The 144,179-nt window shown below is 37.4% G+C and overlaps 1 long non-coding RNA gene across 1 annotated transcript; it reads left to right on the plus strand.

The window, feature by feature from the left end:
* The first annotated feature begins 14,394 nt into the window (after nucleotides 1–14,394).
* LOC122221312 lies at nucleotides 14,395–70,318 on the plus strand. The gene is made up of 4 exons (XR_006203155.1): nucleotides 14,395–14,546; nucleotides 27,347–27,464; nucleotides 68,093–68,222; nucleotides 69,174–70,318. It is a non-coding gene; the product is annotated as an uncharacterized LOC122221312 (long non-coding RNA).
* The last annotated feature ends 73,861 nt before the right edge of the window (nucleotides 70,319–144,179 follow it).

Genomic DNA, 144,179 nt, shown 5'->3' on the forward strand with positions numbered 1-144,179 from the left:
AATTAAATTCACCTAATTCCTTTTATTAAATGTGGAAGTTTTTAACATATGTAGCTTCATATTTCTCTTGGGCAGTCCTAGGCTAAGAGAATATCTTCTTTGTTTTCATTTTTTAACATTTATTTATTTTTGAGATACTCAGAGACAGAGCACAAGTGGGAGAGGGGCAGAGAGAGGGAGACAGAATCTAAAGCAGGCTCCAGGCTCTGAACTCTCAGCAGAGCCTGACACGGGACTCGAACTCCTCAGCCATGAGAGCATGACCTGAGCCGAAGTCAGACACTTAACCAACTGAGCCACCCAGGTGCCCCTAGGAGAATATCTTCTTAATTCATGTTAGGGAAAGATTAAATTATAGAGAAAAATCATTGATCATAAAGGAAAAGAATGATAAATTGGCCTACATTAAAATTAAAACTCATGTTCACCAAAATACACCATTAGAAAAATTAAAGGTAAGCCATGGAGTGGGAAAATATTTTGGCAACACAAAAAACTAACAAAGGACTAGTAAACAAAATATCCAAAACATTTACTACAAATCAGTAAGAGAAAGACAACCCAAAGTTTTAATCGGCAAGAGACATCAATAGGCAATTCACATAGAGGAAATTTGAATGGCCAATTTAAGCACATGAAAAAGTGCTCAGCCTCATTAAAATAATTTTAAAGGAAATTAAAACCATAATGAGATATCACTACACATCTCTAGAAGCAGCTAAAATGGCAAAGATTGACAACACCAAGTTTTGGCAAGGATGTGTCATCACAGGAGGTCTATAGATTTCAGATTTGTGCAAACAATTTGAAAATCTATTTGCCATTACCGACCAAAGTTGAAGATAAACACCCATCAATTTCTCCTCCTAGGTATACACACCCAATACGAATGTGCACATTTGTGCACCACAACATATGTACAGGGATTTCTACAGCAGAATTACTTGTAAAAGCCCCAAACTGGAAATAAACCAAATGCCCATCAATATGTAAATGGAGTACATTCCTTCAAAGGCATACTCCACTGCAATGAAAATGAGTGAGCTACAATTCAAGAAACATGGATGAACCAAACAAATATAATACTTAATGAATACTCTATTCTTGACCTAAGCAGCGGTTACATAGAGTATTTATCTTAAAATGATACATTAAGCTGTATCTACATCTTATGCATTTCACTGTACTCATGTTACAGTTTACAATTAAAAGGACTTGAAAGAAAAGCTACCATTTCACCTCCATATTTGGATAATAGTGTTATATTTTAACATCTTGCTACAAGTAATATATTCTATAGTCTACTCCATCTTTCATATGGCTATTTTAGCTATGACTTCTTGCCTGTCTAACTGTAGGACAAACTTTTAAGAAATGCAAAATTTTCTATCACTGTATCTATCTAAACAATTCTCAGTAATCCAACCCAACTGTAAACATTTAAACATCTAAACATCACCACAGTGTTACCCATTCATTTTTAGTCTCTGCATATACAAGCAATATTTTTGTGCAGATTGAACTTTATTGCTTATGGAATAAAATTAAGATATCACTTTAAAATTTTTATTAAAAAAGAAGGTAGAAAATTAACTATTACATTCCTAGCCTCATCTTATTTTTCCTCTGCTCAGGTAGCAGTTGTAAACTTCAGGCTCCTATCCATATCATTTTTATGTAATCCTAGGAAACTCTCCAAATCAACCCACAGAAATTTTTGGTATTTAGCTGACTTTTTCATTGGCCAAATATATCACAAAGGAACTACTCTCAATCAAAAACGTTAGTCATGTTCTTCTCTGTTTTATTAGTTTCCTAAGGCAGCCATAAAACAGTATCACACACTTAATGGCCTAAAACAACAGAAATTTATTTTCTCACAGTTCTGGACTCCTGATGTCCAAAAGCAAAGTGTCTGCACAGCCAACTCCCTCCAGAGAGGCTCTAGAGGAAAATACTTTCTTGCTTCTTTCAGGTTCTCATGCCATCTTGGCTTCCTTGGCTTGTCATCCCATGACTCCTATTTCTGCCTCTGTCCTCATATCACCTACTCCTTTGTATGTCTGTGTTTTCTCCTTTTCTGTTTCTTTTAAGGACATTTGTCACTGGAATTAGGGCCCAATGAGGTAATCTAGGATCACTTTTAACTCAAGGTCTTTAATTTAATTGCATCTGCAAAGACCCATTTTCCAAATATGATCCTATTCACTGGTTTGGAATAGAGACCACCATTCAACTCACTACACCTGTTATATCATCTAAAGGACATACCTCTAATTGACCTACAAGCTGGACCCTGCAATCTGAGGTTCCTTACTCCCTCCTCTGTCCCTGAAATATGCATTCTGCCCATCATTCCCACAGAAGAATCAAATTTCAAGGACATAGCCCTGAGAAAGTAAGATGTTATTGAGACCATCTGGAAGTATACATGAATGAACACTATTAAGGCCTCTATATAAACTTCTAAGATTCTGGCAGAGATCTGTTCATCTTGCAACCACCCCAGACAAACCTCGTAAGTAAATTCCTTTGCTTGTTTATTAAACCCTCCACCTAACAATCTAGAGTGGTCTTCCTCTTTCTTCTGTCTCTCCTTGCCTTCCATATGTGGGGGCCAGTTTCATATTACACCTGGGGAAAGTCCCAAGCTTGCAAGCCAATAATAGTGTCGGGGTTTGGGGGGGGGGGGTGAAGAAATTATAAAAAAAATTAAAGGATACAAGAATAATAGAGGTAATGGGACAATTTTGAATGGGCTTCCATAGCTAAATACGTAACAAAAGTATATATATATTACATAGTCATTTTCATACCCCACACAGTTAATCACAAATTCTTAGGAGAAGAGTAATTAGGATTCATTCAATTTTGAATCCCAGTACCTAACCTAGTGCTCTTGACATCATAAACAGGAAATAATAGAAAATTAACACATATCATATAAAATAATTCTGCAGCTACTTAAGGATACTAGTGGTGCCTAGATTCAGGATTGGCTTTAACACCAGCTTTAACATAAGGAAAGAGAACTGCCATTTTTTTCCTACCTGAAGCTTGAAAGTCAAGAATTGTATTAGTCACTGCAACAACAATAACAAAAAATGATACCTGGGGAGAAAGAAAGGAAGAAATGAAGTAGATAACAAAATACGCATAGATATGTTTGCTTAAAGAAACTTAAGTAAAGAGAGAAACTGATGTGGAGCCCTGGCCAAAGTATTCCAACATGCCTAAAATGCTATGATTAAAAACCCAAATGAGTAGCACTGAAGGCATGAATGGTGGAGAAAAGAACAAAGACCCTCAGGGCACTGTCCACAAGATAGAAGAAAAAATTGTCTTGCATACAGGTAGGATTGGATGACTTATTTTGGAAAGGGTAAACAGCCCACCCACATACAACTTCTCAGGGAAAAAGGAATTGTAATGTCAAAAATATGAAATGACTGTCAAAAGTATACAAAACCAAGTCTATAAGTTGTGAAATAGAAGTTTTAGATCTATTCTGAGGCTATAAAAAGCATGCTTAATAGAAATTCAAAACATGATCATTTTTTTATCACTCAAGTGCCAATCGCTAGCCAGCTATGCTGCGCATGCGTACCTGTCCACAGAAAAGTGTGTGTGTGTGTGTGTGTGTGTGTGTGTGTGTGTGTGTGTGTGCAGGCACACGCATGCATGCACACTGATGCATGAACAAAATAATTTTATTCTGTTTTAGTTGTTTGATATTCTGTTCAGGATCAGCTGTAGTTTCTCCCCGGGTATGTGTGATTATCTGAAAATTATGTCAACACAGAGCCTGTTATCATTTTTAGAAAAATTCCTTCAAGATTACCCGGTGAGTTACAAAGGATAAAATCTGCATAAAAAATATTCTGTCGCCATCAAAAAAACTTAATCTTCTGGTAAAGATTAAGAACCAAATGTACTTATCTACCTCTCAATTTCTAGAATTCCAATGAAATGATAGTAAAAAAAATACAAATGACAAAATCTTAAAAGCACTAATAATAGGAAAGAAAACTATTTCCTATTATAACTGAGCAGAGACCTTAAAGATTTTTCTAGAAGATGGAAAGAGAAAGCAGCAACCCAGAAAGTTCACAGCATAGCCTGCCATAGAGGTGATCCCTGGCTCATGCAAGGGAGTCCATAAAAGACCTAAGAGCCAAGTGAGGAGGAAAAGAACATAAATGGAATGAGGAGCAGATATCTTTAAGATTTTAAGTCTAACTATAAAATTACTTCTCTCCTATTTTCCTCCCCAGACATTCTGGCCCTCCACTTAGAGGTGTCCTGTTTACTTCCTTTCATAAGCCAAGACATCTGCTCTAAAGAAACTAATCTCCTGCCTATGTTCTATTAGAATGAATCCCTTATGCGCTTGGGTGGCTCAGTCGGTTAAGCATCTGACTTCTGCTCAGGTCATGATCTCCTGGTTTGTGGGTTTGTGAGTTCAAGCCCTGTGTCAGGCTCTGTGCTGACAGCTCAGAGCCTGGAGCCTGCTTCAGATTCTGTGTCTCCTTCTTTCTCTCTGCCCCTTCCCCACTTATGCTCTGTCTCTGTCTCTCTCTCTCTCAAAAATAAATAAAAACATTAAAAACAATTTTTAAAAAAGAATGAATCCCTTATCCCTTTGGAAATGGTTCCTACAGGTGTCCTGCAGACTGCTCCTCTCTTCCCAGTACATGGACACACGGCCAGTACTTCCAAATTTAACCTACATCTTCTCCATAAATATGAATACACAATCAACAATCTCCAATATTTTGGGGTGCCCAGCTGGCTAAGTCAATGGAGCATGTGACTCTTGATCTCTAGGTCATGAGTTCGAGCCCCACATTGGATGCTGAGATTACTTAAAAATAAAATCTTAAAAAAAAAGAATCTCTAATATTTTGAGAAAAATACATAAAAACAAAAAGCTAAGGCAAACAAATGGAAAAATTGGCCCAACAATAATTGATAATTCAGAAAAACAGAGAACTTAATATTTATCCTGATTAAGATTCTAAGGATGGAAAACATACTGTGTCCATAGATTAGAATAGGTTGCTTCCATATCTTGGCAGAAAAAGATAAATACCATACGATTTTATTCATGTGTGGAATCTAAGAAAACAAAAAATGAAAAAAAAAAAAAAAACAGTCATAGATAACTGAGAACAGATTGGTGATTGCCAGACGCAAGACAGGGTAGCAGGGAAATATGGTGGGGTAGGCAAAATGAGTAAAGGGGTTTAAAAGATATAAACTTCCAATTATGAAATAAGTAAGTCATAGGGATATAATGTACAACATGGTGACTACAGCGAATAATACTGTATTGTATATCTTAAAGCTGCTAAATGAGTATATTGTAAAAGTTATCATCACCAAAAAAAAAAATTTTGTAACTGTATGTAGTGATGTATGTTAACTAGATTTATTGTGATCATTTCACAATACTACAAATATCAAATCATTATGTTGTACACCTGAACTTGATATAATGTTGCATGTCAATTATATCTCAACTGAAAAAAGATCAAGGACACCTGGGAGGCTCAGTCAATGAAGGGTCCAACATCAGCTCAGGTCATGATCCTGTAGTCTGTGAGTTTGAGCCCCACTTCGGGCTCTGTGCTGACATTTGGGAGCCTTGAGCCTACTTCGGATTCTGTCTCCCCCTCTCTCGCTGCCCCTCCCTCCCACATGCCTGTACGTGCACCGGCCCGTGCACCCGCGCTCGCTCTCTCTCTCAAAAATAAATATACATGAAAAAAAATGTTTTAAGATTAGAATAGGATTCTATGCTATTGGAACAATCAGAGAATTTTTTAAATTGTCTTGAAAAGCTAAATGTGTTTACTGAAATTAAAAAAAAAAAAAATCCAATAGAGCTGGAAAGTAAAATTGAAAACTTAGAAAGGGAAACCATGAGAGAAAAGGCAAAGAGACAGACCAGCGCTTCTCAAATATTAATGTGCATACAAATCACCTGGAGATCATGTTAAAATGCAAATTCTGATGTGGGATTCTTCATTTCTAACTAGCTCCCAATGATGCCATTGCTGCTGGTCTCCAGGCCCCATTTTGAGTAGTGAAGACTCAGAAACACAGGTGCTTGGAACATTTCTGGGCACCCCCCAAAAAATTTTTTTTTAATAATAAGCAGTCATAAGAATGGAGTCTATTGCAGCCCAGTTTCTGTCTCAATCCATCATTTGAAAGATTTAAAAAGGAGCTCAGAGTGGCCCCCATCTCCTGACTGGGGCTGAGTCCTCTAACCATGTTCTCCCTCCTGCTGTTTTCTGGCTCCTGCGAGCCTGCACTTCAAGACAGGGTTTCTTCCACTTCAGCTTGTTTACTTTTCAGACCAATTCAGGGAATCATAATTAACTCAGTACTTTGTCTTGCTTAGGAAGAGAAAGTTAATAATTATAGTATTAAGACTAGGTCATAGCAACCTGCACCAAATTACCTCTCATTTATTGCACGATATATCCAGAAATATTTAGTTTTTAAATGTAAACATTTTGAATATGTCTCTCATATTAGAAGAAAGACAGCATAACAATATTCTGACACCGATTCTCCTCTTACACCCAAAATGATATAATCACAGAAAGCAACTCTGTTCATGAAACTACATAGTTATATTAATATATAACTTATATAACTCAATATATATTAAGTTCAGATTTTATAGATTTTGGACTACAATGTATGCATTGTTAGCTGTTTTTAAAGAATTTCTGAAAATTAAGGAAACATGTACTTTAGCAAATGATACCTGATGATTTGGATATCTGACAAATCAAGACATTTGCCATCCTTGTTTTGCAAATTTGAATTTATCTTTTGTTTAAAATGTCTATTACATACTAGTGTTTCAGGGTTGAATTTATCTTTTTTTAAAGCTCTTTATCACATGTTAAATAAAGTATTTCTAAAGAGTTTCAAACTGAAACTACTGATCATTTTCTTTGTCTCTTAGAGACAATGTAATACTTTATCATTGAGGGAAATAGTGTTTGTAAAACCATTTGAGAAAAAATGAAGGATTCATGCTAAAAAACTATCTCCAGATATTTCCGAGTTTTTTAGATTTTGTTCTTGGAAGAAAATATAAATTTTGACCTTCAGAAAAATTCCTGGCAACTCAGGAAGTGGAGTAAAAATTGTGTTTATCAGTAGAACACTATAGTACTTAGAAATATTTGAAGTTAATTATAGCATTTTATACATTATAAAACTAAATTTAAAGTGACAATTGTGGGGGCACCTGGGAGGCTCAGTCGGTTAAGTGTCCAACTTTAGCTCAGGTCATGATCTCATAGTTTGAGAATTCGAGCCCCACATTGGACTCTGGTCTGACCGCTCAGAGCCTGAAGCCTGTTTTAGATTCTGTGTCTCCCTCTCCGCCCCTTCCCCACTTGTGCTCTGTCTCTCTCTCAAAAACAAGTAAACATTAAAAAAAAATAAATAGACAATTGTGGGAGACTGAGGAAATTTGAAAGTTTTTTTTAATGCTTATTTATTTGGGGCACCTGGGTGGTTCAGTCAGTTAAGCATCAGACTTTGGCTCAGGTCATGATCTTGCAGTTCCTGGGTTCAAACTCTGCATCAGGCTCTGATAGCTCAGAGCCTGGAGCCTGCTTTGGATTCCGTATCTCCCTCTCTCTCTCTGCCCCTACCCCACTCTTACTGTGTCTCTCTCTGTCTCTCAAAATGAATAAGCGTTAAAAACAATTGTAATGTTTATTTATTTTTGAGAGAGAGTGCAAGCAGGTGAGGAGGCAGAGAGAAAGGGACAGAGGATCCAAAGTGAGCTCTGCACTGACAGCAGCAAGCCCAATGTGGGGCTTGAACTCACAAGCCATTGAGAATCATGACCTCAGCCAAAGTTGGACGCTCAATTGACTGAGCCACCCAGGTGCCCCAGGAATTTTTTTTTAAGTTTATTTATTTATATTTATTTTGAGAGAGAGAGAGAGAGCACACGCGCACGAGTGCAAGTGGGGGAGGGGCAGAGTGAGAGGGAGAAAGAGAATCCCAAGCAGGCTCTATGCAGTCAGCACAGAGCCTGACGCACGCCCGGCTCCATTACTCCAACCACAAGATCATGACCTGAGCTGAAATCAAGAGCCAGACAGTTAACCAACTGAGCCACCCAGGTGCCCCAGAATTTGGAACTTTTTAAAATGGAATGATCTATTATATGAGGGAAGGGATTAACTTATGCAGAGTTTTACAGACTTGACATAAACTTTTCCTAGAATTTTTATTTTAGTAGAAATAGTGAAAAACTCAAATTTCTCTAAGATTAAATCAATTTAATTCATCTTGGCTATTCATTTATTTAATAGCATGGTATTATAATAGTACACCTTCTGGTAACTATAGATATAGCACAGTTCTTTGATCTGGTCATTCACCATAGCAAGTGCTAAGTGTTGTCTGCTCTAAAACCAAAGGAAACCACGGTGGCCTTGATAGCTCATGAAGGATTCAATAGTATTGTTGATACTTTTTATATCAGCTGAGAAATAGATAATGCACTACTTATTTAATCTTCCCTATTGGAATGTTGTGCTTTTATAAATGTGATATATTTCACATTCTAAACTTTAATTCATAGTTCCTAAAACTTTCTGCGATAGTTATAACTGGACATTGCCAGTGTACTACCCATATCCTCTTACCTTTTCTACTTACGCACAATTAACTTGATTTCTAACTGAAGACCTAATAATCTTGGGACATGGAAGTCCGCTTTATCCACCCATGCTGCAGTCCAGAGTGTTGGGGAGTTAATGACCCTCTGGCCCCAGAAATTCTGAACCAATGACCAAAGGAAATTGGTATATTTCTTCCAGTGAGATAACCCTGAGGTATGTGCTTACACCAGTCACAGAGGTTCCTCAGTGGGGGTGAGTCCAGTTACCTACAAGGGTAACTAGTTTGACTATGTACACTTTTCTGGCTGCATTCCTTTCTGTGTCTCGGTTTCCCCAAATCTCTACCAGTATTTCCTACATCTTCCAAATAAACCACTTGCACATGAATCCTCATCTTGGCATCTGCTTCTGATAGAACCAAGAAAAGAGGTATCAAAAGTGGTACCAGGAAGCAGATTCTCAAGAAGGGATTCTAGAATTGATCACTTGCCTGCCAGAGGTAACAATAACACCATTTTTAGCACTAACTAGGGTGGTAATAACCTTTGGCACACTGTAACATAATATTTACTCAGGCTTTGACTTGTGGTTAATTGGAAGGTATAGAGATAGAAGGGGAGACCAGGTATTTTTGAGGTAGAACCCTGAACAAGTGTGTAAAAGGCATATAAAATAGTAAAGAGTAAGTAACAAAAAAGCAAAATGATAAGTTTAAAAAAAAAAAGCAAGGGATAAGTTACTGATCTTTCCTTCTCATCACTAAGAAAGAAGCACAGCCCTTATACATCTCTTTGGATTTTATGGACTGCATATACAACACTTAGCAAAATTGTTCCAAATCATTTCTTGGGTAACTAAGGAGGCTGCCAGTTTTGAGTAGATCCAAAGCAATAGATGGCTCTGCAGCAGATTCAAATTATATTATAAGCATCTCTGACACTTTTTAACTCTACAACCCAGCAGATCCAGAGGTACCAGAGGTACCCATGATCCATAAGGAAGCCCTATATAGTCCCTGGAAAACCTCAATAGGACAAGAGAATACAGACTTCTATGATTCTAGAGCAATGCTATGTGTCTGCAGCAGAAAAAAAAATGTTCTCCATTAGAAAGGCAGTTCCCAGCGTATACTGAGCCCTGGTAGAGTCTGAATGCCCAACCAATGGTACATCAAGCCACTATGCAATTAGAGATGCTTATAATTAGCTTAGAGTTTTCAGCCCCTAAGTGATATGGTCAAAATGACATAGCAGCAATCTTATCACCTAATAGAAAAGATACTTTCAGAATAAGACCTGAGCAGACCCAAAAGGTACAAGTTAGTTACTCAAACAAGTGGTCCAGGCCTTCATGTTCCAGTCTCTCAACTCATACCTTTGTGGGGGTTTCTTATGACCACTGAAGAAGGAGAGGGAAAATCTGAACCTGATTCACAAACTGGACTGAAAAGCAGTGGGTTCAACTTGGTGAATGGGTTTTAACAAATATATTGGGAAGCTTCGGGTGTAATGACAGGAAGTACCAGAAAGGCTCAAGGTACTAAAAATAAACCTTGGGGCACCTGGGTGGCTCAGTCAGTTAAGCGTCCAACTCTTGGTTTCCGCTCAGAACATGATCTCACCGTTTGTGAGCTCTAGCCCACCACTGGGCTCTGCACTAGCAGCATGGAACCTGCTTGGGATTTCTCTCTCCCTCTCTCTTTGCCCCTCCCCAGCTTGATCTCTTTCTCTCTCAAAAAGTAAATAAATAAACAAACAAACAAACAAACATAAAAATGAACTTTGCCTAAAATTATGGACTGAATTTTTGTAGCCCCCAATATTCATATGGTGAAACTTTAACCCCACTATGATGGTAGAGCCTCAGGGAAGTGATTTGGTATCCTTATAAAGAGACCCAAGTGAGTTCCTTCACCCTTTCTACCATGTAAGGATACATGGAGAACTATGAAACCAGGAAGTGGGCTCTTACCAGCCACGGAATCTGCCAGCACATTGATCTCAGACTTAGCCTCCAGATATGTGAGAAATAAATGGTTATTATTTAAGCCACCCAATCTATGGTATTTTTGTTAGAACAGCCCAAATATACTAAAACAGCCTCTTTATAATTTCTCCTACAGTTAGGCCTAACTATCTCAGTTGAGAGCCACTGATCTAAAAGTTGAATTTGACAAAATAGGAACTGAATACAAACATTCTTTATGGGCCATAGCATTCCATCACTCAGTCAGGAAAAGACTTTTCTAGGACTTACCTACACATAGCAAAGAGCACAAAACTAAATTTTATAACAATCCCTGCCGATGAAGAACTCCTGCATTAAAATTCCCATCATCTTCCATTATTCAGCATTATCTATGAATGCATTCTGGAAACACCACTTTTTGCATTCTATTTTAGGAACTGGAACTTTCAGAACTCGAAGGTGTGAGTGTAAACACATGCACACACACATCCACACGCAGAAAGCCTATTCTAACCTCTGACTTGTCATTTCTGGATCTCTTCTAAGACTGCTAGAGTACATGATATAAAATCCCTGACACTGTCATCGCTGTTATCATCATCTTTGTTTCTGATCTCTCCCTCTCTTCTCTCTTTTTCTTCCATCACCTATCACTTTTCCTGTGACTCTCAGATTTCACACAGGAAAGTCTGTCTTTTACTAACATCACTGTCCTGTAGAGCCTCCTCACCTTCTATTTAGGCAGACAATGGACAAGCTCATTACTGTACCATGGTTTCAGTTGTCCTTGCTCTGAAAAGACTTCATTTGGACTCTTTCTCCAAATGAAGACACTTTCATTTTTTATTTTCCTTACTTCTGGGCTCAGTGCCACTCAGCTATTTGAGGGTACCAGATAACTAAAATTTATTGTAAATAAACATAATGATTCTAAGCTTGCTTACCATAGTTCCAACAGTGATGAATTTGCAAGGCTATGCTTTTAAAAGTAGATACAAGAATGGTCTTCTGATGAACATGTCTCACTTCTACAGAATCAGTTTTTTACACACTGTTGCTAGTTAGGTTGCTGACAAGACATTTTGATTTAGGTATTTATTTAATGAGTATTTACCAAGTTTCTGTTATCTTTGAAGCTTCTTGGTAGGTACTAACAATATAAAGATAAGTAAGATATAGTCCCTCTTCTCAAGGAACCCAGAGCCTAAGGAGGAAATAAGCAAGCACATAAATATTTTGTATATGATTTGATAAATACTATAGCAAAAACAAACACAAGGCACAGTGGGAACTCAGAGTGGGGAAGATTTAACTCTGCCTGGTGGGATATGGAAAGTCCTCACGTGAAGTGTGACATCTGAGCTACATCCTAAAGGGTGAGTGAAGTTTGCCATGCCAAAGGCCTACGAATTGGATACTAAAGAAACTGCAAGTGCCAAGGCATGGAAGATCAACATAACAATATATCTTGAGAATTAGGTACTTAGAATTAAGTGAAGGAACTAAGGCTTAGAAGGAATACAAGAGTACAATCCAGAATGCCCTATGTGTATCTTGCTAAAACTGGCCCATAACCTGAGATATTAAATGGAAAGCCATTGAAGGACTTTATGCATGGGAGTAGCATGATCAGATTTGCACTTTACAAAATCACTCTGACCATGCTAAAGGAAAAATGGGAGAAAGGTGAAAGGTGAACAGATGACCAGCCGATAGAAATAATAAGAGCCTAACTCTAGCAGTGACCAGAAGGGTGGGAGAAGAGGAGAGAGATTATAGAGACATTTAGGGGCTAAAATAAATGGAGTCAGATGATTAATCTGTATGTGGAGGATAAAGAGGAAAGGGAGAGGGGAAAAGAATAGAGAAGAAAGAGTCAAGCCTAATATGCAGGTTTCCAGCATGACAAGTGGATGATGGCAGTTGCTTTACCAGGGTAAAAGATTGAGAGGTGGGAAAAAGGTTTGGAGGTCAAGATGAAGAGTCTGTTTTTGGAAATGGTAAATTTAAATGGCCTGTGGGACATCCCACCAGGCTGCTATATAGACACCAGGATCTCAGGAGAAAGGTCAGAGCTAGACAGATAAGGCATATAGATAGTAATTTAAGTAAAACCTCCCCCACCGCCTAATCACCACTTGAAATGGAAACCACACACAAAAGTATCACACTCAGAAATTAGGTGTGCAGAGAAACCTTGCCAAATGGAGACTAACATTAAGAACCATTCAGTTACTCAGGCAGTTGGCTCTGTCTTCTGATAAAACAAATCAATATAATCTCTCCAAGTGAAACCATGTTATCTTCCTTAACTTTGCTGTTGATCAAAACCAAACTCACTCTCTTCTCTTAGGTTCTATTCATTTATGCATTAAACGTGTGTTTGCTAATTAATGTAGCCCAAATATCAATAGCCTTATCTGTTTAGCCCTGACCTTACTCCTGAGATCCTGGGCAAGAGAGACCCTGCCCAGATCTGGGGCACTTCTTTTGAATCTAAAGTGCATTGTTCTACTCCAAATGTTTAATTGTTTATTTTAAAATGAAATAATTATGTCATGGATTGAAAGAAGTAATATTCAAATATTATAGTCATCCCAACTTTTAAAATATTTTAAATATGTCCTTTAAACAATAAATGTTGACCTCCAAAAAAATCAGTACAATAGCCTCTTGATATAGTGAGTGCTCTACTTTATAAGGTATTCATCATCACCTCATCCAAATCCTACAGTTCAGAGACTGGATTTCTTGAAAAAGTAAAAACAAAAAAATAATTTAGTAAAACTCAAAGTTTCGTCTTGAATCTTACTTCAATATAGTTAGATTTCACAAGACAATAAGGTTCTAATCACATCCTGATTGGTACAGATTTATGCAGAGTTTATGCAAGAATTAATGGACATTATTAAGAAAGTCACTCCACGCATACTGATATGTGATTATGCCTGAAGATATACAAAGTCATCCACAGCTGGAAACACACTAAAATAATAAGCCTACAGTTGCAAATGCTGTTTTAATTATGAATATCTTTTCTATTTTTAGATAGTACTGATCTTCACTTATAGTAGAGATACGTTATTTTAATTTAAATTGTCATTCTTTAAAATTCATATATATATGTACATATAATCCCTATACAGAGAGAAAATTAAGAAAATACATTACTGACATGTGTGATAGTTTCTTCATTCAGAAAATTCCTAAGAAGTTTAAATTTTCATCTTAATGGGAAAAAGAGGACTATAGTCACAATTAAATTCATGTGCCTAATTACATTAGATAAGTAGAGTTTAAAATGTGTTTACCTGATGCAAAAATTGTTACCATGAACATGGAAAGGATAACAGACACACTTAGAGGCCACCCAAGAGATGTGCCATCCTACTTTTAATTGATTAACTTATAGATTATTTCTAAATTATTAAGGAAACAAACTAACATTTATTGAAGAGCCACCTAGCCAGTCATTGGATTATATGTACTTTACCTAATTTAATCACTTCAATTTACTCTATTATTAGCCTCACTTCATAAAAGAGAAAAAGAAGCTTATACAAAGGCCTTGTGGTGATTTTCAAATATATTCAAAAATTCTTTCCAAAATTGGAGTCTAATTCTCTTCCCCTTGAATATGGGCTGGATTTAGTGACTTAGAATATGGCATAAGTATTGCTTTGTGATTTCTGATGAGATCATAAAAGACATTGAGACTTCCTCTTGGATGGTTCATTCTGAGGCACACTAGCGGCCATGTCATGAAGATTCCAAGCAGCCTGTACTAGTCAGGTCAGGTTTTCATAACAAAATACCACAGACCAGGTTGTTTAAACAACAGAAATTTATTTTCCAGAGTTCTGCAGGATGAGAACTACAAGGCCAAGGTGCCATCTGATCCAGTTCCTGGTGAGAACTCTCTTTCTGGCTTGTGGACAGCTGCCTTCTTACTGTATCCTCACATACTGGAGGCAGAGAGCTCTGGTGTTTCTTCTTCTTATAAGGGCACCAGCTTTTATCAGATTAGAGCCCCATCCTTATGACCTTTTATTTAACGTTTATTACTTCAGCACAGGCTCTGTCTCCAAAAACAGTCACACTGGAGGTTAAAGCTTCAATGTATGAATTTTGGGAAGACACAAATATTTAGTCCATAGCACAACCCAGTGGAAAAATTCACATGGCTAGGAACTAAAGCGCCCAGCTAACAGCCATGTGAATTAGCCAGCTTGGAAACAGTTCTTCCAGGTATGGTCAAGCCTTCAGATAACTGTAGCCTGGGTCAATATCTTAAATGTACCTCAACAAAGACCCTAAGCTACAGCCACCCAGCTAAGCCTGCCCTAAATTCCTTACTCTCAGGAACTATATGAAAACACAAATATTTGTTGTTTAAGCCACTAAATGTTGGAGTAACTTGTAACAGAAATGGATAACTAATATATGTAGGTATCAGTCAGTAAGCAATAAAACAGGGATAAGAAACCAGGTTTTACTGATTGCTGAAGTATGAGCTCTTTCTACTACCCACACTACCTACATAGCCTCTCCAATATTTAAAAACTCATTCATTTATTGTGAGATTTTACATATATTACTTCAGTTCATCTTAATAACATTGAGAGGTTGGTTTTATAATAAATAATATACAAAAGTATGTTTTTGTAATTAAAATTGTTTACATCAAATAAAAGATAATGCTTTGACATTATAAAGCTCTACCTCTAAAGATCACTTCAATCTGGACAAATTCAGTGACATATCTGGTTCCTTGCTTCCACAGTTTTCCTCCCTAACCTGTATTACACACATCAGGGGGATTGAAATTTTAAAATGTAAATCAAACCATGTTCCTCTTTTACTTAAAATCCATTCCATGACTTTGTGACTTCTTATTGGTTACACTTAAAATAGCTACATACGAGGACTAATCCTAATCAGATGGTAAAGCAGTTGGTGGCAACCCATTGCAAATACAGTCAATACACTCTGTACAATTGCCTTCATTTCTTTTCACTTCCCCACACAGGTCTGTTTCTGTCCCATGAATCCATGAACCCATCCTCAATCTGGTCTCAGAGTCTTTTCAACTTACAAGCCAAGAAAGAATATGATCTTAAGGGAATTAAAGATGAGCTCATCAGTTTAAAAGGTTATGGGGTAGCTAACGAGTACAAGCACTAGGAAGTAAAGACAGGACACTGAAAACTTCAGAACATAGACAAGAATAGAAATAAAGTTTATTGAATGCTTTAATAAAACATTCCACACACTAGTTATAAAAATAGAAACATCTATTTCTATAAGGAACCTAAATAAGTTGGAATTTACTTGTACCCCTAATTTCTCTGGCCAAATTCCATTAACCACAGATATCTAGGTCAATAGGTTAATTCACCTGTCTGTTCTGCCTTTGCTCTCTGTCACACAATGTCTCAAATTCTCTCTCCTACTGAGTGGGTACCAACCTTAAGTACACACAGTTGCATACTTTTTTTTTTTTTATTTTATTTTTTTTTTAACGTTTATTTATTTTTGAGACAGAGAGAGACAGAGCATGAACGGGGGAGGGGCAGAGAGAGAGGGAGACACAGAATCGGAAGCAGGCTCCAGGCTCTGAGCCATCAGCCCAGAGCCCGACGCGGGGCTCGAACTCACGGACCGCGAGATCGTGACCCGGGCTGAAGTCGGACGCTTAACCGACTGAGCCACCCAGGCGCCCCACACACAGTTGCATACTTAAAGGGACCATGCGCTCACATTGGACCAAGGTCCGTGTTCAGACACTGCAATTGTAATAACCATTGGTTCTGCCTCTCCTGGCAACTACCTCTTATGTCTTACCAAGAATCCGTGCTCTCTTTTGTCTCTTCTTTTTTTCTGCTTCTCTTTAGATTTTTTTTAAGCTTATTTCTCAATCTTACACGTTATGCATTCCTAATACTCCACTAAATCCTGGGGCTCTCTATTCTCTCTCTGATTCCTTTTTCCCTACTTTTGCTCAACATGGAAAAAACAATTTATTTCTCTCAGAAATCCTACTGTTTTTCTGACAGTAGCACCAAAAAGATAATTCCCCTAAGAAATCTTATGTATCTACGATTCTTGACACTAGAATTGTCTTTATTTTTAAGTGTCCTCACTCTTGCTAGGTATGTAGTAAAAAGGAAAATCATAACTACAGTGGACTTGTAACCTCCTAGTTAGGTTTTAGGTTTTATAACTCATAAGACAGAAAAGCAAATATGGTCAAAATTGTACTTCTAAGTCTCCTAGGAGACCCACAGTGGAGACTAATATACGATCACTCAATAAATTGATCACAGTTTTCCTTTCAGGGTGACTGCGTTACTCTTTTTGGTTTAACACCAGATGAAAGAATAGGTTTCTGTTTGGAGCCCAAATTGTACTAAAAAATAATTATCATTAAACATTGGAATCACGGTCTCACGCTAAGATTTCATGCTATGAGAGGCAGGAAAGAACTGAGGAACTCCTGAGGGAGAACAGCAGACTAACATCTCCCTTCTCACTCTTACTTGGGTCAGACACCCTAAGTAGAATGGTGAAATCATCCGTGTGATTTAAATTTCTCTCTCCTCTCACTGTCTCTCCCTGTTACCTCTTGCTAAATTTGCCTTAAATCCATGGGGGATGTGACTACAGAACATATGTATAAGGCCATTAGCTGTCCCAACTGAATGACAGCGACAAGACAATTTAACCAAAATAACTGTTGTATGAAACACATAACTAAAAATTTTAATGTGAAAATCTATGTATCCAGTTTCCCTTTGGATACTAAGAGAGAGGCTATCTGCATGATGTGGAATTTTGTCTTAGTTTCTATCCTTAAAATCATTTAATTATACTTGCCCATCCAATCAAGAAATGTGTAATACACATTTACACCATTTACTCATTATTTAGTAGATTTTCAGGTACAAATTTTTCTTTACAACTCCAAGCCTAGGCCTAAAAAGTAAAAGTTAGGTAAACTTCCTACCTGGTAATTTTAGCCACCTTCACCTTCTCCTTGGAAGAAAAGCAATTAGGTGTTAATTGGATGGTTGTAAGGAGAGCCTGCAGAGTTCCAGACAAACTGGATATGTCGGGTTAGAAAGAGAATGATTGTTCTCATCGATTTAGATTGGACACCTGGTAGGCCCTTTAGAGGACCTCGTACCAATTCTCAAAAAAGAGCAATATGGACTCAAAATGACCAACCAGATATAAAGAATCATGATCATTTTATTATCTGCCAATAGTTTTGTAAAAACTACCAGCATAGAAAATTAAAGGTTTTATTGCTGGACAGATGGGCATGCATGCTGGGAAGCCATATAGCTGGCCCACACAAAACGGATGAACAATTCCTGATTTTCATAACACTGCACTTGAAGACACAGCAATTTTCAGCCTAAGCAATAAGGCCAATGGAATAGGAAAAATATCTTTTTAATATTTTTCTGGATAGTTAAATGTGAGTATCTAGAGAATTTCTATTTATAGTTAGCTTGGCTGCACTTGGCATGCCTCCTACCAGGATTCATTATCCCACTCAGCTTCAGGTGCTTCAGGGAGGTGGGAGAGAAGGCCATGCCCACATTGCCTTGATCTCTGCTATCTGTTAATCCTGTCTAACTATGGCAGCAGCTGAGTTACATTATTGCTCCTCTGGGGCTATTTATATTTAACACAAGATGCAAGCAATGGTTCCCAAATCCTGGTCTAGGAAACATTAAAAATATAGTTTCTTTGGACCATAATATCTATGATTATGGTTTAACAGGTCTGGGGGCGGGGGGTAGAGAGTGGAGGAACTTGCCAGAAAACTATATTTTAGCTAGTATTTCCAATAAACATACTCCCATTTAGGGCCTTAAAGGTCAAAAAGCATCAGAACCCAGGGTAATAAATCTCTAATAGTACAACTTAACTCATGGGCAATGGGTATAAAAATTTTGGAACAGAAATCACGCATTAGTAGCTGTCTATCCACCTTGCTTGAACACTAACCAGGTTGAGCTGTTGTAAATTTCCATCTAGCCAACATCTGAATGCAGAAAGTTTGAACAAAATGACTTTTCCAACTTCACTTTAAGAATTATATGCAGTGATGAGCTAGTAAACGTTTAGTAACTGGATCCTGGGGAAAAGTGTGTGTGTGTGTTTATTACACATTTTCCTAATATAAAAGATATGTAGCCTACATATAATAATAAAATACACAATATTCTTTGTTGTGAATTCCACATACCTCTAATTTCAGTGTGAGTTATTTTTAGAAAATCTATGAGTTTTTCTAATTTTATTGCCAATAATGGTGTTCCAAAATAAGGCTATGACTATGCACTTGATTACTATCCAATTCAGCCAAGATGTCACTCATATCATTAACAAATGAGTGTGGTTGTGACACAAAAGCTGGCTGATAATTTTGTGTACATTAAAACATTAATATTAAAGTGGAACACAAAAGGCCTATGCAAGAACTTTACTCTTCAATGATGCAAGTGATTGCCTGACTAAATTTGATAATAGTCTATGAATACTGGAAGCACATTTCTTCATGTTGTCTATGCTATTCACAATTTAACAACTACAGACATGAAAGACTTAAATTTAATCAGCATTTAACATTTTCTCCATCATTTTAAAAACTTAAACAATCAAGACACTAAATCAAGTCCTCAATTTGCACCATTTTCTGATTGCTATGATGTAAAGATTCCCACCTGGCTAATTTGAAGCTACTGACATGATATCGCAGAGGGCTAAGTTTGGAGAGATGTATGGCAGTATCTCTTCTACCAGACAATTGATGTATATAACCTTAAGAGCAGAGATAATGGTTAAAAGTAATTTAAAAATTAGGAAGTTATGAATTTTGCATATTGAGTACTTTTGTTTTAATATAAATTATAAGTTTCTATAATTTGATTTTTAATAATGGTATATTTAACATCTGGTTCTCAAAGTGCCTGTAAATTTAACATTTGACTCTCACAAGCTAGTTAGAACCACTGTTCCATGGATGTCTACAATGTAGAGGTGAGAAGAGGTAAGGCAACATAGGTTAGACAGCTCATGTAGTGGAGGAGAGGAGGAGAAGACAGACTATGTGAAGAAAAATATAGAAAAAACTTTATCTGCAACCTTCACTCTCAGATATTCCCATTTCTTAATTATATAGGTGGCAACTCACCAGCAGACTTCAACAGAAGGATGAAATTCGATTAACTGAGAGTGGGCCATGGTCACTCAACAGGGCACCTTCTCTAAAAGCAGTGGGCCAGTGGTTTTCAACCCTGTTGACCATCAAATCAGCCACAATTTGTTTTATTTATAAACACACACACACACACACACACACACACACACACATACACACACATATCAGGACCACCTAAACCAAAACTTCCTAAGATGATTCTACACTGGAAACTACTTTGAAGTTTTAACCTGGAATGTTCAACATTTAATTGTGTCTATTGATTCACATTAAAGAGTCCATAAACTCATCTTGACACTAGGTAACTACCATATCAATTTCAACAAGTATACAAAAAAATCCATTCTTGTGTTTAAATAGGAAACTGTATGCTACATATTCTTTTTGGAATAAGCTATAATAAAGAAGAATCCCATTTACAAAATTTCTTACCATTTTTTTCTAGTATCCAGTCATAAATTCCTCAGGTGTGAAAAATTCATATTTACAATATTCTATTGCTTTGCTGTATTTTCAAAATTGAAAGATGAAGAAACAAACTTTGATCTGAGAATATAATGACAGGGATAGAAAGAATACTTTTTAGGACCTATTTTCAAAATTTTGTGTAGGGAATGATATTTCAGATTTGGAAAATCCCATTACTTTAAATGGGATTTACATGGTTACATTCCAAACTACTTTGAAATTTTAACCTAGAATGTCCAACTTTGATGGTGTCTATTTGACTTACACTCAGATAACTTACTTTTATAAGTCACTCTTTTCAACACTCAAGTTCTTTGAAGTTAAGAAGTAGCCAACTAACATTTTTAAGCTTTCAATCAATTTTACCGTAATTATCAAGCTAAGTAAAGATTATTTTAATAACAAAACACAAAACTATTTCTGAAAAACCTTTATGTAATCAAAATAGTTTAAATAGATTTAAAAGGATTCCAATCTGAACTTTAACTTAGAAATATTAGTAATCATCTGATGTTTCAATGCTTGGCATTATAGTGAAAGCATCATATCAGAACATTTCTATTTATTAGTTAAATTGCTAATCTTGAATGTTTTCACATTTTAACCATTTTTCTAGTTGTTAGTCTCTCATTAGGGAGGTCAGCATTCTCCTGATAACATATAAGCAGTTTTGCTGGACACCCTCTCAGTCACCATTGTCTCCATTTACGTACGACTTCCCCCTCCATTCCCACACCTCACAGTGATGGTGTGTCAATATCGGTGACAGTGCCTGGAAGAGCATGAATCATTTTGGATGACAATCACCTAAATAATGTTAGTAGCACAACCATAAGGCCATCAGTTGCCCAGTCTAGGGTTCAATTATCTATTTTCCCCCAAGTTAACTAACACTCAGTTTTATAGACACAATGATTAATTGTACCCTAGGACCTAGGCAGATAACTGGGGCGCAAACCATAAAATGTTACTATCTGTCCACAGTGCTAACTTTCCATTTATCATTTCATTTTTGTTCACTTATTTCCATCTGTTTATTGCTTACAAACCCTTCTAGTTAATATATTAGTCAGATACCACCTAATGTTCTTTGGCACTTATTACTGTTCCCATTAAGCTAAAATTCTAAAATAGCTTTTTGAATACTGGATTTTTATCCTTGCCAATGTGAAATTGTAAAACCTTCTTTATCCATTCATTGCATCAAAAACTTGATTTCCCCAGATGCTAAATCATTAATCTTGTCTGGATGTATTTCAAGATCAAAGCTCCCATTTTAATAAATTTACATGACAACCAACAATAAATCCTCAGATGCCCACCTTTTTGGATCACAACCTGACTAAATTCTTCAGCTGAAGCTGATCCTACACTACTTCTGGATTTGGAAACAAAGAACATATTTAGGGGATTAGATTTAGACAGAGACAGCAAGAAATCTTCCTTTTACATATTTTTTCCTTTTTCTGAGCCCATGCAATAAATTTAGCTCTGCAGGTTAACGGAAAACATGGATGTTATTATACATGCTGCTTTGTTCCCTCTGGCTCTCTTCAAAATATCTAAGACTTGGGCCTCAAAGAATTTTCTGTAACAGAACTTTGCTGCCACCAACTGAACACATTCACCCAATGCAAGTGGACTTTTTTACAAATTTGTCTGGAAAGAAAGACGAAGGAAAGATCAAATATTCTCTTGGACCAGATCCCAAACCTTAACCAGGACTCCATGTCTAATCCATTTCTAATCAGTAATACCATCAGAGCAATGGCAGTCCTCTCATCCCTCCTAGACCAATTTATATTCATATAAAACTCCTCCCTTATATGTAAGCAAAGAGCACTTGTTTTATTCATATCAACAAGCATAAATCAAAGGCTTTGTGTCAGGAGTATCATGTCATGAAATAGTGACATTGAACTGGTCAGTGAGCTGGGCTAAACGGGTCACCAGGTCAGAAAAGCAAACTTCTAATCAATCGCATTCTCACTGGTGAATTCTTACCTTTTAAAAATGCAGCAAAGTCTCTACAGGTGATTCTAATTTCTTCTCTCTGGGCCAGATCCATAGCCCTCCCTTAAAGAAATGGATGTCATTTAGTCAACTGGTCCAAGATCTTAGCAACACACAGTATCACCAGGTAAGATACACATTCTAGGGGCGCACGGGTGGATCAGTCAGTTAAGCATTCGACTTGCCTCAGGTCATGATCTTACATTTGGTGAGTTCAAGCCACGCACTGGGCTCTGTGCTGACAGCTCAGAGCCTGATGTCTGCTTCAGAATCTGTGTCTCCCTCTCTCTGATCCTGTCCCACTTTGTTCTGTCTCTCTTTCTCTCAAAAATAAACATTTTAAAAACTTTTTAAGTAAAAATAAAATAAAATACAAATTCTAAGACCCCTCCCCAGACCTACCAATCAGAACCTCCCAGAAGAGGGTTTGGGCAACAGAAGATCCCAATTCACAACCAGAGTTGAGGATCACCAGCTTAGTCCTATTCCCTCATTTTCTTGTTGGGGGAACAGTCTCAGAAAAGTAAAAGCAATCCACCAAACTATGCACAGGACCTCCAGGAAAACCCTGAGAAGGCCGGGAGCCCTGGGTTTAGAGAGTGTAGTAGCTGAGTTCACTAGTGAAGCTTAATCTATATGGAAACACTTCCAACATGTTGACCTTTGCCATATGCTTTGTTCTCTTGAACAGTTGAGCACAAACGAGATGAAAATGCTGTTTTGGAAAAGAAAATAGTCCTACAAAGATAATAAGGAGAATAGCTTTAGTTTATTTTCATTTCATACTTGCCCCATTTAGTCTGAAATTTTTGCCTTGAACCTATGGAAGCTGAAAATATGACACTAATATTTTCTCCTGATATAGACAGCCCACATATAAAATGTTTTATGGTAAATTAACATACATGTGAAGATTTTCACGTATTTGACCTTATATCTATAGTATACAAAAGGAAATAAAAGATGGTATAATATTTATTCCTACAATTTTATAATTTATTTTTTACCTTCCTCTTGGGAGGATTCATTTCAAGTTTCTTTTAGTGTCTTATAAAAAAGATTTATCCACCATCACTAATGAAACAGAGTTAATGTTTTACTCCTCCTACTTCTTGGACTCCCAACTCTACCAGCCCTGTCCCCATCCATCCCTAGCCTTAGATCACCCAGACATAACTTTGCTTCAAGGCTCACCCTGGTTCATCTACCTTCTTGCTTAGCGGTAACCTTCCCTTGCTCTCCTAGTGAGCACCCAAGCATCCTTGGAATTAAATGGACACTGCTGCCCCCACCTGATTAAGATGGCATCATTCTTGACAGTAAGAAGCTGGTTTTACACAACACACTTTCTCTTTTTGGAAATGCAATTTGTGCTGATTTATGGGGACTAGGGAAGAAGCAAGCAAGAAAGAGGTTAGTGGTGGCTTGACACCACCATGAGTGACAGCTATATATCTATACAAGGCAAGACTCCTCACCAGAAATCTGATAGGATCAAGGAATGGGACATCTTTGGGTGAGGAGGCAGATCAAACAGAAGGAATGAAATGGTCAAGCAGACAAGCTGCTTTCAGTTAACAAAGACTCAGTCATTAGAGCGGTATAAGTGTATAAGAAACTCTACCCTCATACTCCTGTGGAAAAGTGCAAAACTAAAAGCAAAAGCACTTTTTATTCCTGCTTTTTCTGTTTCATTTTATTTTGAGAGAGAGAGTGTGTGCACATGGGGTGGGAGGGGCAGAGAGAGAGAGGAAGAGAAAGAATCCCAAGCAAGCTCTGTGCTATCAGCATGGAGCCTGACGTGGGACTCAATCCCACAAACCGTGAAATCATGGCCTGAGCCAAAATTGAGAGTCCTATGCTTAACTGACTGAGCCACCAAGGCGCCCCTTTACTCCTGCTTCTTAACAGAATACAGAATGGATTCAGGAATTCTGAGGACGGTGGAGTGCACTAATATGATTCTGCCCCTGTAAGGACTTCAGAATATCATTGTAAGACAGAGAAATCCAACAGATTTGGTGCCAGAAGACAGATCAAAAGAAAAGCCAAACCAAAAAGAGAGAGGAAAAAATAAGTCATCCAGTCACTGGAAGGACTAGCTTAGAAGTACACAGATTCCCATTATTAACTTAGAAGCCATTCTACAGTAGATGAAGGTGCTGAAATTACAGATAAAACTATTGAGTACCAACTAGGTTTCAGGCACTAGTGATAGAAATGAGTGAGTTCCACCTCCAAGATGTTTCAGTTCTCCTCCCATTTCTGAACATATTATATGTCTTGGAAATATAACATTATGTCTTCCCCTCAGTCCTGATATGCCCTTATTATCAAAACTAAAAGTTTCCATAAGAAGTTACTAGTTGGGGGAAGGGAGGGGAGAGGTAATATCTTGGCTAATTATTATCATAAAGAATAATGTTAAATCTAAATCCATTATATTTATCAGATATTGTCCTCTAATTAAATAAACAACACGAAAATAATCCCATTCAATAATCCCACTCCTGTAAGAGTATATTTTACAGCCAACTCATTCGGGTAGAGCCAATTATATAGATTTTTATAAAAACTCAGTATTCTGCAGAGATCATACTGCAGTTCTATTATAGCAAGGTAAAACTTGGCCTTGACTATTTGCAGACTGAAGTAATATCTTTGATACTTTAAGATATAAAAATTCAAAGTTAGCAACCAAAAACATGTTCTAAGCTCCTGAAGTTGTAAAACTCCTTTTTTTACAGAAAAAAAAATGTGGTTCTTCCCACTAGTGTCTTTGAGCTGACACTGCCAGGGTTAGAATTGTATTTGACCAAAAAAAGCACAGAGAAACATATTTAGTTGTGTTCATCTGGACAGTAAATGACCGTATACAACATCTGCACTGACTCCTAAGTCTCTCGAGTCCCATGGAGATGTACTTGGCCAACAGCAGGCTGCTTCAAGTGTGCTTTCACAGGTCTGTGGGGCCTCCCATTGTTAATTCACCTATCCCAGCTATTATAGTCAGCTGCTGTTTGGTATCATATGGGAAAGTCTGCCAGCCACAGACTGCTATAGCATTTTACCTGGACGCTTTGCTGCTAGAAAAATTCTCATGCACATTTGATCTTGAGAGAAAGTTTATTGGAAGTTTATTAGAAGTGCATCTCTGAGAGTTCCATTATATATCCCTATGACCAACCTTTATGGTCCCTATGACCCACCCTTATAGTATAGTGGGAAAGCCCACAGAAGAAGAAAATTTTCAAATTTTCAAAATAAAATTGTTAGTATTGTTATATAAAATATTTTAATTAATCAATTCATCATCAAGGTTTCAAGAATTTGTGAAAACTTCTAACATGATTTGATTATAATCTAATACTGCCACGCACATTGGTGGTAAAGGAATACAGTTCCACACAGATAACTCAATACATCTCCATTTCAGTGATTATCAATAGTTCACTGTGACATAAAGTCTACATTAAGTCACTTGAGGCATATACCAAGTACCTAAGAAATATGGCTACAGAGGATGAAGTGTCTCTCAATGATATTCATTCATACTCTCATTGATGCATTTCTATCATTGTAAAGTGTATCATGTAGTCCCAACAATCCCATCTGTATGCTTATACCCCAATGTAAAACCAGTAACCTCAAACATTTACCTGAATCATTCAGATCCTTATAGATATATAATCACCCTGCTCATAATTGCTGAGTAACGAGTTAGCCTTTTGTTTAAAAAGAGTGGCACTCATCTATCTCACTTGAGATGTTTGAGCACTCCAAGAAATCCTTGGTACCCAAAACTGTCTCCCTAATTTAAAAAACTTCAATCTCTGAAATTTCACATCTAGGAACTTATACTGGATTCCATTTCTAAATGGAAAATATCTCCCAAACTTTACATATTTTACTATCCTACACTAAAAATCATTTACTAGAACTGAATTCTTCAGTTGGGAATTGAAGCACCATGACCTGAAAGGAGAGAGACAGTTATAAAAGAAGGAATGACAAGGGCGCCAGGGTGGCTCAGTCAGTTAAGCACCTGACTCTTGATTTCAGCTCAGGTCATGATATCGCGATTTGTGGGATCAAGCCCCAGGTTCTGCCCCTACATTGTGGAGCCTGCTTAGGATACTCTCACTCCCTCTCTCTCTCTCCCCCTCCCCTCCTAATGCTCTCGCTTTCTCTAAATAAATAAACTTAAGAAGGAAGAGGAAGAGGAGGAGGAGGAGGAGTAATGACCAAAGAAATGGCGATTCAGAGCCAGAGCGCTGAGAACTTCCCTACTTTCCCAGTTAGTTAGTAGCCAAGCAGCCCACAGAGACATCCTGGCACACCAATATATTCCTTCTATCACAATGGTATCAGAAAAAGAAAAATGGCACAGGAGACAAGATGGAATCACGGGAATATCTGGCCATGGTAGATATTTTTCACAAGAAGTTTCCGTTATGGAAAACAGAAAACCATAGTAGAAAGAGGACCAAGTCACATCACATCTCTGAGCTACATTTTCTTATATATATAATGTTGGAAATATATCAACAACAGCCCACCTTGATCCTAGTGACCATCAAATAAGAAACTGTATGTGAAAGCATTTTGAAAATCATTAAGTATCATTTATCAAAGGTAAAATATATCACACACAACAGACTCTTTACCAACAATAAAGACATGTTCCTGAATTCCTGTTTGGTTGCCAAAATATAAGCCCCTGATGAGTTGGTTGTTTTGTTTTGTTTTGTTTTTCTGATGTGTCTTTATGACCCAAGATTGCCTTGAATAAATCCATAGAGCTTTGTCTGCCATTTTCATTGCTTTCTCTTCTTCCATTTGTGGGTGGTGTAAAAACTTGGAAGTAAGAATGGTAGCTGTTTCTGATTTCCTAGCTTCTCTGCACTGCCACTGTCGAGATCCATTTTGGGTTTTTTGCTTGTTTTTTTCTTTTTTGTCTCTTCTATTGGTCCATCTTTAACTGAATCTGCAGAAGCTCTAAGCATCAAAGATCTGTGTGAAGAAAATGAATCCAGAGAGGAAGAAATCATAGAAAAAGAATGGTTGAGATGGAAGCTGATAGAAGTTGCATTTGGGAAACAACCTTCAAGGTCAGAGCAACTGTTAACCATTCATTTAACACAGTTACATACTATGTTGAATAGACTAGTAAATACAGATAACAAACAGCACTATTAATATGCAAAGACACTGAGGAACTTATCCTGGAAAGTGGCTGATAAAATGAAGCAAAATGAGAAGACAGAATTTTAAAGTGTAAGGTAGACCAAAAAGCTTTTGAATCCATACCACTTCCTCTAGGAACATGAGTGGCCAAAAAAGTCACTAAATTTATTCTGTGGTCCAAGTTCTACGAGTGAGCATTGATCATGGTTTTTAAATTTTCAAAAGGAGAACAAGTGGAAATCAAAGTAACTATTCTAATCTATCTAATAATGGACATACCTCCTGATAATCACCACTGCATTAGTCAATCATAATAGTGAAACTGAAATATGTCTCCAAGTTTATATAATACAGCATAAATTTTAAAGCAACTTAAAATAAGGCAATGAGAAAAAGAAAGACAAAGCAAAATACACCAGGAAAAAGAATAATTTATTTGGTCAAAACCTAATCAAATAATACTTGCTGAACATTTACTATATGTGAAAGCTACATTTTATTTTATTTTTTTTTAATTTTTTTTTAATGTTTATTTATTTCTGAGACAGAGCATGAGTGGGGGAGGGTCAGAGAGAGAGGGAGACACAGAATCAGAAGCAGGCTCCAGGCTCTGAGCTGGCAGCACAGAGCCTGACGCCGGGCTCGAACTCACGGACCGTGAGATCATGACCTGAGCCGAAGTCGGACACTCAACCGACTGAGCCACCCAGGCGCCCCTGAAAGCTACATTTTAACTTGAGTATCATTTTGCTTATTCCTCTTACTAACACTATAAAATAAAGGATATTAGCCCTATCTTGAAGATAAAGAAATTGAGACTCAGAGACATTTTTCTATGGTTACATAGCTACAAAGTTAGGTAATAAGCATTCGGACTGACTCCAAATCCTAAGTTCTTTCAGTATAATAACTTACTCTTAATGTAACAGGTTTCTTAAAGGAACAGTAGATTCAACAATTATGAAATGGGTCCCCAGTCTGACTTTGGCTCAGGTCATGATCTCATGGTTCATGACTTTGAGCCCCATGTTGGGCTCTGCTCAGAGCCTGGAACCTGCTTTGCATTCTGTGTCTCCCTCTCCCTCTCTCTCTCTCTGCTCCTCCTCCGCTTGTGCATACTATCTCTCCCTCTCTTTCTCTCTCCCTCTCTCTCAAAAATAAATAAAACATTTTTAAAAAACAAAATGGGTGTCCAAAGCCACAGATGCTAGGCTGTATTTACAACAAATGCTGAGTGATCTTTCTAACAACTTTAGAGAGCATGAATAATATGGTTATTTTAGGGATAAAGAAAAGACTAAAGTGGGGGTAAGTTGGTACCTTTACTGAACACTTTCCGTGAAGCAAGGAAAGAGAATCACCATGAACCATTGATGTCCAGACACATGGGAAAATAAAACAGATTATAAACAATTACTAGGTAACATAAGGGTTGAAATGCCCTAAGCCAACATGAAGAAGTACCAACATACAATTGAAAAAAGAGAAATATATTTTCACTACAGAAGCCAGTGGTCCCTATTTAAAACATTTTTCATTTTCTAAGATTTCAATCATACTCTTTTCTTACTTAAAAACAATTTGGACATTTTTAAGGACAACAATGCAGTGCTCAAAAGCAACTGAAAGGCTAGAGCAGAAAAGAGTTCTTATTCTCTTCTTCTGTTATAATTCTCCACAGTGTCTTAGTTTGGTATCATTTCTTCCCACCTCACCTCAGTACATCACTCTGGCAAATGATAAGGAAGTCAGATAAATGAATATAAAAAAAAAATTTTAAACCTTAAAGATTTTCCATTACAAGAAAAGAGCTAAATTTAAAAATTTAGAGTTAAAATTAATCAAAGGGAAATTCATAAACATACTTAACGTATGACAGGAAAATGCTTCAGTGTTTTTAATAGCAAAGTAACAATCACTTTCCTCAGAGATTAATCATGTTAAGTACACATAGAAATGAACTAGAAAATGAGATGCAATGAAAAAGACAACCCCAAAGCCAAAAAAAAATCTATTTTGAACACTCACATAATTTGTATATAAGATATAATTTGTAAAAGTTTACATGATCTACACAATTATCTTTCAATAAGTCTGAATTGTAACTGATACATATAAAAAAAAAATGAAACTGGAAATCAGCCCAATTGTCTGTCCTGCTTTGAGAACAAAAGAACTGATACTATGTGGACGTTGAACATGAAGTATATGGTACAAGATCAATGAACCTCAAAAACACTGTGCTAAAGGAAAAAAAAAAAGCCAGATTCAAAAGACCATACATTTGACAATTTAATTTCTATGAAACGTCCAGGATAAGTAAATCTATAAAGAAAGAAGGTAGATTAGTGGTTGCCCTGGGCTGGGAGAGCGACTGCAAATGGACAAGAGGTTTCTTCTGGGGATAATGGAAATATTCTAAAATTGGATTATGATAGTTGCACAACTCTGTAAATTTACTAAAAATCATGGAATTATACACGTCAACAGAGTGAATGTTATGGTACGTAAATTATACCAATAAAACTGTTACAAAAATTGTTTTTAATTACAGTCCTACCAAATGCCAGTTTAAAATCTGAAAGGGTTCCTTTCCCCTTTGTTAATGTGAAACATTAATAGTTCTCCAACAAAAATCCTCTCCTGTCATTTCTCATGAGCCGAAGGGTCCAACAGAATGGTATTTATATTTCGTTTTTCTCTGAAGCCCTCCCTATACAAATTAAGATAAATCTCAATGGAAACCATGAGCCTCTGAAACCACCAGGTCCACTTTTCTTTATCACTAATAAAAGCCTACAAAGGGTCAAATTTAGGGATGGATAAACTGGACTAGGAGAATACTTATTTCTGTGCATGTCTGACCACATTCAGAATACATTATTTGAATAAAATATAATTGCTCTCTCTTAAAGTACTTTATATTTTGGACTATAAGTACTCTTAAGAATAAGATTTTTGAGACTATTATTCATAAAGTTACTTTCTTAAGTTTTCAAAATTAGTGGTAATGTTTTCTGGACCTGAAAAGGGCTTTTTAAGGTCTCACTTTTGTATTATAGGCCACATCAGGTTGGGTTAGTCGTGCTCATTAATGAGAAATCTCCTGGATTTAATGGAGCAGTTACAAAGCCAATTTGAGTAGAAATAAGTTTGATAGTAACAGAAAGGGCTCATCTTCCGTTTGCTGTTTTAGGAGATATACAGATACTACTCCTAACAGCCAAACTAGTTTATGCAAAGACATTGTGCTTTTTTACAACAAACAATCCCAACAGAAGTAAATATCTTCAAATCTTGAGGGAAGAATAAATTTCTTTGAATACAAATATAGCTGCTCTGTAACTGTAACATAAGCATATACTACTAAATAAAAGATGTAACAGCAGTCATTAAATTTACCATTTAGTTCATAAGTAGAGTAACAAAAAATAACATACAATAAAGGAATAAACCAGAGATAAAGGTGAGGCAAACATCACCAAGAGGTAATGGTCTGTGGGGCTGAGAAGAGGCTTTGAATGTTAGCAGGGATTTGCTTTGAGGTGAAGCTGTTGAATATCATTTGACCTTTACCATATTCTTTACTGAAAAATATTTGCTTTCTTTTTAAATACAAACCTTCTTCCTAAACCACCATTCCACTTGAAGTAATTGCTTTCCAAGCCTATGGACAACGGACTCCCTAAGATTTCTTTCCATTGACATCCTGGATTAGGTTCACTGTTTCTTTAGATTTCATAGTTCTATCTTTCTCGAACTGTGTTTTTCTTTAGATAAAACTCATGCTCACATAATTTTTTAAATAACAGGTATTTAAGAGGTAAACTTGCATGGGGCGCCTGGGTGGCGCAGTCGGTTAAGCGTCTGACTTCAGCCAGGTCACGATCTCGCGGTCCGTGAGTTCGAGCCCCGCGTCAGGCTCTGGGCTGATGGCTCGGAGCCTGGAGCCTGTTTCCGATTCTGTGTCTCCCTCTCTCTCTGCCCCTCCCCCGTTCATGCTCTGTCTCTCTCTGTCCCAAAAATAAATAAAAAAAAAAAAAAAAACGTTGAAAGAGGTAAACTTGCAAAGCTCATTCTAACCCAAGAAATATCTCTAGATGCCTCATACTTAATAGTCTGGCATTAAAGCTTCAGTCATTTCCTCTCAGGACCATCCAGCACCGCTTTGCTGTCATCTAGCATCCAGGTTGCTGGATAAGCATCTGACACCACTCTCATTGTCCCACTCTCATTGTCCCTCCTTTGTAGGTAACCTGTTTTCTCTCACAATCGTATTGTTTTCTTTGGTGTCTTACAAGTGAACCAAACTGTGACTCATCAGATTTCAGTAAACCCTGCTTTCTAGTCTGAAGGCTTACATCATCTTTCATAGCCTCAAGACTTTTATTTTTATTTAATTTCTTCTGTTCTCTTTCTCTGAAAACCCCACTAGATAGATATAATGAACCTTTCATGCTGATTTTTTACACCTCAAAATTTTTCAACTCCTATGTTACTTCTTTTTGACTTTTAGCTCATATTTTCAGATGTTCCCTTGATGTTTTTCCTCCAGCCCTTCTATTAAACAATTGTTTTTATTTCAGCAAGCATATTTAAAATTTTCAATTCCTCTTTGTTTTCTAATTGCCCTCTTTTAAAGCAGTATTTTCAGTATTTAAGAATATCATATCAGGGTGCCTGGGTGGCTCAGTCTGTTAAGCATCCTACTTCAGCTCAGGTCATGACCTCACTGTTCATGGGTTCAAGCCCCACATCAGGCTCTGTACTGACAGCTCAGATTCTGTGTCTCCCTGTCTCTCTGTCCCTCCCCCACTCGTGCTCGCTTGCTCTCGCACTCTCTCTCTCAAAAATAAACATTAAAAAATTTTTAATAAAAAAAGAATATATCAATCCAAATCCCTCTGAGAAATGAGTTACAACTTTTTAAATTATCCTATTTCCTAGATTATCCTGATAGTTACATTTGTTGGATCCTCTTTCTGTCATTGGCTTGAACAGGTTGGAAAGATTTTTGATTGCCTGTTAATATTTATGAGTAATGACTAAGTTAATTATCAGTTACATCTCTGCCATGATATAGTCCAATGTTTTCCCACAAGTCTTTCTGCTGCATGAAAAAGCTGACTCTAAATTCTGTGATTGTAGCCAGGGTATTGCCACTGGGATATTCAGATGAATAAATGGGGATCCAGCAAACCAAATGGATATGTTCTCCATGCTAACATAAGGAGGGCTCCATCCTGTAGTACAAATACTCAAACCAGGAAACTTCTGCCTCCGTAGACGGCTCAATTGCTGTAGTGGAGAGAAGCTCTGAGTTGTGGCTACCACTCAGGTAGGTGGGGGTGCACAATTACGTGCTCCAGCAGGAGGTACTCTGTGGCAGGAGGGAAGGAGAGTGGGCAGTAAATAAAGGATCTGTCCCACCTTTCAGCATAGAGTCCTTTAATTCACTGCTTGTGAAGTGCCCCCAGCATGATCTTGCTCTTGCACTTATTGACTTGGAGCCTGTCCAGGACTCCTGAGAAAGGCTACTCCATTGGCTATAGCCTTTTGAGGACATAGAAAAGTAGTTCTCAGCAGCTACTTTCCCCTTTATGCTTTATGCACCATTTCTAGTTCCAATTTACCAGAAATCTAAGTCTGTAGTCCACTGGTTCCAGCCCCACTCCATTCTCATAACTACACCTCATTGTTTGCATTTACTTTTTTAAATCTATCTATACATTTATGAATTTGTAAATTTATAAATATATATATAAATTTATAAATATATATATATATTCAGTATCATTTGGGTAATTAAGGAAGGGAAAGAAAGAAAGAAAGAAAGAAAGAAAGAAAGAAAGAAAAAATTTTTCTTCAGTATCCACCATATTGAATTATATATTCAAATGTATTGACTTAATAAGATTTGGGGAGCTTTTTATTTCTCTTTCTTTCTTTAATATAAGAGCTGAGGATGTGAACACCTACCTCAGAAAAGATTTTTCCTTAAGTTTATTTATGTATTTTGAGAGAGAGAGAATGCCAGCAGGGGAGGATCAGAGAGAGAATTCCAAGCACTGACAGTGAGAAGTCCCATGCAGAGCTCGAACCCACAAACTGCGAGCTCATAACCTAAGCTGAAACCAAGATTCAGACGCTCAGTTGACTGAGCCACCCAGCCGCCCATACACCAGGAAAGATTTTAAAGAGGGCATAATGTTAAGTAGAATTTGTATCAGTTTTTTATTTATTTATATTCTTGTTATTCTGCTATGTCCCAAAGATGTTATAGTATATTTAATACAAAATAAAATGAAATTTAAAAGAGGAAAAGGTAGGAAAATTGGGATGAAGTGAAGATCACTGCTGAGCAGATAGAATAAGACTGGATGAAGCTAGAAATAACTTTAGAACACCAAATGCATTCTTTAAGATAGAAACCAAATTTAACAAAAAGTTTTCTAGCAACCAACGCAAATAAAAACTGTCTGTTACATATATCACTGCTTTCACAAGATAGAAATAAAGCAGCTAAGAAAATATATTTATGATAGATTTTTATCACAAGCAATGTAGTGAATAGCCTCAACAATAAATATAACAATAATTTTCATAGAGGAAAGGCTCAGAGGGATAGAATAACCATGAAAAGGAGCAGTTAACCACGTGCTTGGGAAAGTAATAAAGGTTGCCTTATTAGAAATGAGATGGTGATTCTAAAGAAACTGATATGCTCTTCCACTTATCACCTTATGTTTTCTCTATAAAGAATTATATAATATTGGAATCCATGTATCATTGAGGACCTCTAGTCCTACTCTCTATTATTTCATGTTTAAATAAGCAATTAATCAACTTCTAATGGACACTTGCAGTATTGAGAAATTTATTATTTTCCAAGGTAATCCATCCCACTTTTTGATAATTCTACTCATTAAATACTAATTCCATATACTGAATCAATGTAGGCTCCCACCTGTTGGTCCTATACCTGGTTTCTGGAGTCATAAATAAGCCTCACTGCTTGTCATGTGATACATAGCACACTGAATTCTTATAGGAAGCTAGCAGGATACACTGCCTCTCTGTGCTATATAGTTTCAGATCTCCTGTAAAGACACTCTGAGGGCATTTATTATGTGCACATGCTCATTGTCTCTGAGTCAGCTAATACAATAAAAGAAAATTGGGTTCAACAGAAAAGGAAAACATGGCATTGGTAAATAAGAGAGAGCCAATGCACGTTTTATAAAATAGACTTATAAATATCAGATTCCTGAAAGCCTAAATTCTTGGGTCTTCATTGATAAGAGGATTTTTTAGTGAATAAAACTTATTATTATAAGTAACAGTTGTTTTGAATTATTTTAAAAGTAAATTATTGTATAATCATATGGTACTTCTGTTTTTAATGTTTTGAGGAATCCCCATGCTATTTTCCACAGTGGCTGCACCAATTTACCTTCCAACCCACAGTGGACAAGGTTTCCTTTTCCTCCACATCCTCACCAACACCTGTTATTTCTTGTCTTTTTTATTTTAGCCGTTCTGACAGGTGGAAGGTGGTATCTCTTGTGATTTTATTTGCATTTCCCCGATGATTAGTGATGTGTATTTTTTCATTTATCATATATTTCTGGGCTCTATTCTGTTCTACTAATCTATGTTTATTTTTGTGCCAGTTCCATAGTGTTTTGATTACTACAACTTTGTAGTATATTTTGAAATCTGCAATTGTTATACTTTCAGCTTTGTTTTCATTTCTCAAAATAGCTTTGGCTATTCAGGATCTTTTTTTGGTTCCAAGAAAATGAAGACACTAATTCAAAAAGATATATACACCCCTATGTTTATTGCAGCATTATTTACAATAGCCAAGATATAGATGCAACCTAAGTGTCCACTGACTGACAAATGGATAAGGAAGATGTGGTATTATATATAATGAAATACTACACAGCCATAAAAAAGGATGAAATTGTGCCATTTGCAACAACAGAGACAGACCTAGAGGGTATTATTTGAAATACATCAGACTGAGAAAGACATATCATATGATTTCATTCATATGAGGAATCTAGAAAAACAAATGAATAAACGAAAAGAATAATCAGACCTATAAATACAGAGAACAAACTCCTGGTTGCCAGAGGATAGGAGGGTACAGGGATGGGCAAAATGGGTGAGGCGAATGGGAGATACAGACTTCCAGTAATAGAGTGAATAGGTCATGGGAATAAAAGACATAGCATAAGGAATATAGTCAATGATATAAAAAAGTTGTATGGGGACAGATGGTAGCTACACTTGTGGTGAGTATAGCATAATATATAAACTTATAAAATCTCTCTGTTGTGCACCTGAAACTAATGTAACATTGCCTGTCAACTATACTCAAAAAAAATTTTTTAATAAAGATGTTAGAACTCCCCAAAAAAGTGAATTATTAAAGAATCCATTTTCTTCTTTATTTTCTGAAAAGTTAGTAGGAGTAATTTAGTGCTAAATATTTTTAAAAGAAAAGGGAAAAGCATTTATTTAAAGCCTTTTCTAAATTGGGATCAAGTTTGGAGTAGAATAGCTAAACTATTGTTGAACTCTATTTTTTTTTTGAAACATCAGACTTTATTGTACAAACATAAATTATGACATACACAGCTGTATCCTGAGAATGAAAACTACTAATTTGGACATTGATAAAAGCACATGATATTAGGACAAAAACTGTGACATTTTGTAGATTAAATATATGCATTCCCTTTTTATAATATTAGGGAGCTAATAGTAACAACTAGCTAAAACTAATGTTTTTTTTATTTTATTTTTTAAATTTACATCCAAATTAGTTAGTATATAGTGGAACAATGATTTCAGGAGTAGATTCCTGAATGCCCCTTACCCATTTAGCCCATCTCCCCTCCCACAACCCTTCCAGTAACCCTCAGTTTGTTCTCCATATTTAAGAGTCTCTTATGTTTTGTCCCCCTCCCTGTTTTTATATTATTTTTGCTTCCCTTCCCTTATGTTCATCTGTTTTGTAGCTTAAAGTCCTCATATGAGGAAAGTCATATGATTTTTGTCTTTCTCTGACTAATTTCACTTAGTTCCTTCCACGTAGTTGCAAATGGCAATATTTCATTCTTTTTGATTGCTGAGTAATACTCCATTGTATATATATACCACATCTTCTTTTTCCATTCATCTGTCGATGGACATTTGGGCTCTTTCCATACTTTGGCTATTGTTGATAGTGCTGCTATAAAAACTGGGGTGCATGTGCCCCTTCGAAACAGCATACCTGTATCACTTGGATAAATACCTCGTAGTGCAATTGCTGGGTCATAGGGTAGTTCTATTTTTAATTTTTTGAGGAACCTCCATACTGTTTTCCAGAGTGGCTGCACCAGTTTGCATTCCCACCAACAATGCAAAAGAGATCCTCTTTCTCCGCATCCTCGCCAACATCTGTTGTTGCCCGAGTTGTTAATGTTAGCCATCCTGACAGGTGTGAGGTGGCATCTCCTTGTGGTTTTGATTTGTATTTCCCTGATGATGAGTGATGTTGAGCATTTTTTCATGTGTCAGTTGGCCATCTGGATGTCTTCTTTGAAGAAGTGTCTATTCATGTCTTTTGCCCATTTCTTCACTGGATTATTTGTTTTTGAGTGTTGAGTTTGATAAGTTCTCTATAGATTTTGGATACTAATCCTTTGTCTGATATGTCATTTGCAAATACCTTCTCCCATTCTGTTGGTTGCCTTTTAGTTTTGTTGATTGTTTCCTTCGCTGTGCAGAAGCTTTTTATTTTGATGAGGTCCCAATAGTTCATTTTTGCTTTTGTTTCCCTTGCCTCCAGAGACATGTTGAGTAAGAAGCTGCTGCAGCCAAGGTCAAAGAGGTTTTTGCCTGTTTTCTCCTCGAGGATTTTGATGGCTTTCTGTCTTACATTGAAGTCTTTCATCCATTTTGAGTTTATTTTTGTGAAGGGTGTAAGAAAGTGGTCCAGGTTAGTTTTTCTGCATGTCGCTGTCCAGTTCTCCCAGCACCACTTGCTGAAGAGACTGTCTTTATTCCATTGGATATTCTTTCCTGCTTTGTCAAAGATTAGTTGGCCATACATTTGTGGGTGCATTTCTGGGTTCTCTATTCTGTTCCACCGATCTGAGTGTCTGTTCTTGTGCCATGAACTCTACTTTTTAAGATATATCTGTTCCTATATAGAAAGTATATTCTTTGAATCCAAAATGAAATTCTCTTATTTGAAGAAAAATATGTTAATGGAACCACTATTTTAGATTTTACTTACAAAAAAAGCATGGCTTTTAAAATTTTTTTTTTCAACGTTTTTTTATTTATTTTTGGGACAGAGAGAGACAGAGCATGAACGGGGGAGGGGCAGAGAGAGAGGGAGACACAGAATCGGAAACAGGCTCCAGGCTCCGAGCCATCAGCCCAGAGCCTGACACGGGGCTCGAACTCACCAGCCGCGAGATCGTGACCTGGCTGAAGTCGGACGCTTAACCGACTGCGCCACCCAGGCGCCCCAAAAAGCATGGCTTTTAGATACATATACCTCCCCTACCACAAATCCAAGATATCAAATTTATTTCCACTTTTTTAGTCACATTTCATAATAATACACTGTATTTAAAAAAAAGAGTAAATAGTATGTACCATCAAAATATTCCAAGATGTACACGGGTGGCATCATTCACCCTACAATCTCTGGGATGTGGTGCTGCGCAAAGCAGGGCAGCCAACTGTATGATGGCTATAGGTCTCCACCATTCACACTCTGAGCACACAATCTAAGGACCACGGGATAAAGACCATCCTTTAGTCCTCACACCCTCCTCCCTTCTCCTTGTCCCTTGATGAATCACTGAGGCTTATAATATCCTTATCTAATTCTCTCTGGAATATGACATAAGGGTATTATTTTAAAAACCCAAAAGAGGAATCAATGTTAACGCTATCATGGAGAAAATTGGAAACTATTTAAAGTGTCAAGGAGCAGAGCTGAATTTAAGTGTCTATGATCCTTGACATTTACAAAAGCAGTCAGAGATCCATGGCTTTCTTTTTTAATATAAAACTATTTTCTTTAATAGTAACACTCACTTAGACACTGACAAACAGAAGCATTTAGTGAAAAATAAATTATCCCATCCTTTGATAATGAACAGATATTTGTGTCCATCCAATTTGGAGTCACCCAGTTTCACAGTTTCCCAAAACTATATACTTACAGTGTTACTCCCATACTTCCCACAAAAAGCATGCCTTGGTGCATCTAATGAAGAGATGGGAAGAGATTAAACAAGCTAAGGATAGGCATTCTGGAATGAAACTTATGTGTCTCTAACACATTTTAGAAAAAAAAAAAAAAAGTAGGGTGAGTTTTGATTCTTATTCATTTTATTTAAAGTAATAATTTTCCTTTTGACAATTCCCAATGGTATTTACCCTATTGAAATCTAACTTGTCCCCTCACCAATGACTTAGGAGATGCAAATGCTTAAATTGGTCAACATTCTACAATATTATGCTTTGAAAAGCAAAATTTTGACATCAGGGAAGATTTCACATTATTGACTCTTTAACAGGACTGTCAATTCTTCTTCTTCCTTTCTCATATTTCGCTCTAGCTGCTCACTCACAGTTCCCAAATCAATAAAATTATAATGGAATTGATTTTCAATTGTAATTCTGAAGTAGTTCTGTAAGAAATCCTCCTATAACTTAAAAATAAAATTAACTGCTCTTACGGGTATAACTGATGAAAACAGACTATTTCACAAATGGTACTTGTACATAAAAGACATAATAGTTCATAAAGCCTGGTAAAAGAGTAATTTTTAATCTCATAGTATTGAACTTTTCAGGGAAACCCCATTCATCTGTTTTCATCACCCTGTTTTCTTTCTTGTTTTCTTTATTATGTACCATCTGTCTAATTATTCAATTCCACTTTTTCTCCAAAAGCCCTGATGACATCAGTTGTTATTACTACCTGTTGGTTGTGTTTAATAAAGATTATAGACAAAAGGTATAATAAAGGAGAAAATAAATTTGCATTATCTCATTTGATCCCAACAACAGAACTCTGAGGAAGGGAGGGAGGGTGGGGGGAGGGGGGGTGGGGGGGGAAGGAAAAAGGAACAGAGAGCATTAAAATTATGGCCCTTTCACATGGAAAAGAAAGCTCAGAGATCAAAAAACTTGCCCAGAATTAGAAACTGCTGTCAGAAACTGAACTAGATTCCCTATCTAGTTTAGTTCTCTTTCCACATCACTATGAGTCTCCTCTATAAATGTTCAAGATAGATAATGTCCATTACTAAATTTCTTATCCTCAGTCTTTCATAAAGAAAAGGGAAACTCTGATTTGAATCAAAGTATACAGAATCTGAAGTATTTCAGGTAATTTGAGGACACATACTTTCTGTAAGTTTCCAAAATCAGACGTGTAAGGGCAATTTCTATAGGCAAGAGAAATCAATTAATCTACTTTCACTGGTATTACTTAAATTTGTGCCAAATGGTTTTCTTTCTGCTCAGATATTATTTAAAATACTAGAGCTTGTGATATTTCAGTAGTTATATTTCTGTTCTTCTTCCAAAACTGGTCATTTCTAACACACCACCATGCAGTATTATGTATCTTTATAATCTACCTCAAGATGGTGAGCATGTACCATGAACCAAACATGGGTATAAAGTTGTCTTCCGTGTTCTACCCACAGCAGCACACATTTGTAAAGCATGCTTCACCTATGCAACATCATTCAATAATGCCAAGAGGAAACATGTTTATGTATACATGTATGTCTTCATTCTGGTTCATTTCAAGCATTGGAAGTTTTGGCATTTCCTGTGCTTTAACAAAAAGTGATCTGCATGAGTAACCTTAAACTATGAAATGCTTGAAAATTTTAACTGCAGCACCCACATGGTACCAGAGCTGGTACTACCAATAAGCAGAATCACAAGCCCACAACATCAAATCTTTCTTCTTTTTATTATAATTCACAGCTTGATCATCCAGAGAAATAAGACTCGCACATTATTATTCAGCACAATCTCATCAACTTTATCCTTTAGCAATGACCTTATGATAAGAAATTAAGCCCTTTGAAATAGCATTTGTAATTAATCCGTTTCCATAAGATTAACATGTCAAATATCACAAGAATACATGTAACAGTCTTCTGAAGCCTAAAAATCCCTCGGTCACATTTCACTTCAAACCATAAAAAGTCTTATCACAATGTATCAGCAGAATATAAACTGCTAGGTGCCCCCTGTGTTTTATGTTCATTCATTTATTCATTCTTCAACAAATATGTATTAAAATGTCAATGTCCCAGGCACCACACTTAGTGTCTAAAGAAACAGAAAGAAGGCCAAGTCCTCATTCTGAAAAATACTTGCAATCTAGGGATAAGACAGGCTTTTTAAAAATAAAAAAAAAAAAAGTAGTAAATTATTCCAATGAGCTATAAGATATATATATAGAGTCATAAGTCTTGGAAGCATAGAGTCAGGAACATCTCCACACAGAGAAGAAGGACTCCAAGTAGAAGAAATAATATGCTACACACAGAGGCAAGGAAAACTATGGCATGGTCTGAGAATAACATGAATTCAAATGAAACACATGACAAACTACCCAACATCCCATCCCTCTTTCTTCTAAAGCAATGGCAAAGGTTAAAGTTGTACATCCAGAAGAGTGACAGAAAACAAAGTTAGAAAAGCAGATCTGGCACAGATTTTGTGTGGCCTTCTACCCTGTGCTGAGTAGAGAGAAGATTTAGGCTTTATCCAGGTGATAGGAAGCCACTTGAAGTTTCTAGCAGGGAAACCACATGATGAGATGTACTTTAGAAAGATGATATTGTGACTGGTGTACAGAACGGATTGTGTCAGAAGAAACTAGAGATAGAGAAACTGATTAGGAGATTATTGAATTAGCCTCAGCAAAGGTTTGAATAAAAACAGCAGCTGTCACTAAGACAACGGGGAGGAGAGGAGCAGGGACAAATTAAAAATACAGTTAAGATATAGTCTTCAAAGGAAAGTAACAGTGAGTTAGCAACTGAGTGGGTACAGATAATGAGGGAGAGAATGACCCCAAGTTTTCTGACTTAAGTGGCCAAGTGACTTAACTACCTCTGATATGAGCATGCCATAACCAAGACTAGAAAAGAAGTGCATTTTGAGGAGAAAAGGAATGTCATGACTTTCGTTGAGAAAATAACAGGGTATTCATGAGAGAATTGTAAGTTCAGGAGAGAGAGGTGAAGGGCCAGGAGAATAAAGGGAGTACGGTTTAGGAATGAAAATTGTGGCGCCCTTGGCAAATAAATAGCACTTGCAATCATGTTGCTGAATAAAATTGTCTAGGGGGATCATGTAAAGTATAAATAAAATATTAAATAATCTTCTTTAGTTCTTTTTAACATACAATCCCTACAATGTGAAAAGTGCAAACAGGAAAGTATCCAATAGATAATATCATTACCTTTCTAAACCAAGGGAAAAATTAAGTAGAAATATATGCAATGTTGCCAACAGTAGCCAGCTTACTATTTAATTCATGTATTGCTGCAGCAGGGAGCTAGGAATAGGTGACCAAAAGTAGAATGTTAATAATGATCTAATGATCTAAATAAGTCATCAGAAGTCCCAGGACAGGGTTGAAAAGAAGATAATGCAGGGAAATATAGAAAGATATAGTATTAATAATTATTATTTTAAGAAGTTATATAGTTGTAAAATAATGATAATAATGGGTTACATTTATCTAATGATACTAGAAGTAATGTTGGGCATTCGGCTCAATACTTTATATGCATTAGTTTACTTAACCCTCATAACAAAACTATGAGTTAGATTTACAATCCCCTTATTATACACTCAATAACTAAAGTTTATAGAGATTAATCACCTTGCTCAAAGTTACAAAAAATATAAATGAAAAACCTGAGATCTGAATCTAGGACTTTCTAATTCCAAAGCACTTTTCTTAACCCTCATACTATGCTTCCTAATGGTGTCCATATCAAATACCTCCTCCTTATTAGGTTCACTTCTCCTCCCTGAGCAAAACCTAAGCCTGCTATTACCACTTCTATTCAACATTGCACTGTGCTTCAAGCCAGGACAATTAGGTAAGTAAAAGAAATAAAAGCCATCCAGATTGTGAAGCCACTCTGGAAAACAGTATGCAAGTTCCTTAAAAGGTTACAACTACCCCACCACCCAGCAATTGCACTACTAGGAATTTATACAAAGGATACGAAAACACTGATTTTAAGGAATACTTGCACCCCAGTGTTTATAGCAGCATTATCAACAACAGCCAAATTGTGGAAAGAGCCCAAATGCCCATATGATGAATGGATAAAGAAGATATGGTATATATATACACAATGGAATATTAGTCATCAAAAACAATGAAATCTTGCTATTTGCAGTGATGTGGATGGAGCTAGAATGTATTATGCTGAGCAAAATAAGTCAGTCAGAGAAAGACAAATATCATATGATTTTACTCATACGTGAAACTTAAGAAACGAACCGATGAACATAGCAGGGGGGAAAAAAGACAGGCAAACCAGGAAAGAGACTCTTAACTACAGAGAATAAACTGAGGATTAAATGGGAGGTGGGGGTTAAATGGGTGACAGGTATTAAGGGGATCACTTGTTGTGATGAGCACTGGGTGATGTATGGAAGTGATGACTCACTAAATTCTACACCTGAAACTAATACTACACTGTATGTTAACTAACTGCAATTTAAATAAAAACTTGAGGAAGAAAAAAAAAAAGCCATCCAGATTGGAAAGGAAGAAGTAAAACTCTCTTTCGAAGACAACATGATCTTATACAGAGAAAATCCTAACGAATCCACTAAAAGAAAAAAATACTAAAACTAATAAATGAGTTCAGCAGGGTCACAGGATACAAAAGAAACATACAAAATTCAACTCTATTTTTATACATTGGCAAGGAATAGTCTGAAAATGAAATTAAGGAGGGAAAAGTCATTCTTAATAGCATCAAAAGGAAGAAAATGCTTAGTAGTAAATTTAACCAAAGAAGTGCAAGACCTATACAGTGGAAACAGACTGAAACACAGCCCATGTTCATGGCTCGGGAGAAGCATATTGTTAAAATAGCAATACTCCCCAAACTGATCTACAGAGTCCATGCAATTGCTATCAAAGTCCATACTGGCTAATATGCAGAAATTGGCAAACTAATCCAACAACTCAAGTGGAAATACAGAAGACCCAAAGAAAACAATCTTTAAAGAAGAACAAAGTTGGAGCACTGATACTCCCTGATTTCAAAACTTTATACAAAGCTAGCATAGCCAAGAAGGTGTGCCACTGGCATAAAGACAGACTCATAAGTCAATGTGGTAAAACTGAGAACCCAGAAATAAACTATTTTTATCATCCACTGATTTTTAACTAAGGCGCCAAGAAAATTCAATGAGAAAAAGACAGTCTTTACAATACATAATGCTGAAACAATTGGATATGCATATGTAGATGAATGAATGAACCCCTAAGTCAAAATGGATTGCAGACCTAAATATCAGAGCTAAAACTATAAAGCTCTTAGAAGGAAACATTGGCATAAAGCTTTGTGACCTTGGATTAGGCAATAGTTTCTTAGATATGACAAGTGAAAAAGAAAAATAGATAAACTACACCAAAATTTAAAACTTTTTTTACTTCAAAAGATACCATCAAGAAAGTTAAAAGACAATCCACAGAATGGGATAAAGTGTTTGCAAGTTATAAATTCAGTAAGAGTCTTATTATAGAAAATATGAAGAACTCTTCTTTTTCAATAAGAAAAAGACAACCCTAAGAAGGGCCAAGGATTTGAATAACATTTCTCCAAAGAAAATATACAAATGACCAATAAATACACACACAAAGATGCTCAATGTCATTAGTCATTAAGAAAACGCATATCCAATTCACAATGAGATACCACTTTACATATACTAGGATGGCTATAATCAAAAAGACAGACTGTAACAGTGTTGGTGGGGACGTGGAGAAACTAGAATGCCCATACACTGCCAGTGGGAATAATTTTAAATGGTGCAGCCACTTTGGAAAACAGTTTGATGGTTCCTCAAAATGTTAAATATAGAATTACTTGATGACCCAGTAATTCCATGTCTTGGTACCTACCAAGAAGAAATGAAAACACATGTCCACACAAAGTCTTGCACACAGATGTTCACAGCAGCATTAGTCACAAAGGCCAAAAGTGGAACAACAAAAATGTCCATTAACTGATGAAAGGATGAAGAAAATGTGGTATATATGTATCATAGAATATCATTTGATCACAAAAAAGAATGAAATACTGATTCACACTACAACATGAGTGAATATTAAAAATATAATTCTCAGTGAAAGAAGCAAAACACAAAAGGCCACATATTATATGAATGACTCTATTTATATTAAATGCCCAGAATAGGCAATCTTATAGAAACAGAAAGTAGATTAGTGGTTGCCAGGGACTGGGGGAGGGGAGAACGGGAAGTGACTGATAATGGATAAGAGAGAGTTTCTTTTGTTTAATTGTGGTAAAAAACACATAAATAATCTATCTTTAAGAGCCAATGGCATTAAGTATACTCACATTGTTGCGCAACCACAACCATCATCCATCTCCAGAACACTTTCCATCTTATAAAATTGAAACTCTGCTACCCATTAAAAACTAACTCATTTCCCCTCTCCCCCCCAGCTCCTGGCAACCAACATCCTACTTTCTGCCTTTATGAATTCCACTGTTCTAGGTACCTCATAGAGTGGAATCAACCAGCATGTCTTTTTGTGACTGGCTCATTTCCCTTAGCATAATGTCCTCAATGTTCATCCATCTTGTAGCAGGTGTCAAAATTTATTTCCTTTTTAAGGCTGAAAAGTATTCCATTGTATGTACATACCATATTGTATTTACATATTCATGAATTCATGGACACTTGGGTTGCTCCTACCTTTTGGCTATTGTGAATAATGTTGCTGTGAACCTGAATGCTTAAATATCTCTTCTAGACCCTGATTTCAATTCTTTTGGGGATATAAACAGTAGAATTGCTGGATCATATCAGATGTAGTTTTTTCTTAAGGTGATGAAAATGTTCTGGAGTTAAATAGTGGTAATGGCTACAAACTCTGTGAATATACAAAACCCACTAAACTGTATACTTTTTTAAAAAAAGAGATTATGGTTATCTTTTGAAAAAAAGAAATACAGATACTGAGGCATTTACTATTTAATTATAATTCAAGTGAGTCAATTTATTCACTAAATTCAACAAACAAAAAAAACGCTTTAGCTTTATAAATAGTAGGCTAAAGAGAAAAGAAGGAAATGGGGAAGGACAGAGAGAGAAAATATAAGAAAAAAATTTTCAAGAGGAAAAAGAAAAATAAAAATGGGCATGGGCCCACACATAAATTTGGGTTAAGATGTAAATATCCCAAATCTGGGATGCCTAGGTGGCTCAGTTGGTTAAGTGCCTGACTCTTGATTTCAGCTCAGGTCATGATCTCACAGTTCATGGAAGCGAGCCCCAAGTCAGAATCTGTGCTGACAATGCAGAGCCTGTTTGGGAATCTCTCTCCCTCCCTCTCTCTAACCCTCCCCTGCTTGCGCATGCATGTTCTTTCACTCTCTTCCTCTCCTACTCTCAAAATAAACAAATAAACTTAAAAAAAATTCCAAATCCTCTCAATCCTGCCATTCTTATCTCCCCACTACACCACCACCACAATAACTACCTCAGCGCTCTTTCTCATCTCAGATTCCCCTGAATCCAAGGTAAAATGCTTATGTTATAATCTCTAATTCACTTAACTTGTAGGGATCAAAGTAAATTATCATCTATTAAGCAGAACAGTTCACTAGAAAGAAACTTGATTTAGGAGTCAGAAAACTTGGTTCAATTCATCTATTTTTCAATCTCATATGCTGTCAGGTTGAAGTTCTGATAATAGTGCCTGGGGTTGAAAACTCTGAATTTCTTATAATATTAGTAGTAATTGATTTAAAGATCTAATAAAAGGCATTGAGAATTCAAAATAGCACCTCTGGTTCATGTCAAGATGTGCCAACTACAAAATGCTATGAAATCAATACAACCTTGAAAGTAAAACTGCAGTTGGCTAAAAAAAAAAAAAACTTTAAGAGATTTCCATGGCAGCTGTGCTAGGTGATAAAGATGCAGAGGTCACAAATTTAGTGACCTATTGGGCACAAAATAAAAGATGTGAACTATTTCTCCTTAATATACAATAAACTTTAACTTTTTAACTCATTTCCTAAGAAATATAATGGACACTTTATCTGTGCTATTATTTCCATTCAACTAATATAGGACTTTTCCAGTTTCACGATTTACATTCTAAGCATAATGTTAAAGGTCATGTGAAGGATGTGTCAACTAAAAAAAATTTTAACATTTCCCTAGCTGTGTTCTACTAATTTAAGATCTCTAAGCTATTACTATTGATTCTATACAATCTATTTTTTTATATATAGACACCAAAAAAAGGTGTTGCAGTCAGCCTCTAGATGGAAAGTGACCAACTGCCTCAAATGTAGCCAAGTGAGTGAATGAGACCAGAACTCAGACAAACTTATTAGGTTTTAAAGGCTTAGAAGTCATTGGTGATATTAGTCTAATATGATAAATATAACAACATAACATAACATAACATAACATAACATAACATAACATAACATAACATAACATAACATATTGAGAGCTGGGCCCAGCAGCTAGATAGAAGCAGAATTAGGAGCTCTGGTATCTCTTCCACTTCTTATAAGGACACCGGTTCTACCGGGTTCAGGCTCTACCCTTATGATCTCATTTAACCTTAATTATTTCCTTAAAGACTCTGCCTCCAAATATAGTCAAATTGGGGGTTAGAGCTTCAACATACAAATTTTACAGGGACACAGTTCAGTTCATAATATTGGCTTAATGGGAATTTCTGGTTCTTTGACTCCTTTACTTTCTCTCAGTCCATCAACACCCCCCACCACCACCACCTTTTTTTGCTTCCTCAGCCAGCTTGGAGTCCAAGTTCTTCATGTTAGTAGCAGTCCCATGAATCTATAAATTCCATCATCTGTCTCTCCATAATAACCATCTGAAAAAATTCCAACATTAGGTGGACACTGTTCTCCATTTCTTCATACCTGTACTACAGCAGCCAAGAAGTTCTGGAAAAAGTCACACAATGTCTGAATGCTACATCTCAATTTTTTGTTTGTTTTTGTTTTTTACTTTTTATAATTTATTTATTTTTTATAATTTACATCCAAGTTAGTTGGCACATGGTTCAACAATGATTTCAGGAGTAGATTCCTTAAGCTCCTTACCCATTTAGCCCATCCCTGATCTCACAACTCCTTCAGCAACCCTCTGTTCGTTCTCTATATTTAAGTCTCTTATGTTTTGTCCCCCTCCCTGTTTTTACATTATTTTTGCTTCCCTTCCCTTATGTTCATCTGTTTTGTATCTTAAATTTCTCATGAGTGAAGTCATATGTATATCTCAATGTTTGATTCCTCTTTTCAAGGTAGCACCTTATATTTTTCTTCCACACATAGCTAAACCTCTTTAAAGAACTCTATACTCACTGTTTCTATTTCCTCAGTCCACATATTAGCTTTGTAGGGCTGCTATAACAAAATACCACATACTTGGTAGTTTAAAACAACAGAAATTCATTCTCTCAAGGTTCTAGAAGATAGGTATCCAAAATGAAGTTGTCAACATAACCGAGCTCCTTCTGCATGCTCTAAGGTAGAATTCTTCCTTGTCTCTTTCTGATGGTTGCCAGGAATCCTCGGTATTTTTTGCCTTGTAGGTGCACCACTCCAATCTCTGTCTCTGTCTTCACATGGTACTTTCCTCTCTAATGTCTCTCTGTATCCAAATTTTCCTCTGCATAAGGACAAGTGCCATGGATTAGGGTTTACCTAATCTAGTATGATCTCATCTTAACTTCACTGCATCTACAAAGATTATTTCCAAACAAGGTCATAGTCACAAGTTCCAGGTGGACATGAATTGGAGGGGGAGGAGGCAGACATTACTCAATCCAGTATATTTTCCAAACTCCTAAACCCACCCCTATCTAGATGCTGGGCTCAACTCTCAAAAAAATTTACACACACACACATACACACACACACACACACACACACACACACACACACACACTCACCAATGACCTCCAAGCCTCTAAAACCCAATAGGTTTGTCTCGGTTCCTGTTTCATCCGCTCTATTGGCCACATTTGAAAGAGCTGGTCATTCTCTTCTGAAAACACTCTCTGGACATCATTTCCAGGTTGTCCTCCTTCCTCTGTGTCTCCTTTTTCTCAGCTTCCTTGACAAACATGTCTTTCTCTTTTGAGCCATTACATGGTGGAGTTTCTCAAGTCTCAGTTTTGTAAGCAAACCCTATAGTGGCCAAGCAGGGAACATAAATGAGGAAAATGAATCAAATGAAAATATGTCAAATTAGAGACCTCATGATCCATCAGGAGGGTGACTACAACCCAGCTCCAGCTAGTTACTGCCATGCTAGAATAAGAGCCCAGTGTTGTTGATGGTTCAAATTTTCAAAGAAGTTGGAAATCTAAACATTTATGTGAAATACTCTGATTTTTTATATGCTCTCTCAATTTTTATTTTTAACACCATGTTAAATTGACAAACTGTGTTTGTGATTCAGTTTTGGCCTATGAACCATCATCTACAATGTCTTCCCTAAATTCTTTCCATGTCCACAATTTCAATTGCAAACTCAGTACCAATGTTTGGTAAATTTGTATCCCTATCCCAGATTTCTCCTCTAACCCATACATCCAACCTCCTACCCCACATTTCCCTTTGCAGACCTCAGTGCACCTACAACTCAACATGTCTACAGATCTCATGATTTCATTCTTCAAACCTACTCTTCTTCTAGTGTTCCTAATCTTATTTAGCAGCACCTCATCCATCTGCATGTGAAAATGAGAAATCTAAAAGTCTCTTCCAGTAACTCCCTGTTTCTCAATCTTCATATTCAAGCCTGTGGTCTTATCTCTTAGCATCTTGGTTTTACCTTATTGGTCTTTTCTCCTAAGCATCTCTCAGATCTGCCCTCTGCTAGCTACTATTCTAGCCCCAGCTATCATCATCTGTCACTATCGCAATGCAATAGACTATTAGCCGATTTCTCCATATGCACTCAGTTTGAATTTAATTCAGTCATTTTCAACTGCATACAGTGTGGTCTTTCCAAAAGACAGAATTGATCATTCACCCATGATTCCCCTCTCCCTCCAATCACTTCCGTATCTTTCCATGTTTCCAAAATCTGTAACATAGCCTACAAGTCCTCATGTGTTTAAGCCCCTACATTCTCTCCACCCATATCTCCTCAGGGTCCCACTTTCTCCATATATATATTTTTTTATTTTTTTTAATTTACATCCAAATTAGTTAACGTATAGTGCAATAATGATTTCAGGAGATTCCTTAGTGCCCCTTACCCGTTTAGCACATCCCCCCTCCCACAACCCCTCCAGTAACCTTCAGTTTTTTCCCCATATTTATGAGTCTCTTCTGTTTTGTCCCCCTCCCTGTTTTTGTATTATTTTTGTTTCCCTTCCCTTACGTTCATCTGTTTTGTCTCTTAGAGTCCCCATATGAGGGAAGTCATATGATTTTTGTCTTTCTCTGACTAACTAATTTCACTTAGCATAATACCCTCCAGTTCCATCCACATAGTTGCAAATGGCATTCATTCTTTTTGATTGCTGAGTAATACTCCATTGTGTGTATATATATATATATATATATATATATATATATATATATACCACATCTTCTTTATCCATTCATCCATCGAGGGACATTTGGGCTCTTTCCATACTTTAGCTATTGTTGATAGTGCTGCTATAAACATGGGGGTGCTTGTGTCCCTTCGAAACAGCACACCTGTATCCCATGGATAAATGCCTAGTAGTGCAATTGCTGGGTCGTAGGGTAGTTCTATTTTTAGTTTTTTGAGGAACCTCCATACTGTTTTCCAGAGTGGCTGCACCAGCTTGCATTCCCATCTCCATATATTTTCAGTCACACTCACAATGACCTTATTTCAGGCCTTTAAATGAACCATATTAGCTTTCACCATGAGACCTTTGAACATGATGAAAGTCCTTCCTTTCATCCACAAGTTTCTCGCCCTACTCTTTTCCCTAATGAACCCTACCCATTTTTTTAATCTGAGCTCAAGCACCATTTATTCAGTAAGCCTTTAAAACCCAGTTCAAGTCTTTGCTGTTGCTCTCATAAAAATGTGTGCCTTGGCTTATAAGTCCTATATCAGTTTGTACATAAATATTTTTCAGGGTGATTGTGTGATTAATGTCTGTCTCCTCTACTATGTGATAGTTCCATTTATTCAACACCATGAAGTCCTTGACAATAGAGACTATGTATATTTTTTATCATCTTTGATATCTATTGCCTAGTGTAGTATATGGCACATAATAGGTACTCGATAAGTATTTGATGAATAAGCAAAAGCCTATATTCTTTCTAAATAAAACTGCCTTGGGGCACCTGGGTGGCTCAGTTGGTTAAGCGTCTGACTTCGGTTCATGTCATGATCTCACGATTAGTGAGTTGCAGGCCTGCATGGGGCTCTGTACTGACAGCTTAGAGCCTGAAGCCTGCTTTAGATTCTGTGTCTCCCCGTCTCTCTGCCCCTCCCCTGCTCATATTCTGTCTCTCTCTCTCAAAAATAAATGAACATTAAAACAATTTTAAATAAAACTGCCTTGTCCATAGCTACTGAGAAAGAGGCAAACAACCATGTTTTATACCATAATCCCAGCATGGCTGACTAGACCAAAAGGAGTACATCTTTATTAACTACCTTTTGGTGTGCAGTGAACTACTCTAAAACTTAGTGACTTAAAACAATAGACATTTATTTAGCTCATGATTAAATAATACAGCAAGTTATGCTGGAATAGACTGCTTGATCTGGCTGATCTGGACCAGGTTTGGTTGATCCTGGTTAGGTTCACTCATGCATTTGCAGTAAGCTTCCAGCTGACTGGGGGCTCATTGCTGTTCAGCCAGTCTCTCAACCTCCAGCAGCCTAGCCAAGACATATTCATATGTCAGATTTTCAAGACAAATAGGAAAAGGATTTAAGGCCTCCCAAAGCCCAAGCATACAACTGTACATACTTTTGCTTCATTCTACTGACCAAGCAAGTCACAAAGCCAGGCCAGATTCAAGGATAGAAAAATAAACTCCATCTCTTGCTGGGAAGGCTTAAAAAATGCACATTTCAAGTGTGTGGTTGCAGGGAACTGTGACTCTTTCTGCAATTACTATAACATCTATTAAATAGCCAGTGACTTACAGCATGATCATATGGAATACAAAGGTGAGCTAGAACAGTAAGATGCTTACTCTCAGGAACCAGAATGCAGAGACAAAAGAAGACTGAGCAATATAGGGTGAGAGCTTAGACTGAAAGGGTAACTACAATGGTCCCCATCCCAGCCAAAATTATACAAGAACTAAAGCTCTGAGTAAAGAGGCAGTCGGTAAAGAAAGAATAGCTCAGGCACCAGAATGACACAAAGACGCCATAGGAGAGACCCTGAGAAAGATGGAGAAAGAAGCTAAAAACTAGAGCTGTTTTAGTTCCACTCAACCTTTCACTGCCAGTTCTAATCCAAACATAGCCCTACGACAGGCTGCTTTTTATTTGGGCTAAGTTCTTTGCAACCAAAAGTCTAACCAAATCAGTTCATGAGAAATATATGTACAATCTTTTTCTTTTTCTTTCTTTCTAAATAGAACTATGCTACCACTCACTTACTTTTCTAAAACAAACAAACAAACAAAAAACAAAAAAAGGAAAAAAAAATGCTTCTTTGAATGCAAGAATGAATTTTGTGACTGGGAGAAGCAAGAATTTAATAGCACAGGCTTTAAAATAGCACAATATATCAAACGGATACAAGTAAGAAAATAAGGTTAATTTTCAGGGAGTTTAATAAGGTTAATTTCCATGAATTTTCTTATATTCATGTTCAACTTTCACTCTGTTGAACAGGTGTGCAGGAGGTAACTCTTTCTGGCCCATCTTGTTGTTCTCCAATGTTCTCCATTTGAGAACCACTGATACAATGAAACACGGGCTTCATTACAAGATATAAACATTGCAATATGCATGAAGAAAATCATATCACAAGCTAAATATTACCCATTTGGATTTGCAGCCAAGTTACAGTCCACTAAATCCTAAGTACTTTTTTCCCCCAGCCAAAGCTATATTGCATTTCAACTCTCTTGTTAGAAACTGATGCTAGGAATTGACAAGATAATAGGATGGAGAAAGTTTTCAGATCTCATTTACAGCAGATGGGAGAAGGGTCAGTTTCCTGGGTAATGAAGCATTATCTGTTTGCCCCTAAATCATTCCAAATTCTGCCTGGTCCCAAGAGGCATAGAACACATCTGCATTATCGCTATCCTTCAGAGCATTATTATAACACCTTAAAAAAGAAAAGTTATAATAAATGATCTGAGAATTAGGAGACACTAATGCCAAACTTCAAATTTTGTTTTAAAAAATAATCTACAATCCTTCTCATAAGAGAGCGAGATACTTGCAGTTCATAAAAAACAGCTTTAATTTATATCTAGCACTAGATCTTTTTATCTAATTTGTTCTTTCTCAAACTAATATGTCTTGAAGGCTCCCCTTGACAACTTGTTGCTAACAAAACACAGAGGAAAATAAAAGGGCACTGTTTCCACCCCTCATTCCAATTCTACCTTAATGGCTCCATTCTTCAATCTACAGATATTTTCCTTCCGCCCTTATCTTACAGAAGAGAGCCCGATCCTGTGAGTTATATTTGGCTTCCCTGGGAACACTGGGAACATGACGGTAAGGGTTAGTAAAGGAGAATGTAGTCCCTAATACTTATCTTTTACTTTCAGCATCAGATATCTGTCTTTAACCCTCATGCTTGGTTCAGTTAAATCCCTACAGTCTCCTGCCACACTGAAGGACAGAGGCTTTTACAGAGCTTCCAGGATTTCTGGAATGACAGTTCATATACTATGATGAGCACCTAGATAAGTGACTCACTTGTCAGGCCCACCAGCATCCATCACTATAAGGAGGAACAGTATCTATCTGCAAGCATCATTGTATTCCAGATGGAATGTCATAGTAAAAACCATGTGAATTAGTCGAGAAATTTCCACTCTCCAAAAATTCACACAAGACCCAAACCCTTCTACTTAGCCATCCAAGACTTTATATCTTAAAGCAGCAAATATTAGGAGCCTGAATACTGTATAACTACCATTGTGAGCCATATTTTACATGTTATTAAATCTCTGCTTTGCATCAGCTTGATTTATTCAAGTCCTGGCCTGTGAGCCTAGGCTAATTTATAGTGATTAATTCATCATTCATGTCCTCATTGATTCTGAAAAGTTATCCCCACCTCCCTGATAGTTTACTCCATACCAGCTCACATGGTCTTTTCTCCTTGCACGAACATTCTTTTGGGTTCTTTACAGATTTGTGTGTATGACCAGAAGGAAGAAAAATGACCAAAGTAACATCTGCTCAGCCCTGAAATAGTGGGGGAAAAGAGATACATATACCCACACATATATGTGAGGGCTCATAAACTTAAGGTAGCATACAACAGAGAATATTCACTTTCTCTTTTTTAAAAGAAAGACTTTAGTAAACCTGACTCAAATTTTAACTCTTCAGTTCCATTCCTACTGTACAGTATAGCAGACACTACTATATCTGAAACTGTTATAAACTTGGTAACATTTCCATGTTCACTGTTTCCCATTTTTCTAATATCCTGTTTATTACCACATATTTATCAGCAGAAAAATTCTTAAAATAAAAATCCTTGCTGCCAGTGTTCTGACACAGTAAGCAAGTATGCAGCTGGGGACGAGCCCCATCTCCCTACCACAGTGTCCAAAGTGCTGGGTTGAGTAGGATATCTCCTGAGAAGAGAAAGAACAGAGGCACCACCTGGGTCAGGAGGAGCCCTGGGACTGAAGCAGGAAGGTCTGTGCAGTGTTGTCCAGCAGCGGGCTTCAGTCTTTATTCACAACATTCTTTCCCTAATTATCTCAGAACCAGAAGCACGGACCAGCAGATCTCCTGAGAGAAAGCTGTAATGCATGTATTCTTAAGATGGAGAGGAGCAACTTAGTGTTGCTAGCACACTGGCAGGCTGAGTGCTGTTTGGGCTTTGTGGGGGTGGGGCTGGGGGGCTGGTTGGGGAGGGTAGCTTGTTTTGTTTATGTGTTTGGTTTGGATTAGATTTGGTTTGATTTGGTTTGAGTGGCACTTTTAATTCTGTTCCTTCACTTCTAATAACGTGCAAGCCACTCCACCAATTGTTCGCAACTTTCCTGCTATCTTCTCGATTGTTTTTCTTTCCTCTTACCTGTGATTTCTGCCACTTCTCAAAATCCATTATGATTATGAATATACTTTACATTTACATGGCATTTAGTATATAAAGTACTCACTCATGTCATGTTCATTTAAACCTTCTAATAACCCTGTGCAACGTATATGACAGCCACCATTTTACAAATTTTTTAAAATGGAGTTAAAACCAAATGCTTTTTTTTTTTTTTCAGATTATTTAACATTCCTGGGTGCTTACAATGTACAAGGCTTTGTGCTAGGTGCTGTATCTGCACTCTGTTCTCACAACAGGCCAGAATGGTAGGGATTATTAATTCTCCTTATGTTACAGATAAGAAAATACATGCTCTAGCAAGATTAAGTAACTTGCCTACAGTCACACAGCTAGTAACTGGCATGGCCAAAATTTTCCTGAGGTTACATAACCACCAACGCCAGAGCCAGCACTAGAGCCTGGGTTTTCTAATTCTGAAAAGGGGCAGATCTACAGCTCTTTTGTTACAGCTCTTTTGTTTGCAAGCCCGTATCCTGGCAAAACAGATTTGCTTGTTTCTTTTGTTAAAATATTCTAAATAAAAAGTGCTGGAAGGCATCATAATAAAAGGAAGTGTTTTCTCCCGAGATTAAGCTTCACACACCGGAAGACAGAGCAGAAAGAGTTAAAAGACCCCACTGAAGCGGACTCATCCCATAATTTATCTAGTGCTATAAAAATGAAAGACTTCTCAGTTTCCTGGCAGGTTTGCTGTCTTAAAGGTGAAATGCCCACAGGGTCCATAAATAGGTTTGGGGGGGCGGTTTTTGTTGTTGTTTTTTTTTTGGAGTGCTCAATGTTCCAAAGTGTTTTTATCTTTAAAATATTAAGTAAACACTGCAAAGTACTTAAATAGGCTCTTGGGGGATCTCTGGTTTGATTCTGGCCCTTCAGCAAAGCTAGTGAAGTATAGATCTGGAGAACTAATCAAAAGAAAACTAAATTCACAGCTTTCTTTAAATATTTCATAGAATAACGTTTTAGTGTTTCACCTGCCTGCTGTCTCTGCTGGGTTACGAGCAGCTGTCCAGAGCACATGGATTGTGCTGCTCGCATGAACACCTGGACCACAAAAGGAAGACCCAGCAGCTGGGGACTGGCCAAAGAGAGGAAGGCATCAGCACCTTCCTGCTGCAGCCTCCTTTACTTTTTTGACTTCCGCTCAGTAGGGAAGCACATTAGTAGCTGCCTTGAGATGAACAATAATTTGCCAGGTTTTCATCATCCCTGTGGCAGCAGTGTCCACAAGGAGCACTTAACATTGCACAGAGAAAATGGTTCCCAGCCATCAACTTCCTCCCTGGAAGCAGCCAACCATTTCACAAATGGGGACCTGGAGAGTAGCAGGGACATCTCAGCTCAGACGCATCCCTGCTGCTGGGGAGAACAAAAACCACTGCTAACTATTCAGTGTGCCAACAGTGTATGTCAGTACCATCATCATCTATATACGAAGGCTTTTTAATAGCGATTCTAAATGAAACTCCGACATATTCTCCGCCTATCTGAACTCCCAAAGTTCCAAGAGCAAAATCAGAGGATTTATTTTTAAGGCATGTCCTATACTCAATAAAGGAAAAAGCAACTGAAAAGCTTTTTCCAGCCTAGCAGGCAGACTAGCAGACACACACACACACACACACACACACACACACACACTGCTATATTATTTTTTTCAGATTCCAGCAATATCCACCATCAATTTAAGTCTCTAAAATAGGTTTTATGGTAAAGAATAAATATGGTAATAGAGAATCTAAACTCCGATTTCTCTTCCTGCTTCTCCAAAGATCTGAACTACTGTGGCATAGATAAAAGAGAAAAAAAATGCAGAGGCCTCATACCACTGCATTTTCCCCGCCTCTCTAGAATCCACAGGTGCTCTGAAGGGTTCCCAGTTAGCTTGGAAATAGCTGAAACTTGGATCCATCTGGCATGTGGAGTTGATTCACAGCTCTTGGTATCTCTTTACATCCAATGATTTACATAAGGAATGAGGAGCCTCAAAGGCAAAGAACCCAAACATGGTCCATGAGTACAGTTCAGACATAGATGGTATTTCTGGCAAACAAAGGTGAGGAGAAAGATAAGGTAAATTGCCTGCAAGCACTTTCAGAGTCTTAAAGACAGAAATCATTCCAAGTAAAGAAGATATCCAGCATGATGAATAAGATTCAGCAACAGAGCCTAAAGTTTAGCAGAAAGTGGCCACTCTGGCTACCTCAAAATAGCTATTTGAACCTGCCAAGGGAAAGAAAAGCAGCCTGAAGGTGCAGCATAGAATCAGCCATCCACAGCAGAGTGGACGGTGGTACCCAGTGGAGTGGGGACAGCAGGGGCTGACCCATGAGCATTTGTGAAACACCACCTAGAGATCCACTGACACCAGAGTCTGAAAAAACTCAAGCGAGTGGGGTTGTCACCCTGCCTTGAGGCCAGAGTTGGGAGTTATCTAGCCAGTGAAAATCAGGAACTGCATTTAATGGGATGCTACAAGCTACTGATATACAATCACTCAATCCTCAAAGACTTCTTTTTTTTTTTTTGTTTTTTATTTATTTTTGGGACAGAGAGAGACAGAGCATGAACGGGGGAGGGGCAGAGAGAGAGGGAGACACAGAAGCGGAAACAGGCTCCAGGCTCCGAGCCATCAGCCCAGAGCCTGACGCGGGGCTCGAACTCACGGACCGCGAGATCGTGACCTGGCTGAGGTCGGACGCTTAACCGACTGCGCCACCCAGGCGCCCCACAAAGACTTCTTTCTAAAAGGTTATAGCTACCCACTCTGGAAGTACAACAGCTACTTGAATTCCCAGCATGGATTTCATATGGGAGCCTCCCTGTATTTTTAGCTGTTCTGAGCCATTCTTATTGAATCCCCAGCCACCCTTTCAGACAGGCAGTGTCTGAAGTTTTAGTACATATAATAGTATCTAAGGCCCAAGTTAGTATCTTCCCAGGCACCTACTAACACAAATTCCTCTGCTTAGGGTAGAGATTTCTAGTGTACAAGGTGATTGAGCCTTTTGGACGCTGTATTTGCAAATCTTGTTCTGTTATCTTCAACACTTCCCTTCAACGCTTCCCTAAATTTTCAAAAAGTAATTCAAATGACAAAAAACACAGGGCTTTTCTTTGAATGAAAAATATATTTGAGCTTACTTCATTTCTTGACCAAGTCTTTTGAGACATGACATCAGAGAATTAATGTTCCCTGCAGCCCAGATACTTTGCTGCTATGCCTTCCAACTGGAAGATATTAAAAGTAATTGAGGGGCCCCTCAGTGGCTCAGTCAGTTAAGCATCTGACTCTTGATTTCAGCTCAGGTCATGATCTCACAGTTCATGAGATGGAGCCCCACATTGGGCTCTGTTCTGACAGCAAGGAGCCTGCTTGGGATATTCTCTCTCTCTCTCTCTCTCTCTCTCTCTCTCTCTCTCCCTCCCTCCCTCCCTCCCTCCCTCTCTCTGTCTCAAAATAAATAAGCTTTAAAAAGTAAAAAATAAAAGTAATTGGAGAAGGTTTCAAACTTACGTGAAGTAATAATCACCCCATTTTTCTGTCACCCTTTACAACAAAACCCTTTGAAAGATCTGCCTCCACTTTTTTCTCATTCTTTCCTGAATTCACTCCAATCTGTCCTGTCCCACAAACTCTAAGTTGAAAATTCCTACATCAATTCTTAGTCCTCATTTTGCTCAATCTATGGGCAACGATGGACACCTCTGTTCACTCGTTTTCTTGACTCCTAAATTTATTTCTGTGGAGTGGGGCTCTCCCCTGCAGTCCAGATTCATGTATCCAACTGCCTATCTCATCTCTCCACTTGATAGCTAAGGCATTTCAAACCTAACATGTATAAAACCAATGTCTTTATTTCTTCTCTCTCCACCTTATTCCTCCTCCCTCATTTTCCCCCAATCTCAATAAATGTCAACTCTATTCCTTCATGGGCCAAAAACCTTGGAGTCATCTTTGACTCCCCTCTTTTTCTCATACCCCACTGTGGAATTCTTCAGCAAATTCTAAAAGGTTGACCTTCACAACATACCCAGAACGTGACCACTTCTCACCACCTCCATCACTGTCACACTAGTCTAAGCTCCCATCATCTCTCATCTGGGTAATTGCAATAGTCTCCCACCCGATCTTCCTGTTTCCACCTGTTGTCTATGTTGCAGGCACAATATGTATGTTAAAATGTAATCAGATCATGTCACTTCTCTACTCACAATCCTTGTACAGCTTGCTATCTGCCATGGAGTAAAACCCACAGTTCTTATTTTCATGTGTACAAGGCCTGATCTAATTTGGAGTTCACATCTCTTTGATGTCATCTCCTCTCTCCCTTTTCTTCCACTGCAGCCTTGATAACTTGCTGTTCCTTTAACAGCCCAAACATGTTCCCATCTCAGAGTCCACTACCTGGAGTTATCTTATCCCACATCATGGCTCACTCTTTCCCTTTCTTTAGATCTCTTCTCAAATATCCCCTCATCAGAGGGGATGCCTTCCCTGACTCTGACTATGTAAAAAGAGCATCCCCACTCCCACTTGTCACTCTCCTTTCCTTGCCTACCTTTGCCGTAATGATCACCGGGCATAATTATTCGCTCTCCCCATTTGAATGCAAGCACCATTAGAGTAGGGATATTATCAACTTTGATTACTGATGCACTTCCATAACCCAGAACATAATCTCACTCACATATCATGTTTCAGCCCCTCCACGACTTATATTTGTATACATTTTAACATCTCTAAATTGGGGATGCATCTTATAACATGCAACTTTATTTCTTTCTTAGTAGTCCGTATAACAGGAGTCTGTATTGTAATTGACATCTTAGAGTCAATGAAATATGGTAGTGACATTCAAAACCTATTTTGAATGAACAGATAAATTTCATTTATTTTTAGAAGATATATGGGACTCAGGCTCTTGGGCAAAAGGCTACTGAATTATAATGTAATATATAACTTAATCTACTGGTTTGGAACGCTTATCTGATTTATGCTAAAATAGGGTTACAGAAAAAAAATAGATTAAAAGTATGAAGGAAAGGGAATTGTCAAATTGAAACAGCCTAGAGTAAGGAAGAGACAATAGTGGCAAGAGAATCACCAGAACTTATTAAAAAATTTGAGGTAATTAATCAAACAGACATACATAACTCACTAGCCCCTGAGGGAAATACTGTAGTAACATATAAAACAAAAATTATTCGTAACGGTAACCTGAGACCTACTCCTCACAAAATGAATAAAATATTTAGTATGCTCAGTTCTAAAAGCAGCAAAATAGCACATTGGTATTAGGTTTCCTTCAAAAAATGGTTAAAATAAATATAATTAATTTGGCTTTTAAAAGTGACAAAATTTAACAATCTGGAACATTTACTTCAGTGGCACACTTATGACTCTCTAAATGATGTCATCATTATCAGGGTAATTCTCAGAGAACTTCTAATGGTATTCACTGTGCATTTCAACTAAATTTCATTAAAACCCAAGATGATTTCATCCTAGAAGAAAATCTGAGGAATTGCAGAGTTATAAGCCCTTTTTACATGAATTATAATCTTTCTTCTTATTTTGATAGATGCTCTAAATTAAAATGTGTTGGAATAGTACTGATCATTTTCTAGTGCTTACATATTATATGCTTCTACTAGTGAATAAAATTTACCTTTATCCACCCTGTATGCTTCCTGCAAATTAAGGAGGAAAAAGGGTTTTATAATATTCTAATTGTGATTCTTTCTGCTATGCTGTTTATATATCTTGTTAAGTTCTGCTTATCATCATAAATTTAGAAAATCTTTTATCAACATAAAAAAATAAAGTGAAAGTAAAGTCAGTAGGTAAATGATGTGTGGGTGGGAGAGAAAGGTGGGTTGTAGTTTGGGGCAGAAGTAAGAATTTCAGCTCCATTTAAATGTAGCTTATTAATGCAGGCTTGTATTGTTCATATGAAGTCAGTATTCCCAGTAAACCTAATTTCCCACATCATAGTTATTAAAATGTTTATTCCTTGGTATCTGCTCTCAAAATATACATAATAAAAAAATTTATTCATCAAAATGCTGAGCGGTTGTCTGTTATTTCTTATCTTTGCTTGTACATATTTTGGGCAATAAAATATCTTACTTCTTTGGTGATAAAAGAAATATTGAGATGTTGACTTTGTGCAAGTTTTTTAAATGTCGACTTTGTGCAACTTTAGTTCCTCACTTGTTGCATAGGGATAGTGTTTTCTAAAAGACTAGTTATAAGGACTAAATAATGCCATAATGCCAGTAAAGAAATTTGAGTGGTGTCTGTTACATAGAAAAAAATTTGATCATTATTATTAGATTTATTGCTGTTGTTGTTATTAGGAAATTAGACATTTGGGCTAGAGCATCAATCTAGGAATAATAAAGACAAAGGATTTAACAGAATGCCCCCTTGGGCTGCTTTCATGAGGACTCTGAGTGTGAACAGGGGGTGAAGGCTGACCCCTCACTTAAGCAGTGGACGGAACAAGAGAAAAGACTGTGAACAATTGTCTGCATTAATTCTTCACCCTTTCTTGCATGCCTGCCTCTGCCCTGCACCATTCTCCCACTCTGGGCCAGGGGCTCCGTCCCACTTCTAGTTTTTGGACGTGACCATGTCACTTGCTTTAGCCATTGGGATTTTAGCCTGCTGGGATATAAAACATAGAACAGAGCCTCAATTGTTCCAGCTAAGGCCTTTCTAGAATGGACAACAAGCCATCTAATACCTGAGTATGTAAGAGATTTCAATCCTGATCAATATATAAATTATCCTAGCCAAGACCAAAAAACCATCCAGTTCATCTGAAAGCTTGGAAGTTAAATATGTATTGTGTTAGTCACAGAGTTTTGGGTGCAGGGTTACTGCGGCAATGAATAACTAATACAGAAGCTGATGTTAGCCAGAGTGGAAACAGTGAAAAGAGTGATGACCCAGGTCCTTTTTGATGGAAAAGATGATATGCAGTAAAATGTTAAAAGTATCAAGGGCCTGGGTGCTTCCCTTCCAGTGCAGTAAGGGACAAAGTACTGTGTCCCACTGCAAGATCAATCTTGCAAAATCCAAGAGGAAAATTGAGTGGTAGCAGCTTGAAAGCAGAAAGGAAAACAGGCACAAGTCCTGGGTGTGCAGCAGCGGGAAAAAGACAATGGGGAAAATAAAGCCCTGAAAAGGACCTTTGGGATCAACACAAGAAAGCCACAAGTGATTTCCCAATATTTATTCTCACAGATTTTGCATGGATCATTCTTTTTTCTTTTTTCTTTTTTCTTTTCTTTTTTTGTTTTTGTTTTTGTATGGATCATTCTAATTTTTCAGTAGGGCAAATACCATTATTTTTAAAGTGTTCTTTCTCTCATATCACTTTCCTATCCATTTTCATCACCAAAATCTTAAAGACTCCCTTTCTTCTCACCATATTAATACAAAATAACCCCTTTTCTGGCCTGATCTGGTTCACTCTCTAATCATGAAATCTATTACCAGATGATTTTTTTCTAAGTTTTTATTTATTTATTTTGAGAAAGAGAGAGCCTGCATGAGTGCATAAGTGGGGGAGGGGCAGAGACAGTCAGAACGAGAACTCCAAGCAGCCTCCACGCTGGCTGCTGGCTCCATGCCGTCAATGCGCAGCCCCATGTGGGGCTTGATGCCGGCTCAAACTCACCAACCATGAGATCATGACCTGAGCCAAAATCAAGACTTGGTTACCTGTTTAACCTACTGAGCCACCCAGGTACCCCAACACCAGATGATTTTTAAACCAAGTTCAATCATGTTTCTTTGCTATCTAAAAATCTTTAATGACTCAGGGTGCTTGGGTGGCTCAGGAGGTTGAGCTTCCAACTCTTGATTTTGGCTCAGGTCGTGATCTCAGGGTCATGGGATCAAGGACCAGGTCAAGCTCCACACTGAGCATGTAGCCTGCTAAAGATTCTCTTTCTCTCTCCCTCTGACCCTCTATCCCACTTGCACTCTCTCTCTAAAATAAAAATAAATATTTAAAAAATAAGAATATTTAATGATAATTGCCTGTTTAATTACTTATACTTGGATCACTCTTTTACTTAAGATTCTCCACAAAATACACACAATCTCTGTTCCAGGATGGATAGATGGATGGGTGAGTGAACAGATGGGCAGATAGGCAGATTCATAGGTAAGTAGGTAGGTAGGTAGGTAGGTAGATAGATAGACAGACAGACAGACAGATAGACAGGCAGGCAGGCTCAAACTAAACTATTAGCTACAAGAACACGTTGATTTTACCTCAGGGTTAGAAATATAACTTAGTAGAAGTGGCTTCTTGCACATATTTCTGAATTCCATATTTGCAGCTTCACGGAGCACTAAGACTGTAATTCAGTAATCTTAACCTTGACTTCACATTGAAATCACCTGGAAAGCTTTAATAAATACTGGTGCTTGGATTCTGGATTAATCGCTATGGATATTTAGGACTTTTTAAGGTTCCCTTGGTGATTTTAACATAAGAACCACTACTATAACTGAACTATGCAAGAGTGTTTTTTTCCTTTCTGATCTCAACAAAGATGGCTTGCCTTAGCATACATCTAGCATTTTATTGTATAATGCAATGAGAAGTACAGAACCTTAACTTATAAGTACATTTCAGTGTGTTGGTATCTATAAAACAGAAATATGGACTGTGCACTTTCTTCTCTCCACTTCTCCACACCCCACCCCCCGCCCCCAAAGTGGAATTCTTTGGTAATAATGGCAAGAGAAAGAATGAGAATTTTGCTGCTACTGGATGCAAATTGATGGAGCCCATGTGGGCTCCAATGAGAGGAGACTTAAAAGAAGCCAACTGATTGGATGATGAGCACCAAACTGCCCCGGCCACATAAAAGTGGCTGACTTAGCACATCCAAAGCATCCTGACCTTCACAGACCATGTTTTAGCTACCCTTATTATTGCTTCATGTCAATATCACAGATTTAGAGGTCAACATGGCAGCCTAATTTCACCTGTAGGCACATCTGGAAACAGGGTATCTTAGTGGTTTGAATGAGAATACATGATTTCTGATTAGAGAAAGAACAGCTCTCCACAGGGCAAGCCAAACTATTCTTTCTTCAGACCTATTCTCAGGCCCTAAAGGGACAAATTCAAAAGACTGGATGACTGTGATTAGAATATGTAGTTCCAGGTGTTTTTTGTTTTTTGGTTTTTTTTAAATAACTCAACTCATCCTTCTGCTGAGCCCCCAGCTAAAATTAATACAAAAGCTTTTTGGAAAAGAAGTGGATCACATGACCATAATTAGTAAGAAGGATGTGTGTGGTTGCTTAATCCCCTATCTCCATCCCCTTTACATGATCATATGAAGCTCAAGTTGCTGCTGTCCTGGCCAACCCTTTCCCGGATCTGCTAATAGCATCTGCTTTGTTGGGACTCATTCCTTCAACTTTCTCCTATACTGTAATGACTTACTCGTCCCCCAGGACCCTCCCATCAGCATTTAGAGAAGCCTCTTTTTTCTCCTTCATAAATAAACTGCCATAAATCTAGTGTCTGGGAGCCAAATCCTCAGGTCCAAGGTCCCTGGTGGGGGGTAGTGGCTGTGGCCACCTCATAGGGTTCCCAGGAGTCCTCAAGGAATTAGGACTGCTAGTGCCTGACCCAGTGTCCCAGAGTTCATGAGGCAGGTACACAAATTCACCTGTTCCTGATCTCACTGTATAAGCTTCAGTGCCAAGATTATACAAACAACTAGTCAGTTAGTTACAGGTGAATATTATCTTACACAGTCACATTCAAAACTATTTTGACACTAGGATACATTTAGTATTTTATGTTCTAAATATTTTACTCAAGTCTTCTTTCACCTTAAGTTTTTAAAACACATATGTGGGTTGTTTTTTTTTTTTTATTTTTTAGAGTGCAATACACTCCCTTCTAGAACATTCCAGTCATTGTGCTATGTAGGGTAACACTAATCATCTGAAAAAGATTTTTAAAAGGCTTTCAACAAGACAGCTCTTTATTACTAGAATACAATTTTGAGTTCAACCTACTCTAAAGAAAAAAGATCACTGCAGTTTGCAACTAGAAAGCACCAATGAAACACAAAATGCTAACAATAACCCCTAGTGCCCCTAGATATACACAGAAGTTCTCCTTCATCACAGTGATGTGAGCCTTCCTAACAGACTTCTAAGTCATTCCTGATGAATGAAAACATCTCCCTGAAGGAGTCAATGTATTCACCAGACAGCTCTAGTTATCACCTGTGTTGTTATACTTTGAAAATAATATGATCATCTCAACTACTCAGTGAAAATACTGTGAAAATAGTTTTGCTAAGTGTTGCTGAGTTGCAACAAGCATTAACTTCCATTAGTATGTGTAACTATTTAAAAGTATCACTGTTAATACCATAGCATCCTATAACACTTTTACTGAATCTTCTGAATGTTATAGCTCCTGGATTTGCTGTTGTGAATAATCCACCTCACTTTGCCAGATACAGAAACAGTTCTAGGGCACCTTTTCTCAAAGCAGCAATTCTAGAAAGGCCCATCATTTCCTCCCTACTGTCTTTATAAGAGCATAATTTACCAACAGCCTGGAAAAGGCAGCTCTATACACTTCATGCTCCACGTTTCTGGGTAAAAGAATTCGAACCAGGATGGGAATTCTGACCCAAGTTGGACTAATGAGATTGTCTCCCCCAAAATTTAAAATTGGGACCCAGAGAATGAGTCAGTCAATTATGGTTAGCAAGCAAAGCAACCTTGTGAGAAAGTAGTGAGTCAACAAAAAAAATCCAGTCTGCAAAAAGGGAAAGCAGACTGTCTTGGTTATCTGTTGCCACATAACAAATTACCCCAAAACTCAGGCCTTAAAACAACAAACATTTATCATATCAGTTTCTGAGGGCCAGCATTCTGGGAGTCATTTATCTAGGTGGTTCTAATCCAGGGTCTTTCATAACATTGTAGTCAAGTTGTCGGCTAGGTCTGCAGGGATCTCAAAACCAGACTGGCCTAAAGGCTCTGCTTCTATGCTTCTTAACATGAAGCAACATTGTTGGCAGGCTTCAGCTCCTCCTGGGATGAGACCCTTAAGGGGCTTGGTTCCTTGCAACACCACATGGACCTTGCCATAGGTCTGCTCACTACATGGCAGCTCACTTCCCCTGGCACCAGTGATGTGCACAAGTGTGTGAAAGAGAGAACACATCTAAGATGGAAGCCACAGTCATCCTGAAACCTAATCTTAGCAGTGACAGTCTATCTCTTTGGCTATGTTACAATTCTTGGAAGTGAGTTACTAGGTCCAGCCCAGACTAGATGAGAAGAGGTTACACAAGAGCATGAATACTATGAGGGAGAATCACTGAGAGCCATATTAGAAGCAGCCTTCCACTGTCTACACCTATGGCTCCCAATAATTCACATCTCTGTCACATGCAAAAGTCTTCATCTCCTTCCTCCCAAACTACTGAGAGTTTTAAACTGCTATAGTATCGGTTCGAAATTCCAGAATCCTGTCATCAAAATTAGGTCCAGGAATTGATGGGACTTCTCAGGCGAAGTTCCCTAAGTACAGCTCTTCAAATTCAATACCTCATGATCAACAAACCTTTGAAATTAAAGTTATCTGTCCCCTCTACACACACACACACACACACACAATATACAATGGAAGCTGAGTATTGGAAAACTGCTATACACATTCCTGTCCAAAAGGGAACTTATGGGATACACAAAGGAGTCAATGGTCCACGACAGTTCTGAAATCCAGCTGGGCAAATGTTGGATATTCCTTGATTAGATTTCAAGGCCTGGAAATAATTTTCCCTGGCTCTCACCTCTACCTTCTCAGTTCTTTATTCTGCCCTCTGAGTCTTCCTTTTGTTGTGAAAAATAGCATGTGTTTACAGCTAAACAACTATCACAGTCTCTTTCCTTCCAGTATAATTCTGGGATTCAAAAGACTCTCCTCTGTTTAAAATTATCTCTGACCCCCCAAGTCCAAGCTGGAAATATACCTGCATATGTAGCTCTTTTGAAAACTTTATGGGTCCACTCTGAATCATCTTGGGGTTCACTCCATTAGACATACTCACAAATCTTGAAATACGCTTTTCTCTCCCTTGAGCCTTGGCTGAAACAACAGAGACACAAGGCTCTTAAACTGCCTAGAAGCACTACAGTTTCATTGAGAGGATCTGTGAGAAGCACCATTAATCTCTTTAAAGGGCGCTTTGTGTTACTGACTAGTACCCCAGGGCATGACCTTTGATCTTTCTGAGATCTTAACAGTTTTGCCAGTCAGATCCTTTGCTTCATCTTTAAATCTCTGTCCTCCAGGCAGTACCCTGGATTTGAATATTGATCAAAACCCATCTCTTAATTTTGGCACCAGTAGCCATCTGGAAAAACAAAATTTTTTAAACTATCAGGTCTTGGCTCCTTTTAACTTAACATCCTTTTCTCAATTTAATTCTCTCCCATTTTACTATATAAGCTACAAGAATAAAGCAGACAGCATTTTCCACATGTTGCTTAAAAATCTCCTGAGCTAGGTCACACAGTTCTTAAAGCACATTTTCTACTTTTCACATACTACAAGCAACAATGTTGCTAAGTTTTTGGCCCCTAACAAGAATTCCCCTTTCCTTCTGTTTACTGCCAGCATTCACCTTCAGCCTTATAAGAGAACAAAACTTTTCTATTAACAGCTTCTTCGAGACACTCTAGAATTTCACTAGATTTGCTCAAATTCCAGTTCCACAGCCACTCCTACATTTTAGGTTTTCACCATGGCAGCACCCCACTTCTAGGCACCAAATCTGTATTTATTATCTGCCGCTAGGTAACAAATTATACCAAAAATTAGCAGCTTAAAACAACAAATGTTTATGTTTATTCGCTTACAGTTCCTGGAAGTCAGGAATCAGAAGCAGTTTGGCTGGGAAATTTCGGCTCAGAATATCTCATGATGTTACAGTCAAGCAGTCAGCTGAGGCTGCAAACATCTCAAGGTTCAACAACTCAACTGGGGATGAGGTATCCACTTACAAGCTCATGTGTTTATTAGCAGGCTTTCGGTACTCCTAGGCTTTCAGACTGAGGTCTTCAGTTTCTCATAGGTGGTTGCACTGAGGACCTCACGTCTTCACCAGTTCAACTGGGCCTTTCCATATGGCTACTCAAAACGTGGCTCTTTGTTCTCGCCAACACAAGTGTTCTGAGAAACAGGAAGAGTGCACATACCCAACATTGAAGTCACCACCTTCTTAAATCTAACCTCAAAAATGACATCCCATTTACTTCCACCTTTAGAAGTGGGTCAGTAAGTCCAGGCAACACTCAAGAAAGGAAGATTACAGAAGGGTCAGATATGTACAGATTACAAATACCAGCAAGGGACGGTCATTGCAGACCATTTTAGAGGTTGCCTACCACATACTCCCAAGATGAGAGACTACGATGTGGCAAGAGAAAAGGAAAAATCATCTGGTGGTGTTATGCCCTGAATTCGTGATCCCCAAATACTGCCAGGGAGCTGAGTCTAATGTAAAAGCAAAAGAGCCTTTATTCGAGCTAGCTCGAGCTCAATCCCCTACCTGCACCAACGCAGCGGTGAGATACCGGGGAGAGAGAGTGAGTTTCAAAAGGACAAAGGTTTTATTGGGGCCTAGGGGCAGTTGGTGAGGTAATGGCTGTGGCCTCAGCCAATTGGCTGGGGAAGGGTCTGAGTCCTGTTAGGCAGGTGAGCGGGAGGTTACTCAAGGGGAGGAGGCATGGTCAAAGTGAAGGACACAGAACAAGATGGAGTTGGCCGGTGTAGGCCCGCCCTTTCAGTGGATTTCCAGTATAAGAGATGTCTATTTCCAATAGGTGCATTATATGCGATTTCTCCGAACACCTAAGATAAATATACCTACTCTTAAGCAACGTTGAGTTTCTGATCCTTTCAACCAAATTTTTCCTAAACTGTATCCTATTTTCTTGCAGACTCTGTACTCCACCATTATGAAACTGAAAGCAAAAGTAATATACACCTCTATAATCTAAACAAGACTCAGAATGTCTGAACTGACCTGCAGATTCTGTAGATCAGGCATGTTCATGTTCTGCTGACCCTGTCAAAAAAAAAAAAAAAAGCTCTCTGCCAGCACATTAAAGATAGCACACTTACATTAGAGGCTGCACTTTTAATTTCTGTGACATGTAATGAGGCAGTCTAACTATTCAGAATATTTTATTAGGTCATAATGTGTTAAATGTGGTTTAATCAAGAGCTGCCATTAGATAGCTTCTCAATGAACTTCAGATGTAAGATGATCATATAACAAGTCATCTATGGAATGCCTCTGAAACAGTGTTAAGAAAGATGGGCCAGTTCTGCAATATAAGCAGTATTACCCTCATAACTAGTAATAATAATGATGAAGATAGCTAATATTTATTGAACACACACATAAGATTCTCTTACAGCTCAAGATAGCTATACTGGAAATGCCCATCATTTTATACTCTTACACACGCCCACTCTTTTTTAGAAAACTTACACTGAAAAAACACAACTTGCATTGTATTGATTACTACATGCTAATCTCTGAAATATTACATTTAATCTTCACAACCCTATATGAGAGCTACCAGTATTATCCCAATTTCAAAGTGGGGGAAACTGAAGTTTAGCAACCTTGAGCAACTAGTCCAAGGTCAAATAGCTTACATCTGGACAGAACTAATCCTGGGTGGTCCCCTCTCACACTCTATCAGGGATAGTCTGTGGGGTCAATCATTATGGCAAAAAGAATGGTGTGTGACTTCTGACACTAGGTCATAAAAACCATTTCAGCTTCTAGCTTGCTGTATTGGATTCCTCATTCTGGGAGAAATCAGATGCTGTACTTTAAGAACACGTAAGAAGTCATAAGAAAGTCATGTGGCAAAGAGCTGAGTCCTCCTAAACACCATCACCTTGCCAGGAATGTTAGTGAGCTTCATTGGAAGTGAGTCCTCCAGCTCCAGTCAATCCCTCAGGGGACAGTAGTCCCAACTAGGATCTTGATTGTAACTTAATGAGAGACGTCAAGGCAAATTCCTGACCCACGAAAACTTCAGGGTAATAAATGTTGCTGTTTTTCAAACCACTAAGTGTTGAGGTTTTCTGTTACACAACAACAGGTAACTAATATAGCAATGAAGCTGAGTGCTGCCTCAAGTTCTCTCATGGATTGTAGTCAGGAATTTGCTAAAACTGAGGTTTAATCTAAAGATTGATTGAGAAAAGATCTGCGGCTGTAGGCAGGATTCAGGTTTTTTGCTGATTATTGGTCAGAGATCCCACTTAGTTTCTTCCCACATGGGCCTCTCCATAGAGCAGTTCACAAAGTGGCAGCTAGCTGTGTTCCCCTACAGCAAGTAAGAAAGAATAAAAGAGAATACCCAAGATGGAAGCCACAGCCTTTTTTTAATCTACTCTCAGAAGTGACAGCACATGAAATCTGCTACATTCTATTTCTTAAAGGTGAATAAATAAATCCAGCCCATACTTAAGGAGAGGAAATTAGGCAAGAGTGTGAATACCAGGAAGTGAGAATTATTGGGGGCCATTCTGCACACTGGGATATGACTCCAGTGGCCTGGATCAAGGCTCTTCATCATTATACTCCTTGCTTCCCTTGACACAGTCATGGATTCCATTTATAAAAATAGAATCCAAAAACAGAATGTAGGTCCCTCAAAAAGCTAAAAATAGAACCACCCTATAATCCAGTAATTACACACTACCTGGTATTTACCCCCAAAACATAAAAACCCTAATTCAAAGGGATACATGCACCCTGATGTTTATAGCAGCATTATTCACAATAGCTAAATTATTGAAGCAGCCCAAATGTCTATCAATAGATAAATGGATAAAAAAAGATGTGGTATACATATATATATGTATATATATATATATATATATATATATATATATATACACACAATGGAATATTATTCAGCCATAAAAAAGAATGAAATCTTGCCATTTGCAATGACATGAATGGGACTAGAGAGTATAATGCTAAGAAAAATAAGTCAGAGAAAAACAAATACCATATGACTTCACTTATATGTAGAATTTAAAACACAAAAGAAATGAGCAAGGGGGAAAGAGAGAGAGATTGAACCCAAGATACACATATTTAACTATAGAGAACAAACTGATGGTTACAGAAGGGAGGTGGGTGGCGGGGTGGGTGAAATAGATGATGGGGATTAAGGAGTGCATTTGTTTCAATGACCACTGGGTGATATATGGAATGTTGAATCACTATCCAGTACACCCGAAACTAATACTACACTGTATGTCAACTATTAAAATAAGAAAAGAAAGAAAATAAATACATTTGTAAGAAATTTTTTAAAAAATTAATAGACTCTGGAGTGCTTGGCTCAGTCAGTTAAGCGTTCGACTCTAGATTTCAGCTCAGGTCATGATCTCACAGTTCATGAGTTCAAGCCCCATATCAGGTCTAACAGTGTGGAATCTGCTTGGAATTCTCTCTTTCTCCCTCTTTCTCTGCCCCTCCCCCTCCTCTCTTTCAACATAAATAAATAAACTTAAAAAAAGAAATAGAATCCAAGCATCACCCTTCCCCTATTCTCTCCAGGATATTTGGTAAAAGGATGGCTAGGCTGATAACTACTCCTGAGTCATGCCCATGTTAAAGCTGCTTCTATCTCCCAATCATATTTCTACCTTAGGTCATTGTTTGACTAGTTATACTCAGAGTCAATCCCTTCACTCTTCAAAGTATCATTAATTCAAGACTTTATTCAAAGGCAACTTTACTGATGGTTCCAGGGTAACTGAAATTATTTACTACCTCTCAGCAAATACCTTTAAAATTGACCATTAGCCAATCCTGCCTTTAAAATTATTCTATCCCTCTAGGCATTGATAACTTCTCACAGGTCACCTTGCCCAGAGATTCCACCTACTTTATTCTTCCCTCTCTGGGCCACCATACAGAGTTGTACAAGTTGTTAACTGCACAAGGGTGTTTGGCTATTTGGCTAAAGAGGTGAGTAGGGAACCAAAATTCAGCTCATATTTTGCTCCACACATCTGACTTGGGGTGGGGTTGTTGCATCTGCCTGAAGTTGTACAAAGTGCCATATGGGCTAGCTGAAGTTTTGTGCTTTTCATTCTGCTTTTCAGACCCCCTTCTCTCATATCTAAACTACTCCTAGAAATTCCTATGATGAGGGGAAAAAATGATGAAAAGCCTATTAATTATTTATAATTTTCAAATTCTAAGGAAAGTGGATCCTAGAAGTTAAAGAAACTTTTTAGCTGTTGAACACATCATTTTTAATATAAAAGTCTTTCACCTACTTGAAGACAGAGTTCGGTGAAATGAATAAAGATGCAAAATTAGAAAAACTTAGGCAAAGCTAAAGTGCTTTGCTTAAGAAAAGGGATATGGAGAATATTGAGAGTTGGGAAGAGTCTGGAACCAGGAACTAGATGCTGCGTGGAGGCTAGGAGAGCAACTCTGCAGATAAAAGATCTATCTGATGGACTTTTTTGGATGAAAAAAAAGTTGTTTTTTTTCCCCTGAGATGTAAAACACTCTTCCACTCTGTCCTAAAATTTATATTTCTCACTACTACCTAGGTATATATTTGCTTGAGTAAGAGATAGGAATAGATGTGCCACTATAGCTATTTTGGGGTTAAACTCCAAATTGCTTACTTTATTATACAGGACATTTTCGGTCTCCTCCTCTCCCTTCTTCAAATCCTTGTCCATATATTTCCATTTACAAATAGCTCCATGATAAGTATTTCTGCAAAACTCAAGGCAATACATACTACTCCTAGAAGAATGGAGTCGTCAAATAAACTTAAAACTCCCCCCCCCCCCAAATTAATAATAGAAACTCCCCACCAAAGTAACTTTGGTTGAGTCTCCGGAATTTTCATATACAACATATCATCAAACAACCCTAGGAAGTTGCTATTTTCTCCCATTTTACAGATGAGGAATTATAACTTAGGAAGGTTAAGTAACATCCACATGGTAATAAAGTAAGGAGTAGAAAAAATAGAAATCATATCCAGATGATACTGGAGCTCTGTTTGTTTGTTTTTTCTCTACAGCATATTATCTCCATACAAATAGTTTGGTCTTAGCAATGAACTATACATATACACATATATACATGCATATATGCACACATATATAGGGTTTTTTAATTTTAGTTTTTGAGAGAGAGAGCAAAGTACAAATGGGGGAGGGGCAGAGAGAGGGGGACAGGATCTGAAGCAGGCTCTGCACTGACAGGCTGACAAGCTCCACTGACAGCAAGACTGATGTGGGGCTGGAACTCACGAACCACAAGATCATGACATGAGCCAAAGTCAGAAGTTCAACTGACTGAGCCTCCCAGGCACCCCTACATATATATTTTTTTAATGTTTTAATTCCTGAGACCAACATATAATGAGCTTACTTTTATCAATGCTCCTGTGTTATGAGCTTCAAGACAGATTGAAAGCTTAGCAGCATATTGTCCTTAGGAAAAAGATTCATAGGCATCCAAATTTTGTATAGCCTCAAAGAAACTCAAAAAGATGAAACATTTAACACACTTAATCCTTGTGTTCCTGACATGCTTTGCACACAACATGATAATTTACATGAAACAGAATGTTTAATTTGGAAGTTTCAGCTGAGACACTGAGATAGGATATGTACCAGAAACCAAAATACTTTTGCAGAAAAAAAACATATGCAGATTTTCAAGACATTATCCAAAAACCAAGTCAAAGTCTGGTTGGTACCCATAAGGAGATATATATTAAAGACTTTAAAAAGTAGAGTTGGGGAGAGGAATTTGTGAGAAAGATGAGGGTGCTGTATTATGAGCCCTAACCTATCAGACAACTAAGAAGAAAGGGTAGACAAGTTTCTGCTCCTTCACCTCAAGCCTAGAGAGAAGGATGCTTCAACGGAACCACCTAGAGAGATGGAAATGTGTCTTCTAATATTACAAAGAAACAAAGCCTGGCTGTCTCCTAGGGAAACTGAGGAGCTGTTTTGGTGGCAAAACAAAGGTGGGTTTTTGCTGCACATGCCAATTTGCTGCATGTGCGTGCAGTCAAACCCTACATGAGTATTCATGTGGATTAGATAGATGTAGACCTCACAGGAGCCAGCAACCACCCACAAGGGTCCATGGGACTCTCATAGCAAGAGCCTATGTGTGAAGGACAATTGTATTCAGTATCAGCTTTGTGATGTGTAAGCTGTGCAGGTACATAGGACCCTGCACTCAGAGAGGCCCCATGCTTGATTTAATGCTCTGTGTTCTCAAATTCTTAATAACTGTATTTTTGAACAAGTGTTTTATAAGTCCAGCAGGGTAATGTGAGTCTATCATTCCTTGCTGCTCCATTTCCATACAGCATTTATGATCCCCCAGGAGCACAGGATTTTAGTGGACCCACAATGCACAGGAATTCAGTGAGACTCAAAGTGACTACAAGGTAAATGTGTTACATTGGTAACTGAGTAAGCAGAGGTGACTGACAGGCCCAGAAGCCACACCTTACCTATGATTTAGAACTTGCTTCAAACACAAAAAGCAAACAATAGCATTCTAAGAAATACAAATGACCAAGGAAACCGATCATATTCTTTCTTATTTATTTTACTTCTCTGAATTAACTAACCACTTACACCAAAATGATGACATAGAAGGAAAGAAAAAGGGCAACTAATGAGTTCCTTTTCCTTTCATCTCTCCCTTACTTATCAGCCAGTGCAAGGTAGAAAGTGTTAGTAGAATGTACATACATCAAGAAGTATAATAAAAACAGTTGAGTTCATTTTGTGCAAGATTTCCACTGTTTTGTACATGTATGTTCCAGCTACAAAATATAAGCTATATAATTTCAGGGATTTTGCATATGAGTTAAATATTCTTACATTTGGTTTGAAAACTGGTATTGCAAAATCTAAATATGAACAATAAAATCATGCTAATTTTCTTCTTGCAATGACATTAACTATCAAATAAAAACACCATGACAAGAGAGATTATGCAAGAAAGGAAAAAGCTTTATGATTTTAGGACTTTTGAAGACATTTTTCCCTGCTTTTTAAACAAGAGACCCTGCATTTTCTTTTGCATTGGGCCCTGAAAATTGTAGCTGGTTCTGACTGCACCAATCACTTAAAACTACCCTTTTCCTTCAACTAACTCCCTCTCTCATGGGGCCTAACAATGGAGGATCAAAACACAGTTAGCAAGCTGAAGGTAAGAAAGGAGGAGAAATATTAATGGGGTGGAAGGAAAAGATCTTTCCCATTCCAGTACAATGGTCCCTGCTGGGGAAGAGGAGAAAAGTTTATGATTAATGTTTTGATCATTGTTGGGAAGTAGACATTCTAGTGCTTGGCACTGACCTAAAATGACTGGTGTTGACTTAAAATGACTTTAGTATACAGTCTGTTACCTAAACGTGAGCCAAAAGTAATAGAACAAACCCTCCATCCAAAGGGAACAAGAGATTATTCCACTAAATAAATTTTAAAGGAGCAGTAGGGGGCAAAAGTAGAGTTGAATTTTTATCATATCTCATGAGTCATGCTTGCTCAATACCCCAGTTACAAATGAAACAGAAAGTTTGAAGAGGCCTGATCAGAGTTTTATCTCCAAAAAAAGAAAGCTTTTCTTGGTTTAGAATACTTCAGCCACAGAAATTACATTGAAAATGATTAGACTCCATAGCTGACTTTACTTCACAAATTACCCATATGTTCCAGCTCATGTTACAATTTCTTTGGGGAGCATTAAAATGATTTTTCAATTTTCTCACTCAATTTCTTCTCTCTCTGCCGAAAATAAGATATGACATTGTATGATAAGAGCAAGTCACTTTAAATTAGAACAACTTGACTTTTGTCTTGCAATCAATCAAATGAAGATCAAATGTGGGTTTTTTTTCCCCAAAGAAAAAACAAACTGTGGAAAATTCATAAAGAAGCACTTCTCATATTTTTAGAAATATAAAGGTTTGTTTTGAAATTCCTCTATTTTTAATCTTCTGTCACACTGATAAGCTGTGAATTTTAATTTATCACTTTACCACATCTTCAAAACAAGAAAAAAAGCCAAGAAATTTATTTCAGAAAGATAAACACAATAAGGTTTCTTTTGCAATACATATCTTTAAAATGTAGGAATGTAATTATTTCAAATATTCCACCAAAATTAGCCCCTGCTGATCAATAGATTCTGTTTCTATGATTTTTTTCAGCTGAAGAGAATTTTTTGCAGAACTTCCATGTATCAGAGCACAAACTGCTTTTAAATTATTTTGAGATAACTAATCAATAAAAAAAATTATATTAAGCGGAAATTCCAGAAATAAATGTATATGCTACAAAGTTAAATGTTAGATTTAGAGCAAATAATGAATACAATACATTATGGACTCAGGTTGTGCTAAAGGATTTGCTGATGAAGTAAAGATTCATGAATAAACAAAGGTGAACTTTATGAGATATGTCTGTCACACTCTCTGTCTCTGAAATTACACAGAAGCAATGAAATAGCTAGAAATTCTGAGCCCATGAAGAGTTCTATATAGTTTCTTGGGTTTTTTTCCCCCTAATTCTTCATCATTCTTATATTGCAGAAACTTTCTGGATGGCATTTCACTAACCACTTAATGAGTGCCTCTTATGGGCCAGGTATTGTGCAAGGCGCTAAGAAACCCAAAAACCAGTGACTTCCAACTAGTATAGAGTTGTCAAATAGAATACAGAACTCCCAGTTAAATTTGAATTTCAGGTAAATGAGTAATTTTTTTAGTGAAAGTATGTCCCAATTATTTAATGGGACATATTTTTCTTTTCCAAAACTGGCCACTCTAGATCAGTGGAACTGAGGGTTTTGACCCTGCACTGCAGAATCAGTACTCAGGCATCTGTACACTACCAGCTGAACTTTGACCCCATTCACACCTCCACTGGAGCCTTCCTTTCAGCCTTTACTATGTTGGCCTATTTTGCCTAAAGCTGACCTCTTCTTCTACTTTGTAATTATGTCTTTCTTTGATGAAATTTATCTTCAAACAACTTCCATAAGTAATGATGTGTGAGAGGTTCTTACATTCTGAGCTCTTACATGTTTGATAGTATCTTTATTCTGCCATCACATTTGACTGATACTTAGTCTGAGTACAGAATTCTAGATTAGGGATTATTTTTCTTCAGAACTTTGAAGATATTGTTCCACTATCTTCTAGTATCCAGTATTGCTGATGATAAGTCCAAGGCCAGTCTGATTTTCATTCTTTTTGTGGGTGACCTGTTTTGTTTTTGGTTATGAAAGCATTTATGATCTCTTCACTCTTGATTATATTAGTTTGCTAGGACTGCAAAATGCCACAGAGTGGGTGGTTTAAACAACAGAAATTTATTTTCTCGCAATACTGGATGCTAGAAGTCCAAGATCAAGGAGTCATCGGGTTTGTTTCTTTTTAAGCCTCTTTTCTTGGCTTGCAGATGGTCACCCTCTCACATGAACATCACACTGTGTCCTAATCACCTCTTCTTATAAGGACACCAGTCCCAAGAAGGAGGTAAGATTGTGTGCTTAAATCCTATGTTACCTCGTGCCACTAATGACAAATTAGACTCCAACTATATACTATATTTTCAGATTCCCAGGTTCTGAGCTCTGATGGTTGCCAAGACATGTAGCCCCATGTCCATGGAACAGTTACCCAAACTTACCTAGTGAAATCTGGTTAACTGAAGGGAAATCAGGGCAGGAAATAAGCAAAGGGATGAGCAAGAATGGAATGATGTTTGATGAATAGGGAAGGAAAGAGAAATGAACAATTATGGCCAAAATTATTGACAAATCAATTGCAGATAAATTCTTTTATGGATAGGCTCAAAATATGCAGATCTTTAAGTATACTGACTGTTTGCAAATGCTTACTGCCCTCATCTTAGAAATTAGATACTAATATACTGTTTTTCTTGTTTCCATGGGTTTGGTTCTCAAAGTATGGTCCTGGGATGTATCACCATTACCTAGAAACTTATTAAAAATGCAAACTTCTAGAGGTTCTAAATATATAAAGCAAATATTAACAGATCTGAAGGGAGAAATAGGAAACAATTTAATAATAGTAAGGAACTTTAACACCCCACTTTCAACAATGGATAGATTATCCAGACAGAAAGTAAAGAAATATTGGACTTGAACTAAACATTAGACCAAATAGACTTAACAGATATATAAAGAACATTCCATAAAACAGCAGAAGAATACACATTCTTCTCAAGTACACATATAACCTTCTCCAGGATAGATCATATGTTAAGCCACAAAACAGGTCTTAGCAAATTTAAGACTGAAATCAAATCAAGTATTTTTTCTAATCACAATAGTACAAAACACAGAATCAATAACAGGGAGAAAACTGGAAAATTAACAAATATGTAGAAATTAAAGAACACACTCCTGGACAATTAATGGGTCAGAAAAGATATCAAAAGTGAAATAAAAACATATCTTGAAACAAATGAAAATGGGAACACAGCATACCAAAATACATGGGTTACAGCAAAAGCAGTTATAAGAGGACAACGTAACAATAAATGCCTATATTAAGAAAAAAAGAAAGATCACAAATAAAAAACATAACTTAAGGAAACAGAAAAAGAAGAATAAACCAAGCCCAAAGCTACCAGAAGGAAAAAATAATAAAGATCAGATCAGAAATAAATGAAATAGAGACTAGAAAGACAATAGAAAAAATAAACAAAACTAAGCTGTTTTTTTTTTATTTTTTTAATGTTCACTTATTTGTGAGAGAGAGAGAGAGAGAGAGTGCAAGTGAGAGAGGTGCAGAGAGGGAGAGGCAGAAACCAAAACAGGCTCCAGGCTCTGAGCTGTCAGCACAGAACATGATGCAGGGCTCAAACCCATGGCCCACAAGATCATGACCTGAGCTGAAGTCAGATACTTAACCGACTGAGCCATCCAGGTGCCCCCCAAACTAAGCTGTTCTTTTTAAAGATAAAATACACAAACTTTTAGCAAGACTTAGAAAAAGACAAAATTCAAAAGACAAGGCAACAAAATCAAATAAATAAGTTGAACTACATCAAACTAAAAAGTTTCTTCTGCACAGCAAAGAAAACCATCAACAAAATGAAAAGGCAACCTACAGAATAGGAAAACATATTTGCAAACCATATATCTAATAGGTCAGTGTTCAAAAATATAAAGAATTCTTACAACTCAATAGCAAAAAAAATCAATATCCCAATTTTAAAATAAGCAAAGGACCTGAATAGATATTTCCCCAAAAAAAGAAATACAAATGCTGGTAACAGCAAGTATTGCACATACATGTTTTCAGGTAAATCATCTATATTTAAAAAAAAAAAAAGACATATAGCTGGCCAACAGATATATTAAAAGATGCTCAACATCACTAATCACTAGGGAAATGCAAATCAAAACCACAATGAGCTATCACCTCATATCTGTTACAATGGCTATTATCAAAAAGTAAAATGATAACGAGTGGTGGCAAGAATGTGGAGGAAAGGGAACCTATGTATACTCAGAATGTAAGTTGGTGTAGCCATATGGAAAACAGTTTTCGAGGTTCCTCAAAAAACTAGAATAGAACCATCATATGATCTAGCAATCCCACTTCTGGGTATATATCCAAAGGAGACAAAACCACTATCTCAAAAAAAATATCTGAACTCCCACATTGATTGCAGCATTATTCACTATTACCACAAAAGGGAAACAATCTAAGTGTCCATCAATGGATGAATGGATAAAGAAAACATGATATATATACGACAGAATATTTTTCAGCCAATAATCAAAAAAAGAAATCTTGCCATTTGTGACAACATGGAGAAAATAGGAGGGCATTACGCTAAGTGAAATAAGCCAGATAGAGAAAGACAAATATTGTATGGTACCAATTATTGATGTAATCTTTAAAAAAAAAATTAGCTGAACTCCTAGAAACAAAGAATAGAATAGTGGCTACATGGATACTAGAGGCTGGGGAAAATGAGGATAAGCTGGTCAAAAAGTACAAACTTTCAGTTAAAAGACAAAAAAATTCTCAGTATCTAATGTACAGCATGATAACATTAGTTAATAATACTGTATTGAATTTTGCTTGAAATTTGCTCTCACAACAACAAAAAAAGTTACTATGGGAGGTGATGGATGTGTTAATTAACTTGACTGTGAGAATCTTTTCACAGTATATATACATATCAAACCATCATATTGCACACTTTAAATATATGACAATTTTGTCAATCTCATATCTCAATAAAAAAGGGTGGAGAATGCAAAATCTCCAGACCAACTCCAGGCTGTTAAAACAGAAACTCTGCATTTTGAGCTTCGGTAAGTCCACCAAGAGATTCTGAATTAAACAAAAATTTAAGAACCATTGGGTTAGCATAAGAGAACACAAGTCTCATAAGCACATGCACAGTACTGCATAGCCTTATAGTTCTTGGGGGAGAGAAAGGGCAGGGAGAAAGAGATGCCCCAGACGACATGATGATGTGTCAGAGTAGAGAGCTGTGGTGTCCTATATGAAAACAATTAACTTGGAGACCTGAAATTTACACAGCCATCACCCTCTGAAAAACAAAAGCATATTAAAAATAATAGGAAAAAAGTATTTTATGCTCATCCCATGGTATCTTTTAGGTGTTTGTCACAAGCTTCTTTTTCTATTCTCCTCCCCTTTGGTTCAGGGAGAGGCAATAAGGTTAAGCTTGCATGTTCTGGAACCAGACACTTCAGACTTCAAAGCCCAGCTCCCTCATTTTGTTAGGTATGCACCTTGGGCATGTTGGCCCCTTTCCACTTGCTTGTCTGCAAAAGCGGGCCTATAATAACTGGACCTCTTTCACAGGGTTGTTGTAGCTTAAGTTCATATATAAATGACAGTTACAGAGCGCCTGGGTAGCTCGGTTGGTTAGGAATCAGACTTCAGCTCTGGTCATGATCTCACAGTTCATGGGTTTGAGCCCCATGTCGGGCTCTGTGCTGACAGCTCAGAGCCTGGAACCTGCTCCAAATTCTGTGTCTCCCTCTCTCTCTGCCCCTCCCCCACTTGCACTCTGTCTCTCAAAAATAAATAAACATTTAAAAACATTAAAATAATAAATTAAAATTACATTTTATAAATACCTAGTCCCCAATACACAGTAAGTCCTATGTTAGTATTACATATTTGATATCATTCACCTTTTTTACTTCTATTATGCTTTAAGCTATTTGCATCTTAACTCTTTATGTTATAATAAAAGAATTTTGTTTAAAATCTATATATTAAATATAGAACATTGGCTTAGTGATTTTAGTTTCAGGTAAAAGAGCAACGTGACAATATCTTGCTGAAGCACCAGTAAATCCTTACTGATCTTTCTTTTAATTTATGTTAGTTGCCACTGGATTAAGTATCTGAAGGTAATTTATAACAGTGAGCATTTTAGGGATTATGTATAGATTTGGTATTATAAGAGTTAACTAAAGCTCTTATCAAAGGAAGAAACTAGCTGAATAGGACCTGGCTGAACAACAACAAAAAAAAGAGTAATGTGGCTGCTAGAGTATGTTTTGCATGTAGAAATATGAGTCATAGCCGTGAAAATACACAAAAAAGAAAGTGTTGATTGTTATGAATGTTTCTACAGGGCCTGCTGGGCCTAAGAACATTTTTCTTCCTCTTCATTTGACTTCCTTCTTAGATGATTTCCTAGGAGTTCTGATAGTAGATTCATTCCACTTTGGCAAAATGTAGCAACTTCTTCCAAATCAGTTTTCTCAGCCAGAGGGGGCATCCGATACCCAGAGGAACTAATTCAAAATACACAGCCATGCCACAGCCCACCCTGAAATGTTTATCAAACTTCCTCAGAAGGAGTCCCAGGTATGTATACTTAGAATAAGTCTCCTCAAGGAATAAGGGTATCTTGTTCCCCATCTCACATTAAGCTTCCCACATACCCAACGAACACATAACTGCAAACCACTGTTCTAGATGGCAGCTGGTTCCCCAGCAGAAGCATACAAAGCATGCACTCGGCATGAAACAACAGTGTGGTTATTAACAACTCAGGATCTGGAGTCAAGTTGGGTTTGAACTCAGCCTCTTCTATGTGTGCCCTTAGCCAATTCACTCCCTAATGCTACTATTAATAGTATTAGCTACAGGTAACATTGGGTATTTTCTATGTTCTAGGCTCTGTGGTTAACACTAAACATGGATTAACTCACAAACCAATGAAGTTGGTGCTATTATTATCTTGATTTTACCAATGAGGAAAGTGAAGCTTAGAGAGAGGGTAAGTAACCATTAATTTGTTTAAAATCACGGAGCCAAACAGTAATGGAGCTGGCCTAATACCCAGGGTCTCTAACTTTAGGGACCATGCACTTGGCTGCTTTGTTGTACTGGCATTCAAAAATACAGAGAGAGTAAAAGAAAAAAACTCATGAAAAATGAATAGAAAGAAGTCAAAATGAAAATCTGTGAATTGGCTTAGCCTGGCACTGTGCTAGACACAGAAAAGCAATAATGGTGGATAATGTCCAAAAGAAGATAATGGGGTGGTTGCCCATAAAAGCATTTTATAAATACAAAGGGATTTCCATTTCCCCACTCACACTACACAACAAACCCATTAAATGAAGACTGGCAGATGTCATTTCCACACCTAACCTTTTTAATACACTTTCCCTGAAAACAAGAGAATGGAAGTTCCAGTGTGACAGCTAGGTAGCAGGTCTAGAAAACATCAACTACAAAACTGGAACAGGAAGATACAGAGCTCTAGGAGGGAAGTTTCCAGAGGGAATGAAAAAAGGGGAACCTAAACAAAACAGATGATATTTTAGAGAAGCTGAGGGGAAAACTGGGGCAAAAATATATGAAGAGAAGCTACTTTTGCAGATATGCACAAAAAAAATAGAAAGTTTTGATTTATATTGAACAATATTTACCCAATGATAATTTTGTGAATACTATTTATGGCTTTTAGCTTTTTGAATCTACCTACAGCCCAATCACCAAAACAGAGTTTAACTGTTATTGTGTTAGACTAGGTTCCACTGTGAGAATAACACAAAATAACAGTGTCTCACCCAGGACAGAAGCTTATTGTCTTTCCTTGTGAAGAGTCTATAAATAAGCAGCCTGGGGGAGGTATGGTGCTACCCATCAGGAAAGATCCAGGCTCCTTCCACCAAAACAGGGCTTCCATCTAAGGACCCACCATATCTGCTCAAGCACTAGACAGAACTTCTACATTGCAGATAGCAGGAAGGGAGAAGATACATAGAAAACTGTGGACTTTCCCTCTAGGGACACTTCTGGAAGTCCTACCCAATACTTCTGCTTACATCCTGTTGGCCAACCACGTGACCACACCAAATCTGAATGACCCTGAGAAAGGTAGTTTCCATTCTGGGCAGCCATTTGTCCAGATTTGTCCAGTAATAGAGATTCTATTACTAAAGCAGAGGGAGGGATGGATATTGGGTGACAGTATCCCCTTTGCCACAGTTATCATTTTTAACAATGTAAAATAACAGATAATAGAACTTAGAAGATAAATGTATGGAAGGGAGATGAAGGGGGAAATATAGGCAGCTACAAAATAAGGAGTTAAGAAATAGCATTTATGTTTACAAAATATTAAAAGTGTAAGGAATTACAAATACTGTAGTTACACAGCTATTGAGCAGAGACAAAGAATGAAGGTAGGTAATTAATATAAGAAAGTTAAATCATGAATCTCTTATGTTCAGGGTGCCTGAGTGGCTCAGTCAGTTAAGCATCCAACTTTGGCTCAGGTCATGATATCATGGTTTGTGAGTTCAAGCCCCACATCAGGCTCTGTGCTGACACCTTGGAGCCTGGAGCCTGTTTCAGATTCTCTGTCTCCCCTCTCTCTGTGCCCCTCTCCTGCTTGTGCTCTGTCTCTCTCTGTCTCTCAAAAATAAACAAACGTTAGTTTTTTTTTTTTAAATCTCTTATGTTCTCTCTGGGAAACATCTAGAGAAGGAAGCAAAGAAATGGGAAAGTGGGCTATAAGATAAAGAGATGCAGTGAGAGCCAACCTACTGAGAGAAAGGAGTCTGTGTATTTAATACATAAAGAATCAAATTTAAATAGAGAAGTTTTGCTTCAAAAGTACAGTAAATAGGGATGGCTGGGTGGCTGAGTCAGTTAAGCATCTGACTTTGGCTCAAGTCATGATCTTGGGGTTTGTGAGTTCGAGCCTCACATTGGGCTCTCCGCTTAGAGCGTGGAGCCTGCTTTGGATTCTGTGTCTCCCTCTCTCTCTGTCCCTCCCCCACTCACACTCAGTCTCTCTCTCTGCCCCTCCCCCACTCTCTGTCTCTCAAAAAAAATAAACATTAAAAAAAGTACAGTAAATATCACTAGCTTCTGAATCAAAAGCTTGTAGATTTATTCCATTTATGAACCCCCTCTTCCCACAAAAAAAGAAAAAAATTAAGCTAGCCACTATTCATATGCATAGAAGTGATAATGATATATTTTTATTAATAAAAAGTGAAAATTGACATTAAATTATACACAGAAAAGATAAGGTACCTTTTACCTCTAAATTCCTTAAAAATGCCACGTCTTTTTTGGAATATCTTCAAACATCTCTATCACGCCTTCATTTTCCAGTCAAAACTTTTCTGGCACTCACCATTTTGAAAAAAAGTGTAAACCATTTCCTTTTCTTTAAAAATCTGCTTTATTGTTAATATAGAGAATATCAGAAAAGTATTCTCTAAGTTCTTTTAACATAGTCTTATGTTTATATACATTTTAAGATACCCAAGGAAGTGACGTCACAGTGTTTTCTTGTATTTGATTTAGTATGTTTGGGAATTTCAGCCACATTATGGAATAAATAGGCTTGAGAATGTAACTACCATTTACCATATAGTTTTTCAATAGGAAAATACACTGAGTGCTAAACAGGTGATCTGTGAATAATTCGGAAACACAAACCTATACTGCAAAGACTACTTTGACTACTTAATTCTCTGGCCCATGAAATTCCAGGTTTAAGAACAACTGAAAAGTTGATGTCATGGTGATGAAGGTGCAAACTGATAAATAAGATGACAGTTAAGACCAGATGTGACTTTTTTGTTGTATTACTTTGTGCTGTCTCAGAAAAACAGCATACGTTTCTGGAACAATGCCATGTTAAAATCCTGCAGTTTTGTGTAATATCAGCAGAACAGAGCCTAATGTCAGCAATGTTTCCCAGGGCTGGCCATATCTCATGAAGGGAGGCTGTCAGCTCGCCAAAGAGAATATTCGTTGCCAGGCAATGCAGTGTAAGTACTGAATCCTATCACTCAACAGTATGGAACAAGATTCGGTCATATACATCTACAACTATGGAAGGTGGCATTATCAATCTTGTTGGCCATTCAACAAAGTTTATCTATTAATTATGAATGATTGGCCTTTTGTTAAAATGATTTAGCAAGTAGCTTTTGTCCATCCAACAGAACTCAAAACTTCAAGCATGACAACCGAGACGTGTGAAAATGGAAAAATACTCTGTAACACTTAGTTTCACCTTAGAAGATAGTTTTGTCAATTAAAATTAGCTTTGTGTTGCAGATGCCTAAAACTGAGAAATTTTAGAAAGCCCAGGGTACAGCAACAGAGCTTTGAGGGGACTCTTTACTAAGGCTTACTCTCCTTGATTCACAAAACAGGTCAAACTTTTCTAAGTACAGACATTCAAATTTGTTTACTCAGGAAAAGGATTTATGCCAAACAGAAAAGGACTAAGGAGAATTTCCACAAACAGGGACTCTAGGAAAGAAAACCTTTGTTATTCTTGGTTTCTTTTCATCATATGTTACTTTGTTCTGCTATAATTGACAGGAAGAATTTGCTCTTTAGAACAAGGCTTCTTCAGAATTGCTGACTTCAGAATATTTCATGCCATCCTGTGATTGTTAGAGCAACCATTTTAAGAAAGTGAATTTTTTTCTGTACAATTCTCTGAACTTTGGTTGTTTCTTTTTGGCATATTTATCCACAATTTAGCTGAAATGGTTCTGACTATATAGTGTAACATTGCTCTCAGAGCAAACATGATCCTTAAAGAGACTATACATATTAATGCATCCTACTCATGACTTTTTTCTTTTAAGTAAACTCTACCCCCAAAAGGGGGCTTAAACTCAAGACCCCAGGATCAAGAGTGGCATGCTCAATGGACAGAGCCAGCCAGGTGCCTCGCATCGCTTTTTTCCTGTTTTAATTCTACTTTGCAACCTAGAATCTTATGTTAGTTCTCTGTAAGCACAATGTTGTGCTTCAACAGTCCTTTCTACCAGAGAGACAAGTCATGTTTTAAAAGGGAACTTCAGTCCTCCTTTCTTTCAAGGCAACATGTTTTAGATATTTGGGTTAGAGTTAGTTACTGATCTGTCTAGTTTATTTATTTATTTATTTTTAATTTTTTTGAGGGTTGGGACACAAGTGAGCAAAGGGCAAAGAGAGAGAGAATCCCAGGAGTGGGAAGGAGATAAAGAAAGGAGGAGAAGTGGGGCTCACCTGAAGTGGGGCTCATGTTCAACAGAGGCAGGGCTCGAGCTCACCCAATGTGGGACTCAAACTCACGAACCATGAAATCCTGACCTGAGGTAGAGTCAGATACTTAACAACTGAGCTAGCCAGGCACCCTGATCCCTCTGATTTAAATGAAGGAATCCACCTCCAAAACGCCTCGTCCTCAGCTTGCTGTCTTAAATTTGAGAGATGCTAGGGGTGCCTGGGTGGCTCAGTCAGTTGAGCGTCTGACTTCAGCTCAGGTCATGATCTCAAGGTCCTTGAGTTCGAGCACTGCGTTGGGCTCTGTGCTGACAGCTCGGAGCCTGGAGCCTGCTTAGGATTCTGTGTCTCCCTCTCTATCTGCCTCTCCCCAACTCATGCTCTATCTCTCTCTCTGTCAAAAATAAATAAACATTAAAAAAATTTAAATTTCAAAGATGCTGTGTCTCCTTCCTCCCAAATTTACTTTAATCAGTCTTCTAAGGGAGTGGATCTGAAATATATTTTCAACGAGATACAACATGCAGATGACTCCCCTGTGCATACCACCAGTCACATTTCTCCTGAGCCCTAGTACCATAAAACTTTACTGTACTGACTCCCTGGATATCCCAAAGACTCAAAACTATGCTTTTCTTTCCCTCACATTTTATAACCCCTCCTAGGAGACTTATCTCAATAAATCACACCTCTACTACCTGAATTAGAAATGAGAATTAACCTAAACTTTTCCCTTTTTCTCATTCTCCAAGCATCCAATTAATCCAATAAATCTTGTGGATTTGTTATATTAAAATGGCCTCAGAAGAGCCTAGCAGAAATATGGCATGAAGAGCTAATGACCTCAATTCCATTCCCACATTCTCATGCCCTATACACAAGGTTATCTATTTTCTTAAGTTTTGGAGTTTTTTTTGTGGCTGAAGCAAAGAGAAAGGAGATCAGCCTGCAGGACTCAGGAGAGATAGTAAGCGTATATGGAGATGGAAATCAGTATGTTATCAATTTCTCAACCAGTTCAAACAGATTGGTCTGTCTATAGCAAATGAGATGCAAGCAGAAGCCAAAAAGCTTTTTAGTGAAGATGATCATAAGACTTTCCATAGTTCTAGCCCCATCACTTCACCCCTGGACACCTGCATTTGCCCATTACCTGCCTTTCCTATATCTTCTAACACCCCTTCAACTGATCCTCCATAGAGCTACCAGAGTAGTCTTTTCAAAGTATTCACAATTTCACTTCCCTGTTAATGAGACATCAAAATTCCCCCGTAGCTATAAAGTGTTATGTCCAATTTGCTACCCTATTCTCCCCATCAGTCCCATGCTCTGGCTACATCAAACCACTAGTAGTTACCTGAATGTACCCTATCATTTCATTCCACCATGATGTCATATATGCCGCCCCTCTTCCTCAGTTACCCTCTTTCTTACTAACACAACCAATATGCTAGTACCCATTTATTCTTTAAAATTAGTCAGGCATTGCCCTCCAAGGAAAGCCTTTCTTGGCCCCTAGAATGATTTATATACTTATTGTCTATATTCCCAAAGCACTCTACATTTAACTCTGCCACACTCATGCACTCTTGTAAGGTCTTTGAGGAAGTATTGGTCATCTTTCTTTTATCACTGTACTGTCTGGCACATAATAGATATACAATAAAATTTTCAGTATAAACAATATAACATTTTTTTCATGGAAACATATTTTCCTGGTTCCAAACAAATTGGTATACAAATATATTTTGTGAACTCAATCTGTTCGTAAGTTTTATAGGTTCTATTCTGGGAAATTGAAAGTCACTTCATATATCACACATGAATAATCAATTGTCAAACAGAATACAATCAAATACAAATACACTAACTCCAAAACTGCATCAAGTAAAATTTAACTTTTATTCATTCAGCACCTTCTTTATATCTTGGAATGCCTCACAGGCATAATCATGAACACCAATTTCTATTGCATTGTAGATAAAAGATGCTTACATAATAATAAACATTTTTAAACTTGATATTGGGACATTTGGTGTATTAACATTTATTATTTTTGCTAGAATTAATTCTAAGTTGTATATCATGCAATTTACAAGGGATAGTCTTAGCTGCTGTTGCTGCCAAAGCAATACTTTGGAGAATTTTAAGACCGAAGATATGGAGAGACCCCAGGCTGGAACTCAAAATAAGCTGGAACTGCAATGAAAGTCACCTTTCTTTTGTCAAATTGTAATTTAGCTAAATATATCCAACGTGCTTTAAAATACATAGTAATTTCATAAAATGTGTGCAGAGCTAAAGCCTCTAAAGGTGCATAACATATCCACTTGTTGACCATCATTTACATAACCTTGTACTGGGCGATTGCTTACATAAAGTTAACATGCAGGTCCAAAGGACAAAAACAGTTCTTTCTCTATCTTGTTAAGCATCTTCTATTTTCAGAAATGCCAGATACATATTTTTTCAAATAAACATAAAAGGGTTCTTCCTGAACAATGTCGTAGAAACAGATCTAGTAATAAATATGGTAATTATATAAAAACCTTTTATTTGAAAAAATCATTTATGCTCCATGCACAATTAACTAACTCTTTGTATTGTCTTGAAATGCCTTTCACATTAAGGCATATGTTATTATTATATGTAGGAAAATGAATCTATTGAGCTGCCACAAGTGTGACTTGCATTTTGAGCTTTTTTTTTTTTTCAAACTGTGATAATACATTTTCTCTTAGCCACCCACCTTTTTTTTGATGAGCAGCCAGTATATGTAAAATGGCCACCTGGAATTCTAGCATTTTCTGTAGCCCCATAATAGAGATTTATTCTACATAATATAACAGGATTGGAGAGGACAGAATTGATGGCCTTGACTTCAACCTCATGAGTAGTAGACTTCAACCAACAAAGATAGCCTACCTTGAAAATACACTAACCATAACTCAACAAAGCAAATTATGCATTCAAAGTAAAACTGGGTGGATGCTTCTAGTCATATCAATATCATGATCATAGTTATTCTCACTTAAAAATCAAATTTCATATCTCTAGTCATCAGCATATACTACTAACAGTTTCTAAAAGAGCTTAACCAAAAACTCCATTAAATATTAGCACAAACAGCAGTCCCTCCTTATCCATGGGGATATTTTCCAAGACTCCCAGTGGATGCCTAAAAACATGCATAGTACTAAACCTTATATATATGGATTTTTTCTTACACATACATACCTATGATAAAGTTTAATTTATAAAAAAGGCACAGTAAGAGATTAACAATAGTAATTAATAATAAAATAGAACTATAATAATATACTGTAATAAAAATTAAGTGATTGTAGTCTCTCTCTTTCTCTCTCACTATCTTACATACTGTACTCACCCTTCTCGCAATGATGTGAGATGATACAATGCTTACCTAAGGAGATGAAGTATGGTGAATGACATAAGCATTGTAACTAGCCATAGGCTACTACTGTGACAATAGGTCAGAAGAAGGATCATCTGCTTTCAGTGGGTGGTTACCCGTGGGTAACTGAAACAGCAGAAAGCAAAACCATGGATAAGGGGAAACTACTGTACTTCAGTGTGAACACTAGTCCTTTGATACATATGAAATTTTAGATGACAGTATTTGTCACCAGCTAACATTATGCCCTACCTTTTCAGACTGTTTTCCCCAGATGATAAATCTTTTTCACACTCTGAAAAGTTTTTATTGTCACTTTTCCATGAAATGGGCCTTTTTATTTTTAGCATTGCCTAGATTAAATTCTCTTTGATGTATATTTCAAGCTTCCCCTTTGACTAGCTCAGTGTTATAGACCTCACTAAATCCTTATTCAAATGGCAGGCACGACACTGTTCCCTTCTCTAATCACAGCAGCATCCCCTACCAGAAGCTATTCTGAGGCTCCTGGAAAAAAAAATTCATGTTTAATCTATGAGGAGAAATTTAAGGTGGCAGGATTTTATTTCTTTAATGTATATACATATATGTGTGTGTGTGTGTGTGTGTGTGTGTGTGTGTATAATATACAAGAAATATAAGAAAGTGCTGCTTGAAGATTTTTTGTTTTGTTTTGTTACAAAAACAGTATATAGATCTAAGTACCAAATTAGAATTATTCCGGCTTAATTTGACTACTCTGGACTTGGATTGTAATATCTAAAGAACTCCTACAAAATAAAGCTCAAATAAAGGACCCACAACTCAAAGACAAATTGGGAGGTAATGAAGTAGACAAATTGACAAGAGTACTCCAGCCTTTGTTTTCCTATCAATAAGAGGACATTTATTTATTTAACTTGCTATTTGCAAAGTCAACATTATGAGAGAAAATTAAACAGCTATAAAACTCTACAAAACGGATGGTCATCCAAACAAGAAAAAATAGAAGCACCTAAGCCCCAAGAGTTTGTGGATAAGTAATTTTTCAAGCTTATGTTTTCAGATATAGTTGATATAAAAGCTATTTTATTAATATATACCAAAAAAGTTAAAATTCTCTTCACATTGCATCTTATTTCCAAATGGAAGATTTGTATTTCCATTAGAGGTCCAGCTTTTACTCAGGCATATCTCTAATTGATCAAATATTTACTTTTCAACTAAACATTATAAATCAAGGACCCAATTATTTCAAGGTCCAACAATAGATACCTAAGGAAAAATGTGTAAGGTAATAGAGACCTCTGTATAGTTCCTATGAATAATATAACAGTCACTAATTTAGTTATTGCTTAATTGGTGAACAGGATATGTACATCAATGTAAGTCAAGGCAGAAAAATAGAAGCAAAAATGGAAGTATAAAGTACTACAAGAGCCAACGCTGGGAGAAATCTCAACTGATTAGAGAAGTGTTCTGACTTTCCAAGGAAAGAGTAACTGAGGTGTACATTAAAAGTTGACTATGAATTATAGAAGCAGACATAAGGAATCCGAGATATAAGGGAGATGAAATGAGAAGAAAAGCATTGAAATAACATAATGTATAGAGAGGACAATAAGTAGCAGTCCAGTTTGGTTGAACTATAGAGTTCAGGAGAAAAGAATGAGAAATCAAGTTGGAAGGAAATAGGCCAAGGTAATTTCATGGGAGACAAAAGAAGGAATTTGTACTATACCCTAGAAGAATAGAATTTTATAGTTGAAAGGAACAGTAGAGCCATCTAGAACAGGCTGCTGATTTTTTAGTTGGAAAAAATAGAGGCCCAGACAAGTTACATGAATTTTCCAAGGCTGCCTTGCTAAGTAGTGGCAGAGATTTGAATCAGTCTACACACTCCCAATCCTTCCACTCTTCTGCTTCTGAGCAAAGGAGAGACATGTTCAGAAATGCATTATGCAACAATCACTCTGACAGCATCTAGAGAATAGATGGAAAATAAGAAAATAAGCAGAGATTCTATTCAGAAGATTAAATAGCCTAGTCTAGGTGGGGGATAATGAGGCCCTGAACTACACTAGGAGTAATGAAAAAGAGCAGACAGATTTTAGGAGCATTTCTCAAGCAGCTAGTTCTATGGAATATTAATAAATAACAGGAGTTGAAAAAAAATGGTTCTTGTTCACTTAATTTTGGAAATGCTAGCTTAAGATAAGCAAATGTCTTCACTACAAGGTTTTTAAGAGTCTTTACTATCCTAATGTGGATTAAGAATCTCCCAGTGGGAGATAGAACATCATTGTCCAAAGTGTTTTAAACTGGGATTTTTTTTTTTTTAATGAAACAACTAGCAAAATGAGTTTTCATTTAAAAAGAAAAAAAAAAAAGGTTGTGAAACACCAGGTCAAAGATATGATAAATGTAAAAGGTTTTGTGAGTGACTGAACCAATAAAAAAAAGGCTAGGGGGCACCTGGCTATCTCAGTTGGTAGAGCATGCAACTCTTGATCTCAGGGTCTTGAGTTCAAGCCCCACATTGGGTGCAGAGCTTACTTTTAAAAAGAAAACATAATTTAAAAAAAGAAAAAAGTTAAAGTTGACCTTTCAAATTCATAAGTTTAGGTGCAAGAAAGAGTTGGTTTGTTTCAACACCCCAATTATCAGTATCAGTATCAATAATAAGAATCTAGTTGGTGTGCTAGCCAAAATCTCTTGTTATGCCATTCCAACCAAATGGAAGGTATCTCTTGTAATGTTTGGGAAAACACAGTTGTTTCCTAAACCAGTAAATGTTTTTAAACCCAGAAAGATGTAACATTAAGTATAGAAGTGTGCAAAAGAGGTAACACTTTAGTATTAACATTTGTTTGTACATTGGTATTGTATATACATGTATCATTTAAAAACATTTGGCCTATTCAAATAATAACTCAGCCTTATAATTCCAATTTAAAATATATAATTGAATAATGATTTGTTTTATTTTATTCAGTTTTATTGAGGCATGATTAACAAATAAAAATTGTATATATTTAGGTCACACAACATGATTTTTTTAAGATGTACTTAAATAATTGATTTAGGCTGGTGATTTTAGTTAGCATCTTACTATTAAGAGAAATTAAATTTCACTATAATAATAAGTTTATTCTTTTTTTCATATTTATAAAAATTAATTAAGAGCCTGGGAAGATTTTGTTTATAAAAAAGGTCATTATAGTATTTATGAGACAAATCAAACATACTAAATTTTTTTTAAACATACTAAATTTATAAATACAGGTTGAAATGTTTAAGTGAGTTTAATTAGCTATAAATTTTGTGAATGTTTCCAAATACTAATCAAAGATCCCTTGTAAAGTGACAGTTAAAATTTGCTGAGCCTACAAACAGATTAAGATTTATAAAGGTGAGCCTGTGAATTAAAGGAAGAACTATTGTTTTCTATAGTGTTGTTGTTTGATTTTTCTTTTATAACTTCTCAAAAAAATTGAATAATAATTTTAAATATCAAAGTTATTCTGAACAGTTTTTTTCTGCAAAGAAAAGTCTCCCCTTGAGACAGTAAAACCTCTCCTTTGACACAATCTCAAAGAAGTCACTGGTGATTGGTAGATCACAGAAACCTTTGAGAAAGCAAGCTGTACAGAGTGGTAAGAGCAGAAGGCAGGGTTTCTGGTGGTGAAAATATGGAGACAGTCATAGTCTATTCTATCAGTTTCTTGTTGCTGCTATAACAAATTACCACAAATTGAGTGGTTTAAAACAAAACAAATTCATTCTCTTACAGCTCTGGAGTTCAGAAACCCAAAATATGTGTTAGTGAGCTAAAAACAGGAGACAGGGGAGCTGCTTTCCTTCTGGAAGCCCTAGGGAAGAATCCATTTCCTTGCTTTTTCAAGCTTCCAGAAGCCATCTCCATTCCTTAGCGCATAGTCCCATCATTCATTTTCAAAACCAACAGTAAAGCATCTTCAAATTTCTCTCTCTTAATTTCTGCCTTCTCTCCCATTTTTTAAGAATCCTTGTGATTACATTGAGCCCATCCAGATAATCTTGGATTTCCCCATCTCAAAATCCTTAATTCAACCATATATGCCACCTGGGTGGCTCAGTCAGTTAAGTGTCCCACTCTTGATTTCAGCTCAGATCATGATCCCAGGGTCATGGGATCAGGCTGTGTCAGGCTCGGTGCTGAGCATGGAAACTGCTTGAGATTCTGTCTCTCATTCTCTGCCCCTCCCCCACTAATGTGCATGCACGTGCACGCACCCACCCACACCCACATACTCTCTCTCTCTAAAAAAAAAAAAAAATTTTTTTTTAATTTTAAAAATAAAGGAACTGTTTCTGTGGCTCAGTGCTCCCTCTATAAGATTGAGATAATAAAGCACACATATCATAGGGTTATTGTGAAGATTTTAAGCGTTTTAGTAAATGTAAAATGCTTAGTTCAGTGTCTGGCACAGTGGGGGGAGGACTAAAGTAAATATTAGCACTCATTATTATTTTTTTCACAGATTAATATATTGATATCAATATTTACCTTTACTTGTAAAGTTCAAATTTGAGATGATTTATAGATATTTCTCTATAAATTTTTAAAATCTATACACATAGCTTCAATACAGTACACTAAGTACCTTGACCTACACTGCACTGAAAACAGATACAATTCTGGATAAAATATGTTTAAATCTTATTAAATACATCTATAAACTGGCAAGAAATTAGGGAATACACAAGCAAAAAAACTTAATGAAGCTGAAACTCAGAGGGAAAAACAGAATTCTGAGGCTGGTTTTAGCCTTGAATCCATTTGCCAAACCAGGTAAACCTGAGTTTTCCTTTTCACAACTCCGAGGGCCTGAGAAATAAGACCTAAGATGAAACTTCTAATAAGACACCCTATGCCAGTAAAGTTGGGACCCCAGAAGACAACAATCCCAATCTAGGGATAGTTTTGTAATAATCCCTGATCTTCACTGAGACCTGCAAAGAAAACTGCCTGTCTTCAAATCTATTTGTAACCTCAAACTAGTCTCCCTGAAGGTTTGCAACCTAAATTCCTATTACCTAAATGGAGCAGAAAGCTTCATGCCTATATTCTCAAATTTGCAACAACTCTGTGTACATACATGCACATCTTCTTATTTAGCAGCTGTGAGATCAGAAATAATGAGATATTTTAAGGACTTGATCATATGAAAGTTTTGCAAGTTGACTGATAAGATCTTTTATGGGGCTTTAAAATTCTATTTTTTGGTGTTTGTTTTTATTTGATGACATCACTTTCCCAAAGATGAGCCAATTATTTTACTATCTTATTATGTCAAGTTTTCATTCAGTTGCCAAATACCCACATATTGTCTGTTTTAAGTACCATCACCATCATAAAACCATCCAACAACGAAGCTGAATGAGACAGACATAGTTACAACTCTTTTTCTTCTTAAAATATAAACTAAAACCGATTTCTGTTTCTCTTACCCCTACTTAGGAAAGTATCAGAAATAATAATTTAAGATGATAAATTATATAATTTAAGGTGATTAACTGGCAAGGTGGTCTCAAGGAGGCAGACTCCTCTGGCTATGCCACATGAAAGATTAATTTCAAAAGTTGATCATGTAAGAATCACCTGGCCATCTCAAGAAGCTTGACTATCAGGACTACAGAGGTTGCATTCTGAGTTGATGAGCATAAGGTTAGATGCCTCACCTTATTGAAAAGAGCCTAAATAGTTCAGCATGATTTTGTTCCTGTTGACTTATTTCTCAAGACCTGAGTCCATATAGTCATTTGTAGCCCCCATAGAAAGCTCTGGGAAGTACATCCTAAGAATAGATTCAAAGTGATGGTTTCTTTGTGAGTGTAAGTTTCCTGGGCAGTTCTTCCTTCTTTGTTGTAATTCTGTGGACTGCAGTGTCTCTAAAAGATTGCAAGCTAGCCTCAAAGGGATCCAGTCAGGTTGGCATGATCCTTCCCAGGCTCATGGTTCCATGAACCAGTATGGTAGGCATAGCATAGATATCCTTCACCACTAGATGCACCCCCATCCCAGAATGACTCTGCCTTCAAGGGAATACTGCAGGCAGATAGCAAGGAAAGGTGATTAAGTTGCAGTTCAGAGAAGAAGCCAGTAAACAGAATCAGTCACACAGACCTTTTGGTACATCTTCTTGAGTATGGGAAAACCCACCGAGTGCTAAACAACCTTTCAACCTTCCAATGGTTAATTTTATGTGTCAGCATGACTAGGCTATGGTACCCAGTTGTTTCCTCAAAGGCCTGGTGCTGTGAAGGTTTTTCATAGATGTGATTAATATTCAAATCAGTAAAGACGAATAAAGCAGATTACTCTTGAAAATACGAGTGGCCTCATCTGATCAAAGGCCTTTTTTTGTTGTTGTTCAGTCAAAGGCCTATAAAGGAAAGACTGGGATTTCCTGAAGAAGGAGGAATTTTTCTCAAGTCCACAACACAGAAACCCTGCCTGAGTTTTCAGTAGGTTGCCCTGTGGAATTCAAATTCAAGATTACAACATCAGCTCTTACCTGAGTCTCCAACTTGCTGATCTGCCCTACAGATTTCAGACTTGCCAGCCCCTAGATTCACTTGAGTCAATTCCTTAAAAGATCTCTCTCTCAGGGCGCCTGGGTGGCTCAGTCGGTTAAGCGGCTGACTTCGGTTCAGGTCATGATCTCGCGGTCCGTGAGTTGGAGCCCCACGTTGGGCTCTGTGCTGACAGCTCAGAGCCTGGAGCCTGTTTCAGATTCTGTGTCTCCCTCTCTCTGACCCTCCCCTGTTCATGCTCTGTCTCTCCCTGTCTCAAAAATAAATAAAACGTTAAAAAAAAATTAAAAAAAAAAAAGATCTCTCTCTCTCTCTTCTCTCTCAAATACAATTCTATTTTATTCTTGGATACCTGGGTAGATTTATCCCTTAACCAAGCATATGTAGTTTTCTTTTTTCTTCTTTAGATAAAGCTATAAAAAAAAATCTCTATATAGGAAACATTGTCATTCTTACAGCTTTAATACTTAGAGTGGATTTTTAAATATGTGTTCCTGTGAAATTTCAAAAGTTAAGATTATTTTCATAGCATTGTTTTGAGACTTAAAAGACATTTTTATCACAATTCTGTATAAAGGAAGACACAACTACATAAAATTAGGAAAAAGTTATTTTCATCAGTTTTGTCAATTTGGAGGGGGAACAAAGAAACCTAAGCCAAAAGCTTAAAGTGATCTTGGATTGTTAGTGCAAGCAGGCATGCAAGTCAAAGATTCCTAATATTCCAAGAAAAATGAGCAACTCACTGAACACTAAAGAAAACAAGGCACCAACACTGAGAATCAGGAGACTTTTTAATATTTCAGACACTGGAAATAATAAGCACAGAATACAATGAGTATTAATATATTATACTTAAAGAACTAATGTACAAGTTTAAAAATATAAGCAAGGAAAAAGACACCATAAAGAATAACTGAGACAATTTTACACAACCAAATAAAATGTCTAGATGTAGAAATAATAACAGTTGACATTAAAAACTCAATGAATAGCTTTAACAACATATTAAGACACAAGCCAAAGTGATAACCAGTGAACTTTAAAATGGATCTGAAAAAATTTATTAGAATGAAGCCAGGCGAGACACAAGATGGAATACATAAAAGAGAGATTTAGAGACCTGGAAAACAGTATGAGAATTTTTAAGAAAAGTCTATAAGTTCTAGAAAGAGAGAAAGAATAAACCAGAGTCCATTTTTGAAGAGATAAAGTCTGAGAAGCGATTTTTTAAAAAACATAAACCCACAAATTGAAGAAGTTTAATGATTCCCAACAGAATAAATAAAAGGAGATCTACATTTAGGCACATTATGGTGAAACTAGAACACCAGAATATTTCTATGACATCTACTTTGTTAACTATTGCATCCTTTAGGGTTGGACACTCAGTATGTACTCGATGAATAACAGAAGATTATAATCAATGGAAAAGTCATGTGTTTGAAATCATGGGAGTGGCATATTTCTGAATAATGATGGGTCTGTTTGGAACCTACACTCATGGATGTCTGAAATGGAGTGGAATTTGACACTAACATTGAGAAGGTAGAAAAACTCTGATTAAATTACTCCATGTTGTTTGATGCCTTAGAATACTCAAACAAGGCCAAAGAACTTAAATATACTATAAAAGTTCTTGTTCTTAAACCTGATATTTGTGCCTTAGGAGCCAACAATATTTTGTTCTAAGTTCATTTCATGCTAGTCTCAAAAAAGGTTATGAGAAGCTGTGGTAGTCATGAGAGCTGTTCACAAATATTCTGACTTTCTCTCATTCCAGGCATATGGTATGATTGTACTTCCCTGCCTACTAGAAGTTAGGTATGGTCATAGGATTTGCTTTAGCCAATAAAACATGAGAACTGACATGTATTACTTACATGTGTAAGTATTTAAGAACTAGTACATGTTTCACCATTACCCTTCTTTAACTTTTACCATGGCAATGTTCCAGATGGTGCCTGCTCCCCAGTCTGGGATCCAGACAAAGCAGGACAAAGCCCCCAAAGATATATATGGTGAATAAGAAGTGAACCTTTGTGATTTTAAGCCACTAAAACTTAGGAGTTGTTTGTTGAATAAGTATGAGCTAGACTTTCTTAATTAATACAAAGACCTAAAGAATTTCTACACTTCTATAGAACATTGAGCTAACCTACAGTGCTTAAATTCCAAATTGGGAGATCCAGATTACAGATCCAGAAACATTTTCTCAGTGGCACAAAATCACAGAATGCAGCACCAATCAAAGCTGAAGAACTGTCTTTTCAGGCAGTGTCTGAGACTAGAATAGTGCCTAATCTGGTTTAGGTTTCAAACTGCCTAATGATAAGGCAGTATATTATATAACCACTCAAATTTCCTCCCAGCCTTATGGTTTTACATTTATTAGTATAATGTCATGACTGGAAAGAAACAGGCTACAGAGAAGAAACAATATGGTTCATATTCTTGGGTAGTCAGCAATTTCTATATAATATGTTAGTTTTTTTACAGGGCGCCTGGGTGGTTCAGTCGGTTAAGCGTCCGACTTCGGCTCAGGTCACGATCTCACGGTCTGTGAGTCTGAGCCCTGCTCTGGGTTGACAGCCAGAGCCTGGAGCCTGTTTCAGGTTCTGTGTCTCCCTCTCTCTCTGACCCTCCCCTGTTCATGCTCTGTCTCTCTCTATCTCAAAAATAAATAAACGTTAAAAAAAATTTTTTTAAAGATTCACAGTGACTTTCCAATGCTATTAAAATAACATTGGTGCGGTGCCAGTGTGGCTATGTCAGTTAAGCATCTGATTCTTGATTTCAGCTCAAGTCATGATCTCACAGTTATGATACTGAGCCCTACATCAGGCTCTGTTCTGAGCATGGAGCCTGCTTGGGATTTTCTTTCTCTCTCTCTCTCTCTCTCTCTCACCCCCTTCTGCCCCTCCCCCACACTCTCTCTTTCTCCCTCTTGAAATAAACATTTAAAAAATAAATTTAAAAAATAACATTGGTGAGTTATAACAGCCCTTTTTATAAATTTCTTGAAAAAGCTAAGACCCCAGCAGCGCTTACTATGTGCACAGAGTAAACTAATTTTTAAAAATTTTTCTTTCATTCAGAAACATGTATTAAAACAAACAAGACAATTGCTAATTCTTCTGCTAATATTGCTTTCATAGATCCTAGATAGCTGGAAGAAGTGAATGAGTGATATCTGCAAATTGATGTAATCTAGACAAATCATTGACTCCATAAGCATATGGATTCAAAACAAAATATGAATAACAAATTATATAAATCTACATTTGTTTGACAAAAGCAGAATTTCAAAACTTGATTGTATATAAAATAGTGTGTTATATGCCAAAATTATGAAACACGATCAGAAGATATATGTTTAGCAATGTTTAATAAACAGGAAAAAAATCTATTTAAGATAAAGGGTATTATTATCTCAAAAAAAAAAAAAGACATATGTATTAATCACTAATGAAGTTCTAAGTACTAGCCTAGACTCCAAAGATACAAAGATACATAAGAAATGGTCTCTGTCCTCAGGGGGCTTGCAGAGGCAGAGTAGTCACCTAAAAAATCTAATTACAGGACAATGTGTTATGTGCTTTAGTTGAGGGATAAATAAAGCTGCAAGTGATCACAGACAGGTAGGAAAATAAGGAACAATGTATGTCAGAGAAAACTTCCAAGGAGAAAAAAATCTACACCATGAATTGTTACTAAAAATTTATATACATATGTACATATTTATACATATGCATAGTGAGAAAGAAAAAGATATATAATACATATGTGTATATATACATATATACTCAGATTTTAGATAATTTAAATGCATAATTCATGCCTTTATGTAAAATGAATGTGAAAGTAAATTATGTAGAGGCCAAGGGCAGGCTGCTCAAGATGTGCCACTTTGGCATGCAGATTATTTTGAGCTGAAAATAATCAAGGTCCCAAAGACTCAGGAAGAAACTTGGATCTTCCCCCTACCTGCCTAAAAGGATTTAGATAGAGGACCCACCCCTAGAAGAGAATTAGCACCATAGATAACTACACAATATGAACTAGGCATGGTAGACAGGAAGGACCCTAGCAAAGTCTATTAAAATTCCTCTCTATGTCTTATTGTTTCTGTAGAGCTCAGCAAACATTTACCAAACATGTACTCCTTTTCATCTTCCTATGAATTGTCTTTCTTCTCTTTGAAGTCACATGCCCCTATGCCTTTCTCCTTTGTTCAGGATGACTTTATATACCTCATTTTGCCTGTCTGACTTTGGAATCTCATGTCTGTGTGGATTCCCTATAGGTATGTCATTAAATTCGATTTTCTTCTGTTAATCTTGCCAACTTCATTGTTAGACCAGCTAGAACAATCTTGAAGAGTAGAGAAACATTTTTCCTCCCCAGCAATTGAATATTTTGGAATAGAAATAGTAAGGCCTAACAAATTTAGGTTTATCAATTTTCAAAAGCCACCTTAAACACAGTGACCTCTATCTTTGATAATTTTAAGAGAACTGCAGGCTCAAAAAAGACCTTGAGTTGTTACCTAAGGCAAGTTACCTTTAACCCCTGAACCTCAATTTCATGTGTAAATTAGAGATAACACCTACCTTGATGGACTGTTCTGAAGATTAGAAATAACAAAGCACTTATACATACCTTGTAAATAATTTGCCTTCAATCAATAGTAGCTGTTATGGTTGTAGTGTCAGTTTTTATCATTAGAATTAAAAAGCTAAACTGAACCTGCACTGACCTTAAAGCATGCTGTAGAAGTTATGCTTTTGAATTAAGCCCTGTTAGGACTTTGTTATATATTGTCTTTCTATTTTCTTATAAAACTAAACTATAAACTTTACCCCCCAATAACAACAAAAAAATGCAGTATCCAAGCTTTTTGATCATTTGAATTTAGAATGAACAGGAGTTTATAGGTTATAAGAAAATGAAAGGAAGAGAAGGAGAACCATGATAAAGTGGGAAAATGTATAAGGAAATGAAGGATTCAAAGACATCTGGCAACCCTGGTCATTGAATCAAAATATTCATGGAGCTATGGTTACTGCTGGAGGCTTCTTGCAGGCATAAAATATCACAATCATCTTTAACATTCCTTCTCCACTATACAAGCTAGGCAAATTACTCCATAGCTAAATAAATGCCTGGGGTGGTTATTTTACCTCTCGGTTATATAAATTACTCAACAATACCATGTTTTCTAAATATGCAATACTTTAAACAGTAGGTACATACTATAATAAGAAATGAGAGCAGATACAAACTCCTCTAACAAGTTTTTATATGCATTTTTTTTTGTAAAATAAGACTAGAATACAGGCAAGGGATAAGAATAATTTCTCCTTAGTCTATCACTGCAGCTGATTAGGAAGTAAGATTTAGCAATTAGACAGCTAATGTTATACATAAAATAACATATGTACTTAGAAACTCAAATCTGTATTGCAAAGATATGTTAGGAGAAAATTCTCCATGGGTCTTTCATGATTCTGCACAACTTGCAAGCAGAAACACTGATAGCCTTCACTCCAGACTGTTTTCGAGGTTGTTTAAAAAGCCTTAGAAAATGGACATAGTGTCTCCCTTGGGAACAGAGGGCAGATTTATTTGCTGTCTAGTGTCATAATGTCTCTCTCCGGGGTAAATATTGAACAGTTTTGTTTGCAGCCCATTATGAAAGGTTGGAGTTCTATGGGCTCAGAGTTCTTCAGTTATGATGCACATCCACTATGTGATCATTGTTCACCTGGACCACTCCACATTTTATCCATGGGAGTTAGGGAGCAAGAGGAACTGACATGAACATGAAGCTTATGCTGCTTGTTGGGCCATGAGCAATAGATCTTTTCTGACCCAACAGGCTCATTCTTTGGTCAGCATCCATTAAACTGGGGCAGGCTTGATCCAGTTTTGGAGTGATGGTGGAGGTCCAGAGCCAACGGCCAAGAAAGAATTCTTGAGATGCATTTGGTGCAAAAAGATTATTTTATTAAAGCACGGGGACAGGACCTTTGGGCAAAAAAGAGCTGCACTGGCATTGTAAAGAGTGACAGATTATATACCTCGGAGTTAGGAGGGGATAAAGGCAAGAGGGAGTTTTCCAGGGGGACTTTCACATGCTAAAGAGGACTCATTAGATACTGGAGGCCTAGCTATTGTCAAGCTAAGGTTGTTTTTCCCTCTAGCAAAGCATTAACATTAAAACTGTAGGAAGTTCCTGGAGAAATGTTATACTCTGCCTGCCTCAAATATTTGTCAGTGGGCTGCAGGTTATAAGGAAATTTAATTTTATACATTTTCTTCTTGCCTTTGTTCCCTACATCTATGGAGGAGAGAGTGATATTAGGGCTCCAGGAAATTGAGCCTACAGGTTTCTGGAGACTGCCTTTTCTTCTTGTAAATCATTAAGTAATTTGTAAACTGATAGAGATTCGTGTCCTGCATGTCTGTGATCTCTATCAGCTAACCATTTGTTTTTCCCTTTCCTTTGTTCTTGGGTGGCCAGGAGCGCCTGAAGAATGTCACACATCCCACCTGTTGGGGAGGGGGGTTGTGGAATGTTAGCTTTTGCTGTGCTCTCAGCTTGCCTTTGGCTCCCTCATGAGGCTCACTTATTAACTTACAAGTAAGACAAACTCTCAGACCTCACTGTTCTTGACAAGGCATACCTTAAAAGTTAAATACTTTGTGAACTCTAAGCACACTTCAAAAGAATGGTGCTTTCAACTGAATAAATATTTATTGAGAATCTAGCATGTGACTCAATTCTCAAATTCCCAAGTTTATTCAAATCAATGTGGGGGTTGAATGAGCATCTAGACATGAGCTTCTTTCAGCAGACACTAAAGTTTTGAAGACTTTAGGAGTTATGTAATAAAGTTCCACCAAAACCTGGTTTTCCTGCAATGGGCTAAGTGCACGATTCTAATGTGTGTCTCCCCAAACTTATAAATTCCAATATGCCATGAATCTTCAAAATGAAGAGAGATAGAGTGCCGGAAGATGGCGGCGTAGGAGGACGCGGGGCTCACAGCGCGTCCTGCCGATCACTTAGATTCCACCTACACCTGCCTAAAGAACCCAGAAAACCGCCAGAGGATTAGCAGAAGGGAGTCTCCGGAGTCAAGCGCAGACTAGAGGCCCACAGAAGAGGGTAGGAAGGGCGGCGAGGCAGTGCGCGCTCCACGGACTGGCGGGAGGGAGCCGGGGCGGAGGGGCGGCTCGCCGGCCAAGCAGAGCCCCCGAGTCTGGCTGGCAAAAGCGGAGGGGCCGGACAGACTGTGTTCCGACAGCAAGCGCGACTTAGCGTCTGGGAGGTCATAAGTTAACAGCTCTGCTCGGAAAGCGGGAAGGCTGGAGGACAAAGGGAGGGAGAGCTGCTGAGCCCCCGGACGGCAGAGCTCAGCTTGGCGGGGAACAAAGGCGCCAGCGCCATCTCCCCCGCCCATCCCCCAGCCAAAATCCCAAAGGGAACCAGTTCCTGCCAGAGAACTTGCTCGCTCTGCGCAAACACCCAACTCTGTGCTTCTGCGGAGCCAAACCTCAGGCAGCGGATCTGACTCCCTCCCGCTGCCACAGGGCTCCTCATGAAGTGGATCACCTAAGGAGAAGCGAGCTAAGCCTGCCCCTCCAGCCCCCGTGCACCTTGCCTACCCACCCCAGCTAATACGCCAGATCCCCAGCAACACAAGCCTGGCAGTGTGCAAGTAGCCCAGACGGGACACGCCACCCCACAGTGAATCCCGCCCCTAGGAGAGGGGAAGAGAAGGCACACACCAGTCTGACTGTGGCCCCAGCAGTGGGCTGGGGGCAGACATCGGGTCGGACTGCGGCCCCGCCCACTAACTCCAGTTATACACCACAGCACAGGGGAAGTGCACTGCAGGTCCTCACCACGCCAGGGACTCTCCAAAATGACCAAACGGAAGAATTCCCCTCAGAAGAATCTCCAGGAAATAACAACAGCTAATGAACTGATCAAAAAGGATTTAAATAATATAACAGAAAGTGAATTTAGAATAATAGTCATAAAATTAATCGCTGGGCTTGAAAACAGTATACAGGACAGCAGAGAATCTCTTGCCACAAAGATCGAGGGACTAAGGAACAGTCACGAGGAGTTGAAAAACGCTTTAAACGAATTGCAAAACAAAATGGAATCCACGATGGCTCGGCTTGAAGAGGCAGAGGAGAGAATAGGTGAACTAGAAGATAAAGTTATGGAGAAAGAGGAAGCTGAAAGAAAGAGAGATAAAAAAATCCAGGAGTATGAGGGGAAAATTAGAGAACTAAGTGATACACTAAAAAAAAATAATATACGCATAATTGGTATCCCAGAGGAGGAAGAGAGAGGGAAGGGTGCTGAAGGGGTACTTGAACAAATTATAGCTGAGAACTTCCCTGAACTGGGGAAGGAAAAAGGCATTGAAATCCAAGAGGCACAGAGAACTCCCTTCAGACGTAACTTGAATCGACCTTCTGCATGACATATCATAGTGAAACTGACAAAATACAAGGATAAAGAGAAAATTCTGAAAGCAGCAAGGGATAAACGTGCCCTCACATATAGGGGAGACCTATAAGACTCGTGACTGATCTCTCCTTTGAAACTTGGCAGGCCAGAAAGGCTTGGCACGATATCTACAGTGTGCTAAACAGAAAAAATATGCAGCCGAGAATCCTTTATCCAGCAAGTCTGTCATTTAGAATAGAAAGAGAGATAAAGGTCTTCCCAAACAAACAAAAACTGAAGGAATTTGTCACCACGAAACCAGCCCTACAAGAGATCCTAAGGGGGATCCTGTGAGACAAAGTACCAGAGACATCACTACAAGCATAAAACATACAGACATCACAATGACTCTAAACCCATATCTTTCTATAATAACACTGAATGTAAATGGATTAAATGCGCCAACTAAAAGACATAGGGTATCAGAATGGATAAAAAAACAAGACCCATCTATTTGCTGTCTACAAGAGACTCATTTTAGATCTGAGGACACCTTTAGATTGAGAGTGAGGGGATGGAGAACTATTTATCATGCTCCTGGAAGCCAAAAGAAAGCTGGAGTAGCCATACTTATATCAGACAAACTAGACTTTAAATTAAAGGCTGTAACAAGAGATGAAGAAGGGCATTATATAATAATCACAGGGTCTATCCACCAGGAAGAGCTAACTATTATAAATGTCTATGCGCCAAATACCCGAGCCCCCAGATATATAAAACAATTACTCATAAACATAAGCAACCTTATTGATAAGAATGTGGTCATTGCAGGGGACTTTAACACCCCACTTACAGAAATGGATAGATCATCTAGGCACACAGTCAATAAAGAAACAAGGGCCCTGAATGATACATTGGATCAGATGGACTTGACAGATATATTTAGAACTCTGCATCCCAAAGCAACAGAATATACTTTCTTCTCGAGTGCACATGGAACATTCTCCAAGATAGATCATATACTGGGTCACAAAACAGCCCTTCATAAGTTTACAAGAATTGAAATTATACCATGCATACTTTCAGACCACAATGCTATGAAGCTTGAAATCAACCACAGGAAAAAGTCTGGAAAACCTCCAAAAGCATGGAGGTTAAAGAACACCCTACTAACGAATGAGTGGGTCAACCAGGCAATTAGAGAAGAAATTAAAACATATATGGAAACAAACGAAAATGAAAATACAACAATCCAAACGCTTTGGGATGCAGCGAAGGCAGTCCTGAGAGGAAAATACATTGCAATCCAGGCCTATCTCAAGAAGCAAGAAAAATCCCAAATACAAAATCTAACAGCACACCTAAAGGAAATAGAAGCAGAACAGCAAAGGCAGCCTAAACCCAGCAGAAGAAGAGAAATCATAAAGATCAGAGCAGAAATAAACAATATAGAATCTAAAAAAACTGTAGAGCAGATCAACGAAACCAAGAGTTGGTTTTTTGAAAAAATAAACAAAATTGACAAACCTCTAGCCAGGCTTCTCAAAAAGAAAAGGGAGATGACCCAAATAGATAAAATCATGAATGAAAATGGAATGATTACAACCAATCCCTCAGAGATACAAACAATTATCAGGGAATACTATGAAAAATTATATGCCAGCAAATTGGACAACCTGGAAGAAATGGACAAATTTCTAAACACCCACACTCTTCCAAAACTCAACCAGGAGGAAATAGAAAGCTTGAACAGACCCATAACCAGCGAAGAAATTGAATCGGTTATCAAAAATCTCCCAACAAATAAGAGTCCAGGACCAGATGGCTTCCCAGGGGAGTTCTACCAGACATTTAAAGCAGAGATAATACCTATCCTTCTCAAGCTATTCCAAGAAATAGAAAGGGAAGGAAAACTTCCAGACTCATTCTATGAAGCCAGTATTACTTTGATTCCTAAACCAGACAGAGACCCAGTAAAAAAAGAGAACTACAGGCCAATATCCCTGATGAATATGGATGCAAAAATTCTTAATAAGATACTAGCAAATCGAATTCAACAGCATATAAAAAGAATTATTCACCATGATCAAGTGGGATTCATTCCTGGGATGCAGGGCTGGTTCAACATTCGCAAATCGATCAACGTGATACATCACATTAACAAAAAAAAAGAGAAGAACCATATGATCCTGTCAATCGATGCAGAAAAGGCCTTTGACAAAATCCAGCACCCTTTCTTAATAAAAACCCTTGAGAAAGTCGGGATAGAAGGAACATACTTAAAGATCATAAAGGCCATTTATGAAAAGCCCACAGCTAACATCATCCTCAACGGGGAAAAACTGAGAGCTTTTTCCCTGAGATCAGGAACACGACAGGGATGCCCACTGTCACCGCTGCTGTTTAATATAGTGCTGGAAGTTCTAGCATCAGCAATCAGACAACAAAAGGAAATCAAAGGCATCAAAATTGGCAAAGATGAAGTCAAGCTTTCGCTTTTTGCAGATGACATGATATTATACATGGAAAATCCGATAGACTCCACCAAAAGTCTGCTAGAACTGATACATGAATTCAGCAAAGTTGCAGGATACAAAATCAACGTGCAGAAATCAGTTGCATTCTTATACACTAACAATGAAGCAACAGAAAGACAAATGAAGAAACTGATCCCATTCACAATTGCACCAAGAAGCATAAAATACCTAGGAATAAATCTAACCAAAGATGTAAAAGATCTGTATGCTGAAAACTATAGAAAGCTTATGCAGGTAATTGAAGAAGATATAAAGAAATGGAAAGACATTCCCTGCTCATGGATTGGAAGAATAAATATTGTCAAAATGTCAATACTACCCAAAGCTATCTACACATTCAATGCAATCCCAATCAAAATTGCACCAGCATTCTTCTCGAAACTAGAACAAGCAATCCTAAAATTCATATGGAACCACAAAAGGCCCCGAATAGCCAAAGTAATTTTGAAGAAGAAGACCAAAGCAGGAGGCATCACAATCCCAGACTTTAGCCTCTACTACAAAGCTGTCATCATCAAGACAGCATGGTATTGGCATAAAAACAGACACATAGACCAATGGAATAGAATAGAAACCCCAGAACTAGACCCACAAACGTATGGCCAACTCATCTTTGACAAAGCAGGAAAGAACATCCAATGGAAAAAAGACAGTCTCTTTAACAAATGGTGCTGGGAGAACTGGACAGCAACATGCAGAAGGTTGAAACTAGACCACTTTCTCACACCATTCACAAAAATAAACTCAAAATGGATAAAGGACCTGAATGTGAGACAGGAAACCATCAAAACCTTAGAGGAGAAAGCAGGAAAAGACCTCTCTGACCTCAGCCGTAGCAATCTCTTACTCGGCACATCCCCAAAGGCAAGGGAATTAAAAGCAAAAGTGAATTACTGGGACCTTATGAAGATAAAAAGCTTCTGCACAGCAAAGGAAACAACCAACAAAACTAAAAGGCAACCAACGGAATGGGAAAAGATATTTGCAAATGACACATCGGACAAAGGGCTAGTATCCAAAATCTATAAAGAGCTCATCAAACTCCACACCCGAAAAACAAATAACCCAGTGAAGAAATGGGCAGAAAACATGAATAGACACTTCTCTAAAGAAGACATCCGGATGGCCAACAGGCACATGAAAAGATGTTCAACGTCGCTCCTTATCAGGGAAATACAAATCAAAACCACACTCAGATACCACCTCACGCCAGTCAGAGTGGCCAAAATGAAGAAATCAGGAGACTATAGATGCTGGAGAGGATGTGGAGAAACAGGAACCCTCTTGCACTGTTGGTGGGAATGCAAATTGGTGCAGCCACTCTGGAAAGCAGTGTGGAGGTTCCTCAGAAAATTAAAAATAGACCTACCCTATGACCCAGCAATAGCACTGCTAGGAATTTATCCAAGGGATACAGGAGTACTGATGCATAGGGGCACCTGTACCCCAATGTTTATAGCGGCACTCTCAACAATAGCCAAATTATGGAAAGAGCCTAAATGTCCATCAACTGATGAATGGATAAAGAAATTGTGGTTTATATACACAATGGAATACTACGTGGCAATGAGAAAAAATGAAATATGGCCTTTTGTAGCAACATGGATGGAACTGGAGAGTGTGATGCTAAGTGAAATAAGCCATACAGAGAAAGACAGATACCATATGGTTTCACTCTTATGTGGATCCTGAGAAACATAACAGAAACCCATGGGGGAGGGGAAGGAAAAAAAAAAAAAGAGGTTAGAGTGGGAGAGAGCCAAAGCATTAGAGACTGTTAAAAACTGAGAACAAACTGAGGGTTGATGGGGGGTGGGAGGGAGGGCAGGGTAGGAGGGAGGGCAGGGTGGGTGATGGGTATTGAGAAGGGCACCTTTTGGGATGAGCACTGGGTGTTGTATGGAAACCAATTTGACAGTAAATTTCATATATTAAAAAATAAATAAATAAATAAAGGCAAAAAAAAAAAAAAAAAAAAAAAAAAAAAAACCAAAATGAAGAGAGATAGAAGCAAAAACATGTCCACCTTTAGCCCTGAAAGCTGACCTATAGCCTGCAAAGATCCAATAAGGATCAAATACATGCTGCCTGCTACATTCTTAAAGGGTCTCAGGACTGCCTGTACAACTCACCAATATTTAATATCAAGCTAAATGATAAGCACCAGAAAAATCTTGCAAAAGTAGTTTTATGAGTAGAAATTTGAAGAAGATATTTATGATCCGATACAACTCCTACAAGTCCCCTCCTCTCTGAACACTAAGCATACAACCACCAGATGATACAGCAAACATGCAGCTCTTTCTTCCATGGGCCGTGTCCCCGTACTGTAATAAAAGCAACTGTTCGCACCCAAAAATGTTTCAAGAATTCTTTCTGGACCATCCGTTTATGGCCCAACATTACAAACGTCAAGTCTGTGTATGCCTCAAGTCTAAATTGGCAATATACCTGAACTCTGATTTGCCAGATTAGAGGGAAGAAGTGGCATTATCCACTCTCAAATTTCATATACTTCAAGTATTAAACCTGTTATTATTACATTCAAGTCTTACTAAGCTCATCTAAGAACATGTATTTAAAAAAGAGAGAAATGCTTTAACTTCAAGTTCACAATAGTCAGAGGGACTATATAATTTATCACTCAACCAGAGACAATTTGGGGGAGAAAAAAGGGGTAGTATTAATAATTATATTGAGACAAGAGTCAGAAACCAGGACTGACTGAGGCAAATGGACACATTACCAGGCTGAAATACCAGCTACTGTTCCAAGAAGTTCAAAGAACAAATCCCTTAACAAAGCCATTGAGAGTTTGGGAGAAAACGCTTTTGTATTCAAAGCTAGTTGCTAAGATTCTCACACTTTCAGGTTGGTAATAAACTTATAATTAGAGCAAAGCTAACCAAAATCTAACACATGCAAACAAGGTAGCTTTGCAAGAAATTTTTTAAAGTATTTTCTGGGACTGGCTCAGTGCACATTTTACTTCTCATAGTGAGTTATTTTATTTTGAAATGACTTGCAAGATTTCATTCAGTGTCATCCCTGCAGGGGACACAAACCACAGCTAGCAACAAGAGGAGTTGTAATGCTAATTCCCTAAATACCATACTGTTAATTAATCTCAGTGAATAATAGGGTTTCTAATGCAAATTATTCTGATGTCATCCATTGCCTAAAGGTGTTTCTAATGATCAATGTGAAATGTCAGAAGATATGTTTTAGTCACCATGTGATAGAGAATTTAGACAAACAAGCAGGGAAATCTGGTTCATCTGAAGTCAGTGGTAGCTAGATCAACAGAAGACTGTTGGAGAATTTGAAAGAGTTTCATTTTCCCAGGAGTTGTTTTCTCTTCCTAAAAAGCAACTGCAATGAAATCAGGACATGAAATTTCATTAAGAAGTGACTATAATGGACAATGAGTAGTGCAAAACAACTCTAGCCCATTTCTCTTCTACGCAAACTTCCAGAGAGGTTTGATTTCCTGTTTTTAAGCCTAGTAATTCATGTTGGTGTTGGCGTCACCATCTGAGCATTCTGAAGAAAAGAATTTGTACTGTGTGGAGATTTTCCCTGTTATCCAAAAGTAGAGAGTTTTTAAAAAACCTTCCATAGACCAAAATGACATAAAGCAAAGAAGTAATTACCATTAATTTATATGGAAAAATTTCTGAGCATTTCCAGGCCCAAAAATAATCTTAGGCTTCTCTGATACCTTAGCACATATCTTGCTAACAAATGCAAAAAATATATCAAGATAAAGCACAGATGTTCATAGACACAGTTCAAAGCCATGGCAACTTGATGCTGAGATCCTGGGTGTAGTTCCTGAGAAAGGAGCTGGGGAGAGCCACTCTCACTGCTCAGGATGCACATTGCCTCTATCAAGGCGTGATATAAAACAAATGCTTAACACTATTGTCACCCTCCACCTTTTTCCCAAAAGGTGAAAATCGTCTTCAGATTTCTTTTGGTTAGCAAAAGTAGGTCTAATGTTCTTTTATAAAAGTGAGTGAGTTTAGAAAAGTGGGGGATACTTGTACAATAAGATTTAACAATTCAAATGTTGCTATTGTTGCTTCTGTTTTCTGTTTTCTTTTCCCAAGTTGCACATCACTGAATTACATATGAGCCATAGATTGAAACATGCAACAGTGGACAAAATGCTTATATCTTCTTCATTTGGTTAATTGCTGCCAGGAAAGAATTCCAGGTTTTTAGCATTCTTGCTTGACTTCTTTAATTCTAAAATACTGATTCATCCCAAGAAGGTGCAGCCTGGAAATTTATTTCTCTACAGAAAACCTTTATGTCTTTGAGGTTGCACATTTGTGATAAAGACTGTTCATTGCCCTTCACTATCCATTACTCTTTCTTTTTTTTTAGTATTACCACTCCACAAATATTAGGTGGGCACATTGTTTCCAAGCTAGAGATACCAGGTTCTCTAGCCCCCTTGCAACTAAGTGTGGATTCTATATTCTCCAGCATCTTTTGCAGCTAACAGGATGACCTAAAGCAATGTGAGAGCTACTGCAGCCACTTCTTTTTCCCTTACTGCAGGCTGGAACTCAGATGTGTGAGTGATGAACCAGCTTAGAACATTCAGCCAAGGTTAACACTCTAGATCACAGAGCAGTGAATTAGAAGACTTTTAGAGAAAAGATCAGAGAAAATTTTTTATCTGCCAGAGAAAATTTTCCTAGTTTGCTTAGGCCATTTTTATTTTGATCTTGCTTAAAATAGATATCTAGTATCCTAATCAATAAAATATTACAAACTAATATATTTTAGGACTGTCCTCCTTATCATTTATCTGAGATCACTTAAAAACTTGGCATGTGGCTGATAAACGTCTCTGTTAAAGCACAAAATCTGGTCCAGGGATCCATTACAAAAAACTTTTAAAACTCACGTGCTAATTAAATTTCACTGTTCAACAGTTTACCTACTTTTTTTAATGAGTTCTGAGAGAGACTTTACTAAATTGAAATGTTGGAGCTCAAATGTAGTTACTTAAAAACGAAATGTGATTTTCTAGGCAACCACCTGAAATTAAATTCTGAAGTCTCCCAACTTGGCTTTTATCCCTTTATTTTTAATATCACATAATAAAAAGTGAAATTTTGTTACTAACACAAAGGAAGACCAAATGCATAAGATATTTGGCAATTATAAACACAAGTGAAATAATAGGTCTATCTTCTGGGAATTTTACTTCAATCACATCAAGAACTTACAGTATATGCCATCATTGCTTTAGAATTAATCTTTCAAAAAATGTTCACTATACGGTTGTCAGTGAGGTCTGAACAAAGCTTATAACTCTAGCCTGGTAAGATTCACTTTGTAATTATTGACTGCTTTCTATTATTTATTTTTCTCTTGTATTGGTCAATGGGAATGAGATGAATAAGAAACTTTGCAAGAAGTCTTGCCAAAAAACTCTCAGGCTTTTTTTTTGCTCATTTATTCAAGTATCCATTTATTGTTTCATTCAATAAAGCTTTGTAGAGCAATGTGCTGGGTCCAGGAGATAAAAAAATGAATAAGATATAGTTTTCCCCCAACTGTGCTAAGACTCTTGGAGAAATAGATAAAGAAAATAATTACGTGAGTAAATGAAGAAAATTTCAATCACCAGAATTTCTTTGGGGAAGAATGTAACATTGGCTATGTTACATTCATTGATGGATATGACTTGCAAATTTCATGCTTTAATTAAAAAAAAAAATGTTAGTAAAGAAGAATATGTGTCCTGATTAAATTAGTAGTATGTGTGTAAAATTGAAGTAGAACTATTTTCTTACGCAAAATAGAGAAAACAAGCAAAAAAGAGATTGTTTTTGATTTACCAGATTTCCTTAACAGGCTTTTTCTGGATATTGTAAGAGATTCAACATAGTAGAGGTTAGAATTCAAAGATAGTGAGGAGAAAGGAACAAAAAGAGATTAAGAAGCTCTTGGTTGGTTGAGCCCCAGTTGTAGAGTCCTATATGCTATATTTAGTAATTTGGACCTTAATCTACAAGAGATAATTGAAAGATTTTAAGAAAAGAAATGAGAATCAGGTTTGTATATATAATGGTCATTCTAGCACACTGTGATGGAGACTATTGCCAGAGCTAGACCATAAACAACAGAGCCATGCCATAAAGCAGTGCCTTCCTAGTGAGAAGAGATTATACACTGAACAGATAATTCCAGGCCAGATCAGTTTGATATGGAATATGACAAAAAATTTGGAATCTAGGATAACTTGCATGGAAAACTCGCATGGAAAACTTGCATGGAAAACTTGGTGTTGAATTGAAGGGTACAAGATCAAGAGAGGAGTGTTTTGTTTTCCTCTTTTTTCTTTAACACATAATAATTAAGTCATTTGACATTTCTATATCTCTGAGATTCTTTACCAGATTAGTTTGATGATCAAAAAGGGAGGGGTTAATGTACAAAATTACTTTGAATTTTTAGGCCATGGATCTCTTCCAAATTGAAGTTATCTACTCATTGTCTTCTTTTCCCAGTCAAAACAGAATGGAAACTATGTTGGTTTTTATTGTGTATTGACTATAAAAAGCAGGAATTATATGAGTGAATGTGTGATGCAAGAAGCTTAATAGATATTTTTATTCTGGTCTCAGAAACTTAGTATCTGAGAACACAATTTAATCTCAACAGAGGAAAATTATACCTTGTCTGTTTCTCCACATTTCCTTTCAAATGGAAGTGAAAATTCTACTTCCTTTCATACCTCAAAGGGATCAGACCAAAAGGCAAACACGAGATTTATTGATTCTCACATTGTTTAAGTATATCATGGCCAGTTACCTAATGTGTATTTTATTTATTGTGGGTCCTTCCTCATTACTTTTTTCTCGGGCTTTATTTTTCTGTACTACATTTGTATATTTTGTATATAACTCCAAGTAGTTCAATGCAATGAATTGGTGACATGTTGTTTCTGAGGATATGTCACTAATTTACTAACGTAGGAGATATTTTTAGCTTCTACCAGTTTGTCAATGTTCTACTGACCCTTCCAAGTATCTACTTAACATAAGATATGAGAAATTAATAAATCCTTTAATGAGAGAGGCCCACCCTATTTGACTTTATAGCTAAACAAAATTTCCAGGTAACAATACTTACAAATTTTTCTCCTATCTTGTAGAAAAGTCATAGATTCTCATCATTCTTTTTTTTAATCCAGTTAATTTCTTTAGCTTCCTCCACAGCTTTTTCTTACACAGTATCCCAAATGTTTTCAATGTAAGTATATAGTACACAGTTAGTCTATTCGCTTCCACAAAATTTTTACATATACAATCTTACTATCAATTTAGCTTATTTTACTTATAAAATCACTGATTTGAACATTCTCTAGTAATCCTTTTCCAAACAGCGTTATATCAAATGTTTCCTTCTCGTTTACATGTAGACCCTTCTAGATGATTAAAGCAGCAAGCATGCTCAGTATGTCTTTAGGTCTGATCCTTACCCAATTCACATTTCAAGACTGTAGAGGTTAATGCATTTGGAAATCCCAGTTTGTACTTAACCTAAACGGTCTATGGGTAGGCCCTACGCTTCCAGTGAGCCAAATGATTTAAATGTAGTGAGTTAATTAATATTCCATATATTTGTTTAAGGTTATATCCCCTGAGGCGTGTTAGGTATGGAAAGCCTCTGTAACTATTGAGATTATCAATATTCCAAATCAAGTGATAAAGGGCCACACTAGGATAGGGTGATATTTTGACAAGTGGAACATTGATCAATTATAGGTCTTCTGACAAGGTATAGGTTAAAATTTTATGGTATCTGGCAGAGGTGATGTGATGACTTCTGATCAAAAAGCACAAATAAAACATTTATAAGGAAGAAAAACTTAATCATTGTGACAGATATTTTGTATAGAACAAGACAATTTAAAAATATCTTTTATGTGCTCTAATTTTTTAAATGATTTATATTTTTCTTCTGTTTGATTTTAACTTATATTGTGTGGCTGGGAGACAGAAGACCATGAGTTCAAGTCTTGACTCTGCCATTAACTCACATTGTGGCTTTGGGTGAGACTTCTGACTTCTTCCAAACTTCCTCATTCATGAAATTAGGGAGTTGTACTAAATGATCTCTGGAGTAGCATTTAGCTTGGAACTCCTATGATCATATCTTGTATAAATATCACATGACTTCTGATTACTTGAAAATACTACCCAGTTGGATTTAAAACATAAAAAAAAAACAATGTGGACATTTAAAATTTTTCTGTGCTATTGCTATCAGTTTAATTATGAGGCCTATTTCTTATTTATGTCTTAGTCTTTGAGAAAGCTAAGGCTGGCTGTTAAATAGTTCTTCTAATTAGTATGAATGGTTGTAACATTTAAAATCCTTATCTTTCCTTTGATAAGATCAAAATTAGAGTGAAGAATATGCCTTGCTTGAACATATTAGCATGCAAACCATGTAGTATGAAAAGATGTGTTTAGGCGCTGAGAATAAAGCAGAAGCCAGCACATTCTGACAGCTGTGAGAAACACAAAAAATATTAATGGTGGCAGTTAGAGAGTCAGACAGAGAATAGCAATGCACAGGTGCATTTTCCCTAGTGCCTATATTTCTTTTTTAGTATTCACGATAAGTTTCCAATACCTTCATCTTTATACAGGAATTAGAACAGTTCAGACTTATTAGTTTGACTGAGCAATAGCCTAGGACAGCTAAAAGAACAGTGCCTAAAGGGGCATGTATATTTGTAATAAAATAGTCTTCTATGGTAATGCTTTAAATATCACCATAATGTCATTTTTATTTTCTAATAAAGTCATCATCATAACAGTTTTATGATTCTCTTAATTCTATTCTTAACATCTTATCTGAGTGGAGTGAAAAATTCCATTAATTGCAAGCTGTTCTATTTGCCTCAGCGGCCACTATCTTTTAATATAAGTTTCCATTATTCGTCTCTCAACATTTTGACTTTAAAGGCTAAGGTGCTACTTATGGTTTAGGATAATTATGTGAAAAAAAACTTTTAAGTCAATATTGAAACTCATCACTTCAGATTAGTAAAAAATATAGAAATAGCATGAATTCTCTCTTGAATATGTCTGAGCATATGATTGCACTGATTCCACACTCCACACTGCACACTCCACAAAAATCCCAAACAAACCAGAAATAGATATTCTGAGTACTGTGTTCTCAGAGTTATCAGGAAATATGATGCAGTGTGAAGAAGGCAGGTTCCTAGTGATACCGCATATCTCTCAAGTTCACCGTCAATGAACAGTGTGAGTCATTTGGGTCTTGAATATCTAGATAGATCTATTCCTTACCCTCAAACTTCTAGTCAACTATTCAAAGAATAATAATGGGAACAGTGTTATGCTGCCATAGACACACAAATAGTAGACTTCAACTAAGCCATTGAAGGAAATGTTCTTTTCTCTACAAAATTCAGAACAAAATTTTAGATGTTAGTTTTCCTAAGTTTATACTTCAGGGAAAGCTGTCATTTCTCAAATCACCTTTTATGCTAACAATCGAATGTCTTAGAATATGTATTTCTAAAAGTGTCTCTTTAGAATTTGTATTAAAACATAAATTAGTCAGACTACCCTCTAATTTTTAATTCTGTCCGTTTAAAACCATTACATGTGGGTCACCTGGATGTCTCAGTTGGTTAAGTATCCAGCTTCAGCTCAAGTCATGATCTCATGGCTGGTGGGTTCCAGCCCATTGGGCTCTCTGCTGTCAGTGCAGAGCCAGCTTCAGATCCTACCTCCCTCTCTCTGCCCCTGTCATCTCTGTCATCCACCCTGCCACCCCTACTTCACATATCTCTTTCTGTAACCATTATGTTCCTGAGGTTCTTTTGAAATCTCTTGTTTGCTCATAATGTAGGGATACAGGATGGTACAATTTCATCAAATTCCTAAATGCCAATGTCAAGTGAGACTTGAGATTGGTTAGGAGATCATTAATGAGTACATACACATACACACACATATGCAAACACACAATTTTAAAAACAACAAAATTGTTTTCAATCTGTTTAAACTGATTTTGAGTTTCAAGTTTCAAATGAGATAATGTGTGTTATATAGCAAACTGTGTACTGGCAATCCATATTGGCAAGTTTTAAGCTCCATTCTTAGAAAAGCAGATATTAACTCAAAAAGTGAAGATTTTTCTTAGGCGTAGACATTTTAATTCAGTTATATTTTTTTAAATCTATGAATCTTTCCTTTTTCTTCCTATTTTTTTAATGTTTATTTTTGAGAGAGATAGAGCATGAGCAGAGAAGGAGCAGAGAGAGAGGGAGACACAGAATCTGAAGCAGGCTCAGGCTCTGAGTTGTCAGCACAGAGCCTAACGTGGGGATCCAACTCATGAAAATGTGAGATCATGACCTGAGCCGAAGTTGGATGCCTAACCAAATGATCCATCCAAACACCCTTATGAATCTTTCTTTTTAGTGTTTCTGTTCTGACATGGTATCTACCATTCTCATCTTCATGATACAGTCTTTTCTTTGAGAGTGGGCACAAGTGAGCAAGGGGCAGAGAGAGGGAGAGAGAGAGAGAGAATCCCACATGGGGCAGAGAGAAAGAGGGAAAGAGAGAGAGGCAGGGCTCATGCTCACCTGATGCGGGGCTTGAACTCATGAACCGCGAGATCATGACCTGAGAGGAAGTCAGATACTTAACCCACTGAGCCACCCAGGTGCCCCTACAGTCTTTTTTTTTCTTTTTAATTCTGCTAGACTGGAGCTCAGCAGGAGATTCATTATTTTTCTGATTTAAAGCCACTACTGATGAATTCATCCTCCTTCCCTGTCCACCCCAAACAATATACCTTTCAGGAATTTCAGCACAGATTTGTAAAGAATATTTTTACTTTATGGGGCACCTGGGTGGTTCAGTTGGTTAAGCGTCCAACTTCGGCTCAGGTCATGATCTCACGGTTTGTGAGTTCAAGCCCTGTGTCGGGCTCTGTGCTTACAGCTAAGAGCCTGGAGCCTGCTTCATATTCTGTGTCTCCCTCTCTCTCTGCCCCTGTCCTGCTCACATTCTGTCTCTGTCTCCCAAAAAGTGAATAAACGTTTAAAAAAAATTGTTTAAGAATATTTTTACTGTATGGATTTTACTTGGGTTTGGAGCAGTGTGTTGAACATTATGAAAGTATATGTGATGTGGAAAATGGATGACAGCTCTTCAGTATTTAAATTATTTGCACAATTAGAACTTGTTCCCCAACCTCACTGATCCCATGGTGATAGATTGTCAAGACAGTATAACAAATGAGTGGATTGTACTGAACAGCCTTTTCATTTAGAACCCATTCAAGTACCCATTATGGAGCTGCCATAGCCAGGAAGGCATCACCACACCTGTTTGATTTCCTAGGTTTCTCAGTAGCTATGAGAATAAAATCTTAGTTTCTGCTTTGATTTTACCACACCTGGATAGCATATCCTCATTTGTCTTCTATCTGGACAAATAAAATCAGTTCCATTCCTTAGTGCCAAACTCTCTCCCATAACATAATGGCCCTCACTTTTCTGACAGGACATAGAATCCCTGGCTACTAGTCTAAGGGAAACTCCCCCTAAAGCATTCTCCTTCCTACCTGAAAGCCTGTAAATATTTCATTAAAAAATCAGATCTGTTGGGAGGGGGGATGGGCTAAATGGGTAAGGGGCATTAAGGAATCTACTCCTGAGATCATTGTTGCACTAGATGCTAATTTCGATGTAAACTAAAAAAAAAATAATAATAAAAAAAATAAATTAAAAAAAATCAGATCTGTAAGGTGAATGCTTTATGGATTCTTTGGGCACTTAACTTTGGCAATTCTAAACACAAGACAATTCCATTTCTCTAGCTAGCTAGTCTGACAATATTTTGGAGATGTGATTAAAGATAATAAAATTAAAGGCAGTTTTACAGGGGCATCTGGGTGGCTCAGTCGGCTGACCATCTGACTCTTGGTTTTGGCTCAGGTCATGAATTCACAGTTTGTGGGTTGGAATCCCACATCGGGCTCTGTGCTGGCAAAGGGGAGCCTGCTTGGGATTCTCTCTCTTTCCCTCTCTGCCCTTTTCCCCACTTGTGCTGCCTCTGTCACTCTCAAAATAAATAAATAAACTTAAAAAAAAATTTAAAGACACTTTTACAGATAGTTATTCAGTAAGATTATGGGTCTATAGGGGAGAAAAGGTTGGGTAGGGGAAAACTAAAGGCTTATGGATGTAGCATGTATCTATAATGGTGAATGTTGGATAAAATGTAGATGGCAGTAATTTATTAATGGGAACATAGTGTATAAACATCCAGTCTGCAATGAGATGTCACTATATGCCTATTAGAACAGCTAAAATAAAAAAATCATTAAAAAAAAATCGTGACTATACCAAATGTTGGCAATAATACAGAGAAACTAGATCTCTTATATTCCTGGTGGGAATGTAAAATGGCACAGACATTCCAGAAATATATGACAGTTTGTTATAGAGCTAAACATGCACTTATATTATGAAATAGCAATTGCACTCTTAGGCAATTATCCCAGGGGAAATGAAAACCTATGTTCATACAAAACATATGAACAAGTGTTCGTAGCAGCTTTATTTTTAATAGCAAAAACTAGAAACAACCCAAATGTCCTTCAGTGGTTGAATAAACTCTGGAACATTCATACAATGTAATACTACTCAACAATAAAAGGAATAAATTATTGATACATGCAACAACCTGAACAGATCTCATGAGCATTCTTCCTAGTGAAAAGATGTCAAAAGGTTACAATACTATATGATTGCATTTATATAACCTTTGTGAAACAATAAAACTATAGAGGTGGAGAACAGATTAGTGGTTACCAGGGGATAAGGACAGGGTTGGGATGGGGTGGGGGAGTAGAACAAACATAAATGAGCAGCCTGAAGGAGTTTAATTGTGGTGGTGGTTTCACAAATCTGTATGTGGGATAAAACTGCATAGCACTCTACACAAACACCTGCATGTGCCTATAAAAAGTGGTGAAAATGAATTATGCAGTCTAGTTAACAATATTTTACTAGTCTCAATTATTTCCTGGTTTTGATACTATACTGCAGTTAAGATGTCACTACTGGTGGAAACTAGGTTAAGGGTACAGGGACTCTATGTACTACTTTTACAACTTCCTGAGAGTTTATAATTATTTCAAAATAAAAAGTGAAAACATTCAGAACTTGTCTGTTTTTGTTTTAATGATGTGCATCAAAGGTCTTTTTGCCTCTGTTGTGTACTTACTATGTCCTTGGTCATTTACAATGCATCTCGTCCTATTTTGGAGAATTACATTCACTTGTAATTACATGAGAAAAAGACGCTGGCTTACAATGCCTAAATGAGATGTCAAACTGGTAGTTGGCAGAGGGGAAAGGAATAGGAGGATGAGCAAAATAGGTGAGGTGATTAAGAGGTACAAACTTGCAGTTATGAAATACATGTCATGGAGATGAAGAGTATAACATAGAGAGTATAGTTAATAATATTGTAATAATGTATGGTGATAGATAGTAACTACAGTTATTGTGGTAAGCATTGCTTAATGTGTAGAATTATGGAGTCACCATGTTGTGAATCTGAAATGTACCATTGCATGTCCACTATACTTCAATCATAAAAATTTTGAAGGGTGTTGGACTGAAATATAGGCTAAGCACCACACTGAAGAGAAGGCAAACAATACCCTTCACTGAGCTTATTATACTGCTGGATCTTACCTCTGTACCATATTTGATCAATGGACAAAGGAATAGGAATCTGTACTCTCTTGTTCTGAAGGTAGACAGAGGACATGGAATACTAATATCCTATATATGGAAGATGGTATGTGCATGAAAATGAAACAAGAGCTTCATCGCCAACCCACACAGAAAAATCAAGAAATATGTAATACATACTTTAAAGCTAGTCAAGAGAAATAAGCAGATATTTTTTTGAATGTTTATTTCGGAGACAGAGACAGAGCACGAGTGGGGGAGGGGCAGAGAGAGAGGGAGACAGAGAATCAGAAGCAGGCTCCAGGCTCTGAGCTGTCAGCACAGAGCCCGACGTTTGGGGGGGGGGGGGGGGGGGGGGCGGGGCTCGAACTCACAAACCATGAGATCATGACCTGAACCAAAGTCGGTCGCTTAACCGACTGAGCCACCCAGGCGCCCCAGAAATAAGCAGATCTTTAATGACCATTGTCAAAGTAGTTTATTTTAGGTAAAGAAAAAAAGTGGATTATCCTGAAAGCAGAGGCATGAGATAGCAAGGTAAGCTTAGGCACATTCCAATGGGCATGAACAAATAGAACCCAAATAACAAGATGAACTAGGATTCAGTGTTTCCCTCCCCTATTTGTGCAGTAACCAACTTAACAAGCTAGAAGCCCCATCAGACATGATATTGAATTTAATCAACAATGGTTTCCTAATTATTTTGGCTCTATGTTTCCAGGGTTTTCAGATTGTTAAAAATCCAATAATTCCCTTCAGAGGCTATACACCTGAATCTCCCCACCCTGCTTCATTTTGTCTAGAAAATCATGTGTTCCATCAACTAAGACAGCTATTGGTTATGTATGATGACCTATGGCTAATTTCTTTTTTACAAGCAAATAAATAATTTTGCGGCTCATTAGGCTGGCCATTTTTCTGATTTGTTTGCCCTTTGCTGTGCTTTTTTATCAGTTGGTGTTCTCAGACCTCATTTTTCCCCGCAAAGCTCCAGTAATCAAATGAATTGCTGGACCTGTCAATCGGATGCCATGACCTGTTAAAATGGGATCCATCAGAAGAATTTCATTATGTTTTTGTTAGAACAGTTGTCAGAAATCTTTCATTCCTGTTCTCTAGTACCACTGAGTGACAGGTAACTGATACACACATGAAGAAAATGAAGCATTTATTAAGAGTTTTAAGTTGAGATGCCAGCTGAGTCAAAAGCTTCCTACATACAGTAGAATCCTTTGCATAAAGGATTTTCCTATAGCCATTGTGGACAATTAAACTTGGGATCTTCTCCTCTTGAAAGATTAACTCAGGTGGGAGAGTATTCTCAGTTTAAATACCAAATGTGTGTTTGGGTAGTAGCAAGTCCCTAAGGAGGATTTAAATTGTAAGTGGAAAACAGCATTTGCAAAGAGGATTTTAGTGTGATTGCTGTTTGCCTTAAGAATAATCATTCACTGAAGCAATTAACCTGCAAAATAGAATTATGGGAAAGGGGAGGGGGTGAATCTTTACTGAACCAGATGCAAACAGTTTTCAGCATGTACTTTCCAAGGTTGAACATAGTGACCAAAATGGTAATGTTCCCCTCAGCTTGACTAAATTTTAGACAGGCTTCTTTTGGTCAGTAGACCCCTGACCTCCCTTTTCTTAGAACATTTACTTGACAAAACTTGCCATTGTAAATTCTGTCTCTGCCCCATTGAAATGTAAATCTGTAACTCTGTTTTTCCCATTCTTTTGACAGGTGAGAAAGATAGGGCCCCAGTCTTCCAGTCTCTGTGGGAGGATAGAAGCCTAACCTCCCCAAGCACCAATTAGCAAACACAGATGGCCTCACTGACCACCTAACATCCTCTAGGACTAATATCCTCCAGGATTTTTCCTTTAGCTCATCCCTGTCTTTTATTTCAGCACAGTTGAGGTCAGTCTCTCTTCCCCATTGCAATAGTCTTGAATAAAACCTTCCTTGACTGTTTTAACTGGTCGGTACAATATTTCTTTTACAGTAGATCCCAGATAATTACCTTGAATTTATTTTCAATCTCTACAAATTTGTCTCGGTATATTTTAAAAATGGAAAATTTGTGCATTTGATTCACCTACTTTTGATGGTCATAATTTATTAGATCACTTAAAAATATATAATGCCAGGGTCAACTGGCAAAATTGTGTGCTGTAGTCTTCTTTCAGCATGTGTCCCTGTGGTTGCTAGAGGTCAATGAACACTCCTGAGGGTGACAGACCCTCCTTGCTGAGCTGGCTCAGCAAAACCAGTTGTGCCAGGTGCATTCTTTCTATCCTTGGCCTGATCTGATTTAATATTTGGTTGTATGTCTCATTAATGATTTGGTTTTGTCCTGAGAATAACATTGTACTTTTTACACACAGCATTTGCCGCTAATCAGTGGAATCAGGAGCCACTGGCTCCTGGTTCACAAACACTGCCTACGGTGGTGAACTGGTGTACCTTCTAGTGTTACATTTCATTGTTCCAGAGAGCAGCAGCAGCTGCTCTTCTTGGGGACCCAGGGTCTTGGCTGATAATCACTAACTAGTTACATTTCCTTGGTGGGGTTTATATTTGGGTCAGTGAACCTTTAAATTACATTATGTAGTAAGTCACATTCTCATTAAACTGGGCATGGGTATATACAGCCCTCCATCATAAAGGTCAGGAGACACAGAGTTTTAGGTAAAAGGCAATGGCTTCCAGTCATTCCAAGAGGTGTCTGATAAAGTGTATTGTCAAAATTTTTTTTAATGTTTATTTATTTTTGAGACAGAGAGAGACAGAGCATGAGAGGGGGAGGGTCAGAGAGAGAGGGAGACACAGAATCCAAAGCAGGCTCCAGGCTCCGAGCTGTCAGCACAGAGCCGGATGCAGGGCTTGAACTCACAGACCATGAGATCATGACCTGAGCCGAAGTCGGACACTCAACCAACTGAGCCACCCAGGCACCCCTGATAGTGTATCCTTAACAACCATGTTAATTAGAAGGTACTGTACCCTGGAATTCGACTGGACTGGCGTGATTCTTAAGTCCTATTTTGTCTGCTCATTTTCTCTTCCAGTAGCAGGCCTTGGGTGCTGTTCCTGAGTCTTCACTGAGCATTTGAAGGTTTCTGTTTTGATCCCTACATAATGACTGTGGTTTTACTTCGCAATTTCACCCCTACCTCCTAAATTGAGTAGGACGTGTGCTGAAACTTTTGCAGAAAGTGACCTAATGTGCTTATTATTTTTACTTCACCATCACTTCCCTTAGAAAACTCTAGAATTCAGCCATCTTGGAAGAGAGGAACTCTAACTAAATTATGAAGATTTAAAAGGTGAGGCCCAGAATGAAGCCAGAAAAAAATAGCTTCCAGCATTACTAAATGATAGTATGCCAAATGATGCTTTGTTGTGTTAATTGGGAAATAATGCACATATAGTAGGTAGAACATGACCTGTGACCACAAAATATGGTTACAATAGTGGCTTTTAATAACCAAATTACAGTAGGTAGAGCCCTTACTGGACAGCTGCCCCATATTAGCCTGTTCCTACTGCCCACTATGAGACCCTCAGAAACGTACAGTCCAGTTTGTCATTTGGTGAGAGCTTCCCATTGACAGTGCCCATTATCATAAGGCCAACATCCATGTCCAGGGTGGTGTCTCCAAGTGTCTCCTGTCCTTAGCATGCAGAGAATCTCTGGGTTCTCTGATGAAGTGGGAAGTCTAACTTCTTTTCTGATGAGTGTCACACTTTTTTTAAAAAATCAGGGCCTAGATAAACAGTTCCTTTCTCAGACAGATACTGATGTGAGCCCCTTGGCTATGATTTTGTAAATTTCATTTTTAAAATGCCTCACTTGTTCCGAGTGGTCTTTATTCTTTCTTCTTTCCCAATTGCCCTCCCTGCCTCCCCACCCCCTTCATAAAGCAAATGTTTCTTTGTGCCCCAACTGTAAAATATATATGCCAACATATATTTTCTTTGTTTCCCCAAGAGCTTTATTGCCCAGGAGGGACATGGAGCATGGGAGAAGAAAGGTGGAATATTGTGGTCTTCAATAATATCTAGGCTGTACTTCACTGAGGCAAAGTTGTCCTGATAAACCAACAAAAAGAGATTCTGTAAAATGTAAACCCTCACTTACTTTGAAGGCCTTTTCACTCCTATTTTCAACTCTCCTTGGCTGCCCTGTTCTCTTAGAGTTGACCTCTGCCAGGAGGCAGACTAAAAGCCACCACACAAAAGCTCTAGAAGAGATGAGCATCAAGGAAATGGACTGACCTGGTCTTTGAAGTCAGGGTCACAGTGTACCTCTAGATCAGGCTGTTAGTGACGTTATTGATAGTGCTTCTGCTGCTAGCTCTGCCCTGCAGAGAGAGGGGCCAATCAATTGGGGGGAAGGCAAGAACAAGAAATCAAGGGAGAAACCAATACAGGCAGATCATTTTGAATTACCTGTCTTAAGGAGGAGTCTCCCAAACCAAAATTAAGCTTTTCTTTTTTTCCTGTGGAGGATCTTAATTGACATGTTTTGAATCAGGTTTTTTTGTTTTGTTTTGTTTTGTTTTGTTTCTTTTTCTCTCCTGCTTATGAAGAGTGATTTCCAGAGAAGATGTTTGAGAATCCTATTCTCACAGGGGCTGGATGTGCATATAGTTAATCTGGTAACTTCCACCTACATGCTGTTTTGCCTTGGGATTGGGATTTCAGGATTTTGACACCTAGTGATAATTGAAGAAAACCATTGTCCTTCTGTAATGTTTTACAAGGTTATTATGAGTCCTTCATATGGCCCTACAGTTAAGAAAAATTCACACTGCATTTCAGAGAAATTCAACTTAAAATAATATTTTCCCTCTCCATTGAAAATTCCCATTTTATGCATTATGGTTGCAATTGTTCTTCATTTCTGAAATTTAAGCATGCCACCAACCAATTTCAATACATAAATGATTTCTAACATCAAAACTCATGAAATATTCTTTTTATATAATTAAATTCAAAAATTAAGTTGCAATTGTGATAGAAATCATTTGTAAGAGGCATTTTAAACAAAATTTTAAGATTGGTAGCAATAATTGCCCTGTATTGTTTGTATTTTAGACCTGTGACAAATGAAAATGTCTTCACTATATGAGAAAAGTAAACTATATTCTATGGTTAACAAGGTTGAAACCTGTCTCAATTCTGAGGAATAAACAAATCAATTTGGTTTTAATTGTAATTGTGAATTGTTTTTTCCCCTTGTACCAATATCTAAATTATTTCCCTTTAAAACTTACACAGAAAAGTTTCAAGAAAGGCCTATATTTACAAATTATATGAGAGGCAATAGACCATAGTGATTTGGAAAACAGATTTTTTTTTAGTGGTGAAACAAGAAAGAAATTTATTCAGTGAGGCCAGCACCAAGAAGACAGCAGACTAGTATCCCAATGACTATTTTCAAAGTGCTGAAAATATGTCTAGGTTCATATAAATAAAATGTGGGACAAAGGTCAGTGGGTACATTCAGGCAGGCAGTAAATGTCAGGTTGATCTTTGTCTTGGGGTCAATCATGCAGGGTCTTGCTGAAGTCCGGGCAGTTTAATTACTTGAGGAGGTAGTTTCAGCTCCCATCACAGGATGCTTTGCCCAACTGGGACTCTCAACTGAGTTAAAAGGTAAGCCTGAAAAAAAATTAACTTTCTAGTATTTTCTAGTACAGACCGAGGTAAAAATGGAGGTAGTTGAAGTTAGAACATAAATTTTTAGGGGTGCCTGGGTGGCCCAGTCATTTAAGCATCCAATTCTTGATTTCAGCTCAGGTATGATCTCACAGTTCGTGGGTTTGAGCTCTGCATCAGGCTCTGTACTGACAACATGGAGCCTGCTTGGGAGGCTCTCTCTCTGCCCCTCCCCCACTTGCTCTCTCTCTCTCTTCCTCTCTCTCTCCCTCTCTCTCAAAAATAAATAAATAAACTTAAAAAAAACACACACACACAAATTTTTAACTGACCTCAGACCTGGCTTCAAAATCTGGCTCCACAATTTACTAACTGTATGACACAAGTGAATTTTTCATATGTTTGAGTCTCAATTTTCTTATTTGTAAATAACATTGACTTCAGTACAGTTTTGTAAGGGATCAGATGTTCTATAAAGTGCATACTAAGCGCTCATTAAGTGGTAGTAATTATTATTATTATTTATTTCAGAGAGAGAGAGAGAGAGCACAAGATGGGGAGAAGGGGAGAGGGAGAGGGAGAGGGAGAGGGAGAGGGAGAGGGAGAGGGAGAGGGAGAGGGAGAGGGAGAGGGAGAGGGAGGGAGGGGGAGGGAGGGAGGGAGGGAGAGAGGGGGAGAGAGGGAGAGAGAGAGAGAGAGAGAGAGAGAGAGAGAGAGAGAGAGAGAGAGAGAATCTTAAGCAGGCTCCAAGCTCAGTGTAGAGTCCTACCCAGGGCTTGATCCCATGACTCTGGGATCATGACCTGACCCAAGAGTCAGACCTTCAAATGACTGAGCCACCCAGGTACCCTTGTAGTTAATATTTTTATTACGATTATGCATATCAAAATCAGGTCACTAACATGGGACAGAAAATCATTTTATTAAATGTAATGTAAAATGCAGAATAAAATAAATTAAAACATCACTAATTTGGAAATCTGAATAGTTGGGAGGAAAATAATTTTGATCTAAGAATAAACATTAATTGGGTCCTCACTATGTTCGAGGTGCTATGCATCACAAACACTCCTTTTGCCTCCTTTGGGATATTTATTTACTAATTACTTGATTTCTTTTTACCCTATTTACTTCCACTGGCTCCTTCCTTTTAGCTTATAAAATAGTGTTCACATTGATGTGATTTGATGTGGGGTTCAGGAGGGAACATTCAAGAAAGAATTCTTGAGAATTTTCAGCGCAAAAACAAAACAAAACAAAACAAAACTGCTTTTATTAAAGCACAGGGACAGGACCTGTGGGCAAAAAGAGCTGCCCTGGGATTGTGAGGAGCAATTGATTATATCCTTTGGAGTTGGGGGTGGTAAAGACAAAGGAAGAAATTTACAGAAAGACTTTCACATGCTAAAGAAGACTCAAAGGATCCTCCAGCCTGGCTATTGTCAAGCTAAGGTTGTTTTTTCCTCTAGTAAAGCACTGACATTAAGACAGTTGGGAGTTCCTGGAGGAAAGTCATACTCTGCCTGTCTCAAGTATTTGTCAATGGGCTGCAGGTTATAAGGAAATTTAATTTCATATACATTTCCTTTTGCCTTTGTTCTCCACACCATTCCCCCCTGACCAATTTTGACCCCAAATCTTTAATTTTGCTGAGAGTGGAAGGTCTTATCTCCCGAACTTCTTCCTGCTGAATAGAGGTGTGGAGATGTTGCTACCTATGGGTCAACACTGGTCAGTTGAGGAACTTATATGTAAAAGTTACCAGAAGCAGAGGCAGCCAATCCAAGGTAGACAAATATATGCACCTTCTTGAGTAGAAGGATCATCTGTTGGCTTGAATCTATGGCAGTGAAGGAGTCTTGGCAACAAGCAGGGAGACACTGGAAAAACAATAAAATAAGGTTAATATTATTATGAGAACAAGAAGCCCAATAAAAACGGCCTTTGATAGATAACCAAAGTCTTCCTTCAGTCCAGGAGTTTAACCAATCACTAAAGGAAAGGGAGAGATTGTTTTAAGCACCAATTTGAGTATTTATATCTTTTAGCAATCCAGTTACATTTTTATGATATCTGGAATATGTACACAACATTCTGTTTTTATGATAGCACATGTTCCACCTTGTGCAGCAGTTAAAATATCTAATGCCAATTTGAGAGTCATTTAAGGCCTTAATGGTATATATCCAGTGGTGTTAGCCATCATATACTTTGTTTTGTTTAGCAAGCAATCAGGTAATTAATAAGAGGCACCTTAATGGAAAAAAAAGAAAAATATGTTAATGGTTGGAGCAAATTTCAAACTCAGTGTCTTGAGTCTTGAGTGCTTACAATCTAGTATCTACAAAGATGTGTTATTGAAACATTTTCTCTCTATATTTACCCTCATTTTTAATCAGAGATAGCTAAGTCAAGACTAATTCATTTGTAAAAGAAGTCCAATTGTAATAAATGTGGCCTAATTATTTACAAAAGCTCAGCAAGAATAGTGATTGATCATATATATATCTTTTAAAATCTGTTTTGCTGGAACTTTTAATAAGGCATCTCTAGATTGACTTTTAGTAGCCTCTCTAGGCCAGAAGCCAAGCCAAATATTTGCCATCAGACCTGCCTGTAATACCTGTAGATTTGGGTGAATTCTTCTTCTTGAGATTCCCAAAATATCCTGAGGTTCCTGCACCTTCCAGGAAAGGACGTTCTTTACTCAACTGTTAAGACTGCTAGGAACCCTGTAAGCAAGGTATCAGGCCAACATTTCCAAGGGGCTTTATTGGCTTCAAGCTTCATAAAGTCAGACTTAGTTCCTTAAAGCTGTCTGGTCAAATCTGAATCTGTGCATTGTAGAAGCTGCTATCAGGCAAACAGGTTTGAGCAATGGAATGTAGAAAAGGCCCACTTCAAAATATCCATAGGCCCTAACTGACCAATGGTTGTAAGCAACCAGGCCCACTTACCAAAAAAAGGGAAAATTCCATATATTACCATATCTCCTCATCTTCCCCCTTTAAAAACAGTCCCCACTCACTACCTCCTTGCCAACCACCTATCCTCTTCTGTCCTCCCTGCTGCTCACTTGTAGTGTATTCAATAAACTTCTATCTCCTCTGTTCTGCCTCAGGTAAATTCTTTCACCTCCAGCCCCACCAGCTTCCAGCCAGCCATCACACTCCACATTTGGGGGCCCCATCTGCTTGAAAGTCACCCCATTTAGGCAACACATGCATGTCTCTCAACTATAATATTTCAGTCAAAAGACTTGGTAAATTAATCAATGTTTCCAATAGTGTCCTGTTACAAGGAGAACAGATTCTTATTAAACTAATCAAATAATTATAATTGTCACGAAAAAAAGAATACCCACTGAGAGTTTTTGAATTTCACAGGGCTTAGGTAAAAAGAAAAGTTAAGAACACTTCAATTTGTTAACAAAGGAATTTTTATCATATTTCTGTATATAATGGATATCTTAAGAGAAAGTTTCCTTAATCTGGAAGAGCAAAACATTTGAGAACTAGCAATGTGTTCAAACAAGAGTCATGAAAACTATAATCATCTTCCTCAGTTGATTTTGTCCCATGTTGTGGATTCCTTGCTCAGTTTGAATGCAGTTTTTTAGTTAGTTCTGGAAATTCTTACCAATTTTAAAGATATCAAAAAAAAAGTATTTGTCAAAGGACTTTTTTATAAATCTCATTGAAGATGAAACACATTTCACAAGATAATAAGAGTAATAACTATAAATGACAAAAGACTCAAAAATGGATATGGTTCAAGATCTAATGAGAGGTAACAATATAAGTGGCAAGGAAATCTGGTTATTTCTGTGACATATAACACTTCTATGATTCTATTAATATTGAAAATAATATCCATGATAAAATATCAAGTGATGGCATCATACCAAAGCATATTAAAACTTTAGAAATTGTATATAATCTCTATAATAGTTATAGCATTTACCCAAACAACATAACCTAAGGCTTATTATTTAACAGTGCTTCTAGAGTAACAACATACCAAATAAAAAGGCCTAATTAGTCAAAAAGACTTCATTCACAACGTAAAATCCAGGTAGTTTATTTTAAAATCTCAGAAGGTTATAAAGTGCATGCCTAAATAGGTTTACAGATCATTACATAACTTAAAACTTAATTTTTTATTTAACCAAAGTGTCAATAAGAGATTCCAAAGGCAAATATGTAAAGGTTATATAGTTGTTAGCAAAACTTAGCCTCTTTAATATTGAGAAGTTTTAACTAAGTAATCAAAAACCTGATAAAAACAAAACACAGGGGTTGCCTGGGTGGCTCAGTTGGTTAAGCATCTGACTCTTGATTTTGGCTCAGATCGTGATCTCACTGTTTGTGATTTCAAGCTCCATGTCAGGCTCTCTGTTGACAGCATGGATCCTGCTTGGGATTCTCTCTCCCTCTCTCTCTACCCCTCCCCTATTCATTCATTCATTCATTCTCTCTCTCTTTCAAAATAAACAAACAAACAACTTTAAAAACATAGAAACCTTGGTTTTCTGGGTGGACAAAAGAGAAAAAACTTCGTTTGCATTTTCTTATCAAGAGTAGACCAACAATCAGAGAAAACATTTTTTAAACAGAAAAGCAGAATTTCAATCTTATACCAGTATACTTTTAAAATCCATTCATCTTGATCTTAGTCCTGACCACATATAAAATCTCTTTTCAACGATTTCCTTTCATAAACTTTCTACAACAACTTTTTTATTCAGTTACTTCCCTTATTTCCATCAGTATTAATTACATTTAGCAGAATTTTAACTTTAGAAATCTTAGTCTCCATTGAAAACTAAGTAGTAACCAATCATGAACTGTTATACCAGAATTCTTTAGATCTAAAATTTGTAAGCACATTTCACAATTTTAAAAACAGATTTTTCCATAGCACAATCCTCAATAAAGCACAAAGCATATTTATCAACAGACCCAAGTATCCTCAGCTTCTCTGCAATAAGAATCCAAAAGCACAAACCTATGTTCAGTAATCAATGCCTAAGTCTTATCTCATTTGGAATCCAATGAATTCAATCGAATTTATCATCTAAGCAAAACTTGAAAGTTTCAGGTTACCAAAGACTTTGAAAGCTATCTTAACAATTACCCATGAAGACTTTGAGACAAAATTCATGATCATTTTAAGTCATCTTTTTGCTAAAAATTATAACAGATAACATGAGTTTCTTTGACTTTTAGTAAACCTAAGTAGAATAAAAGTTTCATATTTAATGCTAATAACTCTAAGACATGTCTATCTTAATTAAACCAACAAACTTAAATTAGTTGAAATACTAAATATGTTCCACCTGGGTCCACTTAAAAGTCAATTTGTTCCCCATTGTCAATTTTTACCTGGGACACTAGTGGGGAAATCTGAAGTGGGCAGTGTTAAGCCCAAGGGGGGGGGGGGAGTGCTCTTTGCTTCATGACAGTGAGGGTAGGAGAAGCCAATGGTGCCTGAGAAATCAAGGATGGTATAGGAGTTAGTTATGTAGGCTGCTCCCAAAATGGGACAGAAACAGGAGGAGGGGGAGAGAAAAGCAGAAGAGGTGAGGTGCCGCCAGGAAGGCTGGAGGTGGATAAAAGTCTAGAGGGCAGAGAAGGAGGTCTCCTGGTCCTAAAGCTCATAAGCTTGAGATGAAAAGACAGATTTTCTTTCCACCAACAAGTGGAATTAGGCAGTCCATGTCAGGCCAGAGAAGACAGGGAAATTCCCCAAAACAAAAGGAGTTTTGGTAGCTGCTTAGGATATTCCTTAAAGCCCCAGTCCCAAAGTAGACTAACTGGAGACTATTGGCTCCAATTATCATAGCCATTAATGCAGGAAATTCATGAGGTAGAAGCCCCCAGATACAGCTAGAGTAACTCGGATGTGTTAGGAGCAACATTGAGTCAGAAAGTCAGTGTTCCCTTCATCAGGGATGGCCTGTGTTTCCTCCAGCAACCTGGGTTCATTCAGAGGAGAGTTGTTTAGACAATCATCCAATATGTCAGGAAGGAGTTAATGAGCCTGGTTAGTGGCCAAGCACATTCTGCAAGAGGCCCTTATGTCAGGGTCCTGATTTAGGGCCACACAGGCCTGGACTAAGGGTACCTCTGCCTATTTGCTCTATTTCCTGAAGAAAAGATCTAACTGATAGGTCATATTGAAGTTTAATGTCCCATTAATGAGCCATTTTTCCCTCATATCCAAAGGAGTACTGAGGCCATGCAGTGTTACAAAAGAAGATTAGCTTTTTTCCCCTTAAATCTTTCAATCTAAATTGTTTCCAGTGGGTTAAAAGGCATCCCAAGGCAGAGTTCTTGGGAATTGAAGAAGTCCATTACCAGGAAAATCCTCTCTGAATCCCAGGTGGTGTCCCATGCAGGATATATCAGAGGTTCCTGCTGTCAAACTAACCCAAGGCATCCCTCAATGAAATCATTATGATCACCACCCTGCCCTGTAGGGGCCAGCATCCCTCCACTTCCCCATTGCATTCTGGACTACAAATGGGTGCCAGCATGTGGAACAAGATACTGTGCTGTGCCTTGCCTTGCTGTGAAGAACCCACCATTTTTAACCCAAGGAAAATACTAGAAAAGTTTTACAAGGGGAAATCACCCAATTTTGTAATTTAAGTAGTTAGCAGAGGACATTGATGGAAAACAGTAAAGACAAATCCATCATGATCTAACCAACGTTCCAACATATGTAGTCCTTACAGCTGACTTCCCTAGGAAACGGCCCAAGGTTGGATTTTAATTCAGTCAGGTACGGGTTTCAGCCAGTTCACAGTGGAGGTCTCACAGCCAGAAGTGGTTAGACCAGAGGTGTGAAGGGGATCACATTAGACCAATGAGAAGGAAACCTCACATGGGTGTCTTAAGATTGGCAGCCATCCTAGTGACTTAGGTAGCTGTCCTGTGCCTAAAAAAGACAACTTTGTATAAGAAAAGGAACAAAAGAAGGCATCAAGTTTTGGGGTTTTATTACCATTTTAGCCATGGTACTAACTCCCAGTCAAAAGGCAGGCTCTCTCCTCCCCAGAGAGTAGCCATGGGCTAGAGGATTGCAGCCTGAGCAATTGACATGAAAATGTTCCAATAGGACTTTACTCCTTGAAAAGCGCCTGAAATGAAAGGAAGAGAAGAGGAAGTACTCACCAAGCTTGCATCAAAGTTCAGAGTCCAGATGAGAAGACTCAGGCCCCATGTTGGACACCAAAAATGATGTGCTTCAATGTGGGATATGGAAGCGAATAGTCAGGAAAGAATTCTTGAGATGTTTTCAGTGAAAAAAAAAAACAAACAAACCAGAAAAAGGTATTTTTATCGAAGCACAGGGACAAGACCTGTGGGCAGAAAGGGCTGCACTGGAATTGTGAGGAACAATTGATTATATCCTTTGGAGTTGGGGGTGGTAAAGACAAAGGAAGAAATTTCCAGAAAGATTTTCATATGCTAAAGAAGACTCACAGGATCCTGGAGGCCTAGCTATTGTCAAGCTAAGGTTGTTTTTTTCCTCTAGCAAAGCATTAACATTATGACAGTTGGGAGTTTCCGGAGGAATGTTGTACTCTGCCTGCCTCAAGTATTTGTTAGTGTGCTGCAGGTTATAAGGAACTCTATCTTCATTTCCTTTTGCCTTTGTTCTCCACATCAAGATCTCTCCCATTGTCACGGATTGTATCCTGAACCCAAAGACATAAGGAAAAGCACTTCTGGACCCAGTTCTATTACATACTTGAGGAATAATCATAAACCTGTTTGCAAGGAAGAGTAACAAACAGCACACCCTTTAAATGAAATGGTCATTTCACAATGTGTCATTTCCTTTAAGTGATTCTGGAAATCAATTAGTTTCAACCCATTTCATTGTACTGACTACTAAGATGAAGACAAAAGACCCAATGAGACTTCTTTAGCTTGTGACAATGTATTCTTCCTCCAAAAAAAAATGACTTGGAGAAACTTAAGATTCTATAAGTGAAGTTTTACAAAAACATTTTTTTCCCACGTAATGGAGATAGTTTGTTGTATTATGCAGTACACTTCATATGTTCCCAGGTGCATATCGATGGTTCTGCTTCATAGCACCCACATCCTCATGGCAAGCAATGAAGTCTTTTCTGTTATGACTGTCACCGTTGTTTTGACTGCCTTTAACCTGCTTGGCAACTTGAGAATCCTTTTGTCAGGATCTGCACCCATAAAGAGGCCATGGTGTGGCCTTTGTTGATAAACTGTTCTCACTTCTCTGACAGATATTTTCTAATGCCTTGAATATAGTGACAGTGATCCCACAATGACAGCTAACACTGAAAAAATCCTACAGTCCAATTTTAACTACAAGATGTTGGGGGAAAAAAGATGTGGAAAAAAACACAGAAAACCTAGGTGAATTGAAAGAAAGGTCATAGAGTACAAATGCAAACTCCTTCCAGGAATGTTTGAGAGTGTCTGATTATGTACATTCTTGCCACCACTAGGTATTATGCTATTTAAAAATCTTTGTCAATTGGATTAATTGGAAATAGTATCTAGTTATAATTTATAGTTTCTTTATTTAATATTTTAACATCTTAATTTATCATTTCCGTCTTTTACTTGTTCACTTTCCTTGCCTGTTTTTTTAAATGTTTATTTATTTTTGAGAGAGAGTGCAAGTGGGGGAGGGGCAGAGAGAGAGGGAGACACAGAATCCAAAACAGGCTCCAAGCTCTGAACTGTCAGCTCAGAGCCCAATGCAGGGCTCAAACTTGTAAACCGTGAGATCATGGCATGAGCTGAAGTTGGATGTTTAACCAACTGAGCCACCCAGGAGCCCCAAATTTTATTTTTTTAATGTTTATTTATTTTTGAGAGACCAAGAGAGCACCAGTGGGGGAGGGGCAGAGGGGAAGAACAGAGAATCCCAAGCAGGCTCCCCACTGACAGCAGAGAGTTGATGTGGGGCTCAAACTCATGAACCACTAGATCATGACCTAAACTGAAGTTGGACACTTAACCAACTGAGCCACACAGGCACTCCTGTAGATAAATAAATTTTAAAAGAGGATTTGCTCACGGATCTTAGTCAATCCAGGTTGCCATAACAAAATACTATAGACTAGGTGACTTAAACCACAGGAATGTATTTTCTCACAGTTCTGGCGGCTAAAAGTCCAAGATCAAGGTGTCAGCATGGTCAGTTTCTGGTGATGACTCTCATCCTAGCTTGTAAATGGCTGACTTCTCACTGTCTTCTCACATGGCACAGAGAGAAAGAGCAAGCTCTGTGGTGTCTCTTCTTATAAAGACACTAATTCCAGGGACACCTGTGTGGCTCAGTTGGTTAAGCATCTGACTTCAGCTCAGGTCAGGATCTCACAGTTGGTGAGTTTGAGCCCCGTTTCAGACTCTGTGCTGACAGCTCAGAGCCTGGAGCTTGCTACAGATTCTGTGTCTTCCTCTCCCTCTCCCTCTCTCTCTCTCTCTCTCTCCCTCTCTCTCTGCCCCTCCCCTGCTCACATTCTGTCTCTGTCTCTCAAAAATGAATAAAAATTAAAAATTTTTAAGGAAAAAAAAGACACTACTTCCATTATGAGGGCCACATCCTAATGACTTCATTTAATTATCTTCCAAAGGCCCCATCTCCACATACCACCACAATGGGGATTAGAGCCTCAACATATGAATTGGGGGAGGACACAATTCCGTACCTAGCACTTCCTACTCAGAGGGGCATATGCCCAGTCATAGCTCTCAGCTCATGGCCTGTTTCACTGGCACCCAATGTCTACCTTGAGGGTAGCCCCACTGCTTCTGTCTGTATTGTGCATACTCCTGCTCAGCATACTATTTTCAGGTCTAACTAAAGGGTTGATGGCACTGCCACAATATTGTTCTTTCACTTTTTTTTATATCTGACATGACAGTCTGTAGTCATGCTGAATTGTCTGCCTGGCAGCCCAAGTTAACTGCCCAAGTACCAATGATTGTTTTTGCTAGCGCTCTGGTTACAAATTTGTAGAAATTTGTAGAAGGGATTTTTAATACCCTTCTCTAACCTTATTTTCCAGTAAAGCACTGTCATTTTTAGTGTGCAGTTTTGCCAAATACAGGATTTTTCAGAAACACATACATTGCATGTTGCCAGAAATGCCTATATATGCAAAAATGCACAGAAAAGAGCAAGTTAGCAAATAGTTTATATATAGCATGATTCAATTCTTATTAAAATATACATATATATGTACATAAGAAAAGAGATTTTTGTAGCTGTTTGTATGCATTTTCTAATTTTCCCCTGCATTTTATGTGTTTATAAAGGAAATGGTAAGTTTTTAAAACTAAGAAACAATTGATAGCCCATAGTCTGACCATTTAGACAACTAGAAAGGGCACCTTGAAGGGCTAAGAGATGAAGGTGGAATAAGTCTATAATCACCTGTGGCTTAAAGAAGTCTCAATAGTCCATTCTGAGTGTCTCTGGAAGAGACCTTTTCACTAACCCCACACCAGCAGAAGTTAAACTGTCCTTTGCAGGATGAAGAGAAGAGCAAAGTGGACTAAGAGTGGGGGATTGATTATTCTGAATTGTTTTTTCGTCGTCATCATCGTCGTCGTGGTTGTTGTTTGGTGAAGACTACTGAGAAGCCAGAAATCTTTTTTTTTAATATAACTTACTGTCAAGTTAGCTAACATACAGTGTATATAGTGTATTCTTGGCTTTGGGAGTAGATTCCCATGATTCATTGGAGAAGCCAAAAATCTGACAAAGTTATCAAGACAACATCTTAAATTGAAAGAGAGAGAGATAAAAACTCATTTAGATCTTTAAAAAAAAAACCACCTTGTACTGTGATAGTCACTTTAAATATGTCATCTTCACAATATTTCTTGACATATGGATTACTGTCTTCACTTTACACGTGAGGAAACAGACTCTGAGAATGTAAGTACTTAATGAGGTTATGAAGCTAGTAAGAATGGAAGCAGGGATTCCATCCTACCTTGGTCTTTAAAATTTGTTATTTCAGAGAAAATCACATAGTATGGATCACACTATTTTATCAGCTATTTATTTGCTCACATTTGGACTACCTGTGTGACTTTCGAAACTATCAGTCCCCTTTTTTATGTTAAATTAGTCCCTACCCAATACCTCATTTTGTTTTATGATTCTGACTATGACCATACATAAACAGTTGACCAGAGACAGGAGATTAATTTTTGATTATCCTTGCCCCAGAATTGGAGAAAACTCACTTGCTAGAAGGCACATAGTAAATGGGAGCCCAGGTTGCAATCTCCTCCTGACAACGTGCATTGCTGTGCTGCCTCCCCTTCCAGGCTCTATAGCAGGGCCCCTGGAGCACAACACACACAGATAGTTGTCTGTCTTCCAATCATTCTCTGTCCTTCTACCTTCTCACTGGGCCCTAAATACAGTTAGCATTTCTTTCTAACCACACAAATTATGCCATTAGTCTAATCATTACATTTTTAAGTTCAGTTTGAATATTTTTACTTCTAATATTAAACAGATCTCAATCGAGGTCATCTATAACATTGTAAAGGTAACACCCTAACGACCTCACAAAATCTCACTTTCTTTATCCCTTCTAGTCTTTTCATTTTCCATCTGTTCTGAATTGCCAATTTTCTAACATGTGGAACCCTCTGAAGCTTGGGAAACTCCAATGGGTACACACTACTTTGCTGTAGCTGCTGAACCATTTTCTCTTCTTTTGATTCTACCCCACACATCCTTTCCCTTTATGGTTGGCTCTTGCAATTCTCCTTGATGCCCAGCCTGCTTTCTCTTTAGGTCAGTCTTGAGCATTCAGGAAAGTTAAGGGACACTAGAAACGTTAAAACTATATATAGCACGTATGTCTCACAACTAGAGCATGACAATCATTAACATCCTTAACGAAAGCCTGTAAATCCTGTCATAATCTAATGCCTTCTGAATTGTCCCCCCCCCAAAAAAAATCAATTACGGTAAAGATATTTTTTATTGTGAACAGTATTATTATATTCTGGTATTTAAAAAATCAAGAATATGGGCATAAATGATAACTCTCAGCTCTTCATAATTGCAAAAATCCTATTTCCCTAAGCCGACCATCTAGGATAATGGTCTTCATTGCATTGTGTTGATTTGAAAGCATGAATATGGAACAACAGAGCTGACCTCCATTTCCCACAGAATCTATTGTGTGTCAAATGCCAAAGTAGCCAAAGAGGCTTTACACAAGAGCCAAAAGATACTTAACCTCTTAAAAAGCATCCCTGGCGGGGGGCGGGTGGGGATGGGGGGAATTCCTTTCCAGTGGAATTAGATCATTTTAGCACCTTTTTCTCATATTCTTATTTCCCATGGTCTTAGCTATTTCTCCAGTTTCCAGGGTCATCCTGCAACTGTAACTCTAGCTCAATAATTCAGCTTTCCACATTTTCAGAGAACTCCTATTTTCAAACTTGACTTCCTGTGTGATCCTAGCTCTTGCCTTTCAGGCTTAACATCATGGCCACTTTGTGTGTTCTGGTTCTGACCATGTTTGAACAACCAGCCCTGGAGAGTAAGAGCATCACACTGGGCACACAGGAAGCTAATTAATGAACCACTAGGAGTATTACTAGGTATAGTCATATTAAGATCCTATTAAAGAAAAGAATATTCTGACATTTGTTCACTGGTAAGGAACACTTTATTCAGAACTATTGTGATAGGTGTCAAGACTATCACTATAGGGAAAAGAGATCAGACTCAACAGTAAATACAGCAAAGACAGCTGAGAATTTGTAGCTAAGGAGCAGAGTTGGAATGGGGAGGGTTGTCAGTGGATACAAAATTACTAAGAGAAGACTTCAAGCGTAGGGGGATTATTGATAAACCAATTTAACAGAATTCTTGTTGAAGGCAGATCAGGGTGATGAAATATTGAAGGTGAAGGATGAGGAATTTGATTCGATATCAAAGGTGATCAGCTATCAAGGGTAGGGGATTTCTCTAAACTGACTTAGCAGGATACTTGCTAAAACTGGACTTGGCAGGCAGAAGAAGCTTCCAAGGACAAGGACTAGTCAGAAAGAGGGCTCAAAGGAGCCAGTCTATAGTTTGATCAAAGAGGGGGAGTCTTTGTCAGCCCACATCAGAATTTATAAACAAAAGAAAGGAAGAAGGAAGTTACCACACTTTTAAGGACTTTTCTGATTGTGGCACTGTGTCATTACATAGTACTTTATATGTATTGTCTTAATCATAAATAGGAAGTTGTCACTATTCTCACCTAACATATGAAGAAATTGAGGCTCAAAGAAATTAAATAATAGGCCCTGGCATCAGAAGACCTAGATTCGATGTTGGGTTTTTCCTATAACCTTTCACCATCTCTACTGACTTTAAGCAAGTTACTTAACCTCTCTGTTTCAACTGATGTGCAAAATTGAGATAATATACCTTCCTCCCAGGTATTTTATCAACTACTGTTTATGTGAGGATGACTCCAGAATCTCTCTCATGTTCTATTTCTAGATTCATATCTCTATCTGTCTACTAGATAGATGCTCCTGGAAATTAATATCCAAACTGAACTTATTATCTTGCTTCAAAATACCTGTTCTGCTTCCTAAACTCTTAATCTCATTAAATGATGGCTATATAATTTTCCAAGCTACAAACATCAGAGTTATAGTCAACTCTAGGTACTCATGACTCCCATAACCAGACACAAATACTTCCATAAGTAGATACCTAACCCTAAGAGAAACATCTGCCAAAGCCACCTTCTCGATTATGTCCTTATGGCCACTTCAGTCATGCCCTCGTCACGTCACCTGGGCTGCAATGACAGTCTCCTAGTGGCCTCCTTACCAATAATCATTGTCTGTCCCGATCTGTCCTCTTGTCATTATTGTCATATCTATTAAAACTAAATTTGATCATGTCACTGTGCTGTTTAAAAATTCTGTTAACATTCCCTACCAGTGAAATCCAAAGTCCCTAGTTAGGCATATTAGGACCTTACCAGTCAGTCAGGCTCATCTTCTTGCCACACAGCATCTCTAGCCCCACTCCCCACCTAGCATCTATTCAGGGAACTCTCCCTCTGTATCACCTGTTCCTTCTCTGAAATGCCCATCCTCTAATTTTGTACCTGGTAAAATGCCTTCAAGATCCAAGTCAACTGTCATCATTGTCCCTGAATTCCTTTGGCATCACCTGCACCTCCTCCAGACCACAGCACTTTGCTCATGTACCTCTAGCATAGTCCTTCAGCACAAAGGAAGTGAATGTCTCATACATCTGTTTCTCCCATCAAACTAAAGCCTTCTTGAATGCAAAGACTGTGCGTGAGGTAAGTGTGTCACACTTATATCCTGAGCCGTACTTAATCTAAAATATGAGGATACCTGCAATATATTTTTTAAGCCACAAATTTATAGAAAATAAAAGAGCTCTTTTTGTCCATCATTTGAAATAAAGAGAAATAAAGACGACTACATTTTAATTGTGCACTGTTAATTCAAATTCAGTAATGTTCCCATTCATTTAAAATTAAGGAAAAATAGGGTCCAAAAAAACCTTTTCCCCTAGGATTAAAACACATTATTGTATAATTACAGATCATATTTTAAAAATTAAAGTGTGTTGCTTCTTTTGGGATTTGATTTCTTTCGTTCCATTTACTATGTTTATAGCATGTATGATAAGCCTCCTACAGTCATTTCCTGAGTAGTTACTAGAAAAAAAAATTTTAATATCTTATAGTTTTTCCTTAGAAATATCAGGGCATCTGGGTGGCTCAGTAGTTAAGCGTCTGACTTCAGCTCAGGTCAGGATCTCATGGTTTGTGGGTTCGAGCCCCACATTGGGCTCTGTGCTGACAGCTTGGAGCCTGGAGCCTGCTTCAGATTCTGTGTCTCCCTCTCTCTCTGCCCCTCCCCTGCTCATGCTCTGTCTCTGTCTCAACAATAAATAAGCATTAAAGAAATATCAAGTCACCACTGCCAATAACTTCACAATGTATCTTCTGGGTTACTCTGAGTTTTAGTTAAAATTAAATTCTAGAGAAAGAATAAAACTATGCCATTTGCAGCAATGTGGATGGAACTGGAGAGTATTATGCTAAGTGAAATAAGTCATGGAAAGACAGATATCATATGTTTTCACTCATATGTGGATCTTGAGAAACTTAACAGAAGACCATGCGGGAAGGGAAGAGGGGAAAAAAAAGTTACAAACAGAGAGGGAGGGAGGCAAACCATAAGAGACTCTTAAATACAGAGAACAAACTGAGGGTTGATGGGGGTTGGGGAGGGAAGGGAAAGTGGATGATGGGCATTGAGGAGGTCACCCATTGGGATGAGCACTGGGTGTTATATGTAAGCCAATTTGACAATAAATTATATTAAAAAAATAAATAAAAATAAAAGTCTGAAACAAAATTAAAAAATTAAATTCTATGATAGAAAAAAGTTTTAAATATTCTGCATAAAAATAATTCTAAATGAGTAACAAACTTCTAGATATATAAGTATGTTATTTGAAATATTCTACCCTGATTTAGTTATCAAACATAAGCTACAAATGTTCTAAACTATTTATGTTTGCAACATATAAATGTATTATATTTTATATATATTTTATGTACTTTTTTATATATATATTTTATATATATATATTAATTTATATATATATGATATATAATTTATATATATTAATTATTACATAATCTACCTTGTAACATATTAAATTTTAATTATTCAATAATGTACCTTAAATTATTATATAATCTAAATAGTATATAATCACTATAATCTTTTTGATTTACACTGACCCATCCCAAGTTACTCTGAACTACAACTTAAATTTGTAGTGATATTTAGAACTTTCTAAGCAGCATCTTTTTTTTTTTATCTTTTCTTTTAAATCCAGTATAGTTAACATACAGTGTTGTATTAGTTTCAGGTATACAATATAGTGATTCAACATTTCTATACATTACTCAGTCTAAGCAGTGTATTTCAACAGACAGAACCATGTGGATGTTCTACTTCTTGTTCTTTGCTGTAGAACTTAACATATATTCCTGACTTATATTTAACAACTACACTATATTGTAAAGAGTGTTTTATTTACACACTTTCCCAAAAATTGAAATGCAACTTTCTACAGTTAGTTTTCCCAACACTGTTCCTCTAGATGATATGGCCTGGTCAATTTCATTTCTGTGAAAAAGATAACAGAAATTTTATCTAACTTTCAGGTATATTTTACATTGTCAGAGTTTGCTAGTTGCCTACTCAATATCTATTCTCTTCTTCTTCCCTATTAAGTGTAATTACAATTTTGTTGGCAGCATCCAGGTGCTCAAGAGAAAAAGTATCTATATTTCCCAACCTCCCTTGCTAAGAGGGTGGCCATAGGACATAGACGAGGCCAATGCTATGGAAGTGGAAATTATTATTGGGGCTTCTGGGGAAGTTCCAGTAAAAGGGAATCTAATTCAGCTGACATAGTTATTTTTGTCCTTTGTTCTTCCTCCTCCTTCCTTAGGCCTTGACAGAGGGCCAAAAGAATTACAGACATCTCAAACCCTGACACCAAGAGTCACCAAGCCAACTCGAGCGACCAGACTTCTCATTACATAAAAAAAAAACCCAGACTTTATCTTGTTTATGTCACTGTTATTTGAGTTTTCTGTTTCATGCAACTGAGCTGAATCCCTGAGAAATCTGTACTAACCCAGTAGTGTCAGTTACTAGACCCACCCTACAAACCTAACTGCACAAAAGAACATTACTTTTCACATATGGATTTTACTAAGTTTTAAATTTCAGTACCTTAATAAAAGTCATTAGACAAATCCAATTCTGT

Source organism: Panthera leo, chromosome B3 (genome assembly GCF_018350215.1).
Source record: "Panthera leo isolate Ple1 chromosome B3, P.leo_Ple1_pat1.1, whole genome shotgun sequence".
Classification (NCBI taxonomy): Eukaryota; Metazoa; Chordata; class Mammalia; order Carnivora; family Felidae; genus Panthera; species Panthera leo.